A 111,093-nucleotide genomic window follows, 5' to 3' on the forward strand; every position below is an offset into this window, starting at 1 on the left:
CCTCAAAAGCATCCAGACCTTCATGTGACCCCCACAATAGGCATCTGAAGGAGAGGCTGCAACTCCCTGAGTGGGGGCCACCTTCTTGCAGAGAACTGCCCTGTAACAGCGGTGGGCAGCTGGGGGCAGAGGGGCGAGACATGCACAAGTAGATAAAGGGCCAGCATTCTCCTAGAACTTGCCACCAGCAAAGAGGCACACCTTGTAAGAAACTGCCCGGAAAGCTATAGACGTACAGAAAGACATTTGTCTAAGCTACCAATAAAAATAAAACACAATAGGGGCACCTGGGTGGCTCAGTTGTTAAGCGTCTGCCTTCGGCTCAGGTCATGATCCCGGGGTCCTGGGATCGAGCCCCGCATCGGGCTCCCTGCTCGGCGGGAAGCCTGCTTCTCCCTCTCCCACTCCCCCTGCCTGTGTTCCCTCTCTCGCTGTGTCTCTCTCTGTCAAATAAATAGATGAAATTAAAGAAATAAAATAAAAATAAAACACAATAAAAATAATTTTCAGCCAGCCATGTTAGAGGAACATTCATTCCATTCTCTTGATGGAAAATGATCTCATTAAATCATTGTCATATGAACAGGAAAGCCACAAGTAGCCAAAGATGCAGGGAAAAATATAAAAGTAGGTCAATAATTAATGATAATAATAATAAATATGTTCTACCTTTTGGACCTTTGATGTTAATGTTATCTGTCAGCTTTTAATTTTTTTTTTCCTCATTCTAAATAAGGACTCACTTTTGTAGATAAATTGTTATTTGTAATTTTATATTATTTTTTAAAGGAGGCCCTCCAAATTCCTTAAGTTTCAGGCCTTATAATACCCATTTCTACTCCTGCTAAATTTACCTTCCATGTATTCCCACCAAACAAAGCTATTTCTCAAGCTTTACTTTCAATGGTCTTTATTAGAAAAACAGTTTTCTCTTTTATATGTATAATAATATCATAATATTAAGTATTTTTTTTTAAATGTTCTAAGCCCTTGAATATTCCGATATACTCTTTGGGGGAGTAAGTCGCCCCATTGAGACATACTAACCAACTTGATTTCTCAAAGCCCTTGAGGTTCTGATGATTTTAGGCAGCCAGATAAATCAGCAAGCACACTCATGGCCAGGAATGGAGTGGGGAATGGGGAGACAGGCAGCATTCCTTGGTAAAAGTTAAAAAATAGAAGCTGTCTGTTTTCAGCTACTTTTTAACTAGACCTTATTTATGGGAAAAGCAGAGAAGATGGAGGGAGTGGGCGAGGCTTAGCGAGGGGCTGGGATGGAGGAGGCATAGCAGAAGGAGGATGAGAGACAGCCCTCCTGATTGTTTCTGGCTCGGTTTGTCAGTGTATTTGAAATGATGTTTTTTCAGATATCAGAATGTCAGGAGCATTTCTTATTTAGTAAGAACAAAATCCTGAAAATGTAGAGGCAGGGGCCCTTGAACTTTTTAGGTCATAGAGTTCTTAGGAATTCTGATGAATAGCATGTACCCTCTCCCCAGAAAATACATGCAGACACATGTACACATTTTCAAAGATGATCTCAAAGGTTCTCAGAGCCTCTCCATCTACTATTCATTTATTCCTCTTCCATTCATGCATATGTAAATCAGGCAGACATCCATCCCTTCCCCCATACTTGATTATATAGTGGAGAGAATATTCCCATTCACAGCGGCTCTACCCAGAACCTCTTCTCAGGGACCCTACCCTCCAAAGTCCACCTGGTGGGTCCAGGTATGGGCACCTGACCAAAGTCAGCCCAGAAAACCCTCTGTCTTAGGTGTCTGGAATGGAGACACTGAGAAACTGGGTCTCTCTATCAAATGATTGTGATCTCTTAAATTGAAAGGGCATGTAGAAAATTTGGGAAGAAATTGAAATTAAGAGACTTGCAGAGAGAGCCAGGAAAATAGAGTGAACATGAAAAGAGGCACAGAGATGGAGAGAGGCCCACCGACCTTCCATGTCCTGTGTGGTGTCTCTGTGCTTTCTGCAGTTGAGCTCTGTGAATCCTACTAACGCCCATCTCTGACTCCTACTAACTTCCTTAAACTTTAGCTCACAGAGTGAATTGTTGATCCTTGCAAGCAACATCCTGCACTAAGTTCCAGACACTTCACCTGTGTCTTCACAAATGGGTGAGGAGACTACCATTATTATCTCCATTTAGAAGTGAGGACACCAAGGTTCAGAGACCTCGGTTACCCATTGCAATCAGAATAAAATTCCCACTCCTTTCCATCTTTAGCCACCTATATATTCTGATCCTTAACCATGTCTCCACTCCCATCTCCTATCAGACTCTCGATCGTGATGCTCCAGTCACACTGAGTTTTCTTCTGGGTCTCGAATTTACCAAACCCGGTCCCACCTCAGGACCTTTGCACTGGCTGTTCTCTCTGCCTAGAACACATATGATTCCCTAACTCAAATATGGCTTCTTCCTGCCTTTCAGCTCAAATATCACCTTTGTAGAGAGGCCTTTTCTGACTATTTCAGAGAAACTGACATCTTCCATCCCTGGTCACTATCAAGTACCCTATATTTTTACAGCACTTAGCACGATACTTGCTTATTGTCTGCCCCCAGCCTCACACTGGAATACACATTCCAAGAGAACAGAGTCCTCATCTGTTCCCTTCACCACTGTTCCCAGTGCCAGGAATTCTGTTTGGCACACACTAGGAGCTAAATAAATACTTGTTGAATAAGTAAACTTGCCCATGTCAAACAGCTAGTAAATGATACCGGCAAAATGTAAAGGTTGATCTGACTCCAGACGCTTTACTCTTCCCAACCTATTAGCTGCTTCTCATTGTTAAGTCCTGATAAAGATTTTAGCCAGAAGGTTATAAAAGAGTGGTTCATAATTAGAAATCTATAAATCTAGGTTATATGGGAGAGAAATAAACAATGCAGGCAAAGGATGAGAAACATCTGTTTCTGATTATATCATATAAAATAAAATTTATGTCATAAAGTCTGGAGACATATTTCATTTTACCTAATCATTCCTTTTTAAAAGTTGTGTAGGAATTGATGGGTTTTTCTCTTTCAGCTAAAATTCTATTTTAAAAGCACCAGGGAACTTGTTATTTAAAAGTAGCCTGAAGCAAATCCTTTTGCACAGCAAATGCTCTTGCCTTAATTTGCATTTTATAAGCTGAGTTTTCTGCACTACAGTTTTGGGTTTTTTTTTCAATGAGTTCTAATATGATGCAATTTTCATTGCTGGTTGAGCTGGTTAGGTAGGCTTTGCTTTTGGTTTAAGGATGAGTTTCCAATGCGATCACATACATGTCTAGTGCTGTATATACAAACGTATCCTTGGAGACTCAATTAAGCACAGGGTTGGTACTTCAAGATTATCAGATGTAAAGCCTAGCCACACAGACTCCAGATATGGCCTCCCTGAGGTCTTGGTTCCTGGACATCTCTTTCGGATTCTCTTGCACCCTTTTGCACCCCTCCTTCCAGTGTCCTAACATCTTGGAATTCCTGTGGTAGGGCTTCCTGGGCTTCCTGATTGGGAATGCCATGAGAAATGCTCCTTGGGGGCAGGAAGAGAAAATGGACCATTCCTCTCAGGGAGGGCATACCAAGGATCCGAAAAGGAAGAAACCACTTCTATCTACTTACACATGGAAAGCTTTTTTTTTTTCCCCCTGGATTCACAAAGATACGTTGAACATCTTAACCAATCAGGGTTCCCATGGCTGGTCCCGTTGCATCTGCTCTGTAATGTGGGGGCATGCAAGCGGCCTTCTGTAAACAGCGCCTCTCAACCACCCAAAAGCCACGGACTGAACACGTTTATTGTTTTACCTCTACTCATGTCTAAGTGCTCCAGCTGTATCTGGTAATTTCCAGTTATTTCTAGATCCCTGGCCTTTCTCCTGGGCAAAACAGACTCTTTTGGACCACCTGAGAAGCTGAGGCTCAAAGTTCTAACCAGGAATTCAGATGATACAAGCATCGTGGATCAAAAATCAATCACCAAAAGTCAGTCCCCCCTCCCTCTTATAAGCTGGTCACTAATATTTATGGGGGTCCTCAAGACAGGGCTGGACAGTGCCCCACACTGGCGGTTGGGGAGACCAGTCCGAAAAAGGAACAGAGGCAATGCCATCCACCAAATGATGCTAATATTAGAAAGCCAGGTGTCCTTCTCTGGGCAAAAAGAGCATCTTAGAGGAACATCATCTCTTCAAGATGGAAGGCACAGTCACCTGACCAGCGCAAAGTAATGCCTATTAATGTCGAATGTAGTCTAATCCTAGCGTCGCACCTGCATATTCGAGGGGAAACAGCACTTACTGAGTATCTACTGTGTACCTGGGGATCGATTTTTCCACTCAGTTCTCTCTGCAACCCTGGAAGAGGGGTGCATCATTCCCCTTCTATCAATGAGGAAGCAGCTTTAGAGAGGTGAAGCAACCTGTTCCAGAACACACAGTTCTAAACCCAGAGCCAGGACTCCAGTCCAGGCGTGTGGGTGCACACCGTAGGGCTCCTCCTCCTCTCCCCAACCCAGCTGAGGACCGCCATCTTGAAAATAAGCCAACAGTGGTCATCACCTTCAATCACACGCCTCACATTTGGTGAGCGCTTACCACAGGTCAGGCATTTTTTCTAAGCATCTCGTTTGTCCTATCTCGTTGAATGCTTGCAACAGCCCCGATGTGCTTAGCTACTTCTAGGGTCATTATTTTATGCTGAAAACACCTGGGTCACAGAGTGGTTAAGGAACTTGCCCAAGGTCCCAAGGACTGTAGGGGAGGCACCTCCTGCTGAAACCAACTATGACTCCCCAGGGACTCGCAGCCATACCTGGTGACTTCTCTCAGTATGTGTACCCTCTTTCTCAAGCTGGTTCCCAACCCACCCAGCAGTGTCCACCCACACCTACCTTCCTCCCCTTCCTCTGAGACTGACAGTCCCCCAGTAAGGGCTGCTGGCCCTCTGGCAGGCTGACCTTCTCCTCTCTAGTTTGTGGCAGAGCAAAGGATCCCAGTTTCCCATCTGACGTGGGCCTTTGGCACCTAGTTCCCAAGTTCCAGGTATAACTGTAGTGTTTCTGTAGATTATTACATCACCCAGGCAAAATGGCTTCTTCAATTACTTAATCCCCCAGGGTTTTTCGCAGAGACAGTAACCTGCCTCGCCAGTGTTCTTCTGGGGCTTTAATAAGATCATTATGGAAGGAGCCTGGCCCAAAGTTAAGTGCCTAAGATAAGACTATGCTTTTCCTTCCTCTTCTTGCTGAGTTTACCCTTTACAATATAATAGCAATTTAAAAAGACAGTCTCAGAGTCTTCAAATTCTTCTCTCCTCAGGGCAGCCTAGGGGGTGGAAAAGGAGCACTTCAAGAAACAGATACCACACCCTGGCCTGTTGCCTACTTTGCTGTGCACTCTTTAGCAGGTCACTTAACCTTTCTGGGCTGCAGTTTTCTCATCTGTAAAATGAGGAGATCTGGGCCAGATGATCTCTCAAGCAAGTCCAAGTTTTCTCTGATCATAATTATTAAACCTTCCTCCTTGAAATATTTAGAAATGAGTATTCTTTGCCTCTGTGAGGCCAGAGCTACTTGTTCCCACCCCAACCTCTGGTGCTTTTAAGAAAATTACCCTGGAGATGCTGTGGAAATGGCCCGGGGCTGCCTTTCCAGAAGAGGGTCAGACACATGACGCATGAGCAGTTGGCCATTGTGTAGGGCGTGGAGCCGGGGCCCGGGCAGCAGGGGCCTGTCTGCCTCCTCCTGATTTAGCCCCACGGACTGCAAGTCCCCTGCACTCTCGGCTCTAATTATCTTATTCGTAAAATGGGAATAGGAAGGAGTGAGGGAAAGTTTGCACTAAGCATTTTAAACTGTTTTGACATTACAAAAGCCATGAAAAAATATAGAAAATTTGGGAATAGATATTAGGAAAAAAAGTCATCCAGCACTTCATCTTTCTAGTTCAGTTACTAGTCATTACTAGTTTGGTCTTTCCCTTCATTTGTGTGATCTACCCAGTAACTACATAAGTTTGTGGGTTTTTTTGTTGTTATTGTTTTGTTTCTGGTCTTTTGGACTTAATATTGTCATAAAATTTTGCAGGTTGCTTCACAATCTTTGCAAGCATCCCATGTAATGATGCGTATTTCTTGTCATTCCATTTGACTTTTGGGTTATTTTTGAACGCTAAAGATAATTGTTTCTTTTATTATTTATAAATATAGGCTATGTTTCATCTTTGTGTGTGTGTGTGTGTATAGATAGATATGTTTGTTTCTAAGGGACTAGATTCTCAAGAATAAATTCTCTAGAATGAAATTACTGCTTTAAAGGATTTCATCATTTTTGCAGCTTTTGGTACATGTTGTCAAATTGCTTTCCAAAAGGGCTACACTGACTTAAGATGCCATCAGCAATTACTCATTTGCTGCATCTTCACCAGAATTGCTTATTATCATTTCAACGTTTTGTAGATTTCATAGGCAAGGCAATGCCAAATTGTTTCAATTAACTGAGGAAGCCAATCATTTTCCCCCATTTTTTTACTCTTCCCTCTTCACAGGACTAGGAGATCCCGGAGACCCGTCAGTCCAGTCCTCTAACATTTGAAGGCTGGGAGCCTTCAAGAAGGCAGACAGAGAACAAACTTAGAGAGTCAGACAGGATACCCCATGAAGATGTAAGTAACCTTGTTCAGCATTTTCTGGGTGGAAGCAGAGAGGAAAAACTGTAACAGGTAACTAAAGAATACCTAAAGAGGGGGGTGCCTGGGTGGCTGACTCTTAATTTCGGCTCAGGTCATGATCTCAGGTCATGAGATCAAGCCCTGCGTGGGGCTCCATGTTGGGTGTGGAGCCTGCTTAAGATTCTTTCTCTCTCCCTCTCAAAAAAAAAAAAAGAAGAAAAAAAGAATTCCTAAAGAGGGATTCTGGCTAAACTCAAAAGGGATACCCCTCTTCTGTGAGGTTTTGGCAGCTCCATTTATGTACATTGGAAATAAGGCAGTTGCTTTTTCTTCTGTGATCAAGAGGAGCGAATAAGAATTCATTCATGACATTAAAGGTAGAATACTTATTCACACGGGCTGCGTTTAGGAATTGAGACTAATACCTTCCTTAAACACAGATACGGTATAGCAGATTTATTCTGTATCTAGCTGGTATGTCTAAGGTACTTGAACTGATATCCCTACCAACAACCAACTGCCTTGATCAAAAGGTTAGTAAAAACCCATGACCTTCAAAACGCTGGAGTCTTACCACCGGGGGGGGATTCTCCATCTTCCCTTAAATATACTTACTTCAGTTTTTCCCAGGTCTCTTCACCAAATTTCTCTATCACAAAGGATTGCAGACAGGTGTTGATAAATCTGTACTAGAACACAAAACAAGAGGGAAAATATGAGTAATGAAGCACGAAATCCCCAGTCATAGACATCTGAACAGTTTCTTTTAGGAGAAGTACAAAGGCATCTTCTTAACGAAATGAATTATACTTTTTCCCTGTTTCTTGTGAGTTTATTGGTTTGATAGTTGTGCTTCTTCTCAACTTAGAGAAGTCATTTCCATAGAGAAAACCTAGGAGCTAAATTTGAAATCAGACTAGAATTAGAAGAGGTTCATTGTAATCATCTCCAAAATGGGGAATCGTCTGGTTAGAACAAAGAGTTCAAAAACACAACAGGGGCATGGGGTTCGAGACTGGGACCAGGAAGGACACTCGCCTCCTGCCATGTCGAAAAGGCAGGGAAAGGACAATTCTCTTTTCTTTATAAAAATGAGTCAGGAATGGTGTGTTTGCAGAGGAAGACATCAAAAGTGGAGGAAAATAAAGGGAGAAAAAAACTAACAATAAAGAAAGAGCAATGGGATTAGCAGAGTTTTCTTCCTGGTTTGCTCATTAATCTGCAATCTTCCTTCTTTCCTCCTTCAGATAAAAAAATTTTTTTAAAAAATAAGAAGCTTATAAATGCCTCTGCTTGGTGAAGGATAGTACAACCCATGCAGGCCACCCATCTCCATAGCACGGGGACACCTAACCTAGGAGTGTGATGATTGGATTAGATTTGAAAGTACCAAAGGAACTCGGTTTAAAAAAAAAAAATCTTCATCAAGTAAAGAATCCTTCTGTCTCGCAAATATCAGGCTCAAAACTTACAAGTTTGGATGTTTATGTATGGGGATTTCTTTTTTTTTTTTTTTTAAGATTTTATTTGTTTATTTGACAGAGACAGCGAGAGCAGGAATACAAGCAGGGGGAGTGGGAGAGGGAGACCAGGCTTCCCGCGGAGCAGGGAGCCCGATGCGGGGCTTGATCCCAGGACCCTGAGATCATGACCTGAGCTGAAGGCAGACGCTTAACGACTGAGCCACCCAGGCGCCCCTGTATGGGCATTTCTTAAAGGGAGAGAGGCCAATGCCAGCAGGAAGAAGAGGGGTCTGAGCCCTAACAGCTCTTTCTGGGAACACACTTCACTCCATCTCATCCTGGCTCCACCTGCCCCCCCCCCCACGTGTGACTCATTTAAAAGGCCACACGGTAGCCTGGCATTCGAAACACTCTCTCGAGCCATCAAAATCTATGTTTCCATTGTCCCTACCGCGGCTGCCTTTGGCTTACCCAGATGCCTTCCCCCTCTCCCCAGATACAGATGGCCCTTCTCTGATGGTGTTTCCTTCCTCATTGCTCAGTCACTCCGTGGCAAGTCTTGGCTCCATTGTTGCCTTGTCTCTAGAACCGGTCCCGCTTCCTTCACCGGATACTGGCCGGCATTCGCTGTGTCCCAGACTCTCACCTTCTGTGTCCCTATTACCACAGGATTGTTATGTTACCACATCACATGTGCATACACATATTTCCTATTTATCTATCTACATAGCCATCTATCAACACACCTACCCATACACACACACACACACTCACATCATTTTTGCATATCGTTTTTTCCCCTCTCCTCTGCTAAATTGTAAGTTCCTTGGGGTCAGGAAGTAGGTATAATTTATCTGTATTGCAGCTAAACTGGCCAGATGATATCTGGCACATAGTAGGTATTTAATAAATACTTACTGAACAAATAAGTACTGAACTGAAGCTTTGAGTTTGAAAGCATGAAAATGTTTAAATATCTCCAGGCATTTAAAATCAATTCAATGTTAACAAAGATAGCAACTGTTTATCCTAGCAATGTTTGCAAGAGAGTGCCGAGGCCAACGTAAATATCATGCCCGCTGCCTAAGCCTCCTAGTGTGTGACAAAGGAAAGCAAGGCGCAGGGGTATCAGCTGGTGAGTTATAACCACATGGGATCACGTATCTCGAAATTTAATGAGTTTAGGGTCAGTGGGACATGTACTCTAGGACCAGCATCAGGTCTTTGGCATTCAGTGGTCTCTGAAGTCAGTGGCGTAGGTGACCATTGGGGGGCTCTGAACATATAGGTCGGAGGGCAACGCCCTCACCCTCTGCTGGTTATAAATACGCTTTCTCCTGAATATTAAAATCACGGGACTTTCTCCACCCCTGGAGAGAGCAAAAAAAGAGGCAGCTGACAGGCTGGTCCTGCATATGGGAGAGATCTTTTGTACTTGCTACTCACACACCAGTTCACGGGGATTCTCACCAACACACACTCCTTATACGTTTGAGGGCCTGACTGGAATGGGCAAGAATGACAGACAGCTCCCAAATTCTCTAACACTCGGGAACCAACACCTTTAAACTAGTTACATCATCAGGCAGGTAGGGACCCTCACTGGCTAGTGGCACCCAGATCTTTTGAGGACTACTGGAGAGTAGCTGTGGTACCTTTAAGAAACATCAGTGTTCAAAAGCAGCAATTGTTTCCTTTTTAGAAAAAGTCAGAAAATGTTAAGTTTAGCTAAGTATTTCTCCTGCAAAGATCACTTTGCACGTTCCATATCTAATCCTGCTCCCGGGGCCTGCCATCTGTTGGCTGGGGGGGTGGGGCCCCGGAACATAATCCAGCCTCGGTGAGCCCGGAGAGGGGGCGGGGCTTAGAGGAAACAGCTTGCGCTCGGAGCCAGATGGCTTTCTGTCTCTCTGCCTTAGAGCTTCGTGGCTTTGGGGAAATCACCTGCCCTCTCCGAGCCCAGGCGGCTTAAGAGCCAAACTGAACTAATAGTGCTTACTCTTACAGTACTACTACTGGGGTTGTAGAGGGATGCTGCCGGCTGCTGGCCAGCCCCACATTTTACCAGCTGTTTGACCCCGCACCTTCCCCAAATCTCATTCATCCTCAGTTGTTTCATCTGGAAAATGGGGATGAGAATGGTCCCTTCTTCATTGGTTTGAGGTGAGGATTAAATGAGATCGTAGGTATGAAGCACTGAGCACATAGCAAATGCTCGGGAAACGATAGCCATTTTTCTTCGAGAATGTGCATTTTGAGCAAGAGGTGCCCCACGCGTGGATGCCGAGGGGAAGGGAGGACAGAGGACGCCGGGAGGCCCTTACCATGTTGCTGCAGCGGCTGCCTTCAGGCAGAAGCCGTCTTGGGGGAGCACCAAGCTCCTGACCGACACGTCAGCCCCCAGGCCTTCAGAAGAACGCCCGGCATCTCCCGAACCTGTCTTGTAGCATCTGGGCGTCCACAGGGAAATCAGGAGCTGAGCACTGGCCTTGAAGCAAGGAGCTAACCATTGAGTCCTTAGTCACCGAGGGAGTCAAAAGTCAGGCTGCCCCCACCAGCTAATGCGTGGGGCCCGCTGCCAGGTTCCCTTCGGGGTGCACCTCCCTGGTGCTAATTCCTTGGGGGTTCAGCCTGAAACTTGAACCTCTCCCAGAGGTGCCAACATAACAGCACCGTACCTGCAGCCTGGAGCCTCCAGGGCCTGGAGCCCACAGAAACCCGCAGAGCACTCCCTACCTGTAGGGGAAGGCTCGGAGGGCGAGCACATCCTGATCCTGCTGGACTCTGGGGCTTCCTTTTGCTTCCCACCTAATCTTGCTGCAAATTCAGAAACTCACTTTGCTCCCTCTCCCACTCAATCCCCCCGCAGAGAGGTTGGCATCTCATTCTCTATGACGCATTCTTTCCTAGCTTGGCTGAAGGGGGAGGCCGGGATTCCTGAAGCCCAGGAGGCTTTTGCAAAGTCATTCATCCTTTCATTTGACAGATCACAGTCAGTCACCTTCCTGTGTGATGTCACCATGGTGAGCACCTCCAGAGTACAGAGGCAGAGGTGTGGGCTATGCTCCCAGGTGGCCAGCCACAGAGCCCTCTGCCCCCAGAGCACTCTTAGAACCCTGAACTTGACTTTCAGGATGCCCCTGGGATCCTATTGGAAGACTGCCTTGCAGATGAAATTGCCTTTTGAGAGGTCTTTTTAGTTCTTCTTTAATTAAACCTCCTTGGACGTGGTCCAAAGATGGCCTGCCTTGACCAGAACTTGACTCTATGATGTTAGAATGTGAGACTCCCTGGTGCCTTAAAGCCTTACCTTCCTCCCCATCCGCACTCCATTCAGGCTCTGGTAACCTATCTCCTCGGGGTCTATTTCCTCAGTATTGTGATCAGAGGTAAGGAACCCGGTCCCCAACCATGTCCAGTGAATGGTGCCTACAGCACCTCTAATAGACATGCCGGCTTTGGTGTAAAAACAAGAATAAAAGTAAATACAATAAAGCTCGAGGGGTTGGGCAAGCCCTCGAGGTTGCATGTCTCTGCAGAGGGGTAGGACAGCCCCATGGATGTGACACATGGCCATGGCAGCATCTCGTGAACCTACAAAGCCAGGGACAGGGGCATGCCCCTGAAATGAATGCCCGGGCATCTGGCATGCCCTCCTTAAAGGACAAAGCATCTTTAGCTTTGTACCCCCAACACCCAACACATGCAGCCAAATTCCAAACGATGTTGAAAGATTTCTCCCCTCTCAGTAGGCTCTTCTTCCCCACCCCCACTCAGATCCCTCTCCCGGCCTGCCCCCTCTCTTTCTGCATCCGCCTTAGAAAGCTCCCCTTGCCTCCCCACCCAGTAGGCTCCCTTGTCTGTCACCCCTCCTCCTGTCTTCCTCACACCACCCCCTCCACAGAAAGACCTAATACTCTGACACACTTGTACTTATTTAAGACCCTTCTTCCTCCTTTCTGAAACAGAGACTGCTTATTCTCAAAAGCTGGCCTCTCTCTGTCCTATTCCTGCGCCGAAGGAACATGTGTTCAGGAGGAGAAGAAAAGGCTCTGGACTAGGTGATTTCCATAATTATGCTTCCCAGGCCCCCACCACCATTCAGCTGACAGTCTTTTCTCCCCTGCCAAGTGGGCCTGCTCTGGCTCTCTCTTTTGCACCCCGCACCACCCCCGCCCCGAGCCCTCAACCCAGCTTTTTCAAACACGCCAGCACTCTTACATTTCACAATAAGTAAATGGTTAAAAAAAAACAAAACAAAACAAAAAAAAAACAACTCCATTTTCTTTCTCATGCAGCAGATGGCAGGTCTCAGGAACTTGGTGAAAATTAGGCTTTCTGATTTTCTAATAAATTTCAGTATCTCACACAAAAAGCACAAGCTCATTCTGATTCTGATGTTAAGTACCATATGGCATCTCATTCGTGGGTGGCGGCAGCCTCATCCTCAGGGTAACGAGGAAGGGGGGATCTTCCCTAGAACGAGACTGAGCTTGCATGGACCAGTCGGATTCCTCGGTGAATACCATGTGGTAAGAATACTGTATATGGCGATGGAGCAATCATCTCTCTTTTACGGTATGTGTTAATTTTCACTGCCCATTTTCCTAATTACAACTGCCACCCAAAGGACTACTTTTTTAAATACCCTGTAAACATTTGAAAAGACATAGGCAGTGTGTGCATGGAGAAAAACGTCCCTGGACTTGGAAACTGTCTGGAAAATTGGCTGACGTTTTATGTTTCTCAATGGCATAGACAGCCTAGTGAGGAACTTCCCATATATGGAAATTCCCTTCTCTCTTCTACGACAAAAGGGCCCCCCTGCCCAGACTGTAACTGTTGTTCTGAGGGCCACTTTTCACTGCTACTTCTTTTGGTCCTCAGGGTGCAGTTGGGTGAGCCTTGACAAATGTCTCCACCTGGGGAGCTCACCAGCTCACACCCCAGTAAAAAGATAAACCATCTCCATCATTGCAGAAAGCTCCCTCGTGCCTTCTCAATCAGCCCCTCACCCCCAATGACTCTTCTGATAATCTCGATAGATTAGCTTTGCTGGCTCTTAAACTTCAGAACTTCATATAAATTAAATCAAACAGCATGTTCTCTTCTGTATCTGGCCTCACTTTTACCCCATGTTTGGTGCATTGAAGAAACTTATTTCCCAAATTGGACCTCTGTCTGGAAACACACACTCATTTATCCATATTCTATGATATGTAATGAGACCCTATAAGACACCTCTCATCTCCTGTGGTCTATGGACTAGGTCTCATGTGTAATGAGAAACCTAAACTTTTCCTTTGTACATGACAAGTGGGCAGGGGAGGTGAGAAACCATAGGGAGGTTACTAGAGTCGATCCGTATAGTTTGAGGAAAGAAATGAGAGCAAGAGGGCAAGGAAAGAGTACGTGGGAAGAAGATTTTCTCTGATAAAATATAACCATTATCTGGTTTTTGTTTGTTGGTCTTTGCCTTTCTAAGCTGCCTTACTCTTGGTGAGCCCAAGAGGAGGAAACTGAGATTAGCTAGTATTCACCTGGCTCGCTAAGAGGGACTGGGACATAGAAGAGATAAACTGATGGGAGTGCATCAGAGAGACTGAGAGGAGTCTCAGTATCAGCCCAAGGCATAGGGTGCTCTCAGAGAGGTGAGTTCTGTGTAACTTTGCTCGCACCAAGCGTGCTGCGGGGTTGGTCTTGATTTCCTCCACGGAGGGACTAATATCTCATTGAAAGACGGCTTTAGGTAGAGATTGTTCGGCTGAGGATATAGCTGCGAAATGGAGCCAGATTTATTTCAGGCATGTGTTCATATTTGGAACTTCTGCATGCAGAAACAACAGGGCACTTAGCAAGGTTTAATCTTCAGGAAAAACTTTCCAGAAGACAGGGTGGTTCCTTTTTTTCTTCCAGTTTTATTGAGAAATAATTGGCATCTTGGTTTAAGGTATACAGCATGATGACATGATTTACATATCATCTGAAAAATGATTACCACAATTGGTTCAGCTCACATCCACTTCTCATAGAGATACAAGAAAAAGAAAGAAAAAAGGAAAAGAGTTTTCTTCTTGTGATGAGAACTCACAGAATATACTTCTTTAACAACTTCCCTATATACAGCAGTGTCCGCTAATCATCACTTTGTACATTACATCGCTGGTGCTTATTTATCTCATAACCGGAATTTGTACCTTTTGACCACCTTCCTCCAATTTCACCTCCGCCCCCTCCACCTCTGGTTATCACAAGTTTGATCTCTTTTTCCATGAGTTCTTTTTTTTTTTTTTTTAAGGTTTTACATATATGTGAGATAATACAGTATTTTTCTTTCTCTGTCTGACTTATTTCACATGGCATAATGCCTACTGGGCCCATCCATGTTTTTGCAGATGGTAGGATTTCCTTGTTTTTAATGTCTGAATACTATTCCACTGTGTGTGTGTGTGTGTGTGTGTGTGTGTCCATACCACAGCTTCTTTTATCCCTTCATCCCCTGATGGACACTTAGGTTGCTTCCATGGCTTGGCTATTGTAAATAAGGCTGCTATGAACATGGGGATGCAGCTGTGATTTTCAAGTTAGTGGATATATTCCCAAAAGTGGAATTGCTGGATGATTTGGTAGTTCTATTTTTACTTTTCTGAGGCTCCTCCATACTCCATACTGTTTTCCATAGCAGCTGTACCAATTTACAATCCCACCAACAGAGCGTAAGGGTTCCCTCTCTCCATATCCATGCCAGCATTTATTACTGCTTGTCTTTTTGATGATGGCCATTCTAACAGATGTGAGGTGATATTTCATTGTGGTTTTCATTTGCATTTGCCTGTTCCTTAGTGATGCTCAGCATCTTTTCATGTAACTGTTGGCCTTTTATCTATTTTCTTTGGCAAAATGTCTATTCAGATCCTTTGCCAATTTTTTAATTGGATTGTTTTTTGCGGTTTTTTGTTACTGAGTTGTATGAGTTCCTTATATATTTTGGATATTAACCCTTTATCAGATGTATAATTTGCAGATATTTTTCCCATTCTACAGATTGTCTTTTCATTTGATTCATGGCTTCTTTTGCTATGTAGAAGCTTTTTAGTTTGATGCAGTTCTGTGTGTTCATTTTTTATTTTGTTGCTTGTGCTTTAGGTGTCATATCTAAAAAAAAATCATTACCAACACCCATGTCAAGGAGCTTTATTCCTGTGTTTTCTTCTAGGAGGTTCATGTTTTCAGGTCTTACATTTAAGTCTTCAATCCATTTGAGTGAATTTTTGTGGGTGATGTTAAGATGTGGATCCAGTTTCATTCCTTTGCATGTGAATATCCAATTATCCCAGCACCATTTATTTAAGAGACTGTCTTTGCTCCATTAAGTAGTCTTGGCTCTCTTGTCAAATATTAATTGACTATATATGCTGGGGTTTATTTCCAGGCTCTCGATTCTGTTTCATTGGTCTGTTTGTCTGTTTTGATGCCAATACCATGCTATTTTGATGACTATAGCTTTATAGTATAGCTTGATATCAGGAAATGTGATGCCTTCTGTTTTGTTCTTCTTAGGATTTCTTTATCTATTTGTCATCTTTGGTGGTTGCATATAAATTTTAGGAATGCTTTTTCTCTTCCATAAAAAATGCCATTAGAGGACATCTGGGTGGCTCAAGTCATTTAAGCGTCTACCTTCAGCTCAGGTCACAATCCCAGGGTCCTGTGATCAAGTCCCACACTGGGCTCCTTGCTCGGCGGGGAGCCTGCTTCTCCGTCTCCCTCTATTGCTCCCCCTGCTTGTGCTCTGTTCCCCCCGCCCTGCTGACAAATAAATAAATAAATAAAATCTTTTTTTAAAAATGCGTTTGGAATCTTGATAAGGATTTCAATGAATCTATAGATGGCTTTTGGTAGTATTGACATTTTAACAACATTAATTCTTCCAGTTCCTGAACAGAGGAAACCTTTCTATTTTTGTCTTCTTAGATTTCTTTCATCAATGTCTTATAGTTTTCAGAGTAGAGGTCTTTCATTTCCTTAAATTTATTCCTATGTATTTTATTACTTTTTGGTGCTATTGTAAATGGAATCAATTTATTTCTTTTCAGAAAATTCATTGTTAGTGTATAGAAATGCTACTGAATTTTTAATGTTAGTTTTATATCCTACAACTTTACTGAATTTCATTGATTCAATCTAATAGTTTTTTGGTTGAGTCTTTAGAATTTTCTATATATAAAATATCATCTGCAATAGATACAGTTTTACTTCTTCTTTTCCCATTCTAATAGCTTTTATTTCTTTTTCCTTTTTGTGCTTTTCCAACACTTACTATTATTATTACTATTATTATTACTTACTTACTTGTACCTGTCATTTCTTTTTCTTGCCTGATGGCTCTAGCTACGAACTTCCAGTATTATGTTGAATAAGAGTGGTGGGAATGGGCATCCTTGTCTTATTCCTGATCTTAAAGGAAAAGTTCAGCTTTTTACTATTGAGCATGACATTAGCTGTGGGCTTTCCTATATGGCCTTTATTAGGTTGAGATATTTTCCTTCTGTACCTAATTTTTTAAGAGCATTTATCGTGAACAGATGTTGAATTTTGTCAAATGCTTTTTTATGTCTATTGAGATGATTATATAATTCTTTTCTTTCATTCTGTTAATGTGATATACCACACTGATTGATTTGTGTATGTTGAACCATCCTTACGATCCAGGAATCAATCCCACTTGATCATGGTGAATGATCCTTTTAATGTGCTGCTTAATTCAGTTTGCCAGTATTTTATTGAGGATTTTTTGCCTCTATATTTATCAGGCATGTTGCCTGTGGTTTTCTTTTCTAGTAGTGTCCTTTTCTGGTTTTGGTATCAGGATGATGCTGGCCTCGTAAAATGAGTTTGTGTTCCCTCCTCTTCAATATTTTAGAAGAGTTTGAAAATGATTGCCATTAATTATTCTGTAAATGTTTGGTAGAATTAACCAGTGAAGCCATCTGGTCCTGGGCTTTCCTCTATTAGGAGAATTTTTATTACTGATTTAATCTCCTTACTAGTAATTGGTCTATTCAGATTTTCTATTTCTTCCTTTCTTTCTATTCTAGTCCTTTCTTTCTTCAGTCTTAGTAAGTTGTATATTTCTAAGAATTTTTCCATTTCTTCCAGGTTGTCCAGTTTGTTAGCATATAGTTGTTCATGTAGCCTCTTATGATCCTTTGGCTTTCTTTGGTATCAGATGTAATGTCTCCTTTTTCATTTATAATATTGCTGAGTTGAGCCCTTTCTTTTTTCCCCCGGTTAGTCTAGCTAGGGCTTTGTCAATTTTGTTTATCTTCTCAAAAAACCAACTTATAATTTGGTTAATCTTTTCTCTTTTTTCCCCCATTCTCTATTTCATTTACTTCTACCCTCATCTGTATTATTTCATTTTATCTGCTAACTTAAGGTTCAATTTGTTCTTCTTTTTCTAGTTCCCTAAGGCATAGAGTTACGTTGCTCACTTGAGATCTTTCTTGCTTCTTAGTGTAGCTGTTTATTGCTACGAACTTGCTTCTTAGTACTGCTGTTGCTGCATCCCACAAGCACTCGCATGCTACGTTTCCATTTTCATTTGTCTTGGTTTATTTTCTAAATCTTCATAATAAGTGCCTGTTGTACCCTTGCCATGCTAGCTGTGATAATAATAGCTCAGTTCTACCAAGCCTCACTATGTGCCTGGCACAAAACACTATAGGGTGAACTACATGAAATTGCTGTTCTTGTGAGCCAAAGACTTGAACACCAGCAATTTCATTTGGCTCCAGTGAATATCATTTCATCCTTACCACAATCCTATAAAGTAGGTCCTATTACCACTAACTCCCTTTAAAGATGACAACACTGAGTTACAGAGAAGTTAAGTAGCTTCCTTCAGGCTCCAAAGCTAGTGTAGGAGCTGGTATTCAAACTCAGTCCCAAGTCTCTATAGCCTCCAAGAAGAGAATAAAAATGGTGGGTTATAACCCCTTTCTTTTTTTCTACAAGAAGCTGAGGCCTGTCTCGAAATCAGGTGGTATCTTCAGAAAAATCTTTTCCAAGAAAGTCAAACTGTGGCCCATGGAGACCCGCTTTCTTTCATCTGCCCCACTGGTGGATGACATTCTACTTTGGACCTGGAGTTGGTGCAGTGTTGTGAAAAAACCCTGGAAAATAGGTTCTGAATGTAGAACTCTGGGTCTTTCTATTTCAAACCAGAGCCTTCCCTTAGAACTGAGGAAAACAGCAAGAACTGAAGCTTTTCCTTGTTGAACCCAGTTCACTTCCACCCTCCCTAGCAGTCCCGTGCTTTCTGGCAATGGTATCTATGTCATTCTAAGAGGGCATGTTTCTTTCTCTTTCTGTTTGAATTTCAAGCCCTTCGGGGAGATAGAAAGAGGACCAACAGAATTATTAGGCGTGAAGTGCCACCATGTGGCCAAATGACCACATACCAGCAGCCCGCTGCGTACGTGCTCCACTGTAAGGGAGGCCATGGGATATGGCTTTAAATGTCCACAAACGCAGACACGTGGAAGAACACAGCTCAGCACACTGGACCCAGGTGTGAGTCCTCCCTCTGGGACTGGTTCCCTAGGTCTGGATTAATCATGAAAATGTCATTCGTCTTCCCCGCGTGGCAGTTCCCCTCAGTGTCATACGGGGCTATGATTTTCGGGGGTGGGAGTCCAGGGACTGCAAAGTGAAGACACATTTGCCTTTCCAAATTACATATAGAAGCCAGGCAAGAGTGGAGATGAGGGGTCATATCAAACAATAGCTCTGACACTCCTGTTAAAGCTCATTTAAGACCAAATTCAGCAAATTTCAAATCTACCCTAATCCATACTTCCATTTAATTTTGGGGAAGGCTGCAAATGAATCAGATGATCTGGGGGCCATATGTAGAGGAAGCATGACGATAAAGGATTGTCACATTGTAATCAACTGATCATAACTGATATATTGATATTTTTCATGAGCCCATAATAGTATTGGCTGCAATATTTATTGTGTGCTTTCTGTGTGCCAGCCACTATGCAGAGTACTCTGTGTGCATTGTTGCATTAGGGGCTCCTATACCCCATGAGGCAGTCATTTTATGATCAGGTAGCCATTTCAGGAAACTGAGGCTGAGAGCAGTTGAGTATCACGCCCACGGCCAGCCAGCCACTGAGTGGAACAGTGGAGACTCATGCCAGACCTCTGATTCAAGAGCACATTCTTTTTTCTTTTTTTTTTTTTTTTTGAGATTTATTTATTTATTTGACAGAGAGAGAGAGCAAGAGAGGGAACACAAGCAGGGGGAGTGGGAGAGGGAGAAATGGGCTCGATCCCAGGACCCTGGGATCATGACCTGAGCCGAAGGCAGACGCTTAACAACTGAGCCACCCAGGCGTCCCTCAAGAGCACATTCTTAACCTTACGTTGGTTCAGTACTATCTTCTTCCAAACGGTTATTTCAGGAGGCTGTACTACCTCTAATCATGTCTTACACATTTCAGGATTTCTCTTTTACAGCTATTTTAGAGTATGTGGCAGAATTTTTGACTCTTCTAAGTGATGATGGCAAATCATTGTCCTTTCATATGGCCACAGTTAACAATTACTATCTACCAGGCACTTTACCGGAAAGCCTTCATTTTTCCCTCACCATAACACTGCAGGTTAAGAACTGGTATTATCGTGCCCTATTCTCATTTGAGAAAAATGAGGCCCAGAGAGCCTAAGTCACCGGGCCACATTTATACCCCAGGGCTGCAGGGTCCACAGAAGGCCACCCGGTGAGAGCAGGTGATTGCTCGTTGGCTGAGGCAGTGTGAGGGCCTGACCCCGCCTAGCCCCACCCCCACCCTGGGAAAGGGGCCCCTAGCCACTGAGGCTGCCTGCCGGATCCTTGCCGCCCTGGTCCCTGGTCCATAACACTCCACTGCCTCTCCGGAGCTTTAGAAACAACCAGAAGGAATCTGGAGCTGGGTTTTGTGAGTAGGGTCAGTGAGCTCTCTGGACGTAGACAATATCATTTTGAATCAAAACAAGACTGTTTTTCTTACTTGGCTTTGGTGCATGCCCTGCTGGCCTCCCAACCTCCCCCTCCATTATCTGTGCTCTGTTCCCCCAAACTTGGAGCATTTTCTTTACCTCATTAAATGCTTTTCCTTGCACCACACATGCTCCTTCTCTCCCAAGCCTTTAAAGGTTGGGTACTCTGGCCTGCTCCTCCACCTCACTGCCCTTTAGATTTCCACTTGATATCTTAGTGACTGAATCTCCTCATGACTTCAGACTCTGTCTCTGCGGTGGCAGCTCCCGGTTTCGTACCTCTAGATCCAGCCGCCCCCCTGAGCTCTACACAGAGGTGTCTAATCTCCCACCTGCAAGTCCACAGAAAGCTCTGAGTTAACATCTACAAAATAGAACTTTTAATTTCTCTCCCCAATTCCCCTGCAGAAAAGCTCTGCTGAGCAGCCCCTCTGTTAATCAGCTTAATAAAGGGTACCTGTGGTCACTAGCGCCTCGAGCTAGACCCCCGTGTCTCTGTATCTAGTTCCCAGCAAGCCTAAATACCTGCAAGTCCTGCTTCAGAGTCTCTCCCAACCCAGTCCTCCCATCCAGGCAGCCAACAATGCCTCTTGTCTGGCCCACAGTAGAGTGACCCAGCTGTTGTCCCAAGTTGTCCCTTTGAGCCCTTCAGTAAAACCCCCGCCCAACAGCCACAGTCATCTTTCAAAAATTAAATCAGATTGTACTACTCCTCTGTTCAGAACCCTCCAAGGACCACCCAGTACATTCACTCCTGCATCCTCAAGGTCCCCTGATGCCTTCCTGCCTGGGGCCTTTACGGGGGCTCTTTCCTTGGCCTGACCAGTCCTCCCCCTGTTCTCATTAATCCCTGCCTCATGCAGGGCTCTATTCAAGTATCACCACCTCTGCAGGGCTTTCTCTGACTAAAAATCTCACCTCCTTCCCGTTCTCTATTTTACTTCACAGGATTGATCATTCCCTGACACGTTATTACATTTGAATATATATGCAAGTAGTATATGATTGCTTACTGCCTGCACACCCCTTCCCACCAAATTTATATAAGCTCTGAAGGCAGGGATCTGGTCTTACTGTTCTACTCTCAGGGCCTGGAAGATTTCTGAGCACATACAGGTGCTCAGTAATACCTTTGGAATAAATCAGTGATGTCTTCAAACTCCTTCCAACGCCATACCCCCTCCAGCACAGATCCTTTGCCCGTGACATTCCCTCAGCCTGAATCTCTCTCTCTGTAGCCCCCAGCCCTTTACATTTTGATGCCTCATATTCCCCTAAAGATCTAAGCTCACTGCCGCCTCATTCATTTATGCAATCTGTAAATCATTCAGTCAATAAACAGTTGTTGGTGTAGGCACTGTTCTTAACACAGGGCATAGAGCATGAACAGAATAAGCTACTGCTTATTGGAGCTCACAGTCTAATGGGGGCAAGCGTGCACAAGTGAATGTGTATGAGTGAGTGTGTGCAAGTGTGTATATGTGTGCACGTGTGTACAGTCTTGTGTTAGATCACCGTAGACACAGTGCAGCCAGCTAATGCATGGTAGAGATTAAAAGCAGTGATGGTTGAGATAGGGTGGTCAAGAAGACGTCTCTGAGGAGGTGACACTTGAGTATCTGAGTATGACAAATGAAGCTATGTGGGATCGAGAAAGCCCTTCCCAAGCCACCCTGCCCCAGCCAGTTCAGATGCCCCCCTTACAAGTTCTCCGTGACACCACAGGCCTCCCTTCCAGAACTTACCACAATTCTGATCCATGTGTGCTGGTGTAACCCTTTGATGAAGGTCTGTGTCTCCCCCCAGCCAAACACTCCGTGAGAGACTCTGTTTATATTCTATCCCCAGACACAGGCTGGGACATAGTAAATGCTCAATATTCTTTGTCAAATGACAAACAAATGGATAAACAAACATGGGCAATTTCCCCAAGAGAATGACCAGCAGGCTCTGACACGCTCTGTGGCCTGGGAGGTCAACCAAAATGGCTACATCAATTTATTTACAAAGTGTGTCTGCCCAACCTCTCCCATCACCAGCACCACACTCCTCCTGCCCCTTTCAGGAACTGCCCTGACCCATGCTGTTGATGAGGAACTTGGGGGGTCCAAGGCAGCCATGTTTGATTGGAGGGAGGTGGGAGCAGATATCACCAGAGAATGCATGTGAACCACAGGGGACCGTGGGCAAGATCTACCACAGAAGTCAGATTGTGGGCCTGAGGGCCTCTCTTTCTGAGGCTGTGGGGAGCTCAGATTGGTTTAACCCCACAGCATTTCAGGGCCACTTCCGGGCTCACCCCCCCCCCCCCCCACACACACAGCTATATTGCATCTTCTGAGGCTTCTGCTCTCCACTCTTCGGTTCAAGGTGGGATAACGCTTAATTCTTGAGCCCTGTCTGATCAAGTCTCCTTGATTTCTGTCAATCTGGCTTTCCACAGCAGCTCAGTAGAAACCCTGCCCTTCAGTCAAGGGCATCCCCTTGCTGGCCAGTACCCTTTCTGTGACTTTCCTGATAACTACCCTTGTGCATTAAATGACAGCCTTTAGCAATCCTCTGCCAGGGTCTAAAGGTGTCTTTCAAGAGAACCTCTGCCATGAAGTTCTCTGTAACACCTTGATCTGAGTGCACTCTCGGCTTGTGTGGAACTCCTCTTGTGTGTGGACTGAAATGCTCAATGAAGCAGTAAATGCCCAGCAATGTCTGATCCATGTTTGTTCTATCTTCCCCCCATTAGGTTGCCAATTACCTAAGGGCAGAAAGTGTGTCTTATATTATTTTGCTTGGTATACAGCAGTTGCTTACTAAGGACTTGATAGACTGATTGAAGGAAAACATCACTCTTGACCATCAGCAATGTTTATGTAGACTTGCTATCCATTCTTCATCCTTACAGGGTTGAAGTACTGTGTTTTTCCACCTGGTAATTTTGTATAATCAGAAAGTCTTTCCAAAATAAGAAGCTGTCCGACAAGACAGAATCTCTTTCACAAAACTAGAAGGTGGCAACTGTAATAAAGAAATTGGGAAATGACACCTAAGGCAGAGTTCACAATGGATATTGGGCAGTTAGAATCAAGCTTAAAAGGAAATTAGGCTGGGTTACTAAGAAGGACGAGAACACCTTGTGATACCGTGTGTGGCAGGCTGAATTATGGTCTCCCCACGATGTCTGCATCCCAATCCCCAGAACCTGTGAATGTTACCTTATGTGGCAAAAGGGATTTTGCAGATTTGATTCAGTTGAGGTTTCTGAGATGGGGAGATGATCCTGGGTCATCCAGGTGGGACTGACATAATCACAAAGGTCCATCCATATAAGGGGCAAGGAGGAGATCAGAGTGAGTAGGTGCAGACAGGAGGACAGAAGCAAAAGGCTGGGGTGATGTAAGGTGGGGCTCACAAGCCAGGTATGCAGCCAGTCTCTGGAAGCTGGAAAAGGCCAGGGGATGGATGCTTCCCTCAAAGCCTCCAGAAGAAATCAATCCTGCCCACACCTTGACTTATCCCAGTCAGACTGATTTTAGTTCTGACCTCTAGCCTATAAGAGAATAAATTTATGTTGTTTTAAGCCCCTAAAGTTGTGGGAATTGTTACAGCCCCAGGAAGAAACCAATTCACCATGAAAAGACCATCAGTGATGAGAGGAATGTAGTCTCCTCTGGGCTCTGTCTGAGAGTGGGCCCAGAAAGTTCTGTCCTGGAAGCCATGTTCTCAGTTGCAGGGCTACCACCAAAGGGCTGGAGATATGCCACTCCAACTAAACTCCCCATTGATCTTCCTTTGCGAAGAAGACACATTGTGGTGGGAGCTGGAAAGCAAGGTCTAAAGAACAAGCCCGATGCCAGGAACTCACATCCTCTTTTTGGACATTCTGTCTAAAGATAGGTATATTTCCATAAATCAAAACCAAGACAATCCGGGGAAGCTACCACAGTGCCTCAAGGAGCAGCTGATTGAATAAGTGGTCACTTCACAGGTGAAAAGAATCAATCAAATGAGCTGATTTTACTGAACTGACTTTTATTGTCTCAAATTTTATTTATCTCAAGACCCCATCTCAGGATTCCCTAGACAAAGCCCAGATCCCAGGGTTTATCACCAATGTCAAATACCTAAAATCATCCCAAAGACAAGCCAGACTTCTGTTTCTGAATCGTGGAATTTCTTAGGCAGTTTGTGTATAGTCTCATTAAAGACAAAAATATACAAAACGTGAAGCAAAAGAGAAAAGCACAGCTTCATGTCCCAGAAGCAATAAATGCTAAAAAAAAAAAAATCAAGATTCCAAACATCCTCTCTGTCCTGTTTATTTTCTTCTTATCTGTAAAGCAAAATGTACACAGAGTCTTCACCACATAATGTCAGGGTCGAATCTATGATAGACTGTAGTTTGATAAGAGGCAGGGTAAAGAGGCCTTCATCCTAAAATGATCCTCAGCAGTGAATTTTCACTTGTGATGCTTCAAAACAAGGCCACAATTGGGGAAAAGAAAGGTCTGTGGCGATGTTAACTTGCTGTGCTTTAATGCAATTTATAAAACAAATCTCCCAAACATTTATTTTTCAGTCCGGCTTCTGGCTAGAGTGGGTTTAGGATAAGCAACAAAATGAAAGAAATCTCCCAAACATCGACATTGGCACTCAAAAAGAAAATAATAATAAAGACAAATATTAAAACATTTCCAGTAAATTTTCATCTGAAATGTGTTGATACAAGATTTCTAAGAATGCCACATAATTATTAGCGTATTTTTTTTTCTTCTCGTAGGAGTTATAAATACTTAGAATCAGATAGTTGGGTTCACATAGATAAAAAGTTCTTTATTAAAAAACTCAGCAATAAGAATATCATTACGTGAGCCTGGAAGGAGAGCTCTGTTCTGTTCTCAGACTCGCCTTAGCCTGGAGCATTCTGGGCTTAATTTGGATTATTGGTTTGTCCTCGTCTGTCTCCCTCCCTTATCCCCAAGAGCACGCTTGCATTCATGAGCATGCACCAACGGATGACTTCTTTCTTTATAAGAGAATACCAGAAGAAATAGTAAGAATGAACAAAATGCAATGTATTCTCCGAACCAGTGGCTCTCAAACTCGAGCAGGCAGAAATGCAAAAAGTATGCGAGAAATGCAATTTAAAAGGTAATTCTGGGGGCGCCTGGGTGGCTCAGTCGTGAAGCGTCTGCCTTCGGCTCAGGTCATGATTCCAGGGTCCTGGGATCGAGTCCCGCATTGGGCTCCCTGCTCCTTGGGAGCCTGCTTCTCCCTCTCCCACTCCCCCTGCTTGTGCTCCCCTCTCTCGCTGTGCCTTTCTCTGTCAAATAAATAAAATCTTTAAAAAAAAAAAAGGTAATTCTGATTCAGATAGTTACTAAACTCACAAATCCTTCTAGTCCAAAAGAACATAAGGATGCTGATTTTCTTTTTATTTGGGGGAGAGGAGAGGCACAGCCTGCCATAAACTGGTTGCAGGGGTGTCTGTACAGTAATTTGAAGAAAAGCACCGCTCATCTCCCGCTGTCCCCAGCTGACCACCTGTGGGAAGTGAAGCTGGGTTTGGGGGCTGGGAGAGATAGTGAGGTCCCAAGGCAGAGCCCTGACACACTCCTTCCCAATGCCAGGGCATTGGCCCCATCTCCAGCGTCATCCAGCAGAGGTTTCTAGAACAGCGTGAGAGTGCTAGTGCAGAAGGAGCTGCTTCCTGAACTGCATTCTGCACAAAGGAAGGCAACCTCTGTTTGTAACCAGAGTGTTTCTGAGCCCCATAGAGACAACTGCCTTTCTGACAACTTTGGCCCAGAGATCCAAGTGGGGGGGTGGGGGTCCTCATTTCCTGTGCTGAGCACAATGTTAGCAGCCACTTGGACAGATGCACAGAGAACTGAAACAGGCCCCAGGGGAGGCCAGGTTAGTGAGCCCAGACACTCCCACTCAAGGCCTTCCATTTCTTCTGCTGGAAGACCAGCCAGGCCGTACCTACCTGCTAACCTGCTGTGCCAGGCGAGCCAGGCTCCAGAGTCTCCTCAGGCAGGTGCTCTGGGAGGCCGCAGGTGTGTTTGGCACTAACTGGGCACCGGGGGCAGCGCTGATGGGCTCATGGGCTTGACTGGGTTCCAATTTCCATTTTTAACCCTTCCAAACACCATGTGCTGCGCTGAAAGCCGCCACGTTCTCAGGGACCCAGGCTGAGTCAGGCTGACTGGCCCGGAGGGAGTCAAGGCACTGTTCACTCCCAGAGTTTCTCTCGAAGCAGCCACTGCCCTTTGGGGTTCTCGGTCTCATGGAAGTCCTCCCCCGGAGACGCCAGGGGGTCCAGCACAAAGAGCTCTGCATCCCATTCCATGTCTTCTCCTGAGAAGTTGAAGAGGATCTGTCTGGGGCTCCCCAGGCTGGAAGGGAGGAATGAGGCAGAGGGTTTAAGTGCGGCTTGGCTGACTGCACAGAGAAGGGATGCTCTGATTCACTCTTCCCGTGGAGACCCTCAGATGCTCCCCGATGCTGGGCCTTGCAGAGGCCAAAGCAGTGTCATCATGGGGGCTGGCCCCTGGGCTGGCCTTGAGCGGGAAGGATGGACTATGAGGGCTGGAGCCTGGTTTCAGTGTGTCCAGTAGGTAGTCCATTATTATGGGAGGAAAAATGCTATTTAGAAAAGCTCCAAACCCATCAGAGTTGAATGGCTCTTGTACAAAGAAAAACAAGTGGCTGAGCCCAGATAAACCCTTCTTTTGTGAAAGGGGAGGTCCCTACAGCATGACCTGGGTTGCCCAGAGCAAGAGAGTACTTACTGCCCTGAATAAGTAGGCCACAGGAACTTGGGGGCTAATGATGGTAACTCGTCTTGGCAGAGTTGGAGCTGGAGGGAGAAAGGCCAAAAAATGGTAGCAAGGTGGCCAGGAGGGGCCCAGCCGACAAGAAGTTCTCCATCTAAGTCAGGCCAATGCCTTTCCAAGGCAGGGGCAGCTGCTTAGTTTGGTGTTGGTTCCCTCTTGGTGCTATGCCCTCCTCAACCCAAACGCTCATTAAAAATTCCTAGCACACAGGTTGTCAGTGGCAAGGTGAGGGGGGGTGGGGAAGCAATGAAGGAGGGGGGCACAAAGCACGTGGGCTACAAAGGCCAGAAGGAAGGGCAGGGCAGATCCAGAGCCAAAGTGACAGTGAGGAGTGGTGACAGGGGTGAACCAGGCTGGAGTATAAGCATAGACTTATACTCCACTTATACTTTTTTTTCCAAAAGAAAAAACATTTTTAACAAAGATCTCCCTCCCCCCAAAATACATAAAAATAATTTTTGGTATATAGGATGGGGACTCGAGGCACCTTAAGAACCACCCCAGGTGTCTGGAGGACACAAAAACATCTTGGTTGTACGACTTGGTCCAAGCACTTACTCTTTTTTGCAGGCTTTGGGCTTAAATTTCAAGGTGCTGAATGCCCCTTCCACAGCCTTGGGCAAGTAAATGGGGTGCCTCTCGAGTCTCCTCTGAGTGCCAATGGTCCTGCACTCCATGGTCCTTCGAGACTGGCCATGTGTCCCGTGCACAGCACGCGCAGCGATGTCCTCCGAGTGCCGGCGTGGCACCCGCAGGATCCAGTTGGAGTGCAAGCTGTGCTCCCGGGAGCTGGTGGCCACTGGAAGAGAGAAGCAGGAGTCCCAGGAAGGGAGGACTCGGCGTCAGGGAGGAGCAGGAGAGGTAGTGTGGTGACTCGGGCTGAGAACCACAACAAATGCATAGATACCACAGCGGGTTCTTAGAAAGGATGGGAAAGGCAAGCAGGGGGCACGATCTGATCTGACCCTGCAGTTATGGTTAGGGACACAGCAGAATATTGATGTGTTCATTAAAAATAAGGACACAGATCTATGTGTACTGACTGGCAAAGATACCCATGGTGTACTGCATATTGTGAAGCGAAAAGAGCAGATGACAAAATAGCAAAGAGATCCTATTTTTCTCATCCTCGGTGGATTTTGCTGTTCTTTTGCCCATGTCCTGGGTCCCTCAGGCCCGACTGTCGAGAAGAGGTTTGGCCTCTGTTAGGGACCGAGGGGCTGCAGTCAGGGAGGAGGGCGAGCAGATGCCCCTCCAGGAAACAGTGAGCCTGGGGCGTGGGAGTATCCTTCTGTCAAATTCCACCAAACCCAATGAGAACCTAAATTTCACAGATATAGGTGTTTTGAGGCCAGACCAGCTACAAACCACAAGGATGTACTCTTCAACCTTTTGAGCATTAAGTAAAACACTCAAGAATTATTTAGTATTGGTACCAAAAGCTGATCCCTCAGTAACAAGGGCCAGTAATCCCTGAATAAAATCATCATCAGTGATGCCAAGAAGGACAAGTCAAAGATGAAAGAAACTGATAGTCAAGTAATGGAATTTAAAAGTGGGCTGAATTCAGGAAGTGGTCAAATTGCTTGCTTTCCACCAGGAGAGAGCCAGTGACACAGGCTGGCGGAGAAAAGCATCAGCCCAGCCCTCAGCTTGCTCGCTCTCCAGGGACCCAGGCTGGCCTAGGCAGGCCCCCTGCTCCTCTCCTGCCTTGTGCATCATCCTCAGAGCACTGATCATGAGGGCCTCAAAGGGCCCTGTGGGCAGAGGGGGGACAAAGTAGATGAAGGGTCGCTCAGGTCCAGCAGAGAGTGCCAAACTAGCTCAGGGAGCGTCAGAAGCCAGATTTTTAAATTCGGTCTCTGCTCCTTTTTCTTCTTTAAAAAAAAAAAAATGTGGTAAAATACACATAACATAAAATTTACCATCTGAGTCATCTTTTAGTGCACAGTTAAGGAGTGCAGAATATGTCCCCACTGGTGAGTGACAGGTCTCCAGGACTTCATCTTGAAAGACTGAAACTCTGTCTTCACAGCCATATAGCACCAGCCCCCCCTCTAATCCCTTTCTTTAGTGCTTTGCCTCAGCTTTGGCCAGTGGACCACAGGAAGGAGTTTTTGTCCAGATATGGCCGTGAATGTTGTCGGGTGGTGGCTGCAGGGACACCCAAAGCCAAGGGCCCCCGAGGAGAAGAGCAGGCCCTGGGTGGGGCTCCGGAGTGTGGATGTGAGTTTCCCTTTACTCTGAGGTGGGGTTCCTGATAACTCATCAGACAGCCCACTCCAGAGACCGCCACCCACCCAGCCCCTGCCCCCTGGGGGGGGGGAGCACTCACCATCAAAGTCCACGTCCTCATTTGGAGGCTCTGCCTCAGCAGCCTGGGGCCGCTTCTCTGTATCCAGTTCCGCAATGATGGAATCAAAGAAGGCCATGGCCTCGGCCACATCTGCGCTGAACTGGGAGCATTTCTTTGGGGTTGCTTTCTGCTAGAGGTGAAGGGCAGGAGAGAGAGTTGCCTGAGCCAGCCTCAGAGCACCCACACACAAGCAAGCCACCACCGCCAAAAAGAATGCAGCACTGCTGAAACTAAATGCATGTGAAGTTATGAATTTGCAGAGTTTAAAAAGTAAATTTAAATAAGTGGGGAAGGAGGGTGGATGCTCCGGACCCACAATTGCTGTAGGTCAATGGATTTCTAATTGTCTCAAGGAGAGACAAATAAATAATAAGATCTATGTTCTTATTCAAGAGACTGTTTTGACCTTTAGGTAAAATACTTAGTCTTCCTTTGGACTTTTTCCCTGCTGGTAAACACCCAATTAGGTGATCCTGCAGCTCCGTTGATAGGCAATGAGGGGCTCACAGCAGGAAAGAAAGGACAAGATAGACTAGAAATGCTCTGAAAGAGCTGTCAGGACCTAAAGTGGCCAAACTTGAGCTCAAGTCATGGTATAAATTGAAGAGAAATTAGTATGATTGAAAAGTATAAGGCATAATAAAATATGGAGTTAAAAAAAAAAAAAAAGTCTACTGAGTGCCTAACCAGGTTCCAGGCTCTGTCCTGATCTATTCTTCTTCATGATCTCATTCCTCACCACCATCTTCACAACCTCCCACCAGTGGTCTCGGGGGGCTGAAGGGGAAGTTCAAGCACCGTGGTGGACCTCCATGGAGAACTCACAATGAAAGGTACAGAATCAATGTGTGTTGAAGAAGGCACAAAGAAATGGAAAAGCATTCCATGCTCATGGATTGGAAGAAAAAATATTGTGATAATGTCTATGCTACCTAGAGCAATCTACACATTTAATGCAATCCCTATCAAAATACCATCAACTTTTTTTGAAGAAATGGAACAAATAATCCTAAAATTTGTATGGAACCAGAAAAGACACCAAATAGCCAGAGGAATGTTGAAAAAGAAAAGCAAAGCTGGTGGCATCACAATTCTGGACTTCAAGCTCTATTATGAAGCTGTAATCATCAAGACAGTATGGTACTGGCACAAAAACAGACACATAGATCAATGGAACAGAATAGAGAGCCCAGAAATGGACCCTCAACTCTATGGTCAACTAACCTTCAACAAAGCAGGAAAGAATGTCCAATGAAAAAAGGACAATCTCTTCAACAAAAGGTGTTGGGAAAATTGGACAGCCACATGCAGAAGAATGATACTGGACCATTTTCTTACGCCACATGCAAAAAGTAGACTCAAAATGGATGAAAGACCTAAACGTGCGACAGGAATCCATCAAAATCCTTGAGGAGAACACAGGCAGCAACCTCTTCGACCTCAGCCGCAGCAACTTCTTCCTAGAAACATTGCCAAAGACAAGGGAAGCAAGGGCAAAAATGAACCATTGGGACTTCATCAAGATAAAAAGCTTTTGCACAGCAAAAGAAATAGTCAACAAAACCAAAAGACAACCGACAGAATGGGAGAAGATATTTGCAAATGACATATCAGATAAAGGGCGAGTATCCAAAATCTGTAAAGAACTTATTAAACTCAACACCCAAAGAACAAATAATCCATTCAAGAAATGGGCAGAAGACATGAACAGACATTTCTTCAAAGAAGACATCCAAATGGCCAACAGACATATGAAAAAGTGCTCAACATCACTCAGCATCAGGGAAATACAAATCAAAACCTCAATGAGATACTACCTCACACCAGCCAGAATGGCTAAAATTAACAAGTCAGGAAACGACATATGTTGGCGGGGATGTGGAGAAAGGGGAACCCTCCTACACTGTTGGTGGGAATGCAAGCTGGTGCAGCCACTCTGGAAAACGGTATGGAGGTTCCTCAAAAAGTTGAAAATAGAGCTACCCTACGACCCAGCAATTGCACTATTGGGTATTTACCCCAAAGATACAAATGTAGTCATCCGAAGGGGCACCTGCACCCCAATGTTTATAGCAGCAATGTCCACAATAGCCAAACTATGGAAAGAGCCTAGATGTCCATCAACAGATGAATGGATAAAGAAGATGTGGGCGCCTGGGTGGCTCAGTTGGTTGAGTGACTGCCTTCGGCTCAGGTCATGATCCTGGAGTCTCAGGATCGAGTCCCGCATCGGGCTTCCTGCTCAGCAGGGAGTCTGCTTCTCCTTCTGACCCTCCCCCCTCTCATGTGCTCTCTCTTTCTCATTCTCTCTCTCAAATAAATCAATAAAATCTTAAAAAAAAAAGATGTGGTATATATATACAATGAAATATTATGCAGCCATCAAAAAAATGAAATCTTGCCATTTGCAACAATGTGGATGGAACTAGAGGGGATTATGCTAAGTGAAATAAGTCAATCAGAAAAAGGCAATTGTCATATGATCTCACTGATATGTGGAATTTGAGAAACAAGGCAGAGGATCATAGGGGAAGGGAGGGAAAAATGAAACAAGACAAAACCAGAGAGGGAGACAAACCATAAGAGACTTTTAATCTCAGGAAACAAACTGAGGGTTGCTGGAGTGGAGGGGGTGGGAGGGATGGGGTGGCTGGGTGATGGACATTGGGGAGGGTATGTGCTACGGTGAGCACTGTGAATTGTGTAAGACTGATGAATCACAGACCTGTACCCCTGAAACAAATAATATGTTATATGTTAATAAAAAGGAAAAAAAGAATCAATGTGTGAACCCAAAAAAAAGCTGTCTGAGGAATTTAGTAAATAAGAGAACTCAGGGAGGAAAAGAAGTGACAATATGCGTTAACTTGGGCTCTTCTGACCCTGTGTAGAATTATTTTATTTTATGTGAGCATTTTTATTTTATTTTTGTTTTAATTGTGTATAGTTGACACACCATATTACATTAGTTTCAGGTGTACAATGTAGTGATTTGACAAGTTTATACATTATGCTGCATTCACCCCAGTATACCTTCCAGCTGTCCCATTACATCGCTATTTCTGTATCATTGACTGTATTCCTTACGCTGTGCTTTTTATTCCCATGACTTATTCATTCCATAATTGGAAGCCTGTATCTCCCACTCTCCTTCACCCATTTTGTCCATCTCCCCATTTCTCCCCTCTAGCAACCATCAGTTTGTTCTCCACATTTATAGGTCTATTTCTGCTTTCTGTTTATTCATTTGTTTTTGTTTCTTTTTTAGATTCCACTTAGGAGTGGAATCATACGGTATTTGTCTTTCTCAGTTGGACTTATTCCACTTAGCATAATACCTTCTAAGTCCATCATGTTGTATCAAATGATACAATCTAGTCTTTTTTATGGCTGTGTAATATTCATGTGTGTGTGTGTGTGTGTGGTATGTGCGCATGCATGTGCATGCACATCTTCCTTATCCATTTGTCTATTGATGGATACTTGGATTGCTTCCATAATTTGGTTATTGTCAATAATGCTGCAATAAACATCAGGGTGCATATATCTTTCCAAATTAGTGTTTTGTGTTCATCAGGTAAATACCCAGTTTTGGAATTATTGGGTCATATAGTACCTCTATTTTTAATTTTTTGAGGAACCTCCATACTGTTTTCCACAGTGGCTGCATTAATTTGCATTCCCACCAACAATGCACAAGAGTTTCTTTTTCTTTACATCATGGCCAACACTTGCTGTTTCTTGTCTTTTTGATTCTAGCCATTCTGACAGGTGTGAGGTGATATCTCATTGTGGTTTTGATTTGCATTTCCCTAATGATGAGTGATGTTGAGCATCTTTTCATGTGTCTGTTGGCCATCAGTATATCTTCTTTGGATTGATTGGGTTTTTTGGTATTGAGTTGTATAAGTTCTTTAGACATTTTGGATATTAACCCTTTATCAGATATATCATTTGCAAATATCTTCTCCCATTCAGTAGGTTGCCTTTTCATTTTGTTGATGGTTTCCTTTGCTGTGCAAAAGCTTTTTATTTTGATGGCGTCCCAATAGTTTATTTTTACTTTTATTTCCTCTGCCTCAGGAGACATATCTAGAAAAATGCTGCTACAGCTGATGTCAAAGAAATTACTGCCTGTGCTTTCTTCTAGGATTTTTATGGTTTCAGATCTCACATTTAGGTCTTAAATCCATTTTGAGTTCATTTTTGTGTGTAGTGTTAAAAAGTGGTCCGGTTTCATTCTTTTGCGTGTGTGCATCCAGTTTTCCCAGCGCCATTTATCCAAGAGACTGTCTCTTCCCCATTGTGTATTCTTGCCTCCTTTGTCTTAGACTAATTGACCTTACAACCATGGGTTTATTTCTGGAGACTCTATTCTGTTCCACTGACCTGTGAGTCTGTTTTAGTGCCATATGTGGGCATTTTTAAAGGGAGATGGTATTAAAAGTGAATATTAAAGTACAGGCTGGGATGTTGGGAAATAAAATGATGACATCTGTATGTACATACAAGATCTTGGTGAAATGTACGCATTTCATACTACTAGAAGACATTTTTAAATGGAGAGGGTTTTTTTTCCTTTTATATTTGTAAGGCACTTTCTTACAGAAAATTTTTAAGAAGCACAACATAAGCCTGAATCTTTTGTGTTAAAAGTGGAATACTATCCATATGTACTTATCCCTCCCCCTTCAAAGAGCCCACTAAAATGAAGCCAGGAGGGCAGAGAGAAGAAAACCTAAGGACAAAGAGAGAAAGAGAGAGGCCATCAGTAAAAGAGATATTTCCAGAAGCTTCTGGCAGTTGAAAAGCAAATGAAGTGGGGGAGATGTGAAAGAGCAGAGGGACCAGCCTTCTAGAACATTATGGGTTAGGGAGGCAACTAAAAGGGGTAAAATTTGACCCTCGAGAACCCGAAATGCACCAGACTTGGCAACACCGGGTACACCAAGGGTTGGGAGTGGGGAGCAGGACTGCAACGGGATGGGTTGGTTGGCAGTCTGTAGGAGCACAGCAGGCCAGGCCACCAGGCATCCTTCCTGCAGGCAGACGATAGGAGGGCCCACCTCTGAAGGCAGGTCACAATTCTTGTCCCTCCTGTGGTTTTTCTTAGTGGCACCTCTGTCTTGAATGTCTCATCTGTCTGATTCCTACTCATCCATCAAGAGGGGCTGGGTCAGCCCATTCTCCAGTAGACCACCCCTCTCCTAGACTGTTCTCTCCTCTAGGCTCCATGGTCTTCAGTCCCTAACCTAATTCTACTCTGACACATCATTTTAGAAATTATTTTTGTGAAGTGAAAGAGAAACATAGAATGGAGAAAGCCACACAATCTGGACTGAACCCCAAAGGAGGGATAAATATTATTTAATAGGGATGCAAGGTCTGTAGGTCTTTGTATCTCAGAACTCATGAAAAAGGTGCCTCTGAGTCTCTGACTCAGCAACTTCCACCAGTGTTTGGTTTAAGGCAAGGGTCTCAGTCTCACATGTGGGCATCACATTCTTTTTCATGGGGTCACCCTACAAAATGATGTAAGCTGCTCATCCCTCAGTGTCTCCAGGAAGTAGACTTTAGCCAGCAGCTCAGAGCAGCCTGAATCTGTTGCTTTCATTTATTAAAGAATTTAGAAAAGAGTCGGCTTTGGTGTCTTAACTACCAAAGGCTTAGAAACCAGTGAGACCACAACCATTAGTCATGTTAACAGGAACCCTTGATGGTGGCTTCTCGTAAATCTCATAAATCCAGAAACTCCTCAAGTATTGTCCTTCGAGGATCACATTTACAAGTTAAAAAATAAATCTTCATCATATGTATTACCACTTTAGCCCCTATACTTTCTGTCCATCAAAACTGGTAGACAAAGACCCTTTCAGCTGCACACTTGTTGGTTATTCCAAATATTCAAATATATTTTTTGTTTCCAAAGCCTCAAGCTTTAGGATTTGAGACTCAGGTCTCCCTCCCATACCTTGTCCTTTCTATGAGGCTGAGAAGTGATTGCCTTCGGGGGCACCCTGACATAGAAGCTCCTCAGCCAGCACTGCTCTTCCAAGTCCTACTTCTGGGGTCTCTGCTGGCCCATCCAATACATTACCATTCCAAAACTTGCTTCTGCTAAAAGAGCTTGTAGATTCTGGTGTGTCTGGAGAATGAGACATTGGTGACATTATCTGTGGCTGACCCACACATACCTGTGTGACCAAGTCTTATCCCAAAGGACAGCTTCCTCCACTTGCCCCAACTGCCTTTGTCAGTTCCCCCCAAACCCTTCATGGAATGAAGTCAGGGCACAAATAAATGCAAATGAACAAACAATTGCTTTCCTTCCTTCCTCACCCCTGCCTTCCTTCCCTGCAAATGAAAGCAGCATCCCTTGAATGAGTCTGAGAGCCTGGCCCGGGAGGGCCAGTGACAGTATACCTCTCCCTCGTCCCTGTCAGGGTGGTTCCATAACAGGGTATCCCAATTCCAGCTGGACATTGGTATCTCCTGAGATGCTCCTAAAGAATGTCTATCTATACCTGGCTCTTTCCCAGACCATTGGTTCAGACAATCTGTGATTCTAATACACGGCAGGGGAGAACCACTGCTCTATGGGGGCCCCCGCATGGGAGAGGGAGCCAGTGCACCCACAAATCCCCACCTCAGGGTCTGATTTAGGACAGAAATCTCAAATGCCAGTCTTATTCCCTGGCTTTGCAAGTGCAGACAAGAATGTCTCTATCAAGACAAGGACACAAGGGACAGGACCCCAGGGGACAGAACACAGGTCATTGAAGAAAGAGGACAAAGCCCCGGGATTTCAGTGCCCAGACTCACTGTGTTCTTGTGTACCTCCTGTTCCTCAGCACGCAGAGCGCCAAGCAAAGGACTCCATCTGCCCATGCTCTGCTTCCTGTACCAACAGGGGGTGTAGAGCATCCCCCACAGAGGTGCACCCAACATCTACCTTTCCCTCCCAGTCCCCAAACTTGACCTGGACCCCCTCCTGGGAACGCATTCCCTCAGCCTGCATCTTTGTTTGCTTCCTGGGTTTAGTGTTTGGCATTCACCTCTGCTAAGCTTCGTGGTGGGTAGGCGCCAAGGTTCTTGTTTATCTCTCCATTGTTTCCTTTTGAAAATATAAGCAAACGTGAATTTATATTTGTGTTTACCCACTTTCTTAAAAAACAAAATGTAGCCTACAAGATACAGCTGTAAACATTGCTTTCTTCACTCAGTGTATCCTGATGACTACTCCCAGCAGTAGACAAAGACCCTCCTCAGCCCTGGTAACCCTGCCTGGCTCTCCATTGTGCAGACCCACTGGCAGAACAAACCAGAGTCCCCTATTGTCAGATCTTTGGCTTTTTTGTAATTTTTTGCTATGAAAGCTAGTGCTTAACACATATGTCATTTTGCATTTTGCCAGTAATACCCTAGCTTGGGGTAGGCTTCTAACTGTAAGTACTCCGCTCTCTGTGTATCTGCTTGATGGAGAGAATGGGAAGCATCAAGCCGTCTTGCAAGTCAGTCACACAGGATTTGGTTAACAGAGTTTCTGTTGCACCTTATAAAATATATGTTTACATGTCTCCAAATGAATGCTGTGGTGACTTTTCTGAGTTCCAAGGCTGAGCTACATGTTTGGGTCTTTTCAAGTCCTGGTTTAAACCCAGGCTGATTCTAGCTTGCTGTTTTTTGTTTGTTTGTTTGTTTGTTTGTTTGTTTGTTTGTTTGTTTTGCCTTCCCATAGTTTCTGTGGGCCTTTTCTGCCTCCACTGCCACATTCTCTTGTGTCACTCCCAATCTTGACTTTTTCTTCTAGCCCGAAATTTTTTAACTACTTCTTTGGGCAGCCTTCCCATTGCACCTGCTCAGGCCCCAGTTCCACAGGGCTCGTGGTGCTTTGCTGTCGACCCCATAGCAGCCCTGGGGAGAAGGCACATGGGCTGAAAGCATCCGTATTGCATTGCCTACTCCATTCCAATGTGCCTTTCACATGTAACCTTCTGTGGCCTTGGTTATCATTTTCCAAGCCTCATTGTCCCATCCCCCTCACACCAGGCCTGGGTCTCCAATTTACCTTTCCCTTTGTATTTTCCCCAAATGAACTCAACTGTAATTCTTTGGCAACACTTTGGCAACTAACACTCACAGTTAAGACTCTTATGATATATGCTCACCACCAGTCCCTGCCTATATGAGACAGGTTGTGGGATATACACAACTCCCAACACTCTGATTGAAATCCTATCTGTTTCTCTGCCAAGGAACCTCAACACACCAGTGATGCTGAGGATTGCAGCTTGAGACAATGGGCTGTGTCAGGGCAGACTACCATTCCACCTATGAATGCTGAGTACCTATTTCAATGTCTGGCATGGAGTGGTAATTATTCATTGATGAATGAATATATGCTATATACAGCTATTACCTAATGTTTATTTTCTCCAGTCAGCTTGCATGTTGCTAATATATCCTTTTGGATTTAACTTGGCAAATGTTAAGAACTCTGTACTCCTATTTTTATGGAGTACTGATAACACTCTGTTGAGCAAATAATACCTGGAAATATGAATGTCCATATATTGTGATGAAATTTCCAGGATCAGATGTGGAACTAGTTGAGATTAGAGAGACCATTTTCCCTTGGATCACTCAGCTGTGTGAAATTAAATGCAAAACAGCTCAAATTTATCCACAAGCAATTAAATATCACCAAAAAAAAAATAATAAATAAATAAAGAGCTTTTGAGGACAAACCCTAAAAGCTCTAACACATCTTCTTTGCCTTCTGCCATCCTTGGAATGGATATTTAAGACCAAGTTCAAAGTGATATTTACCTTATCCCTTTTATATTACAACACCTAAGAAAGTGTGTACCCATAACTGAGTGGGAGTTTGTGAAGAAAAAATGGGACTTTATGAAACAAGAACTGAAGCTATGAGAAACAAGCAATTTGAAAAAAGATATAGTCATTAGAATTTAATTACATACATACATATACCCACATACAAAATTTCAACAAAATTTAAGCTAAATGGTTCACTTGCCTGAACTGAAGAAAAAAATCAGTGAAGTAGATAAGAGAGCTGAGAAAATCAGTCCAAAGAGATAAAAAGAAGGAAGAAGGGGCGCCTGGGTGGATCAGTCGTTAGGCGTCTGCCTTCGGCTCAGGTCATGATCCCAGGGTCCTGGGATCGAGCCCCGCATCGGGCTCCCTGCTTGGCGGGAAGACTGCTTATCTCTCTCCCACTCCCCCTGCTTGTGTTCCCTCTCTCACTGTGTCTCTCTGTCTGTTAAATAAATAAAATCTTTAAAAAAAAAGGAAGAAGTTTGTCACAAACTCTAGTATAACTCGACTTTGGCATGACCTATCATAACTAAACATTATAATCATTTTGGAAGCGTAGCCACACATCTTCTCTCTTTGATCGTAGATATTATAGATTCACAGGTTGATAGACTTAGTCTTTGTCCTCTCTGCTTTTTAACCTTAAGGCCACTATTTCTTTTGCCCACACCTGGTAGTTCCTCACCTTATACGTCATCTAAATGATCATTCCACTTTAACAAAACACCGAGTGGAAAAAATTTGCTCACATTTATCAAACAGTTAGAAGCCTGATTAAATTCAGTTGAATTCATATCCTTGAAGAATAGGATAAAACCCACACATGCAGTATGTGAAACATCACAATCCGGAGAGAGAAGGGATGAATTTGTCAATATATGGTGGGAAACTTTGCTACTTGGGGAAAATTCAAGTTGGATTCTCACTTCCCACTTCCTGTCAAAATACATTGCTGATAAATAAAAGATGGGTTTTTAAAAATGGAACTATCAAAAAAGGGGAAAAATGGCAAATACACAGCTGACCTTGAGACATAGAAGGCTTTCTAAGCAGGAAAACAATGGAAGAAATATCAAAGACAAAAATGGATATCTTTGATTACATAAAAATCAATAGTATTTATACACCAGAAAATGTCAAATAAAATTAAAACACACATAATAACTTGGAGAAAATATCTTAGCACATGTGGCAGACAGTATGCTCATATTCTTAATATGAGTCCATGGAAATAACAAATCTTTAATAGAGCCAGAAGAAAAATGTAGAAGACATGAATGGGCAATCGATTAAACAAGAAGTGCACATTGGTTTGGTAAGTTAAAGGGGTCATTCTTTGCTCAAGCAATAATCAAAGAAAAGTACATATAATAATGCAATTTATTACATCAGTGAGCTTTCTAAATTAATGCAATACTAGGTGCTAATAAAATGCAATATGAAGTGCTTTCTAACTCACTGTTGATGAAAGTGTAAATTATAAAATGTTTCTGGAAAGCAATATGTAGAAGAATCTTTAAAAATGAATGATCTTTAAACTTTGCCCCATTAGTCACACTTATAGGAATCACTAAAACATGCCTTATAGAATAGTATGTATTTATTTGTAATTCTTCACAATTACTTAAAGAATGTGAGTTGTTACATTTTTGCCATTAAAACTTTAGTTTTCAAAGACTAGTTAATGAGGGGTGGGAAAAAATCCACAAAATATTATATTAACTGAAAAGAGATTATAAAAAAGTATATGGTATAAACCAAATTTAGTAAATTCATACATACACATACATTAGGGTTGTCAAAACTAGCAAATAAAAGTATAGGACAGCAGTTAAGTTTCAATTTCACATAAACAATGAATAACTTTTTAGTATAAATATATACCAGACATTGCATGGACATAATTATACTAAAGAAAAAAACCATCACTTATCTTAAATTCAAATTTAAATGCATCCTTTGTTTTAGCTGACAACCCTAATACACATATATGCAAATATTCAGGAAATAAATGATTGAAAGAGAATATACCTAAATATTTTATAGTGATTATCTCTAAATGGTAGGATTCTAAGTTATTTTTATTTTATTTCTTATACTTCTCTGTGTTTTATAAATTTATCTAATATAATATAATTTTATTATCCAAAATTTTTTTTAAGTTTACCCAAAATGACCTTTTGATGGTGAACTCTGATCCATTACACATTGGATATTTTAATTATTAGGATATGATTCTATATGAATATACTCAAACTATATTCCACTCCACTAAAAATAAAAGATAACTTTCCACTCAGTGAAAACAACAGATCTACTACTCTTCTAGATCTTCCACCAAACTTTGTAAGTTTTCTTCTTAAACCTTCTTAACGGCACCTGGGTGGCTCAGTCAGTTAAGCGTCTGCCTTTGGCTCAGGTCCTGATCCCAGGGTCCTGGGGTGGAGTCCCCAGATCGGGCTCCCTGCTGAGTAGGGAGCCTGCTTCTCCCTCTCCCTCTGCTCCTCCCTCCCCACCCCCCACTTGTGCTCCCTCTCTCCCTCTCTCTCGTAAAAATAAATAAATAAAATCTTTTTCAAAAAATGAACTTTGGGACTTCATCAAGATAAAAAGCTTCTGCACAGCAAAGGAAACAGTCAACAAAACAGAGGCAACCCACAGAATGGGAGAAGACTTTTGCAAATGACACTACAGACAAAGGGCTGATATCCAAGATCTATAAAAAACTTCTCAAACTCAACACCCAAAAAACAAATAATCAAGTCAAAAAATGGGCAGAAGACATGAACAGACACTTCTCCAAAGACATACAAATGGCTAACAGATACACGAAAAAATGTTCAACATCATTAGCCATCAGGAAAATTCAAATCAAAACCACATTGAGATACCACCTTACACCAGTCAGAATGGCAAAAATTGACAAGGCAGGAAACAACAAATGTTGGAGAGGTTGTGGAGAAAGGGGAACCCTCTTACACTGTTGGTGGGAATGCAAGTTGGTACAGCCACTTTGGAAAACAGTGTGGAGGTTCCTCAAAAAATTAAAAATAGAGCTCCCTATGACCCAGCAATTGCACTACTGGGTATTTACCCCCAAAACACAGATGTAGTGAAAAGAAGGGCCATATGCACCCCAATGTTCATAGCAGCAATGTCCACAATAGCCAAATTGTGGAAAGATCCAAGATGCCCTTCAACAGACAAATGGATAAAGAAGATGTGGTCCATATATACAATGGAATATTACTCAGCCATCAGAAAGGATGAATACCCAACTTTTGCATCAACGTGGATGGGACTGGAGGAGATTATGCTAAGTGAAATAAGTCAAGCAGAGAAAGTCAATTATCATATGGTTTCACTTATTTGTGGGACATAAGGAATAGCATGGAGGACATTAGGAGAAGGAAGAGAAAAATGAAAGGGGGGAAATCAGAGGGGGAGACGAACCATGAGAGACTATGGACTCCGAGAAACAAACTGAGGTGTTAGAGGGGAGGGAGGTGGGGGGATGAGTTAGCCTGGTGATGGGTATTAAGGAGAGCACGATGATGGGTATTAAGGAGGGCACTGGGTGCTATACGCAAACAATGAACCATGGAACACTACATCAAAAACTGATGATGTAATGTATGCTGACTAACATAACATAATAAAAAAAAAAAAAAGAAAGAAAAGAAACCTTCTTAAATTACAGTTGGAGTTTCTCAGGTTATTGGTTTATTGAAAGTCTGCTATGTGGCTGGAGCCATGCAAGAGGTTGGAGATAGAAAGATAAATAAGACACAGTGCCCCCACTCAAAGAGCTCGTGGCCAGTAGCAGCACTAACAAATGAACAGACAATTACAGTGCTGGGTGCTAAGTGCTAGATGGGGGTCAGACACAAGGAGGGGAAGAAATCCACTGTCTTAGATTGTGAATGTGAGAAGTGCCTTCCTAGGGAAATGCTTTCTCTGCTGTTAAAAGACAAGAAGTTAGCCAGGTGAATGGGGTGTGGTAAAGAGGAAAAGAGGGGACAAAGTATTATTTCTAGGCTGAGCAAACAGCATGTGCCTGGAAGATAGATTGGGGAATGTAATTACCCATCTTGTGGTCTGACTGAGAGGGGCTGCAGGAATTATATACTTTGTTATCAATCATCATTATACAGTTTGTCATCTTGTGGAGAGCTGTGCCAAGCAAAATAGAATGTTCTTTGCAGCTCATATTGAATCAGTACCACCTTTCAGCTCTGCAAACCAGATATAGGCCAAGTGATAGAGACTCTCCCAGTAACTGATGCTCCAGAAAACCTGCATTTTAATGTCACTGTGTTTGCACAAAGTCTCCCCAGCAGATCTGAAAAATAATTCCCAGAGATGTAAAAAGAGATCTAGAATCTGCCTTCTATCCCATATGAAATTATATATGCATATTATACATGGATGATTTGGGATCTTTTTAGATGAATTGGATTCAGATCCTCCTGCCATAGAGGAGAAAGAATTCTTCTACTTGCTATTGACATGGTCCTATCTGATGAACCAGGATTGGATGGCCTTAATAGAAAATTGATTCTGAAAACAAACTATTGCCAGAATAAAACTACTTTAAATAAAAATCAATCACTTTTGGCAAACATTCTTCAGAATCCCATTGGTTCTTTTTAAACCATTATAGCAGGCGAATTTCTTTAGCTGGGGTGGAGTAGGGCGGGGTGCAAGGATGGGGTGCATTTTGCAGCTAGTTCATCCAAGCAGACATATCAGGAATCCAAACTGCTCAGAATTAGATGACCCATAAGAGAATTAATAATGTTTTCTTCTGTCTGCGGTGGGTGACCAGGATCCCTAGCTTCAGAAAATGTCCAGCTCAAACCATCTGAGCAGTGTTCCACTGGGGCACTGCAACCAACCTACGCTAACAAGCACTCTGGTCAGCGTGAGCCTTATCGCAAACTCTTCCTCTTCACCAACCATCAAAACCCAAGCTGTTCAGCTGTACAGAAGAAAGGAAGTTTGGACACATGCAACCCATTAACATGGATGAGCCTGGGAAACATGCTGAGTGACAGAAACCAGTCACAGAAGGACAAATTGTATATGATTCATCTATCTGAGGTTCCTAGAGTAGGCAAATTCATAGAGACAGAAAGCATAATAGAGGTTACCAGGAGCTGGGGTAGCAGGAAAATGGGGCGTTACTGTTTCCTGGATAGAGACTTTCTGTTTGGGGTGATGAGAAAGTTCTGGAAAGGAGAGTAGTGGGCTACACACCATTGTGAATGTGCTTCATGCCAGTGAGTTGTACACTTAAAAATGGTTAAAGTGGTAAATTTTTTAAAGTGTATCTTACTTAAAAAGACTTTTATATTTTAAGAAATAATCAGACCTTTTATAAAAAACATTCTCCTGATTCCTAAATGAAGTATTTTAGAGACTCCCTGATCTCTTAATGGATTCCTTTTCTAGTGTACTACTAATACATTTCATAAAGTGTTCTAAAAATATATTAACTAAGGCTTAATAGTCTTTTGGATGCAGTACTATGGGCTTATATAAACGATTGCTTGGAAAAATTCATGGAAGACTAGTGGGAAGAACTCTGGTTATTGTCTGACAATTAACAATTTGAAAGGTGTCCAGTGTTACACATTTTCCTCTAAAAGAAATTTATATAAAATCATCCAAAGAGAAACATTTAATTTCTTAAGAATTTATTAACTGTGATACACTTCATTACCCATAAGCTGGGGACACTTAAAAAGCACTCACTGAACATGCTAAGAAGTGCCATGTTGAAAATGGTAAATATTATGTTTATTTTACCACCAAAAAAAAAAAAAAAGCTGAAATGGGTGATGAAATGTTCTAGAATTAGACAGTGGTGATACGTTGCACAACTCTGAAGATACTAACCACTCAGTAATACACTTCAAAGGATAAGTTTCGTGGTATGTAAATTAAAGCTATTATTTAAAAAAAAAAAAATCCAAGCTGAGAGAAGCAGTCTTTATGAGGAGTAGAAAGATGGAAGTCAAATATCCTAGAGCCCCTCCCAGCAGCTGGAAGAAATTACCTAAAGAACTAGGTGAGGGGGGGAAACACAGACTGAGGTCAGCCATGTCCCAGACAAGACCCCAAAACAGATTGCAGAGGGAGAATTCGCTTTCCAAGGTGCTGAGGTGAGGGGGTCAAATAGCAAGAAACACAACAGGATAGTTTTTTACTTTTCACAGACATTTTTCTCTCATAGGGTGCACCACATCTTCGGAGGCTTTTGACAAAGATCGGCGGGAGGATGTGTGGTCCATCCATGCCTCTGGCATCTGAATTCTCTGCTGGGTCCAGAAGGGATGGACAGAAGTTACGTGCCCAGGTGCCGTTGCCTGGACCCTCAGGAAGATGCAGGTCAGGCTCGTCGCAGCAGGGGCTCTGAGAAGTCACCACCAGAAACGTGTGTACTGGTTTACTGCCTTGCTTTGCCACAAGCGTGACCACCCATGAGGACAGGGACTTTGACTCGATTACCAGTATTTAGAACAGCCCCTGACACACACCCTGTTCCTGACAACAACAATATGTGTTGAGGAAGGGAGGCAGGGAGGGAGGAATGGAGGGAGGGAGGATGGACAGACATATCTATTGATGAGTTGTTACTTAAATATTGTTGAGGGCATTACTAGCCACATCACACATGGTTTCTGCATCAGGTCCCATGTGAGAAATTCTGGAACTTAAAGCTGGGAAAAAATCTCACTTCCACTGACCAAAGGGTATGGTTCTTCCTCTTAGACAGAATTTTAATATAGATCCAGCTCTCTTTTTATGGTAGCTTCTAAGAGGTACAGAGCCGAACCTGACGCTCCTCTGTAGCTGCTGAATCAGCTCTATGATCTGCATAGCCTTGATTTTCTGTTGATGTTTTATTCTCTCCCGATTGTCCAATATCTGCTCCTACTTTATTCTCCTGGTAGGTGGCTCATCTCAGATACTTTGTAGAATGAGTGAGGAAGAATGAAAACGTATTTCTGTTGAAATGGTTTGAAGATACAATCTGCCCCATTGTGAAGTTCGCATTGTAGCTGAGCCCACACTGTTTACCTGGCTTTCCTCCTAGTGCAAAAGTAGACAATCCACACTCAGGGCTTCAGTGCTACAGGGACCAAGAGTAAAAGTAGAGTCAGGGGTAGCCATGTGCAGGGAAGGTGTTGAGATGGAGGGAAATTTGACTCATGGATTGTGGAGAGGAGAGAACTTGATGTGCGCCTTCAGGGCATGCTTTAGGTCCAGGTTTCTCCTGCCCAAGGGAGCCCGGCCATGCACCCCCTGTGAGAGAGCTTCGCCCTCGCACCGACTCCATGCGGGGTAGGAAGCGGGTACCTCTCTGATGACTCTCCCTGGCCCGGGGGTGCACAATAAAGCAGCCTGCTCCCTCATCCTGCGGGGCGCACTCCCCCATCTGACAGATATGATACGTTTTCTGATTGAAAGGCATTGTGGCTCCATTGACAAGAGTCTGAGCTCTGGCACAACGCGGACCCAGTTTAAATCCCGGCTCTCTCCTCATCGGGTGCACAGCCTTACATAAATCACTTCCTGTCTCGGAGACCCAGTTTTCTCCTCTGTAGACTGGGGCTGGGACTCAGCATGTTTCTAGGATGATCAGAAGTCAGGACTAACTGCCGGTGGTGCCTGACTGTACCTGGGCCGTGGCAGGGGGGCAGGGGTGAGGTGTGTGGAGGAGACTGGCAATGCGCCTCTTCGCTGGCAGGAACACCCGAGGTGCCCAGGGCAGGGGGTTGTGTGGCTTTGCCCCTGTTGGTTCAGAAACTCTATGTTCCAGTACAGGACCCACTTCAAATATGGCCTCCTCCTGCCACTTGAATTTTGCAGTGTGTTGGAAATTCTAACACTGAAGCATCTAAACAATGAGTCCCAAACTATAGCTCATACCCGATGCTGACACAAAAGTCCTCAGAGGTGGGTTTTTTGTTTTGATATCAAAACGTTGCAAACCGTGTGTTTCATTCATTTTTGTAATGACTTCCTATTTGGAGGGAGGAACAGATTGTCACAGAGCCTGGCCAGGACCTCCTCGGTGCAGGGGCCAGGAGGGGTTTCCCGCATCCACCCCAGGCTCGCCTTCCTTCTGGCCTGTCCTTACTCCCTCCTCCCACCGATCCACATGGGTACTTGTCCCGGCTGTCTTATCTCCAGGGGGCTGGGACACCAAACCATTTGGCACCCTGGTGTATCATGCCTTAGCCACTGTTAACATTTCAGCAGGCCCTACTGGAATGCCTTACCAGGGTGTGAGAAAGTGTCAGTCTGGACCCTGGAGTGGCTTGTGAAATAAATTTAGTGTGTCATGACCAACATGCAAAACAACAACAACAGAAGAACAGTATCGAGTGTTTTGAAAAAATATCAGGGTACCAGATAGAGAATAGGAATAAGTGTATCTCATGAAATTTTTGTTTTGGTTGTATTGAATAAACTAGGTCAATATCTAAAATATATTTCTTTTTTTTTATTTAAATTCAATTAGCTACAGTACATCATTAGTTTCAGATGTAGTGTTCAATAATTCATCAGTTGCGTATAACCTGTATTTCTTACGGAGAGTTTTAAACAGAACAGCCTGAAAGCCATTATCTTTCCAGAAAAGAGAGAGAGCCAGGGGAGCGCAGGTTCTGTGGCCAGGCCAGGGGCTGGTTTTCGTGGGGTCAAACCCCCACGAAAGGCTCTGTGCCTAAGCCCTCCCTGGAATCTTCAGACAGCCGGACTAGGGAGCGCAGGGAGGGAGGGAGCTAGGCTTTATAAAGAGAGAACTGCATTTTTTGTTGTTGTTGTTGTTGTTGTTGTTTTCAGGAAAATGCAGTGGTTGTGGAGAGAAGGTCTGCATGGTGCTATGGTGCCCAGAGAACACTGCTCAATCCCTACACGGAGGCCAGCTCTTCCGTGATCTGTGCACAGAAGACCAGACTTTAAAGTTTATAAAGCTTTGGTAAGTGACCAAGAAGTAGTCACGGTTGTGCTCTGGGGATAGAAGAATGACAAAGATGCTGTTTCGGCGAGATCACGTGTACCAGAGTCCCTGCTGTGCACGAGAGGAGACACACAGGCAACGTGCCACGGGAGGATGGGATAAATGCTACAACAGGGGTGTGTTTAGACTAATGGGAGAGAGGAGAAAAGGCTAATTCTGTGCAGGGCTGTGCTCATTTCCTAGGGCTGCCATCACAAAGTCCCACCCCCTGGGCTGCTTGGAGCAACAGAGGCTTACTTTCTCAGTCTGGAGGCCAGAAGTCTGAGGCCAAGATCGTGTCAGGGCCATGTTCTCTTTGAAAACATTAGGGGTGGATGTGTTCCAGGTCCCACCCAGTTTCTGGGGGCGTCCCCAGCTTGTGGCAGCCAACTCCAGACCTCGCCTAGTGTTCCCCGGGAGTGTGTGTGTGTGTGTGTGTGTGTGTGTGTGTGTCCGTCCCAGTTTCCCCTTCTTATCGGACACCGGTGTTGTCAGATTAGGGGCCCACCCTAATGCTTGCAATCAACCTAACTCATTTCACCTCTAATCAGCCTAGGTCCAGATAAGGTCACCTTCGGAGGTACTGGGGGTTAGGACTTAAACATATGATTTTGGGGAGACACAATTCAGCACACAAGGGGTCAGTGGAACGAATGGTGTTTGCCAAAACCTGAAGATCAGCAGGTGTTTTCTACCAACGCAGGAAAGGGATGACATTCCAGAAGAAAGGTGCTTTCTGGTCCCCTGCCCCTCCCACGCACAGAGCAGGCCGCCACAGGCCACCTGGCCAGCCACGGAGACGGCACCCGCTGTGTCTCAGGCACACCCAGCATCCGACTCTTTCTTTAGGAGCCACGAAGGAGAGAGCTTGTCTGCCGGTGGCTAAGAAGCCTCCCGCACCTTCCATTTCAGAGTTAGTAAGCACTGGAAGACCTACTATGTGCCAGGTCCTATCACAGGCAGGACCTTGCTTTTCCTTCACAAGGTGTATTCTTATTTCCATTTCTATGCTACAGAAATCGAGGCCCAGAGAAGTCAACTCAAGCGGACAAAGGTACACAGCTGGTAAAGACAGAACCAAAGCTCAGGTCTTGGCCTGACTGACTTCAAAGCCATTTTAAATCTTTTTTCCCGGTTACATCATGGTGAGAGTCATCTCCCGAGGAAATGCGCACGTTGTGTCATTCCACAGGGCCAGAGTTGGGCGTTCTGTGCCTAAGCCCTCCCTGGAATCTTCAGACAGCCGGACTAGGGAGCGCAGGGAGGGAGGGAGCTAGGCTTTATAAAGAGAGAACTGCATTTTTGTTGTTGTTGTTGTTGTTTTCAGGAAAATGCAGTGCCTGAAGGGAAGCTAACCAGAGCGGAGAACCCCAGGATATTCAAGTGAGGAGGGAGTCCAGAACCCACTGCAGCCCCTTCTGTCATGGGAGGTGACCCGGGAGGAAGGGTCCTGGCTCACCAATCCACAGCTGGCTGGTCACAGGGTCAGTTCTGGAACCCAAGAGTCGGTACTGGGACACTGACATACTTTCGGAGTTAAAGTGGTTATTTAAACCACTCCCACCTGGGATAAAATGCAGACGGTTGAAACCAGTCGGGGGAGGCCAAGCCCTGGAGATCTGATAGCCGGCCAGTTCAACGGTAATGGGGCCTCCACAGCCCACAGCACACTCCGCGGAAACAGGAGTGGGAGAGCCGGGGCCACTGTCCGGGCATCAGGGAAACGATTAAAACAGCCTCCAACCTCAGGCATTTGAGAAAAAAAAAAAAAAATGTTGAGGGGTGAAGGAAGGAGTGCCCGAAGGAATTGGAGGTCCTGTCGGAGCAGGTTCCTGAGCCTCAGCTTGCTCTTCTCGCTCCGGGAGTCTCTCCCAGCCCCCCCAGCTCCCCCCGCGGCATTAATCGAATGCTCAGGGAAAGATAACGTGTACAAACACCGGGATAAGCAGAAACACCGAGATGACTGCCCGTGACTCCTTGCACTAATTTCCTGCTTGCGCTGCCTGGGCTTGAAGCTTCCCGTGCCCAGCAAAGCTGGCAGGCAATCTCCTCGAAGTCACAGGCTCTCCCGAGGCTGCGCCCTTGTCCCCGGGGGGCCTGGGCCCAACCTACAGCTGGAGCACATCCTCCAGTTGTTCGGCTCCCGTGGAGCTAAGCACCTACATATTGGACTGCACCTAGTTCCCAGGAAGATCGCACTCGCCCCTGGGACTTTTAGAAGCCACACAAGCGTCATCGCATCCACCAAGCCGGCGGTGAGTGACAAATACACAGCGCGAACGCAGTGCGGCCTGCCAGCAAAGCCCCAGGCCCCCGCCCGGGCTGCTCAGTGCACACCACCCACCGCTCCTCCCCAGGGCCTCCTCCAGGAAGATGGGCAACAGGGGACTGCCACCCTGCCCCAGGCCGAGGAGAGCGCGGTGGGAGTCTCGAAGGAGGACGGCGCTGTGGCTCGGAAAGCGCAGACAAGTTAAGTTGCGTGTGCGCGGAGAGAGGGGGTGAGCCATGTTCCCACCCGGCCCCTGAGCTCTCGGAGGAATGCTCCTCCACGCTGTACGTCTCCACAGCGCTTACCTTTCTGTCTTTGGAGGTGGACTGGCCAGGGGCCGTCTCCCCTCTCTTGGAGGACTTAGAGGAGGTAGAGGAGAGGCCGTGGGCGCGGCGGGGCTTCAGGCCGTCCAGGCTGCTGAGGTATTTCTTCCGCAAGGCCAACAGCTCCTGCAAGTACTGCAGGCAGTCCTGGGTGCGCGAGTACATCCACGCCCGGTCCCCCTCCTGCTGCAGGTAGGACAGGCTGGTGTCCGTGCTGCTGGGGCTTTTGCATTTCTTCAAGGACTCGCTGAATTTCTCTCCGTGGTCCCCGACCACGTACATGGAGCTGCTGCGGATCAGCCTCACGGTGGGGCTGGCTCTGTCCGAGTAGGGGCTCTCGGCCACGTCCGCCTTCCTCTGCGGCCCGGAGTTGAAGATCGAGTGCAGCCTTCTGAACATAGTGCTCGATTCCTCCGTGGGGGTGCCTGCCAGCTGCCTGCGCTGTGCCACTTGATCTAGCTGCGGGGAAAGGAGCCAGCACGCCGGCCTCCCGCCATCCGCCTCCCACGAGGCCTCGGGTCTCTGGAATCCCCGAGCCGGTGGGCCCGGTCAGGCGGGCAGGCCGGGCAGCTCCCCTGGGGGGGGACATTTACCTCCAATAACCACGATGCCATCAACCACCTGGACATATAAGGTGGGGCACTGTGGGCTTACTCGCAAGAGGCCTGTTCATTTTCCATTTCTGGATGTGGTCTCACTCAGTTTGATTTGATCTTGGTGTGGATTTTTACGTTTCCACCTGGGCCGAGCTGGCTCTGGTCTGGAACGCCTTGCATCCAAAATGAAATCCTACTTGGTGAAAACACCGCGAAGCCAAAACTCATGTGTTGCTTGAGGTAAAATCCAGTCCCCCGCGAGAGGCCAGGGTGGACACAGCCAGGGCTGTTGGCAGGAGGCTCTCAGATCTTCGATAAGCTGGGCGCTGAGCAGGCATGCCAGTATCCTGCAGGTGCCTCGCCCCGCTGTAAGGCGACCTCGCCACGGTTACCGGATAGCAGCCCGCTGTGGAGACAGGAGGATTCAGGTATCGGGACCAAGCTTTCTGCACAAAACCCTTAGCGAGCGGAGGGTGGCCGCAGAGATAGGGCAGACGCATTCTTTAGCTGGAGCACATTTTTCATTTAAATAGACTAGTCATAAGCAGACACTAACTATTTTTCCAAGAGCATCCTTTGAGTACATTAGGATCTCAGGGATGTCCCCTCTAGGATTTTTCTCAGGCTAATAGGACACATGGCTATTGCCTTCATTTCTCTAACACAGCCTATTTCTCTCCCACACTTCACTCAGAGAGCTGCAGCCTATAAATCTCTAGCACAGGCATTTGCTTAAGCTGGGATAGGTGTTAGAGGAAGTCCGTGAGACCCCAGAAACTGTATATGGGGTGTTACTGGCTGTGGTGGGTACTGGCATGGTTTATTTTTGCTGGGTTTCTGTTTTGTTTGTTTTTGTTTTTTGAAAGAGAGAAAGTGTTCGTGGTTTTGTGAGATCTTCAAAGAGTTCTGATACAAAAAAAATATATTTTTTTTAATATTTATATCCTGCTTCAGAACAAGAACTTTGCCCTCTGAAATGTAGCTACCGAAGGGCATTATAAGCACATTTGCATTGAGCACATGCTCTGCGTGTGGCATTCCAGACCCCTCGTTGAGAGGGCCTTGAATATGCAGCAGTTTTCAACACTCTCGCTTAGCAGAGTGCTTCAGGGTTGATGAAGTGTTTCTACACACACTAATTTACTGAACCGTCGTGGCTTCCTTGGGGCAGAAGCATCCTTTCCATTATCATTATTGGTCCTCAATTCACAGATGAAGAAGGTGAACCTGGAGCAGTTAGGAGACTTACTGAGGTCTAAATCAGTGAGTGAGAACCTTGTCCTCAGACCCAACCGCCCAGCTTCAAGCCTGGCATGCTGGCCCCGCTGCTCCCCTCAATGCCATGGACCCATGACGTCACACACCCTGAGGTCTCTGGTTGGGGGGGGGGTTCAGTATCCTGCCCATTACTCTGGCTTCACACGGGCACAGTATCGAAGCACTCAGGATAGATGAGTGCTCACAGAATTTCTTCCTAGAGGAATCCAGGGACTGTGACCTTCCTCAGTGGACTTATGATGATATAATTCTACATGGATTTAGAAAAAGGTTAGCTAAAAAATGAAGTCTAATCTATATCCTATCCAGAATGTCCCAAGAACCTAACCTGTTGATCACAAAGAGAATGAAAAATATCTTCCTCTGTATTTTTCTCCTCTCTACTCCTGCTTCCCTGCTGGATTCTTCTGAGGGCCAGATTTATGAAGAAAATTGATAGAAAATTCCAGTGACATCACTAGCAGAGCATTTCGTGAATACTAAGGGACAGGACATTGGCAGTAGGCATGGCCCAGCTAGGTGACTCTCACATCCTGTATCAGAGCAGTCTCGAAGCCGCCCCTCTCTCCAGAGCTCCTGCTGAGGGAGTCGAAGGGAGAGAATACTTCCTCCCTACAAAAATACTTGTCATCTGTGTTTGGGAAAGTTCATCTCAAATAACAACAGCCTTTTTACCTCATTTAGATTTTCTCATGGCCTCACCAGAAGAAATGGGTATGAAATCACCCTCTGGTCTTAAAAAAGATATATAAATGCCCATCAAATCCCAAATCAGGCACCCCAGGTTTGACTCTTCCCTTGCATGGTGGAGAATGCCAGGCAAACACCTAGGTGGGGAAGGGAGATGGGCCTGTGTCCTAGCCCCCAGCCCAGCCCCTCCACACCAGCCCCGCTGTGGACGGGAAGGAGCCAGCTGGTCCTGGAGCGGAGTTCCCCACTCAGCACAGGCCAGACCCGCTCTTTGTGTAGATATCAAGAGCCTTGAGGCTTAACCAGAGCCCCAGAGAATTGGCATAAGGGACTTAGTGGATCAAACCTTGCTTTATTCTAGAACTTCTCAAACTCCAAGAGCAGAATCCCAGGGTGGCAGCAGAGGGTCCAGAGGGCTTGTTCCACAGCAGTGCCAATGCCAGGCAGTGGTAGCTACGGGCAGGAGGCGTGGAGGAGGGTGTCGGAGCTCCTGTCTGCTCCCTACACCAGCCTAGTGTGCTGGAACTGCCGCCCTGCTCACGGCCCGCCAGGGTGGGCCTCACACGAAGTGGGGGTGGCTCACAGCTCTGCCCCCTACCAGCTTAGCAAAGCCATTTAAACTCTGAGCTTTGGTGTTCTTATCTGCAAAAGTAGATATTACCTATTTCATAGCGCTGTTATAATGATTAAATGCAGCAGTAGAGAGGAAGCACTTAATATGTCATATTTGCTCCGTCAAAAGTGTCAATTAATGTAAAATTATATAATTAATAATTAATATAAAAGTATTATTACTACTACAACTATTTTGCGGCTCCCAGCCATACAGTTGCCGAACTATTGTTGCAGGCAAATAGTCTGCATCCAGGCCTCTCATCCTTCCATGTGTGTATATATCACAGGCTGAGGCCAGCAGCCCCAGTAACGGTCAGCACAGAAATCACTAGTTGAGCCCGCTGCCCTGGACAATGCTGTGTTTCCCTAGGATGCTAGCTCTCCAGAGCAGCCCACTGCCTTGTGAGCACATGGCCAGGCATTCCGTCCCTTCCAGCACGAAGCCAGGTGAGCGCCTAACCACTACCCTCGCCTGTGGCTGGGCGTGTTGACTATTACTGTGCTGTAACCTGGATGGTCTCAGGGAACACACATCTCGAGGTCCCTACTTCTCCACTCCCGCCAGGCTGCAACTGAGCTTCCCATAGAGTCCTGAGTCAAAGCCAAAGATCTGTACACTCATCCTGTGTCTAGCATCCGGTTGGCTGTGTCCCCAACATGCAAGAGACTCTGAGTCAGCACTTCCCAGAAGGCAGGTAAATAGAGAGGAGGAATGAAGGAGGGCATGCAGAGGAAGAGGGGGAAGCTGAGAAAAGGAAGAGATCAAATCGTCCATGCTGAATATTTAATGAAGGGTAAGATTACAGCGTTTGACAATGCAGATCCCATGTCACGTTGGTCCATTTGCACAGCGCATTGGAACATTTTGCTTTCTGGTGATGCTATGAATGGAGAGGAAAAGTGTTTACCCTGGAGACAAGCTCCTGTGGCTCAGATGCAGTGCCTGTGCCTTTGGACCTCTGTCCAGTACAGCACAGTCCATCTGGAAGCACAGTAACTCCTGTCCCCCTGTACTTGGCCCTCCGCACATGGAGACTGAAAATGGAGTGACAGATGGCTTTGCCATGCCTTCGTGCTTTAACATGCTTGGAAATCCCTTAACAATGTGCCAGGAAGCAAACATCAGATCCTCTGAGGTGCACAAGACTAAAAAATGTCCTGGCACCTGAATACACAGAGGGTTGGTGACTGCACTTGTAGACGTCCCCGGAAGGCACAACCACAGTTTGGGAACTGCTGCCAGTTGGAAGGCAGGATGGAAGGTAGGCTAATTCAGTGGGGCCAAGATCAGAGACGCGTAGTGAGAGACTGGGCTGGAGAAAGTTGCGGGGGGGGTGGGGGTGGCATCGGGCAGTTAAAGGAGGCTTGGACTGGTTCTTTGAAAGAATTAATAAGACTGATGGCCAGACTTATCAAAAAGAAAAGAGAAATGACCCAAATAAATAAAATCATGAATGAAAGAGAAATCACAACCAACACCAAAGAAATACAAATAATTTTAAGAACATCTTATGAACAACTATATGCCAAAAAATTAGGCAATCTGGAAGAAATGGATGCATTCCTAGAAACAAATCAACTACCAAAACTGAAACAGGAAGAAATAGAAAACCTGAACAGACCCATAGCCAGCAAGGAAATTGAAGTAATAATCAAAAATATCCCAACAAAAAAGAGCCCAGGGCCAGATAGCTTCCCAGGGGAATTCTACCAAACATTTAAAGAAGAATTAATACCTATTCTTCTGAAGTTGTTTCAAAAAATAGAAATGGAAGGAAAACTTCAAAACTCGTTCTATGAGGCCAGCATTACCTTGATCCCAAAACTGGACAAAGACCCCACCAAAAAGGAGAATTACAGACCAATATCCCTGATGAACATGGATGCAAAAATTCTCACCAAGATACTAGCCAATAGGATCCAACAGTACATTAAAAGAATTATTCACCATGATCAAGTGGGATTTATTCCTGGGCTGCAAGGTGTGTCAATATTCACAAATCAATCAACATGATACATCACATTAATAAAAGAAAGGACAAGAACCATATGATCCTCTCAACTGATGCAGAAAAAGCATTTGACAAAATACCGCATCCTTTCTTGATTAAAACTCTCCACAGTGTAGGGATAGAGAGAACATACCTCAATCATAAAAGCCCAGCATGAAAAACCTACAGCGAATATCATTCTCAATGGGGAAAAACTGAGAGCTTTCCCCCTGAGGTCAGGAACACAGCAGGGATGTCCACTATCACCACTGCTATTCAACATAGTACTAGAAGCCCTAGCCTCAGCAATCAGGCAACAAAAAGAAATCAAAGGCATCTGAATTGGCAAAGAAGAAGTCAAACTCTCACTCTTCACAGATGACATGGTACTTTATGTGGAAAACCCAAAAAACTCCACCCCAAAATTGCTAGAACTCATACAGGAACTCAGCAACGTGGCAGGATATAAAATCAATGTACAGATATCAGTTGCATTCTTATACACTAACAATGAGACAGAAGAAAGAGAAATTAAGGAATCGATCCCATTTACAATTGCACCAAAAACCTTAAGATACCTAGGAATAAACTTCACCAAAGAGGTAAAGGATCTGTACTCTAAAAACTACAGAACACTTGTATGAAAGGACACTTAATGAAAGAAATTGAGGAAGACACAAAGAGATGGAAAAACATTCCATGCTCATGGATTGGAAGCAAAATAAGTCAATCAGAGAAAGACAATTATCATATGGTTTCACTCGTATGTGGAATATAAGAAACAGCCAGAGGATCATAGGGGAAGGGAAGGAAAACTGAATGGGAAGTAATAGAGAGGGAGACAAATCATGAGAGACTCTGAACTATAGGAAACAAATTGAGGGTTGCTGGAGGGGAGATGGGTGGAGGGGATGGGGTAACTGGGTGATGGACATTAAGGAGGGCATGTGATGTGATGAGCACTGAGTGTTGTATGCAACTGATGAATCACTGAACTCGACATCTGAAACTAATGATAATTAGCCAACTGTATGTTGGCTAATTGAATTTAAAATAAATAAGTAAATAAAGGAGGCTTGGAGGCCAGGTCAACACCTTTGAATTCGATTCATCTGAATACCCTTTGTCAGAGCTCTGGGAGTCTATAACACATATTTGTGCAATTTAGAAAACGTGCCTTCCTTAGGTGAAGGCCAGGCAAGCACGTCCACCCTTGCCGGGGTGCCCTGGTACAGTGCACAACCCATATAACTGTATATGACAACCCTGACTGGTTAAGATTTTAGAGCAGAAGATGGTGTAATAAATGGGATTGTGAGAAAATTCCATGTAGAAACCTTAAGTAGGATATCTGTAAGATTTAAGAAAAATTAGTGCTTCATTTATCTATTACTATGTACAAACCATCTAAAAACTCAGTGGCTGAAAACAACAATCATTTTATTTGCTCACAGTTCTGTAATTTAGCGGGGCTTTGGTGGGCTGTCAGCGACCCCCCTGTGCCTGCATTCAACTGGTGGGTAGGCTGAGGCTGGGCTCAGCTAGGGACCTGGGACAGCAAGGTCTCCCCCTCTTCACATGGGCCCTCCAGCAGGGTCTCCAGAATTCTTACCTGGATGCTCAGGGCTTCCAACAGTGCAAAGGTGGAAACTGTCAAGCCTTAAGGCCTGAGCTGGAAATGTACTCCCTGTTTTTCTGCCGCATTCTACTGACGAAGTCAAATCACAGAACAACTCAGATTAAGGGGAGGGGACTACCCAAGGATGTGTGTACTAGAAGACATGGCTTGCTGAGGTCACCAGTGTTGTCATCTGTCACTGTCTGTTAGGGAGCTGTGGTGGCCAGCCAGGGGAGGGGGATGACCTCATTGGAGGGCAGTGGATATTGTTCTTTTTAAGGTTAATCTCCGAATTATTTATGTTTGACTTGAGGTGTATTGTATACCCCGATCACCTTATCTTTCTAAGCACCTTCAGCTAAGATTAATGGCAAAATAGATTACATTACCCAAAATCAAGTGTCATAAGTCACTATGGGAATAGGTCTCATTTTTATATATGTATTCATATATTTATATAAAGAATATATATCTCAGAAATATATATATATAGCTAGAATATATGATCAGAAAATGAAAGCATTTATAAACTTAAAATTTTTTTGACTGTTATCATCTTGTTATAAAGTGCTAGTTCTGCAGTTTTGTGCTTTTATTCATGCCCACGATAAATAGGTTTCCCTGGAGGCTTATCAACTCCCCAGAATAATCTATGCCGCATCTTACTTCCTGACCGGTCTCAAAATTGCACATACATCCTTGGGACCCCTGTGGGTCTCTATTCTGATCACTTCTTTTTTTCAGTTCTGCTTTTTTCCCAGTCATGATTTTTAAATGATTTTTTAAAGAACGCTTTCTTCTTTGATCCTCACCAATCTTGTATGGATCAATTCACCGTCTTCTAAAGCCAAGCCAGGGGGAGGGGGCCATGCTGCTGAATACACTGGGAGAAAGGAGGGTTGTTCTGAGCCTGTTTTGTTCACTGCTCTATCTCCTTCGCTAATCGGTTCTCTTTGGTCTTCTCCAGAGAGTAAGCCAAGTTAAGCCACATTTGGCAAATGATGACTCAGTGTATTGATCCAAAAGCAAACATCCCTCCCTCTCCCCCAGCCACCCTCCCACTGCCGATGGTGCTCACTCATGTGTTATGTGTTGGTAGCACGGTCGAGTTGGCTGTGGTAATAAATAACCCCCAAGCTCTCGTTGGCTTGTGACGCTTTGACCCTCAGTCACATTCCAGGTCCTTTGCAGGTTGGCTGGCGGCTCTGCTCTTAGCTTCTCAGGGACTCAGTTTGACAGGAGCTCCATCCAAAGGAGTTTACCATGGCAGGTGGAAGATGGCATGGTGACAGGTGTGTCATTCCCAAGCCTTCCCGTGCAAGTTACACACTTCACGTCTGCTCACACGTCATTGACCAAAGCAAGTCACACCCTCTCTCCACCTCCAAGCAGGCAGGGAGGGGCAGTCCTAGCACGTGCCTGGAGGAGAGCTGGACTGTTCGTGAATATCTTAATAACTTCTGTGCATTCTCATGCTTTGTTTGTACCTTCAGTCTTCCCTTTCAGTACGACGTGAGCTGGTGCAGGGCAGGAATCAATTCTCCGTAGTTTATCTGCCTCCATTACCAGTACCTGGTACATAGAAAACACTTGATATTTAATTAATTAATTAATTAATTAATTACTTGTCTCACATAATGAGGAAGTAAATCTGAGAATGTTGCCAGTTGTCAACTTTGCAATACTACTGTCCACTTCTTAGCAGAACTTCCTTTCCCAGAATCCCTTCCTTGTATCATTGAGGCTTAGTTTTCCAATGAGAGCAACTTGCCTGAGCTCTGAAAGGTGCAAGTGAGGAGAGTCGATTATTGTCAGGAGGTCACAGAGGTCGGACCGGACACAAGGTTCACAATGGTTTCCAGGCTTCTTGGCAAGCACCAGATTTGGTGGGAAATTTCCCGGGGATTCTTGAGAAGTATAGCAGTTTCTCACCAAACTTTAGAGAAACACCCACCCTGGTGTTTCAGGCTGCCCTTCCAGCGGTTTCTGGGACCTCCCAGCTGCTCTCACGCCCCCAGCTCATCTCAGCTCAGGTACGCCCTAATTCCTTAGTAAACTTCTGTTCCCATAACATGAAGAGTGGCTTTAATACAGGGTCTCCCTTTATTGCCCACAAGAGTTAAATGAGAAGTGTTTTTTGGTCATACTTCAAAGAAACATGTTACTGTGACTCTGTAGGAAAACCCTCTATGTAGGATTTGCTATTCTTTGCCTCCTCCGGTCTGAGCTGAAAGGGGGGCCTGAAGAATTGTCTCAGACACAGAGGACCTGCTAGCAGCCTGCCTCGTCTCTCCATTCAGAGACAGCCTTTCTCCTGGGTGGAGGTACTAATCTCGTTTGTGACAAGTAAATTAGGAGCAGGTGTAGCTGGAAGCAGTCAATCTTTCAAGGTTTGCAAGAAGATTGGCAAACACGCCAGAGACCTGTCCATCCTGACCTATAATTGCATTATCTTCTGACTAAATTCTTAGCTCCCTGGCTCGCCCCTTCCGGCAAAGCGTGTTATTTCCCTCTTCTTGGAATCTGAGTGAAACTGCTACTGTGCCTCGAATATTGATGCCTGGTTGAATTGCGGTTTCCGGGGCATAGATTGCACTGTTCAAGAATGCATATTTTATCTCTACACCCTTTAACTCCTTTTGAGTGGGAAATGGCTGGCTATTTCAATGCCGTAGCTCAAAGAGCTGATGGAGAGAAGCCTCACCCCTCTCTAACAGTGATGGGTGGATTCAGCAACTACTGGAAGTGAATATTGACACATTTCAAAATGCAGCAGAATTCTCGGTGCTTGGCGCTCGTGTGGAATTAGGTCACCTGGGTTGCTGGTATCCAACCCCACCCGCGTCTATGAGTCTGCATCTACAGCCCCCAGGCTTATCTTTTTAATCAAGCAACAAATACTTACTAGAGGTTACTCTGTGCTCATCACTGTCCTAGGTTCTATAGGGGTTTTCCTGTGGCTTCCCCTTCCCTGTCTCCTTCATGGTTTCCTCTTCCTCTGTCAGTCATTAAATAAATGCGACTACAACAGGAATAGCTAATATTTACTGAGCCCTTATGGTGGGGACTGCAATTTTTCTCATTTGGCTAAACATGCAAGTCTCAGGACTTCCACCAGAGGGCAGCACCTTCACACAAATAGCCCAGCTCTGGTCAGCTTAGGGAGCAGAGCGAGAACAATCCACGCCTCTGGAATAAAGGTGAACGTAAACTGGAATGAGAGGTAACCTGTTCAAAGTAGTGAGTGTGTCCAGATTTCATGTGTGTGCCTATGTGTGTATGTGTATGAATGGATGGAGCTAAAAGTGTATATTCACATCTTAGAAGTCGCAGCAAAGGCATGGTCACTGAGCACCCACCACATATCAGAAATGGCACTTCTTGCTTTAATTGTTCTTTAATAAGGGATTATTTGTATCTAGTACTTTTACCTGAAGACCAGTGCTAATGAAATGCATTCATCTTAATGCTTAAATAAAATAAGCATTTCGCTCTAATTTTGTTGACCCCATTTAATTGGCTGATAAAGCATCTTTTTGTTAATAATAACATAAAAAGAATAAATAGAGGAACTGCATCCAGGCAAACTCTATTTTAATGATCTGGTGATGAGAGAGGGATGCAGAAGAGAATATTCAAATAATTTCCTTGGAGTTAAGACATTCTCGAAGTGCACTGCAAATTTTAAAAAGCTTTAGCTTCTGATCCATTTGTTACATTGCCCACATGCACCCAGGGTTCTGAGATGCTCTATTTGTAAACAGTAATGTATTTGCCAATGGGAGGTGTTGTGCAAAAAAAGGGAGCCCTTCACAAGGTCCAAAATAAAGATGTGTGAGAGTGTTGACTTCATTTTCCTAGCCTGGGAAGTGGCCTTCCAGCAGATGGAGGGCCAGAGAGGACAGGAGTGGATTGCCAAGGAGGCTCTGGCCCAAGATGGGGCTTGGTCATTACTAGTTTTTTTTTCTTTTTCTTTTTCTTTTCTTTTCCTTTTTTTTTTTTTTTTTTTTTTTTGACAGACAAAGACCAAGACCAGACCTGACTGCTGTGACAAATGAGGGAGTCAGTAGGGGTCAAGTGGCAGGTGTGTGAGGAATTGTAAAAGATATGGGGGGAGAGGATGGGGGTTGCAGGGAAATTGTAGATGCACCTTGGAGGAATATCAACCAGCAGTTACAAATTCTACCACGTTTCAGGCATCAGTCTAGGCAATTTATTGACTCATTCGGTCCTGAAAATAGCAATGAGGTAGAGCTCCTTACAATGCCATTTCGAGGCCTCCTCGATTGGTACCCACCTGCTTTTCCAGTCTCCCGCAGGAAGCCACGGGTCCTTCCCTCTTGGCCCGGCCCCCAGGGCAGTGGGAACGAAAACAGAGATGGGGAGCTGGTGGGAGGGAGGCAGACGTTGGCTCTGTGTCCCATGCTGGCCACCGTCCCACAGCAGAACACAAATAGAGCTGGTCCCCTGGGGCCCCCGAGGGAGGAAGAGTGAATGTGAGGTTAGCCCTCCATGCTGCGTGGGGCACAGTGTCTGGGCCGGAAGAGGTGGGGGAGAGACGCCACCCTGGGAGGGACTGCTCCTCTTGGGGATGGCATGGGCCCAACAACCACCGAAGGGGGGGAGCGTAGGCAGGGGCCGGGAGAGGAGGCCCCCAGGCCCATCTCGTCCTCTCTCAGCAGCCTCAGCCTCTGCCTCATGTGCAAACCCCCAAGGCCTCCTCCTTCCGGGACTCCTGCCCACCCCTCTGCTCGGCGGGGCTCTTGGGGGTCTGCCTGCAGCCCCCTCCGATCCTGGTCAGTCCCACTCGCTCGCCCTCTCAGGCCATAGTCCTTGCCCTCTGTGCTGGTCAGGATGCAACAACCACGCGGGAGCTACTGGTGTGTCTAAAGCAGAGGGACTTTAATACAGGGGCTTGGTCACCAGGTGTTGGAGGAGTCGAGAAGGCAAGCTCATGACTAGGGTAAACCAGAGATGAGCAGTGGCAACCCGCCCTCGTAGGCTGGGGGATGAGAGGACCGGCCTTAGAGAAGCTGGGCCAGAGTCCCAGGGCCAGGAGCTGGAGGACTTGCCTCCCCCGGCCAATGTCCCGCTTCCCCTCAGCTGGGCCTCTGCAGTCGCACAGCTCCCCTGGGCCCAGCCCTGCCTGCGGGGTAACCCCCTCCAACCAGGGGGCTCCCATTGTTCTCTTCTGTGCTGGGCATTTTTCCCCCATTGTCTCGTGTGGTCCTCAAAACCACCATGGGAGGCATGACTTACTTCACTTGATGGGAAGACACAGAGGGTGCTCCACCCGCCCCCCCCCCCCACATAAGAAGCAAGGTGAAACCCAGATCAGCTTGGACCTAACACCCACGCTGGTTGTGTCCCACAGAGAAGCCCTGCTGCTCCTCCCCCACTCACTTTGTATTCCCGGGCCCGGGATCCGGGTCTCAATCAACAGTTGCGAAATCAGATCCTGAGTCATTTCGCCCTGGCAGTGAGGCCTCTGGTCCGTTTTGACAGCTGTCAAAAGTGAAACCATCAAATGCCATGTCCCAGGAGGGCCCCGTGCCACCCAAGCACCTGATCGGAGGAGGCTGGGCCCCCGGGCCTGAGCCTCGGTGTGCGGTAAAGCGCCCCAAATGACCACCAGGCATCCCAGAGTTGGAACCCACTGAGGAAGAGCGCCACCCAAGGGACAAGGGCACACTGAGACAGACCTCTTCACCCACCCTGGGGGACGGACGATGACACCAGGAGAGCTGTGGGGCAAGGAGCAAGCCGGAAATGCGGAGAGGGCATTCATGTAGTCGTGCATTCACCCAGAAAACAGGTACCAGGCACCCGGTGTGCTAGGTGCTGGGAAGACAGTGCTGAGAGAGACCCTGTGGGCCTAGCCCGGGTGAGACTCCACGTCACTTCCTCTCTGCTGCCCCCCCCACTCCTGGGAGGGGAGGGGACGGAAGGGAGAGGAGGGGAGCAGGATAAGCGTGGCATGAGTCAGGCACTTGGCCCCATAAGAGAAGAGAGCTGTGTATGTGTCTGTCTGTCTGTGTGTCTGTGTGTCATACAGCCATACACGTGTGCAGCTCTTGGTTATCCTGAAAACTAAAGAGAGTGCATGTGGAAATTAAACAAACCCATTACGCAAGTTATTTATGTTGATACAAAGTGTATGTGCTTATACAGACTAATTAACCCAAATGATGCCCTGTGCTAAACTTCTAAACAATGCTCCATAACTAATGACTGAGGTTTTAGACACTCGGCAGCGGAATCAAAGCCTGAACCGCCCTCTGGGACGTGGAGCCCTGTGTGCAGCAGGTCCCCGGCAGGCTGCAAGGTCCTGCCCAGCCCCAACAGGGCTGTGACCGGTGCCTTCCCTCACTAGGAGGAGGAGAAGGGGCACAGGACTGTCCTGAGGACCGTATGGCCCTTCTGTCCCCCAGGCTGGCCTCTCTGTCCTTTTCTGTCTCCTGTTTCTTGGACAGAGGGACAGCCAACCAACCAAGCACCAAAGGAGGGGTGGTCATCTTCTCTCCTTCCTTCCTTCCCTCCCTCCTTCCCTCCTTCCTTCCTTTCTTCCTTCCCTCCTTCCTTCCTTCCTTCCCTCCTTCCTTCCTTCCTTCCCTCCTTCCCTCCTTTCTTTCATATTAGTATTTAACAACATATATATGTTTTGTCTGATTACAAAAGTAACATATGGAAACTAGAAATTTTGGAAAGGCACAACAAAGAAAGTAACAGTCCCACGTAATCCTGAGATGGCTCCATTTCTGAGGTCTGGTGCGTGCACGCCTTCCACAGCCCACACTGGGTGTACAGTTTAGAAGCCTGCTTTTTTTTTTTTTTTTTTTTTAAAGATTTGATTTATTTATTTGAGAGAGAGAGTGAGAGAGAGCACATGAGAGGGGGGAGGGCCAGAGGGAGAAGCAGACTCCCTGCCGAGCAGGGAGCCCGATGCGGGACTCGATCCAGGGACTCCAGGATCATGACCTGAGCCGAAGGCAGTCGCTTAACCAACTGAGCCACCCAGGCGCCCAGAAGCCTGCTTTTTTACTTAACACTAGTCCCTGGACTGTACCTTTCCTCAGGTTATTGAATATTTCTCTTCAACTTCACTTCTACTGGTTACATAGTATTCTATGGCACGGAAGAATCAACATCTATGTGATCACCCATGTCCTGACCCCCAGACACCCCCAGCTCCCTCTCTCCTTCCCTACTTTCTGTCCTCTATTCTTGTGGATATAAGTAAGCTGGGGGCAAGCCCTGGTGAGGAGGGGCAGGGGGCCCTTTGACTCAGCTTCACATTCACAAAGGGTCTCAAAATAAAAATAATTGATGGGATTCCCAATTGCTTATGCTATGGATTGAATCGTGTTCCCCCAAAAACTCATGTTGAAGCCCTACCCCCCAGTGTGACAACACTTGAAAATGGGGCCTTTGAGAGGTGATTAGATCATGAGGCTGGACCCTCATGACAGGAATAGCATCCATATAGGAAGAGACCAGATCTCTCTCTCCCACGTGAACATAAAACAAAATGGCTCTTTAAAAAATAAAAAATAAAAGCACTTGTTTTTTTTTAAATATAAACATATAAGATGCACCCTGATATGTTCATCTGTTTTGGAATTCTTAAATTGTTTATATAGTAGGTGTTTCAAAAAATAGAAGTGGCCTGTTCCTCCTTTGACACCCCAGAGCCTCTAGCAAGTGTCTAGAGAATCAAGACCGTGGAGAACCCTGCCGCAATCTGAGATAACACGGGACAGGGACTTGAGCATCAGAGGATTTCTCGCCCTTTCTCTACCCAGGAGCTCTGTTCCATGTGGAACAACACTAGTCTCCCGCACCCCTCAGTGTAAACTAAATTGCTCCTTGCCGAGGGCCCTGGTTTCTCCTTAATCTCAGTGTGTGACTGGCCTGTACCCATCACCTGGCCAGATTTCTCGGCCTGCAGTGGCCCACTTCGACAGTGTGCCCCCTGTGAAAGCTCACAGCATTTCCCGGGCTCCCATCAGTCCCCGAAGGCCCTGCCTGCAAGCCAGAAACAGCGGCCACAGCCACAGGCGGGGGCGCTTGGCAGCTTCGGGAGCTTGGGCAGCAGCCCCAGGACCCGGGACGGGGGCTCCGTCCCAAGTAAGTCCCAGCCCCGGCCACCTGTCCCAGCCCGGGTGCCCTGCCCGCATGTTCGAGCTGCCTGGGTTCCTCTCCTGCACTCTGCACAGACTCTACAAGCCGCTCTCCGACCTTGGGCTGGACGTGGTGGGGACGCCCTTCCTCATCCTAAATGCAAGGGACCGGCCGCTCAGACAGCGTCCCGCTGTGGGACAGATCCCACTGGGAGCCTGTGGGTCGGGCTCCCTTCCTGTGCACGGGGGCAGAGGGACGGGCTGGGAGCAGGCACCCTGGGGAACGTTTCTAGTTACCCTCCTGGTCGCTGCTAACTCATGGGGAAGCGCAGGGCGGCTCCTACCAGGCTCGTGCACCTTGGGGGCACATGAGAATCACCAGGAGAGCTGTTTCGCGCTGCGCTCGGTAGTTGCTCAGAGCAACTCAAGAGAATTGTTCACAGAGCAATTCAGGCCGAAGCTCTGGGCTGGAGCCCTGGCCTGTGGCTGCAAATTGCTCATGCAGACGGGCTTGAGGAGGCCTGGATTGGGGGGGATCTCCAAGGGCCCCCCCAGCTCTGGGAGACAGTGGGCCCTCCCCCACCTAACGCCTCTTCCCCCCTAATAAAGGGATCCGGGAAAGCAGATGCATTTACAATAAATGGAACCAAGCAAATGGAAATGAAACAGCACAGCACTTGATAACACTTTGCATTTGCAGAGCACTTTGGACCCATGTGATTTCCTTAACAATCCGTGGCAAACTGCACCGCTATTAGGACTTCTAGTCCAGAGGCGGGGAACCCCAGGGGCGGGCTGGGAGGGCTCTAGGCGGGCCTCTTCCGCCACCCTGCCTCCCAGCCCTCCATAGGAACGCTGGAGCACCTCCTCGACGGCAGACACGGCAGCAGACGCAGCCCCTGCCCCTGGGGAGGTGACAACACACATGGAAACCTACTCAGTTATGGCAAGTTGTGGTGAGCACGGCCAAGGGAACCCAGAGGGTGCCATGCAGAGAACAATGGTGACAGCAGGAGGGAAAAGCTTCTGGATTCACAGTCCCCACGGGGGAAGTGACATTTAAGTGGAGAGCTAGAAACTGAAAGGGAGGCGGCCCTGTGAGGAGCCAGGAGACTCACAAATGGACAGCAGCCTGCCCGGGGTTCACAGGGGCCCCACTAGGGTGTGAGATGGCCACCTAGGGGTTAGGTCTGTGGTATAGGAGAAGGAAGGAAAGGACTTCCCTCCACCCAGGGAGGGGCTTCTGGCTTATTGACAGGCATCCACTCCCCTGACAGGACCTGCCTGAGGAAAGAGAAGAGTAAAACCCCTCCCCACCTGCAGAGGGTACAAATTCCCCTTGGGCCTCGGGCACCAGGACTGGGCAAGTGTACTCCTTCCCACCCCCCGGTTCTAGCCAGACCAGCCCTGACTGTTCCTAGCTGGTGCCGCCATGCTGTAGCCGCCCATCGCTGAGACTCCGGGGGGATTCCAGAATCTTCCAAGGGCCCAGGCTTCTCTGCAGGCTGAGTGCTCCTGACTCCAGATCAGGCTTCCCTTTACTCTGGAGAGAGGCACAGGAACATCTTCCTGCCACATAAAGGAAGCCTCTTTTCCTTCCCTTGACAGAGCATTTCCTGGACCACCCAAAGCTGGCCCACTCGCTTATAGAGAAAGCGTGGTATGTTTGAGATTTTGGAAGTGAGGCTTCTGCAGGGGCCGTCTTGGGCTCCACTAGAAGAGCTGGGCAGGCATTTCACGGGTCCTGCTCGTTTCACCCCGAGACTGCAGTGGTAGTTTCATATTTTCCCACTAGATGGGGCCCTCGATCTGTGCAGCTCACAGTTCCAATTCCTTCATTTGGCTCTGAAAGCTGCTCAGCAATGTTTTGTAAGGCAGACAGAGATCTTCTTCTACAGGAAGTGGCCATAGGCTGAAATTGGAGAAGTCCTGGAAATCTGGCTTCATCTGTATCTTCCTTAATTAGCAAATGCGACAGGGGTGGAGGTATTTGCAAAAGAAACCTAGCCGATCTGAACTGTGGATACGAATGTAGTCAGCTAGAAAACAATTCCTTATATAAAGAGCCATTTGGAAAAATCTCCAACTGGCTCTGCCTCTTGAGACAGGCCAGAGGCATTAACTCTGGACAATCAGGCCGAAAAAATCGCTCAGCCTGGTCATAGTCATCATTTTGCTTGATTGATGGCAGCCTGGTCCCTTCCAGTTGATCGGCCCCAGGCCCCAGACACACGAACCTGGAGGACTGAGGCAGGAAGGGGAGCGAGGACGCCTTCTCTGACATTTGGGGGCAGAGTTGAGATGGTGCTGGTATAACAAGAACAGAAAGACACCGACTCTGCCTTCAGAGTCTACATTCAGCCCAAGAAACAGAACTGTCCAGAAAACAGTACACGATACACATTTTTACATCTTCGCATGTGTAAACTTTGAGTGTATAAACAGAATCCTCGACAAGTAAACTCAAACTTGGAAGCGGGGAAGGTCTCATAGATACAAAACCAGGTTTAAAGGAGCCTCCCCTTTCTGAAATCCGTTCATGGGACTCTACAAGAGGTATCATCAGCATGCTTTGAAGAGGCTTGTGAGACAAAAACACATGATAAACTTTTACTGTTCACATTTTTACTTACTGGAAACCTGTTTGCAAGACACCCCACATGTCCCCAGGATCGGGGATGTTTTTGACAGGTGGTCCTTGGGAGGTTGGTCATAGTGCAGACAAACATCTTTGGGTACTTGCTCACTGTACTTCATAATTTTCATTCGAATTTATAGCCACTGGCATGACCCAGCGGGAAAGGTGAGGGACATAGCTATTGGGCTTGGTTTTGTTTTGTTTTGTTTAAGACTTTATTTTTAAGTAATCTCTACACCCAAAGTGGGGCTTGAACTTACAACTCCCAGATCAAGGGTCACATGCTCCACCAGCTGAGCCAGTCAGGCGCCCCTGGGCTTTGGTTTCATAACATGCTGGGAACAAGCTCAGGATGGTCCCTCAGAAAGTAAAGTTAGAACTTCATTTGGGAAGGTAGCCTTTAAGAAATGTGCTTCCCTGAGAGTTCTGGAGGTTGGTTGAACAACAATGTGAATGTACTTACACTACTGAACTCTGTATTTTAAAATGGCTAAGATGGTAAATTTGATGTTATATGTATTTTACCACAACTAAAAACTTTTAAATTAAAAAAAATTTTTTAAAGTACTTCCCTTAACACACTTCTCTGTCCTGGTCACCAGCTAAAACATATACCAGCTCAAGTTTGGCATAAATTCGGTGTAATTTGCATCCACTCTCAGCAGTACTATAAACATCTTCTAAGACTGTCTATCTCATGGAAACTCTGGTTCTCCAGAAAGCTACTTTGGCCAACCTAATAAATGAAACAGACTGACCCAGATGAGCCCAATGATTGCCTAGAGATGGCTCCTTGTGACACAAGAAAGGTAGTCACAGTGAGCCCTGCAACAATAATCATCTTTCCATCCCCAGTTTTTGGCCCAGAATGGACCAAAGCTCAATGCTTGCTGAAGGGAACTGAATTCTTTGTTGACCTTGTCTTTATGTGTATGCCTAGAGTCAAGGGCTACTAATGTCTTCTGAGATGTCAGGAGTCAGACAGATTTCTGGCTGAATGAAAAATACCAAAAATGCCACAAAAGGGACCACAGGAAGTCCGAGCTATCCACTTCCTCAGCTTTTAGGAGCCCCTCTGCTCTGAGCTATTCCCAAAGAGCCATGCATTGTGGTAGACAGGATAGTGACACCTCCCGTCCCCCCACCAAAAAAGCATCCACGTCCTAATCTCTGAGACCTAGAGACGGATGGATTTAAGATTGCTTATCAGTATGAGTGGGGAGATTATCTTGGATTATCCAGAGGGACACTGTAATAACAGGGGTCCTTCAAAGTGGAAGAGGGGTCAGGAGAGGAGGTCAGAGTGATGTGATCGTGAGAAGGTCTCAGCACAGCATTGAAGATGGAGAAAGGGGCCATGAGCCAAGGAATGCGGGCAGCCTCTAGAAGCTGGAAAAGGAAACAGATTCTCAGACTTCCAACCTACAGAACTCTAAAGAATAAATTTGTGTTGTTTTAAGCCATCAAATTTGTGGGCATTTGTTGCAGCAGCAATAAAAAACTAACATTTCTGTGAGCCAGACACTGAGCCAGCTAACAGGGCTGCAAAGATGTCCCAGTATTCCAGGGACACATTGTGCAGGAGAGACAGAAAAATGCATACGTGTAGTTAATGCAACATGCTATGCACCAAACTCCTGCACCAAGCCCTGAGGGAGCACGGAACTGAAAGTGCTCTCCTCTGCTTGGATGACTCAAGGAAGGCTTCCTGGAGGAGGGGAGGTATTTCAGCTGAGCCCAAAGCTGAAAGGAGAAGTCTATACAGCTCTGAGTTCATATGGTCCAGAGCCTTTCAGTTACCTGCCTTCAGGGACGTGAGTGTTGAACTGGGAAACATTTTATTGTCCAGACCCTTGATCCTCAAAGTGTAGTCTAGGGACCAGGAGCATCACCACCCCTGGGAACTTGTTAGAAATGCAGAATCTCAGGCCCAGCTCAGCCTTACTGAGTCAGAATCTTTATTCTAATAAGATTGCTCCGATGATTCATATGTGCATTGCAGTTTGAGAATCACTGCTCTCCATAACAATGTTGTCATGCTCACCACACAGTGTGGAGAGAACAGAGACAGGGTTCCAGAAATTGCTCACATATCTAGACCCGATGGGAGGGATTGCATGTAGCAGTGCTCAGAATGGGACACGGTCGTTCTCAGCATTTACACAGACACCACACACACGATCAGATTATACACCTCCTGCGTGCATATTAGACAGGCTTCGTTTCAGAAAACCTTGGTTACAAATGTCACCCATTTGTTTCTTAGAAAATGTGACTTCAGTTCTCGTAGTCTAACGGAGCAAATTTTTCTCTCACTCGGTGACCTCATACCTGTACTAATTTACTTTAATAGCTATATCTTCAAATCACTGAGCTTCCATTTATTTCTCCTGCCATTAGCAAAAACAGGTCAGGGTGACTCTGGCAAACCTGAGCACTGATGTTCAGGACTTACATCCTCAGAAATCCACAGACGGGCTGCCCAGGCTCCGAGGCTTACATGCTTGAGCCACGTCCCTTCCTGGCTGTGGATGACACACGCTCGGGCTGCATCACGTCCCCTGGGGAGCCCCTGGAGATACTTCTGCTACAGGAGGGAGGGTTGAAGGAAGGCTAAATCAAGGGTCCACTCCCTGTGGATTTGCCAGGGCCCACTATGTTAGTGTAGCCTCTCCCCTAAGTGTGCCTGCAAGGTTGTCTGGTTGCTTTAAGTAAGAGCAAGAGACGCTATTAACTCTGCTCCATGTGCCATGTATCCTGTGGGTCATTCCTAGTTTGAGGAATGGTTAACAGGGTGGGGTCCCCTCTATTTGTAGCCACTGGATCCTCTCCATGCTTGCCACATGCGGATGTGATGCCGATATCGGGTTTCCGGTATCTGGGAGGTTTTGTGATGTTTCTGCAGCGCAATGAGGATTGATTGCATGCACCCGATGGGGGCCCACACTCAGAAGGGACTGAGGTTTGATATTCTGCGGTTGCACTCTTAAAATCCTTAACGATCTCATCTTTGAGTGGGTGTTCTGTAAGTGAAGACTGGTGGGATCATTGAACAGGTGCTGTGGACTTGGTATCTGGGCTCACACCGCCCCCCTCCTACCGCCTCCCCAGCACCTGTTCTCCTACTCCCCACCCCTGGCCCTGCCCAGTGGCCACTGCCACCTTCTGCCCCTCCATGGGGTTCTGGGCACGGGCTCAGGGAGGGTCAGGGTCAGACACACATTTCCTGTACACTGAGTTGCAGGATGGGATCCTGGGCGCCTATGAAGGTCTGCACTCCTCCCGTGCATCTCTGTGGCCAAGGGAGCGCCACCCTAAATACCAAAGAGAAAATCACGACAGGCCGAGAGAGAGACCACAAGGGAAAGGAGAAAGCTTTTCTCCTGCCTTTTTTTTTTTTTAATTGTGGTAAAATACACATAACAAAAAATTTGTCACTTTACCCCTGTTAAGTGTCTAGTTCAACAGTGTTAAGTGCATTCACGTTATTAGTAAACATCCATCACCCATCTCCAGAACTCTTTCATCTTGCAGAACTGACACTCTCCCATTAAATGGCATGTCCCTTACTCCCTCTCCCCTAGCCCCTGACAACCATGTTCCTACTTCCTGTCTCTCTGAATTTGACTACTTTAGGTCCCACATATACATGGAGTCATACCGGGTTTGTCCTTTAGCGATTGGCTTATTTTACTTAGCATAACGTCCTCAAGATTAACCCACGTCGTAGCGTGTGTCAGGATTTCCTTCCCCTGTAAGGATATGCCACATTTTATTTATCCGTTCATCCACTGATGAACACTTGGGTTGTTTCCACCTCTTGGCTATGATGAATAATACTTCTTTGAACATGGGTGTGCAAATATCTCTTCTGAGAGCCTGCTTTCAATCCCTTTGGATATGTGCCCAGAAGTGGAATTGCTGCATTCTACAGTTTCCTGCTTTTTGAACAAACATTTTCATTTTGAACTGGGCTGTAGCCGCTCTGTGCACAACCAGCCAGGATGTGAATCATCAGCATCAGGGGACTGCTCCCAATCAGCCATCAAAACTGAAGACTGAAGACTGTAAATTCAGGACCTGCTAGTGTGACCATCCCCATGGAACAAGGCACTGACTGAGAGTGTTTGCCCCAAGCGTCACCACCAGTCAGCAGCAGCAGGTATTGACACCGGTGGCTGCAGAACATTCTGGAACTGGTTGTCCTTTATCACTGTTTGCGTTCATTGAATACATCTACGTTAAACGTCAGCCAGGAGCCAGACCTAGTTGGGGACGCTGAGGACAGAGCAGTAAATGAAGCAGACAAGGGTCTGACAGGCAAGGCAGACAGTAACTAGTCGCACATTTGACCATTTATTATGCCAAGTTCTGTAAAAGAGAAGTGTGGAGCCCCAGGCCCAGGGGTGGGGAGTGGGCCGTGCATGGGTCATCGTCCCTGCCTTCAATGGGCTTATGGACTAGTTGGGGAGTTTCCAAAGTGGTGCATGAGATGATTTCAGGTGGCACATAAATATCTTTTAAGTAAGTGCATATTCACTTTAATGTATGTTTAAAAACATATATCTAATACATCAGACCTTTGATTCTTAAATATTTCTTTTTTTTTTAAGATTTTTTTTTTTTTTTTTTTTTTTTGACAGAGAGAGACATAGCGAGAGAGGGAACACAAGCAGGGGGGAGTGGGAGAGGGAGAAGCAGGCTTCCCGCTCAGCAGGGAGCCCGATGCGGGGCTCGATCCCAGGACCCTGGGATCATGACCTGAGCCAAAGGCAGACGCTTAACGACTGAGCCACCCAGGCGCCCTGATTCTTAAATATTTCTTAGGATGAGGCTCAGTTAAAAAAGAAATTCATGTACATATAAATAAATATAAACTAAATCTACATTAAATATTAAAAATATAAACAAATAATGCAAAAACTACATGGATAAGACAAAAATCTAGAGATTGCAAATCAAAGGACTGCGTTTTGGAAACTCCATAAGGATTTTACAGACAAATGCATTTTTAATGCAGGCCATTTAAACTTAAAAAGACTGTGGCTGGGGCTAAGACAAACTAAATCCATGGTGCCAGGGAAATGTCAGGTATGAGGCAGGCACGAACTCAGTTCAGGGGAGTCAGGAAAGGCTTCTTAGAAAAACTCAACGGAGTAAATTTCATTCCTCTTAATTATTCCGCCCAGGTGTGTTTGTTTGGACTCTTCAGCTACAGGTGGTGGAAATCCAGGGGGGGCAGCTGGAGTGGGAGGGGTAATTTACAGATGAGCATGCGCGTGGTCTCCCGGCGGGTCTCAGGTCCCGGAGTGACAAGCCTTTCTCGGTCTCTGCTCTCATCTGAGCGTCTGCATCACCTCTCCCTCTCGCTGCACACTTCCTTTCTCAGTATATGTTCTCGAAGACAAGGTGGAAAAGGGCTGCCCACACTTTTCAACTTCAATCTCTTCCATTAAAAGGACCAGCTAGGCTGACATTTCTTATTTCTAAATCCCGACTTCTGGGGAAGTGGCTCTAATTAGGCCAGTAACAGGTGACCTTCCCAGTCACCACGTGGATCTGGGAGGGGACAATTCCCGGAATCGGGGTGGGAATGGGGTTGGAGATCCAGGCGGACAACCTGGGATGGACAAACTGGAAAAACCCTTATTGCATCATCTTCCTGACTCCTTGGTGTCCAACGTGAACGGAGGGATCACCCGCAAGTCTAGAACATTTCCTCATAGGTCACCTTGAGGATAATCACGGCGTACTCAGAAAGCTGAAGCGACAAGGGGCCTCAACCCCACCAGCTGCCCTGCGTGACGCAGGAGTTCACCTGAAGAAAGAGGTAAGCAGATGAGCCTACCAGATACTTAGGACTTTTTGCTATTTAACCTGTAGGAGGGGAGACAGAGGGCGAACATAGTTTAGGTAGCCTGATCATTTTACTTTATATCTCAGAAAAATCACTGGATTTGGCCCTTCCACTTTTGGGACATTGCATCATGCAACAGAATAACTGCTGGTCCATTTACAGCTCTTGGCTCAAGGAACTTGCCCAAGGTTACAGGGCTAGGAAATGCAGAGCTGGGACTCCAAATCCAGGCCCTCTGCTCCAGAGCCTATGCTCCTAACCAAAAGGCCAGACAGACCCGGGTTAAAATCTGGCTTCACTACTTACTTGTTATAAGTTCTCTTTAAATTATAAATTCAGTCATAAAATGGAACAAAAGACACCTTACCTTAAAAGGTGATCGTAAAGACTAGAGAAAAAATGAACGTACCTACCCTTAGCTCAAAATAGGTATGACCAAAGGTAGTTATTATTGTTGTTAGAGAGCACCAGTGAATCTGAATGGCATTCGGCTCCCCTGCACCGTGAGTGTTCGGTGTGTTCACATTTTCCACAGTGTAATTACCTGCCAAGGCCGACTCTTAATTAGGCTGGTCCCCTCCATCGTAAGGGAGTACTCAATTCAATTGCTACCAGTGCCATAGGTGGGTGAGTACAGTTTGATCATCACATTCTGCTTACTGACACTTCGGGTGGTGCATTTTGCACAGTTAGGTTGTAAATTCTCCTTAATTGAGGAAGCGCACACAAACAGTAAAGGGCACGATCGTAAGTGAAAACTGAAATGTGATGTGTGCATATGTCTAGATCCGGCTATAGAACATTTCCAGCACTCCCAAAGGCTCCCCCTGCCTCTTCTCCATCAATTCCCCACCCCGCCCCCACCCCTGCCAGAGGTAACCACAAGTCTGACCTCTATTGCCTTAGGTTACTTTTGTCTGTTCTTGAACTTCAGAGAAATGAGATTTGGGGATTTTTACTGCCAGTATTTTCGTGGGCACTTCCTGCCTGCCTCTGGGCAGGTGAGTGAGCAACTAACTGGCATTTTTAAACTGTTGAAGGAATAAAGCAGGCTTAGTAGAAGCTTCAGTGAGTGATGGGCTAATAAATGTTCACTAAAATTCAGAAGTCAGCAATTAAATATTGACACCCGTGTTATGCCTCTCACAAAGACCTTGCCAAGGATTTGCAGGTGGCAAGGACGAGGAAAGAGGAAGGCTTTAGCCATAACAGGAGCTCAAGACAATCTCATGTCACTACCTTTACTAATATTATTGAGAATAATGACTAAGAAAAAAAACAACCTTTTCCACATTTATTATGACCCAGTCCTTATGCAATGGACTTTAGATCCATTCTTTCAATGAATAGGTATTAGCCCCATTTTGCAGATGGGAAAACTGAGCTTCAGAAAAGCCAAGTAAATTGCCCAAGGTCCCACAGCAAGAAGTGCCAGGATTTGAACCCATCTCCAACAGGTTTCAGAACCTCTGTTCTTGGTCACTATGCTGTGCATAGAGGCAGATGGTATCCTGAAAAGAACTTTGGCTTTGGCAATGGCCACGGATAGATTCCAGTCCTGCCTCCGCCTCTCACTGCTGGCTAACCACGTAAATGACTGCTCTAAAATCTTTAAGCAAGAAAAGAGCAGGGTGAGAGGACAATTCCCACCCTGCTGCTTTGTCAGAGGTAAGTAAGAGTGTTGGTAACGGGCCGCTTTTACAGGAGGCACTCAACAAGTGGTCGCTGTTGAGATCCTTCGCCGCAGTGCTCACTAGGGGCAAACTGCCCACAATGAGGACGGGGTGACCACGAACAGCAAGGTCGTTCCTGGCCAAAGACACACCCACTGGCCATGGCGAGCCTGCTTCTCTGTCACCTCGCACCTTCTAGGCCTTCCAGCAGGGTCGGCCCCGGCCCGAAGTTCCCGCACAGCGCTTCGCAGACGTGGCAGCAGCTGAACACACACACCGACAGATGGATCGGAATGACTCGAAGTAACCCATCAATTCAATGAAACAACTGTTATTGATTTCTGGGTGGTTTTCCTCCCCACTGGTTGTTTAACTGAATTGATGGGTGTTCTCTGGAATTGATTGCACCAGCCAGTTCTTTTCGTGTGATAGAGACAAAATGATAGCGTTCCCCAGAAAATGAACAAATCTGCTCATTAAACAGAATATTCAGGCAGATAAGTTTTTCCTATGACACCGGCTTTCCTCCTCAGTCCCCTCGGCGTACGGAACTGGGAAATATTTAAGGGGGCTTTCATGGCGTGTCCGTATGCTGATAAGCTGGCTCCCTTTTCATTTGCTTACTGTTCTCAGGGACCGATCGGATGCCAGAATGAATCCACCCATCTCTCTCTCCCCGCACACACACTTTGGCCAGTTCTGAGTCACTGAGATCATTGTGTCGTATATTTCTAACCCTCCCCACCGCCAATCATACACATAAAAGCCGATTTTCAGCATTAAATGAAAATGCAGCCTCTCATGCAAGTCAACAGTATGCCAACTCTTGGAGGCGATGATTCACACACCTCTGATTTATATTTTCTTCCCAGGAGGTTGCTTTTCATGGATTTCAGACAGTACCACACTTGTTTTCACTGACAGTGATGAAAAAAACAGATGTCAAGACAAGTACTGGAAGGACAGGGACGGCGGGGGGGGGGGGGTGTAGAAGGACAAGGAATGAAAGAGAGCTGAGTCCAGAGAATTCTGAAACCCTTCTTTGAGAGCTCTTAAGCTTCCTCTAGCCCCAGGGAGAGACTGGCTTGCTGACCACCCCCCCACTTCAGGAAATAGATTATAGTTGAATTTTTATTGACTTTCCAAAAAAATCAATCTCTCTCTCTCTCTCCCTGAATTTTTGTGGCTGTCATTGTTATCCCGTTGTGCCGAGATCTCAAGGCTACGGTAATTAACAATGCAACACACTGGCACGTGAAATGAAAGAGAAACGATCCTAAGGACATGGGGTCTCACTCACCATAAACCAGCTGACTTGGAATATGCAATGTATATTTCACATTTTTATGCATTTTATTCAGCATGGAATGTCTCATTCCTGGCAACTCATATGTAATACAGTGTGACATTAAGACTGGGTTGACACAATGCCAAAATTTAAAACTTTGATTTGCTTCTCCATATTGACAGGCTTTATGGTGCACAAAAAGATAAAGCAGGAAATGAGCCTCCCTCATTGAAAACTAATGAGAAATTGTGAATTTGACTCCGAGGCACTGGAAAGCAAACGAACTCTTAATGGCATTGGAAGAATATCCCTCAAAATGGCAGATGTAAAATGAGTGAGAACACCCATGAATGATAATAATGATGATAATAATAATAATAACTTTTAACAAACTAAAAGGAAATTCCTTAAATTGGTTTTTTTTTTAAAGTATCTACTAAAATCCCACAGAGTGCTCTTCTTAACTAGAGGCATTCTCTCTGTAGTAAGGAACAGGGCAAGGAAGCCTGTGTCCAGCAGTTCTAGTCAACATTGTATTGGAGATCCTGCCAGCATAGTAAGAAAAATAAATAAAATCTGCAAGGATTGGAAACAAAAAACCAAAACGTCCTTTCTCACAGTCAATCTGATTGCCCACAAAGAAAACTCATTGGATAATTTATAAATAAGTAGAATTAATAAGTGGTCCCACCCTGCTATTCAATATCAAAAACAATATGCCAATATCAATTGGCTTCCCATATCTAATTCATTTCGCCAACAAATATTTATTTAGCACTTACTATGTGCCACTATTCTAGGTGTTTATTGTATAGCAATGAATAAAACAGGCAAAGAGCCTTGCCTTCTTGAGCTTACCAGCCAGAGCCCCTTTAAAAATGTAATTGAGATGGCTGGGAACAGGAAGACTAGATGGTCAGCAAAGGCTTGGAACCTCATAAACATTAGGGTTCTGATCCTCGTGGTTTGCTGCATTATATTATTTATCAAAATGTGTACCGGCTCTTCTATCATCAAAGACCAAGGGGGGCAGAAAGAACTCAGACCACGCAAGAGCCAAGTTTGGCCTGTGTTTAGCAGACAAAATGTGTTTTTTTAAGAAATCATACCCCTAAAATTTAATCTTGCTTCAATAATATCAACTATTAAGCAATCTATATTCAAGTTTCACTAATTATCTTAATAAAAATTCTTTAGAGCTAACTTTTAAAAATCCAGAATCCCATTAATGCTCACGCATTCAATTGTTATACTGTCTCAGTCTCTTTTAATCTGGAACAATCCTTCCACCTGTTCTCCCACCTGTCCCCCAACCCATCCTTTCACATGTATCCAAGGCCCTAGCTCCCATCAGTCAGCCCACTCACTCAGCTGTCCTTCCTGTGTCCTGGTAACTACTCCTGCTTCTAGCCCCTCAGGTTCCCCACTGTTTCTAACTCCAAAATAGTGATGATTGATTGTTGATGTTCCTAAACTGTGTTCACATCCTCCCAAAAAGTCCCATCGTTAAGATCTGAAATGACCTAGATTTTCCTGTCAAGGCCCTGACCAACGCAGGGAGAGGATACAGACAGAGAGAACTGGATTCCAAGGACGGGCACCTGAGACAGTCAACTCAATAGCTTGGGAAGAACATGAACAAGCAAAGAACACCAAGAACACCAAGAAGGAGCAACCAGGGAGAAAACTCAAGGAAGTGTGGGTATCCTGGACACCAAGAGAAGAAAGCATTTTAGGAAGAGTGACCAACTACCTCAGTGGTGTGGATAAGTTATGTGAAGTAAGAACTGACTGAGGACGTGCCATTGGTTTGGCACATGGAAGTCGTTGCCTTGGCAGGAGCAACTTCAATGGGATGCTAATGCAATGTGTTACGTATAGTGGTCACAGATAGAAAATGAGGACAGATTCTGCACTATCTTCCCAATGGCAATAAGTAATCGTAGTTTCTAAAAAATTAGATATAAAATGGTATTTAAGCCATCTTTTTAATCAGCACAGCATTATACTCCCAAATAATAATGACAGTCATCATTAGACAAGGACTAAGAGCCATACTCAGGACCAGGTGCTTTGCATACATATGTTTTTAATCTTCATAATAATCCCATGAGACAGAATTATTATTTCCATTTAACTAGAACTATAAGGGATATGTCAGTAATCCAAAGAGGAAAATATGTCTGCTTTAATTGGAACTTACACTCTGGTGGCAGGGTTCAAATGCAGGACTGTGACACAGAGAAGCTACATTGTTTGTCCAAGTTCAGAAAGCTAGAAAGTAGATGGGCGCCGGGGTGGCTCAGTTGGTTAGGCGACTGCCTTCAGCTCAGGTCGTGATCCCAGAATCCTGGGATCGAGTCCCGCATTGGGCTCCCTGCTCAGCGGGGAGCCTGCTTCTCCCTCTGACCCTCTCTCCTCTCATGCTCTCTCTCTCACTCTCTCTCTCTCACTCAAATAAATGAATAAAAATCTTTTAAAAAAAAGATAGAAAGCTAGAAGGTAGAGGAGCTGGAATGTAGATAAAACACTGTTCTTTCCAGCATTTTTTGACTTTGAAATAGCAAACATTTAAAAAGGTTGTTCAAAAAAATCAAGGAGGACTTGAAATTATCTGTATGATAAAGCCAAACCAGGAGCTGGTTGCGTTTGAACCTCAGAGGCATTGCAAACACACGTGCGCACGCACACGCACACACACACATGCTTTCACATACACTTCTCTGGGAAGGAAGGGGAGGGTGACCTGGGCATTGTGCGTCTTTGGGCAAGTCAGAGGAAAGAGTAGATTTCTAGAAGAAAGTATACAAAAGCACCCTCTAAAGCTGAAAAGCCCTGTTTCGATATGTGTCTAGAGGCAATAGTTATAAAACCCATGACTCTAGGTAATTTCCCCAATCCCTCCTTGAAACAAAGCCTAAGGAGTTAGTCACTGAAGACCAGGGCAAGAAGGGGGTCCGTTTGCTGCACAGGGCAGAGGCACAGCCTTGCTCGTGGGGACTGCAAGTCTGCTTGTGAGGCAAAATAGCAGGGACGTGACAAATGGTCTTTAAATTCCATTTTCATGATTTAGAAAGTCTCAAAGCTCCCTTTATTTTTAATCTTCTGGGTGGCTATCTCTGTTATCTAAGGCATTGTTGCTTGATTGGGCCTCCACTAATCAACACCAGAGGTTTCTGATTCCACCCAGTATGTTAGAAGAAACACACTTTTCTAACTTGATTACCAGGCTTTGGATATACTGTACATCCTGCTGCCTTCTCTTTTTTTTTTTTTTTTTTAAGATTTTATTTATTTATTTGACAGAGAGAGAGAGACAGTGAGAGAGGGAACACAAGCAGGGGGAGTGTGAGAGGGAGAAGCAGGCTTCCCACGGAGCAGGGAGTCCGATGCGGGGCTCGATCCCAGGACCCTGGGATCATGACCTGAGCCGAAGGCAGATGCTTAATGACTGAGCCACCCAGGTGCCCCCTGCTGCCTTCTCTTTTTAATCTCTGTGAGCTCTGTATGCTCAGAGAGAAACTTTCAAAATCATTTATCTTAAGCTTTCCAGCTGCTGTCTCTCAGCATGTATGTCCAGCCAGAAGAGGACATTCCCATGAACAAATCTGGGTTCTAGGCCTTCAGCTAGCTGTACCACGCAGCTGTCCTAAAAGAATTTTCAGAGTTATGTATTTCCTAGAAAGGGGAAAAGAAAGGGACCCTTCATTGTTGACCACTACCATGTACCAGATGCTCTGACTGACATCTTGTACATATTAATTATCATTTGTTAACTCTGTTTCATGGACCAGAAACAGAGTTTCTTTTGGGAGGTTCAATTAGTAAGAAGGGTAATATTTGTGTAGATTATCAGTTACTTAAATCAGATGAATAGTTTCACATTCTCTGATAGTTGTATATGCCAAAGATTGCTAGTTTTCCCCTAGTAACCATTCTCTCTTCTCTCTCAATTTTAGCTGAACAAATGGTTTCCCAAAATCAAGGTCACATTTTCCAGCCTTCCTGGCAACATGGTATAGTCATGTAACAGAGTTCTGATGACGGGGAGGTAAGTGGAAATGGTGTGAGCTTCTTCTACATTGCTCCATTAAACTAAAAGGGCTTTCCATGGGTCTATATGCCTGTATTTATTACAGCACCATACTACTCTGACTTCTGTAGCTTCATAATATATTTTGAATCAGGAGTGTGATGCCTCCAGCTTTGTTCTTCTTTCTTAGGATTGATTTGGCTATTTGTGGTCTTTTGTGGTTCCATATAAATTGTAGAATTGTTTTTCCTATCCTTGCAAAATGTCTTTGGAATTTTGATAGGAATTGCTTTGAATCTGTGGATAGCTTTGGGTAGTATGGACATCTTAACAATACTAAGCCTTCCAGTCCATGAACACAAGATGGGTTTTCCATTTGTTTCTGTCTCATTTAATTTCTTTCATCAGTGTTTTGTAGTTTTTAGTGTATCTCACCTCATTAGTTAGCTTTATTACTATGCAACAGAATAGAGAGCCTAGAAATAAACCCACACATATATGGTCAACTAATTTTCAACAACAGTGCCAAAAATACACTATGGGGAAGAATAGTCTCTTCAACAAATGGTGCTGGAAAAACTGTATATCCACATGTACCAGAATGAAATTGGATCTGTATCTCATACCATACCCAAAAGTCAACTCAAAATGGAGTAAAGACTTCAACCTGAGATCCAAAACTGTAAAACTCTGAAAAGAAAACATGGGGGAAATCTTGATAACATCGGTTTTGGCAATGATTTCATGAATATGACACCAAAAAGGAGAGGCAACAAAAACAAAAATAAACAAATGGGACCACATCAAACTAGAAAGCTTCTACACAGCAAAGAAAACGATCAACAAAGTGAAAAGATAACCCACCGAATGGGAGAAAATATCTGCAAACCATACATCTGATAAGGGATTAATATCCAAATTATTTAAAGAACTCATCAACTCAATAGCAAGAAAACAAGCAATCCTATTTTTAAATTATACCCATCACTCATTAGCCCATATCTCTCTTCTGCTCTCATCCGGAACTTTGACCAGTTCCGGTACTACCGGGTTCCTGAACAGTTCAGGAACAAGGTAGTACTCATATCTACCCTGTGTGGCACCCTCAAAATTCTAGAACTCCCACAAAATGGCACTCACTTGCCTTATTAGTTAACTTCCAGGTGAGAAGCTAAGTAACAGTGATTTCTTCCAGTCCACTGCTTGCTCTCTTCCTGAATAGCAAGTAATGAAAGGGTAGTCATGGGCATCGGAGTTCTTTCAGTGCTTTTTGAAAAAGAGGCAATACATTCAGGAAAATGTCTTCCTTTCACAAAGTTGCTTCCACTCTAAGGGGTCTATTTTACTTGCCCTCCCCTTATCCTGACTACTTCTCTGTGGTGTAATCAGAATGCCACAAGCTATTCCTAGATAGAAATGTGTGCCTTTCGGGGAGAGGTCAGGCTTCTGATGCAGCCCTTGATTCACTGAGTGTCCACACCAAATCAAGCAGCAAAGAGACCATCGATCCAACCCAAGGACCACCCTACAGTTTCATTAAAATGCAGTAGACTCATATCAGGAATATAGGACACATACCAACATCCTGAAATCACACAGCTACCTGTCATTTCTGAAGGCAAGTTGCCTTCTCCATCACTCCTCCAAATGTTCCCTTCACAAGCTGTGAAATTTTGCCCCTAGAATTGACTTCCCATGCCTTGAATGATGCTGGACTTTCAAAATTCCCTGCACTCTCTGACTCTACAAGACCAGCCATCTGTCTTGGCTGATAAATTCTGCATTCACGAGGGATACATTAAGCCCAAGGCATTCTATTTCCAAGGACATATGCTACATTTTTTTCTTTCTTTCTTTTTTTTTTTTTTGTATAAATTTTCCTAGATAAATAAAGTTGACATTTAATTCCAGCTCCATCTGGAAGATCAGGGAAACTCTGCCCTCACTGAGCGCACTTCTTCTCTTCATACCGAGGAAAGTTCTTGGCCCTAGAAGTCAGTGTGGCTTGGTGGGAAAAGTATGAGTCTGAAAGCCTACAGACCTACAAATCCTTCAGATTTGAATTGAATTGAGTTGAATTCAAATCCTCCAGCCTACTAGCTGTGTGACTTTTGGCAAATTATTAATCCTTTCTGAGCCTTTGTTACACCTTCTATAAAATGGGGACGGAGTTATTACTACTCGGCCAAACCAGCAGCAATGCCCGTATATGTACTGCTTGATATTAATTCAGTAAGTAGAGGCTAGTATTCTTTATCCTGACAGAATACAGAAGTGGTTAAGAACCTGAGTTTTTGTGCCAGGAAGACTTAGCTTAGCATTCACACCCGTAGTACGATTCTGGAGAATTTGTTTAACCCCCTGAGTTTGTTTCTGTGTCCAGAAAGTATTAGTGAAAACTAACGTACTTCTTGTTGAGAGGATTAGAGGTGATTTCTGTAAAGCACTTTAGTACTTGGAATGTGCTTAATAAATGGTAACTGTTAGTATCCTTGATGTTGCCATTATTATTATTGGACATCTTCCCAAACACTGGCTCAGAATGCCTATTCTCTCAGCAGAATTGTCTACTGATTCAGTTCAGGAGACAACTCCATCCTTGGGACCCGTGTTTTCTTTTGGCCTACCCTGCAGCTGAATTCTGGTTGTGAGGACAAGAAAGGGTTCTCACCTCCTGATTTTTTTAATTCGTCAAGGACCATTGTGGCCTCTCTGAAAAATGTTTTGGTTACTACCCCCAATCTTCAGAGTAACCAAAAATGTGTGAGCCATGATGGAGATTTCCTCTTCACAGGTGAGAGAGTGGCCCAGAGGAATGATGAGCCTGAGGTTATGGAGGCTTATAGGGCTGAAAGCCCAGTATAACTCAATGCTATCTGCTTTTAAGGGAGCCAGTAAAGACTATTATTGTCACTCAGGCAGTGAGGTCTCTGTCACACAGTGCCGACTTCTTTTAAAGCCTCTCTAAATGTCCATTTATGATCTTCATTTTAAACCCAAGTCATGTTCAGATTGTTGTATAAAACTAAATCACCTTCCAACAGAAGATTGTGCCCAACGCATCTGTCTGAGTCCTTGTTCCTGAACTGTTCATCTTCTTGCCCAAAGGCAGTTGACTCCTCAATCAGCAACCCTGCCATCCTTACTAAAAACACAGAGTTTGACTGAGTTTGAATGCTCAAGACCTAAGCACAATGAGGAGGGGAAGGGTCACCCATAAAAACACGTCCAATCAACTGGCTTTGCTTCGGTTGAAATATGGGAGATGCTAAAATGCATCTTTTGGGACGCCTGGGTGGTTCAGTCAGTTTTTTATTTTGGCTCAGGTTATGATCCCAGGGTCATGAGATTGAGCCCTGAATTGGGCTCTATGCTCAGAGTGGAGCCTGTTTAAGAGTCTCTCTCTTTCTTTCTGCCCCTCCCCCACCTCTCTAAAAAAAATAAATAAATAAAAAATAAAATAAAATAAAAGGCATCTTTTATGAATACGAGATTGGGAAAGAACTACACTCACTTACATTTCCATATCCACTCATGACTGAAGCCAACCCTGTGTCCCGCTGAAACGAGTAGAAATAACGAGAAACTGGGCGCCTGGATGGCTCAGTTGGTTAGGCGACTGCCTTCGGCTCAGGTCATGATCCTGGAGTCCCGGGATCGAGTCCCGCATCGGGCTCCCTGCTCTGCGGGGAGTCTGCTTCTCCCTCTGACCCTCCCCCCTCTCATGCTCTCTCTATCTCATTCTCTCTCTCAAATAAATAAATAAAATCTTTAAAAAAAAAAAAAAAGAAAGAACGAGAAACTGCACTGAAAGGACTGAAAATTAAATTACTTAGAAAGCATGCACCTTGTACTGAAACAGGATTTTATGACTGCTATATTTTTCCACTTATCAATACAATTTTATTTTATTCGGTTTTTTAAATTTTATTTTGCTTTAAATTCAGCATAGTTAACATACAGTGTTGCGTTAGTCTCTGGTGCACAATATAGTGGTTCAACACTCTGCATCGCCTGTTTCACTCATTCCCCTCTGGGACCCATCAGTTTGTTCTTTGTCAATACAATTTTAAATGATATCTGTAATCATGTCCCAAGAACCTTCAGTGTTGGGGTTTCCATAGCAGAGTACTCATATAAGAAAGAGATAAAAACAAAAACAAACAAGAGGATGGCTCCCTGGCCATCTATATGGTAATGGTAAAGGAGGGGAGCCTTCCAAAAGGTATCCAGAGTTCAAGGATTAATGCCTCAGGGCGATTATGAGAATATGACTATGATAAATAGTTCACAATATCCATATTTGGGCATGATGAATCTGTAAACCAGAATAATATGATAACCATTTATATGTATACACAATAATCCATATTATGTAATGCACATATATACTTATAATACATATCATGTAACTTACATATAATAATCATATATACATATACATAATAATATATATTTATATCTACATCTGGCTGTCATGTGCAATAGTGAGGCCGAGGCAAATTTTTCTTAGCACTGACACCCAGCCCTGGCAACCTAATTAATAATCAATACTTTATTAGGCAGTTGTGATTTCATAGGTAGTATCTGTTTCACTCTCCAAAAAGCCAATACTAGGAACATTTGTTATTAATTTTTAATTTAATACATAATACACTGAATTTATCTAGATCATATATAGCTCCATCCTCCAGAGGAGGAATCATGTGAAAACGCTAGACCAGTAGCTCTCATACCATCTGTGAAATGTGTCAAAATGTAGATGCCAGAGTCTCCCCACAAGAGAGGTTCATTCAAGGATGCTTCAACCAAAGTCACCAGTGATGTCCTTAATGCTAAATCTAGTGGACACTTTTTAATACTCATCTTGACTGAATCCTTAACAGAATTTGACACTTACCAGAAAAGCTCTCTCCACCAGGCTTCTATGGTACTATGCTCCCCTGCTCCCTTCTCTCTGGCCAAGACTTTCAGTCTTCTTTGCCGGCTCCTCCTAACTGCTCATTCTCTCAAGTGTTGATGTTCACTGAAGCTTGCATCCCTTCCCTTCTTGCTCTATAAACTCTCTCTGAACAGTATTATATCTTACTCTCTACATGCCGGAGACTTCATAGATATATCTTCAGGTTTAATGCTCTCTTCTGACCTTTTGGCACACAATAGGTGGCTAATAAATGCCTATTGAATTAATGAATGAACAAATGACAAACATTTCTAAAATGTGTAACTATTAACTTTGATTGCTTTTTAAATGGGTAACTTCTTGGTGACATGGAAATAATCTTCATCTCATAATCAGTATCTCCAATTCATTCTTTATATATATTCAGTAAATCCCACACAGAGGTTAGGAATTCATATAAACTTCAATATAAAGGAGTTCTTTTGGATGATCCATCTTCATTTTGACTTGTGAGTTCTCTCGCACATCATTGTTTATCCTACAGTACCTAGATTATGGTCTTGAAATACCCTTTCCACCAAAAGAGCCTAGAATTTATTGGAGAAAATGACTGGTTCTAGGTCTAGGGTAGGAACAAGATGAACCTAGAATACCAGACAGCAAGGAAGCTATCAAAGACCATGAGGGCTATGTCAAAAATACTCAGAAACCAACCTGAAGAGGCTCTTGCCAGCCAAAGAGAACCAATGTGAGTTTTAAAGGGATCATTGAAATGATTAAGTCCATTAAACCAACAGGTTCGCAATGATATTTTAAAAATCGAATTGTTTACCTTCAAAGAATGACAGGAAACCAATTTATCACCTTCAAAGCTAGTAACCAAAAGGAAAGATAAAATATTCATCCTGTCTTTCTATATGAATTATATCACTCAATAAGCAAATTGTAAATGAGCGAAGTGTCTCCAGAGTTCTATTATAAATAATTTGCAAGAAGTGATAGAAATACCACTATCTCCAAATCCCAGTGAATTAATGGATCTAGGCATTAAGCATCAGCTGCTAACATCACACAAAAAAATGACCAGATATGATGTGCTTCCTTGTGCTAGAGCACAGTACCATCCAAAGAGTACCAGTTATAGGATGAAAAAGTTCTGGGGATCTAATGTAGAGCATAGCGATTATAGTTAATAATATGTATGATATACTTGAAAGTTGCTACCAAAGTAGATCTCAAGTGTCCTCACCACACACACAAAAATAGTAATTATGTTACATGAATTGGGTGTTAGCTGAAGCTATAGCAGTAATCACTTTGCAGTATATAAGTATTTCCAGTCAGCATGTTGGACACCTTATGATAGATGGTAACTACACTTGTGGTGGGCATAGCATAACATATAGAGAACTTGAATCACTATGTTGTACACCTGGAACTAATATAACATCTTGTGTCAATTATACTAAAATAAAAAATTTAATTTATGGGAAAAAACATGTACACCTGGAAGTTATACAATGTTATATATTAATTATATCTCAATAAAGCTGGAAGAAAAAAAAAAAGAGCACAGCACCACCTGTCGTCTTGCCATAAGGATGAAACATGAGTCTGGTCAAGACTTTAGATCGAACCACAAACCGGCAAGAAATACAAAGGACAGAGGGACATGTTGAATTGCACGATGATTATGTAATGAAAAATTCCACACTGTAGGTAACTCTTCAGGTCAAGTGCAACAGACAACTTTTAAGAGAAATAAAGAGATGGGGGGGGAAATCTAGAGATTAAGAAAGACTTAGTCATAATTTTTTTAAATGGGTAACACTAAACTATAATGTCTACTGATGGATCTGTACAATGAAAATATTTAAATGACTCAAATCATTGATTACTGGATTAGTTCATATTTATATAGTCATATCTGATCAGGGGAGACAGGTGTTGAGACTTGGATTGGCCGCATTGGAGGGGCTTCTGGAGTGACTGACAAAGTTCTATTTCTGGACCTGATTGTTTCCCTTATAACTTATTAAGCAAACATTTGTTTTGCAGCTTCTTTTGCATCAGGTTTATTTAAAAATATATAGGTTTTTTTTAAGTCTACGCATTAGTCACTATTCTTTACTGCTTGCCTATCGTGCTATTAAGACAGGCATGGGGACCATATGATAAATGTCAAATTGGGAAATATATTAGGTTGCATTTTTACACTACAACTTTGAGTCCAAAGCCAACTGAACAAGTAGAAATAAAGGAGGTGTAAACTTGGCATGAAAAGAACTTGGGAGTTTTCAAAAAAAAAGAAAAGAACTTGGGAGTTCAGCATGTGCTGTGATAAAACCATTCCTAGGAGTGAACTTCGTCTTTGGCTACATTAATAAAAATACAAAATCTAAAACAAGAGAAGTTATGTTCTCCACACTGTTTGAATGGTGGTAAGCACAAGGACATCGGCAGGCAAGCTTGCTCAGACAGGATGGGCAGAGTGGAGCTTCTCAAAACCATATTATACAAGGGATGAAGCAAACGAACACTGTTTGCTCTGGAAAGACTAGTCTGAAAGACGTGTGACCATTATCTTCAAACATCTGCAGAATAGCCTGTTGAAAAAGGGAACATAGTTGTTCAACAAGATCCCAAGATCAGTGGGTAAAGAGACAGGGAGACACATTCTGTCTCAAAAGAATTTTCTGACCATCCACGTCTGAGAAAATGTGATGATTTACTTTAAAAAAGTACAAGATTCTTGGCACTGGGTTTTAGTCACAAGTGGGATGACCACTTGGGGATGGATGATGTATTCATATTAAAAGTGTGTGTAGGGGCGCCTGGGTGGTTCAGTTGGTTAAGCGTCTGCCTTTAGCTCAGGTCATGCTCCCAAGGGTCCCAGAATGAGCCCCACGTCATCCGGGCTCCCCGCTCAACGAGGAGTCTGCTTCTCCCTCTGCCTCTCGCCCCTGCTCGTGCTCTCTCTCAAATAAATAAATAAAATCTTAAAAAAAGTTTGTGTAAAATGAGATCTATAGGTCCATTTAACCCCGCAGGATTTTGAATTCTTGTTATTCTGCAGAGCACACAAAAACCCCCCAGGACCAGGAGTCATGGAAGTAACAATGCCTCGTTTATGGTCAATTCTCACTTCATTTCCCTACCGTGATAAGAATGAGCCAGAAGAAAAACTACATTGTTTTTGTTTTGTCATCTTATGTTAAAATGCTACCAAGACTCTACCCTTGATACTACTTAATAGAAGCGAATTTGAGGAGTTGGGCTCCTGGCTAAAAACCTCTGTGCATTGTTGAGGCCTAGCCAGAAGCAATTACAGAGGCTTTACCTGGCAGGCCTCCTGGGGGAAGCGGCCCCACCCACACAGCCCTGGGGTTCAGCCAGGCCTCCACCGGCTCTGCAGGAAGTTGCAGGAAGGATTCAAGCTCCCCGGGGTTAACCACACTCTTCTACATATCTGCATTCCTAGCCCAGGGACCTTGATTTGGAGGTCACCTTACTGGAAACCTTGAAGACCTTTGTCCCCACGCTGCCTCAGTTCCGGGTACTTTTCCACTTCTAGCCCTCCATCTTCCCCTCCTTCCGGCCCCTAGATGAAACATGAGACAGATCACATTTACAGATGATCCATAAAACCTACAGTAGTCATTAAACTGCAAGAGCCTTGTGTTCAGGCCCCCCTCATCAGTGAGACGACCCCCCATGTCTGCATTGATCCACCCGAACCTTGCCAGGAGCACCATTCCATGGGAAAAAGGGAAAAAGGGGAGTCGGTGCTTTGTCCAAGTTGGGCCTCTTGCTTATACCATCACAGTGAGTGTTTAAAGCCTTCCCTGTTACTGTTATTTTAGCTTGTGGCTTTAGTCGGCTGCTCGACACCTGACAGCTCAGCTCTCCCAAGCTCAGCTGAGCTCCTGACAGAACACACAGTCATGATAATCGTGCTTTAAAGATATGTAAGGTCAATTTTAGATCTAATATCACACATCATTATGAACTATTCCTGCATTTAATAATACATGCTTTCTTTTTAAAGATTTTATTTATTTATTTAGAGAATGAGAGTGAGAGAGTGAGTGGAGGGGGGGCAGAGGGAGAGGGAGAGAGCGAATCTCAGGCAGACTCCACGGGAACATGACGTGGGGCTCAATCTCATGACCCTGAGATCATGACCTGAGCCGAAATCAAGAGTCGGTCACTTAACTGACTGAGTCACCCATGCACCCCATTAATACATGCTGTGAGGCTTGTTAAACCTCCTAAGAAGGCCTACTGTGGCCAGACAATTTTATTTTTCAAAATAGTCACTATAGCCTTGATAGCTTTTCTGAAGTCTACTACCATTAGATAGAAATCTTACTATGATTAATAGCTAATTTGAGACTCTTCTGTCCTTGATAAGTCTTGTCCTTTAACCTTCCCTAGGCCCCTTCCAGGTACTTCTCTTCCTGTCTTTGGCAGCAGCTGCATGAGTCTCAACTTACCTACCATTCAAGCTAGGCTCATAACGGAGTGGAAATACATTATCAACCTGCCTATCACTCCTTCCTTCAGGGGAAACATTCTTACAATCAAGGTTGTCAAGGTGGGGACAGTGCTGACCACACATTAGTGCCAGGGATGGGCATGTGACCCAAGTGAGGACAATTAGAAGGCTCCAGCCCTATGGCCGTAATGATGGTTTCAGAGCTTACATATCAGGTGGAATCACAATCTTCCCAAGGATTTTTGTGCCATGGATATGGAAAAAGTTTCTTTCTCTTCTTCTGGGAACTTGAGTGCTAAAGTCTGTAAGTTCAAGCTGTTTTCAATGTCCACAATAGCCAAACTGTGGAAGGAGCCGAGATGCCGTTCAACAGATGGATAAAGAAGATGTGGTTCATATATACAATGGAATATTACTCAGCCATCAGAAAGGATGAATACCCACCATTTGCATTAACATGGATGGAACTGGAGGGGATTATGCTAAGTGATAATAAGTGAAATAAGTCAAGCAGAGAAAGAAAATTATCATATGTGGAACATAAGGAAGAGTGCAGAGGATCACAGGGGAAGAGAGGGAAAACTGAATGGAAAGAAATCAGAAAGGGAGACAAACCATGAGAGACTCTTGACTCTGGGAAACAAACTAAGGGTTGCTGGAGGGGAGGTGGGTGGGGGGTTGGGGTAACTGGGTGATGGGCATTAAGGAGGTTGTGATGAACAGTAGGTGTTATACGCAACAAATGAATCATTGAACACTACATCAAAAACTAATGATGTTGGCTAATTGAATTTAAATAAAAAACAAAACAAAACAAAAAAGATGTTAGTTGAAAGAAAAAAAAATTCAAGCTGCTTTGAGACACCTTCCTTGATTGGAAAAGCTACCTGCTACAGGAAGAATACAGCCAACACTTAAAGGAAACAGAAGAAGAAGACAGAGAAAAAGATTGAAAAATCAACTCTTTGGGTCCAAATGTACCTAATGTGCACTTCAATTTTGCAGTTACATGAATCAATATGTTCATTTTCCTTTGATTTCAGTGTGAGTTGAGTTTGTCGCTTGCAAACCAAGAATTCTGATTAATATATACAGTACATCACAGTTGTGTGTTTGTTTGACATAATGCTTTCCTGGATAATTGTGTTAATGAGACAAGATCTGAAATTAAAACTCTAAAGTAGAGATAATAGCATTCAATTAATTCTGTCACATATTCATTTATTCAATTGTCATGAAGGGTAAGATTTGAGAAGGAGGATAAGAAATCATTTATAGCATAAAGCTCTGATATCTCGATTGCAAAATTCTAATCTCTATAAGATGACTATAATATAGCTATTTCTGCTTGAGAAATGAGTGGTTTCTGCCTAATTCTGAATTTCTGCCTTATTGTGTGTTCTGAATTAGTACTTCTATGAATGGAAAATATTAATTCTCATCAGAACCCATTTGAATTCTGACAATAGTTGTGATTTATATTTGCATCTAATTATGTTCCACTAAAAGGGACAAAATTGGATGTAGCAGAGACTGAATCTTGTCGAGTCCTGAAGAGGTAAGGGCGGCTACAAAAATTAGAAGAGTCTGGTGAATTTGGAAGAGGGTAGGTGTGTGAAGAGCATTATATTTTCACCACCTGAATGTAATACGAGGTATGACACCCTTGCAGGGTGTCAGCATTTCTCAGCTCTGGGTTCCCAGTAAACTTAGGGCTTCTCTGACTAAATGCAAACACACACACACATCATTTACACACAACATTCACACACATGCACATTCATACACACATGTGCTCAGATACTCTCTCTCTCTCTTTCCCTGTCTCCATTCCTGGCTCTTTAAACACAAGAAGCCACTGGCCACGTTTATTATCCAAACAGTTAAAAAGTATAAAGAAGTTACAAAAGTGTAAATGTGGCTACAGACTTACTTATTTCATCTCTCCTCTTTTATCCACTCCAGGCCTTTACCATCTTCAAAGCAAACACTGTATGGTTTATTAAAAACATACACCAGCCCCTCTCCACATTTCCGATGGCTGTTTTAGATAGTTCATACAAACATCTACAATATTTTTTTTTCACATGCTGCTGGGAAGCTTCATCTTTGAAGAAGCTTTATGACTGTCCTGATTCCTTCAGTTCTTGTATTAACTGATCTTCAAGTTTTTCAAAAGCTTTGGTTCCAAGCGCCCGCTGCATATCAGTATTACCTGGGGAGATTTCTTGGGAATCCAGGTGGGGAACCTCTGCTCTATAGCCTATCACTCACAGTGTGGTCCGAGGACCTGCTCTACTGGCGTCACCTGAGAGCTTCTAGAAATGCGAAACCTTGGGCTCCATGGCAAACACATTGAATCAAAATCTACAACAAAGATCCCCACGTGATTCTGTGCACATTAGCATCTAAGAAGTATCTACAGAACGTGGTCAACAGAACTGTTCCCTCTCTTCTCCATTCCTATTATCAAAAATTCTGACTTCTACTTAATTAACAACATTACGTAGTACACTTAAATTTGATTTATTCTTCATCTGGACCTTGCTCCAACAAAATTTAAATCCTATCCGAGACCACAGGTAAGAAAAGGCTTTAAACTTTGTAAAGGTCCTCTTTAATGTCTCGTTCCATTTATTTTCAGAAGTATATTCCCTGTCGGCCTAAACCACTAAAGCATCCTGAGCTTTATCTTTTTGTGTTTCTTGACCTTTGCTTCCCTTGTAGGTTCTACTTCCGAGGCTATTTTATCTTAGCCATGACATTGTCTTTCATCTTCTGCTACTAAATTTTCAAAATCTTTCCTTTGACAGACTTCCCAGGCTCTTGCCTTTCATCTTGCTGGCCAGCTTTAATTTTAACAAATATGGAGACCCCATTTTCTGTAGGTTCTCAGGCTAGATGCAATGACCTATTCCAAGTTCTAAATTTCATTTCTAGGAAATTGTCTGTCAATATCCATTTTCTGGCCATTCCAATTTGACTTCAAAATGTCTGGATAAAGGTGATTCATCAATCATTGTGACATTTTATCTTCCCACTGCCAGATGCTTGGTGTTACTCAAACCACCGTCTGATGATCCTCAATTTTTCACTTTTCATCTGGATATTTTGATGTCATATAGATGCTGTAGATTGAAAATACATACAAAAAAGTGATTGGCTTGTTATAATGACAGCCGTAAAGAGTAAGCAATGATAATCAGAACATGAGTGTTGTTATGAATGAAGTCTGCCCCTGTGTCTTCACTTCCTCACGTCCAGAAATTGCTGCCACATCCTTTCAATAATCTCTCCCATGATTTAACCTTGGAAGAGGCCATCATCAGGAATTGTCCATTTCTGACACCCTGAAGGCCAAATTCCCACTGTCTGATCAAAATTTGCTTATTGGTCAGACTTGTATTTCCTCATCCATGCTGTTGACCTTGATTCAGGTGAAATCAATCAGAACATGAACTCAGCCTTACTGTAGTTTTCATAGGAAATCAAATTACTTACGAATGTCATGGTTTCTGAGGTTGTTGCTAAAGATTTTGTGGAATCACACAGAAAGGTCTCATCACATATGGCACAATATTACCATTCTCCAAAGTCCAGACCTTCCCAAAGAAGGCTCCACCCTCCTCACTCAACAATACTAGCATGTAAGTCAGATGGGGTGTGAATGTATTTAAAGTATTCCAATGTCCTTATATTAGCCAAGAGGAGATGAAAAGTATTTATTAGACTTCGGTAAAGTAACAATGCATGCTGTAGTTTCTAGTATAATGACTAAGAGAAAAGAAATAGGGATGCCTGGGTGGTGCAGTCAGTTGAGCATCCAACTCTTGGTTTCAGCTTAGGTCATGATCTCAGGGTCCTGAGATCAAGCCCTGCCTCAGACACCACGCTCAGTGCAGAGTCTGCTTGAGATTCTCTCGTCCACTCCCTCTGCCCCCCACCATGTGTGTGCGCATGCACTCTCTCTCTCTCAAAAAGATAAATAAATCTTCAAAAAAAAAGAATATAATACAGTTGACCCTTGAACAACATGGATTTGAATTGTGTGAGTCCACTTACACACAGATTTTTTTTTTAAGATTTTATTTATTTGACAGAGAGAGATACAGCGAGAGAGGGAACACAAGCAGAAGGAGTGGAAGAGGGAGAAACAGGCTTCCCACTGAGCAGGGAGCCCCATGTAGGACTCGATCCCAGGACCCTGGGATCATGACCTGAGCCGAAGGCAGACACTTAATGAATGAGCCACCCAGGTACCCCACACACAGATTTTTTTCAATACAGTACAGTGCTGTAAATGTATTTTCTCTTCCTTGTGGTTTTCTTAGTAACATTTTCTTTTCTCTAGCTTACCCTATTGTAAGAATACAGTATATAATACATATAACATACAAAATATGTATTGACTATGTTATCTGTAAGGCTGCTAGTAAACTTTTTTTTGTGTTTGAGCTTATCTTTATTGAGCCTCCTTCTTTATGGATATTTTACCTAGATATGGACATCTAGGCTTTTTTTTTTTAATTCATTGAGGAAGTAAGTTCACAGCTTTATGACTTCTTTTATTGCTCATCAAAAATACTGCTGTCCAGTTCTTTAAAAGTAATAGGTCTTTTTTCTTTGATTGCTTTTAAGGTATCCCCTTTGTCTGTAGTTTCCTGAATTTTCACCATGGTGCATCATTTTTACTTTTCTTCTTGGAAATCATACAACTTCTTAAATATGTGATTGGTGTCCTTCCATAGCTCTGGAAAATAGTCGTTGTCTCTTCAAATACTGCTTCTTCTTCTTTCTCTCTACTCTTTTTTAAACTCCAATTTAATGTATGTTGAGATTTTCTTACTACATACTTCTTCTTCTGTTACATTCTATACTTTTTTTTCAGGTAATGACTGTATTTTGTTAACATAACCAGCCCGTGGTATAGCATACTGAATCATAAAGACAATTTCACTCCAAAAATATCATTTAAACATCAAATCAAAACACTGTGGTTGTTAATGGTGGTTTATGGCAGAACAGGTTATTTTATACAAATTAATATGCCTTAAAACAATATAAGTGAAGGAGGGTCAGCAAGAATGTACAAACCTTAGCTTGCCCTGCTGGAGTGTGACCCATAGAGGGGTCCTTTGTGCTCACTTGTGCTTCCATCAGAAGGTTCAGCCCTAATAGGCAAGAATAAAGGTTTATCAGACAAGCCCGCATAGAGCAATAATGGACCAACCCAAGGGGGAACAGATGAATAAACTTCAGCTCCATTACAGTTTAAGGATTTTGGTGGTAGAAACTAACCACCATGTTTAACGTGGCTTACACAGGAAAATACTTTCCAGGTTCCAAACACATGAAATCTATAAATTTCTCTGTGTACTTTATTTTTTTTAAAAATTAACAAAATTTAGGATTATGCATTCTAAGACTATCTGGAACTGTTAACTAGAAGCCAGATAAAGCATACTCTTTAAAAATAGTAAGAAAAAAACAATCACAATTTAAGAGAGGATAGTTGATGTTATCAGGTAGTTGGGGTAAATTGGTTACTGTGGTTGAGGACAAGATTTACGGCCAAGACTCCTGGGAGCTCAGTGTGGTGAAGGAACATCTCCTAGCATTTGCACGAAAGGACTTGGGCTGGGGAGAGAGATTACTGCTGAGGGGTCCAAGGCATCTTCTTCAACATCTCTGGGTCTGTGTTCTCCTCTGCAAAAGTAGTGGGATTCACTAGGTTAGCTTAAGGTCATTTTTAGTTCTAGAATGCTGTGATTCATCCCTGATTCACTGATTGGTATTTTCAACTGCCCCAGTTCATTCAGAGAAGCAATTTATTTTTCCTGGTGTTGATTCATAGGGGGAATTTGTCACAAAGTTCTTTATATAAGGCACATTGACTAACTCAACTGATAATTTGTTTACTATTATTCTGCAAAGGATATAGAAATGCACACTTAGTAAGATTTTCTTATATCCTCCTTCTATAAAACCTAAGGAAAAAAAGAAAGGTAAACTCAATATTTCCTATAGTGCGTCCTATCAGTCCTGCAAGATATAATTAAAATTACATTTTTAAATTTAAAAAAATTTAAAATTTTGAAATAAAAAATATAATTAAAAAATTTAAAAAGAAAACATTAAAAATCTTTACAGATAAAAAAGCTTTCCATAATGGAACGAGGAGGAAAATTCATAATGCACATTAGCTTACCAAAGTTCTATAAGGATAGGCAGTAAAGACTTGTTTAAAGCTAAGTTTTCCAAAACTTTTCATTTGCATTAAACCAGTTAATACTTCATATGCAGTGGACTGAATGTCTGTGTCCCCCAAAATTCCTATGTTGAAATCCTAACCCCCACTGTGATGGTATTGGGAGGTAGAGTCTTTGGGGGGTGTTAAGGTCCTAAGGTGGAGCCCTCGTAGATGGGATTAGTACCATCATAGAAGGGACCCAGAGAGCTCTCTCTCACTTTTTCCACCACATGAGAAAAGCATGAGAAGGTGGCAGTCTGCAACCTAGAAGAGGGCTCTCACAGGAACCCGACCATGCCAAAACCTTGATCTTGGACTTCCAGCCCCCAGGACTGTGAGAAATAAACCTGTGTTGGTCACAAGCCACCCAGCCCATCTTCTATGGTATGTTGTTACAACAGCCCGAATGAACTAGGACAGAATATAACCAGTGTTCAGAAGAACTTACTTTAGAAAATGTTAATGCTCCATTTCTCTTTTTTTCCTTCTAGCAAAATGTTCAAGAGATTTAACCACAAATGTTGCCTCCACCTCTTCATCTCTCCCTCCAATGGAGCTTTTGGTTTCTCCACTCCCCTGAAACAACTCTGATCAACAGCAATAACCCTCCTGTTCTCCACCCTGGTGACTCTTGTTTGATCCCTTCTTCCTCAGCCTATCAACCGAGTTCGGCAGGCAGCTTCTCCTGCATTCTTCAAGCTTTCCCTGCTATAGCATTTGTCTCTTGTGCTTTCTAGTTGCCCTGTTCCATCGTTGCCCTCCCTCTCTACCTCCTCTTCTGTTTTGCCCCACCAGACTTCCAAATGGGGTGTTCCTCTGTGCACCCAGTCTTCCCAACCCTGTCCCCCGGACTCTCTCATGGGTCATCTTTTACTTCCCCACAGTGTTAAATGCCAACTTTGGGCTGATGGCCCCACAATGTTATCTCTACTCAGCCCCTTGGTCATAGCTGACTCCCCCTTTCTCACTATGCCTCTAGAATACACTTCATCCTTCCTACCTTGGGGACTTTAGACTTGCTTTCTCTAACATAAGCACCTTGCCAATCATTCTCAATCACGGACCCTATTTATTGTCTTTTTAGTACTTGGTACAAGATATCAATATTTTGCTTATTTATTTGTTACTTTATTGTTTGTCTCCTCCTTTAGGAGGCAAGCACCTAGAGAGCAGGACCATATCTGCCTATTCTCCCAAGTATCCAGCTCGGTGCCAGGCACATAGCAGGTGCTGATAAATTTTTGTTGGAGAGATTAATATGGTTCTTTTGATTTCTTAAGCTAAGAAAGTCCCCTCACACTGTTTTTTGGTGATCGAGTCTAGAACAGAGTGTCTGGAACATGTCAAGAAAACGGATAGTTAACAGAGCTCTTAGATGTCTCCCTGAAGGATGAAAGTTTCAAGGGAGGTTGGGGAAAGAACTGGATGGGAGTCATTCCCATCTACTTCTCTGAAGAGTTCCCTAAATGCCAATTCTGACACAATATATTTTCCAAAAATAGCCATAAGAATACCTCCTATCCCACATACTCTTCTTGAAATGTGTCTTTGATAATCCTCTTATTGAGAGGTAGGATCTATATTCCCTCCCCTTGAAGCTGGATGGGCTTATAATTTTAGCAATAACATTGTGTCTCACAAATTCCCTTGAAGAAAGAAACAAATAAGAAACAAGGCTCCCTCATAAAAGGCAATAACAGCTTTCATCTGGTTCTGCTGGAATGCTTGCTCTAGGAACCTAGCTATCATTTTATGAGAATGCCCAAGCAGACACATGGAGAGGCCACACATAGATGTTCTGGCCAATATAGCCTCAGCTGCAGTAACAGATAAAAGCCAGTATCAGCCACCAGACATTTGAGAAAGGCTTCTAGATGATTCCAGTCCTCCAGTTACCAACCCTGGCCTTTGAGTCTTCCTAATTGAGGTTCCCATCATATAGCAGAGATAAGCCATCCACCGATCTCCCCTGTCCAAATTCCTGACCCACAAAAATCTGTGAGCGTAATAAAACAGGTTTTTGAGACCATTATGTTTTAGAGTTTTGTTAGGAGCAATAGTAGCTGGAACAACAATTTTCTTTGTTGTTAGTTAGAAAATGATCACCAACCTCTATCAATTGGACAAGTGACAGTATTGACACAATTGTGGAACTTTGCAAACAAGGATTCTGTTTGGAGACATGAACAGCTCTTTCATTTCTGCATAAAGGTAATGTGCGTGGTGAGCTAGGCCCATACTGGCTTATGAGGTACACATAGTCAGTCTGTACGTATCTTCCCAACCGGCCAGAGTGGAAATATTTACACCACAGAAACTGGCAAACACTACAAATTAGGGCTTTTTATCCGCCCCTCCAAGGAATTGGCTTACCAACATACCACTAGAAAGGTGTTGCTTCATTTTTTTTTTAATAATATTTCTGCCTGATTGCAAAAAAAAACAAAAAAATTAACTTTGACTTTATTGGCAGTTTTTCCTCCAAGGCTGCTCTTAAGCCTGTGTGTGGCTCAGTCAGTTAAGCGTCTGCCTTCGGATCAGGTCATGATCTCGGGGATTGAGTCCCAAATCCTTGCATCCTCTTGGTCAGGCTCCCTGCTCAGCAGGGAGTCTGCTTCTTCCTCTCCCTCTGCCCTTCCCTCCCAGCTCGTGAGCTGGCTCTCTCTCTCAAATAAATAAATAAAATCTTAAAAAAAAAAAAACGATCTATGATGTTCCAAGAGCTGCTCGTGAGCCTGAAGCTCCCCCAGTCAAATGTTCTCTGCAGGGATTTCCACATGGGCTGTCCCATCGTCCCTGCAGTGTCCCTGACACAAAGTTAACAGACAGCAGCGGAGCAAGCCCAGTGTTCTGGGAGGGGCTGAATGCCCCATGACTCCCTAGGAGAGAGGGGTTTTCCTCCCTCCACTTAATGGGTTCTTAGAAAGCTCTCCTGCTAGCCACAGCTGAGCCACTCAAAGCCCAGCCAGAAAGCTCAGCACTGCTGCCATTTCAGATGGTAAGTCACGGCAGGGGTCCTCCATCCCCCCCCTCTGTGGTGGCTAAGGACCACACACACGTGACTGAGACAAGCACAAAAGGATGAATCAGACCCATGAATTGAGCTTTTAATAAAGTCTTGTAGAATTGCATTATTAAGTCAAATCTCCCAGTGCGTAAGTGGTACTTTCTGGTGCCACTTTAATAAATTACATCTTTGATGTATTATTTGCATAGCTGTTAAATATCTGCATTATTAGGATAGGAAATTGGGCAGCAAGGGATGGAGTATCAAGCCCTACGTTCGACTAACACAGTGGGAATGCTAGAAGTAAAACCAAGTTTTACATTCATTCAAACTAGGGTTTGAGAAGGAAATACTCTCAACTCTTGTGTCGTATGCCCTCATATACTCATATCAGCAATTCTGCTTCTAACAGTTGAACCTGCAGATATATTTATATGTGGACAAATGAACAAAGAGGTGCTATGAGGATGTTCATTGAGATATTGTTTGGGTTCATCAGTAGGTTACTAGTTTAAAATGTAGCAACCCATGGGAAACCTGGGCGGCTCAGTTGGTTAAGCGTCTGACTCTTGACTTTGGCTCAGGTATGACCTCAGGGTCTTGAGATGAAGCCATGCATTGGGCTCCACATTGGGTGGGGAGCCTGCTTAAGACTCTGTCTCTCCCTTTCCCTCTGCCCCTCCCCCGCTGCTTGCACACACAAAAAAGGTAGCAACCCATGTAATGAAATATTAAAAACTTTTTTGGAAGCAGGCAGGCCTGTATATATTCATATAAGTACATCTCTAAAATACCTTTGGTGACAAAAATCAAGGCAATGCAGTCTGTATATCATATTGCAAATTGGCTAAAAAACATATTCATATATGTGGGTATAGCATGAAAAATGTCTGAAGGAAGCAAGAAAAACTGTTGGAAGGAGTTAGGTTAAAAGGATAAGAAATTTGGGGTGGTGGGGCGCCTGGGTGGCTCAGTCAGTTAAGCATCTGCCTTTGGCTCAGGTCATGATCCTATAGTCCCGGGATCGAGCCCCACTTTGGGCTCCCCACTCAGCAGAGAGCCTGCTTCTCCCTCTGCCCCTCACCCTGCTCATGCTCTCTTTCTCTCTCTCAAATAAATAAATAAATAAAATCTTTAAAAAAAAAAAAGTTTAGGATGAAAAAGAGTCTGACTTTTCAATTATATAGTTTTGTTCTATTTGAATTTTTTTTACCATATGCATATATTTTAAAGCTTAAGAAATCACATACTGACTCAATAATAAGTTAATGTAATTTACTAAAATAACTTAATTTGGGTTAAGGTGCTTGAAATCCTTCTGGACAATTCTGTCCTCTTCATTTTTAATTGTGCCTGAGAAGATCTTGTAGTTATCATCTTCTGCTAATCAACCATGCCCTTATAGATTCACTCTGACCCCAAGCAGCTCACTGAAGTATTCTTTCAAAAAAGGTAAGTCTGTTTTATTTGTTTATCATTATATCTCCCAGCACCTGGAACAGTACCTTGTGCACAGTGAAGGCAAATAAACAATGAAAAAATATAGTATGTCAGATGGTGGCTAGTGCTGTGAAAAAAATTGAGCAGAGGTGGGGAGGGATGAGGTACAATTTTTTTAAAGATGATTCGGGAAAGCTTTATCAGTAAGTCATTATTTGAGTAAAGACAAAGGATTTAGAAAAGCAAGGCACAAGACTATTGGGAATATCCAAGGAGAAGAGTAGCAAGTGCAAAGGCCCTGAGGTAGGAGAGCATATCAAATAATATGCTGAATTCCTGTTAAATTTTACATTCAGGTATATGAGATCACTTCAGAACTTAACACAGGAATATGAATACAATAGATTTTATCTCTTTCATCATTTCTTTGATTCCCAGGGTTAAAGACACTAACCAAATAAATAATTTTGTTATTTTAAGCAAATGGAGATTATTGTTCTAAGAGAATTGGAACTGAGATTACTAGCCCAAGAGAATTGGGGTGATTCTTTTGAGAAATCCTGCATGATTCCTAAGAGCTAAAGCTGCTTATTAACAAGTTGAAGATATACAGGGCAGTTTTGCAAATGACCCTGAGCCATAAGATTCAAGCACCCTTTAATGGACATTCTCCCAATAAGGATACCTGGTCCACACTTGTCTAATGGAGTAATCTCTTAGCTCTTACCTAGATTCAGCTTCACATTGGCTAAATTCTCAATCTGATTTGGGTCTGCAATGCCCTGGACTGAAATCGATAAACCTCTCCATCACCTGATTCCCAGCATGTCTATGAGCTGTAGCTTCTCCATCCCTGTGATGAAACCTTGTTTCACTTTTCTGTCAGAACTTTCTGATTCTCAGCAACTACTTCAGGATCTTGTTCTACTTGACCTCCTCATAATATCTGACACTTTTTTTTTTAAATATAGTTAATATGCAGTGTTAGTTTCAGGCATACAACATAGCGATTCAACAATTCTATACGTTACTCGGTGCTCACCATAATAAGTGTAGTCACCAACTGTACCATACAAAATTATTACAATATTATTCACTATATTCCCTATGCTGGGCTTTTCATCTCCATAACTTATTTATTTTATACCTGGAAGTTTGTACCTCTTATTCTCCTCCACCTATTTTGCCCATTCCCCCCACCCCCTTCCCTTCTGGCAACCACCAGTTTGTTCTCTGTATTTATGAGTCAGCTTCTAGTTTTGTGTGTGTTTGTTTTGTTTTCTAGATTCCATATATAAGTGAAATCATGTGGTATTTGTCTTTGTCTGACTTGTTTCACTTAATATATTATGTTCTAGGTCCATCCATGCTGTCGCAAATGGCGAGATCTCATTCTTTGTATGGAGGAGTAATATCTCATTCTTTGTATGGTTGAGTAATATATTCATGTAATGTATATATCACATCTTCTTTTTTTATTATTTATTTATTTATTTATTTGACAGAGAGAGACACAGTGAGAGAGGGAACACAAGCAGGGGGAGTGGGAGATGGAGAAGCAGGCTTCTCACGGAGCAGAGAGCCCGATGCGGGGCTCGATCCCAGGACCCTGGGATCATGACCTGAGCTGAAGGCAGACGCTTAACGACTGAGCCACCCAGGCGCCCCTATATCACATCTTCTTTATTCAGTCATCTATCTATGGACACTTGGGCTGCTTGCATATCTTCTTGGCTGTTGTAAATCATCTGACATTCTTGATGACAAAGCCCCTTCCCCAAACTCTACTTTGGCTTCCATAACATAGTTTTCCACTAATCTAGGTTCTTTCCCAGCCTCCTCTTCCTTGTGCTCTTCCCCTAAACAGTGATGTTCCTCTAAACAGTGATGTTCCCCTAAACAGGGTCTGTTTGACTCTTTTCTCTCTCTTCCTGGCATTGAGTCTCAGTTAAATGCTCATAACATTCTCCCTATATTAATCCATTGGGAGAAATGAGACAATTTCTACCCCATCCTCACCACCATTGCCATTGTAACTCATGAGTAATGTTACCTGCTCAATGTTAAACAGAAAAACTAATAACAAAGTTAATAATATTAACCATATATAGAAGAAAACAGAGAGATTGTGCAGAAACACAAAATTGAAGCTATTTGTGTCTGTTCAAGCCCAGTAAACTGGCTTCGTATTTTGCTCTTCCTGAAGGAAGACTTGAATAGAAGGATGTGGACAGCACGTGGCCTAGAGAAAAAGCAACAAGACAATGCAAATCTGTCTACGTGTCCCACACACAGCCCAAAGAAGATGGAGCCCTTGTTGCCTGACCTGAGAGCTCACTGCCATGGTTTATACACTGTTTTCCCATCCACCTACCCCCAAGTCTGCCTGAAGTAAGCAGTCCATAGCCAGGGTACTTAAGAATCTCATCTTTTGGTATGTGGGTAAGAAAGAAAAAGAAAAGGCATCAATGTCCATGTCCCTACTTCAGCCCCTTCCCTTCTCCTGAACCTCTGGTGGAACCCCTCCATGGATGCAGGCATAGGTCTCCTCAAGCTGATTGTGGCTTACTGCAAACAGATAGTATTGGCTCTTCCAGGACCAAAGATCATCAACTTGAGACCCTCATTTCCAGGGAGAGCAAAAGGAAGAGGTTGGGATCTCGAGATTGTTAACTCAGGAATCAAACCTCCTCAGCTCAAATCGCAGCTCAGCCACTTACTGGTTATGTGCCTTCAGCAAGTTACCTGCCTCATTGTACCTCATTTTTCTGGTCTGTAAATTGGGGATAAATAGAGCATCTAATTCACAGGGTTTTAAGCATTCAATGAGTTAATATATTTGAAGGGTATAGAACAGTGCCTGGCTCAGAGTTAAATTCTCAATATCCTCCTAATGGGCAGGGAGGAGCAGGAGAAATACCACAAATCTCAGCAGTCCTGTGCTCAGAACGTTCATTGTGCCTCTCCTAATTTCTGCTCATTAGAGCAGAGCTTGCTTCTCACTGATTCTTTTCCCCCAAGGCAATTACATCAGAAGCATGGTGCTTCTCTCTGTCTGGTTATTTTTTCCTAAGACCCGAGCAGAAGAGAGGAATCAAATGACTATTCGTTCAACTGCTTTATCTTCCTCAGGGTAAAAAGTTTAATACGTTAGAACATTCTTCTAGCTGGTTCCTGTGGAGAGCATGAAGTTACCTTTCGAATTATGATATATTTTGAACTAAATATTTCTATTATATGCTGAACATTTCCACAGTCTAGTGTCTTTCTTTGGTTGTTTGCTATTTTGTTTTTATAAGGGAGCAAAAACCATTTGTAGAAAATAATTCTCCTATATGGATAGAAACTGTTTCATTATTTTAATCTCAACCTCAAATTTAGCTAAGCACAAACAAAACTTTAAGACACAGACTCAACATGCCTAGAAACATGTACATGAATATTCTGGACCAGCAATTCCATAAGAGTCATTCATCTCACTTCCCTAACTTGGATTTTATGCTTACCAAGCAGCCTTCTGATTATAATTTGGCTTACAGTAATTTGTCTTCAGGCAGAGAATGTATTGAGCAGTGAACTTAAGTCTTTGGGAGAACTTAGTAGTTTAATTTCTCACTCTAAATTAATGAACTGACATGTTGGTTGTACATCAGTCCCTGTGAGTTAGATGTATAGAAAACAGCCCCTAAAACACTGGTTAGTTCTGGGGGCCCCTGCAAAATAGAGTTCCTCATCCTCTGAAGCCTCTAGAATGCTGTGGCCACACTCAATTTTGATTGCCATTTTGTAAGCCCTAATGGGGATCCTTCTAGTTTACCTTTATAACCTCTCCATTCAGTTCTTTGTTCCTGCAGCAACTACCATAGCTACATCTCCTACTATGACCTCTATCTGTATCTGCCCCAGTGGACCCTAACTGAATCCCACAGGCATTTCAAGGTTAACATTTCTAAAACATAATGTATAGTCTTGCCCTGCAAGCCCATTCTTCTTACTGCCCCTAAGGGTGTTGGGAGATCATGGAAGAGCTTTAAGCAGAGAAGTAACATGATTCGGTTTGCATTTCTATAAAAGTTCTCTACCCAATGTAGAGAATATATTGTTAGAGGACAGGAGTGGGTACAGGAGTGCCAGTTAGGGGGCTGTTGCTGTCATCTACATTAGCAACCATGTTGGTCTGGACTGAGTTTTTCTCATTGGAGTTGAAGAGAAGGGGACAATTCAAGAGACACAAGGAGTATTCACGATGATCAGATGGGAAAGGTGTGACAGATGGAGGTACCAAAGATGACTCCCTGGTTTCTGGTAGACGGTGAGATCATATACTAAGAAATATGGAGGAAAAGCAGCAGGTTTGGAGAGGAAGATCATAATTTCTGTTTTGGACATGTTGCATTTGACACATCTCTGAGACATCCAAAAGAGAATACCATGTAGGGAATTGAACTTAAGGTTGCAGCTCAGCTGGGAGAAATGGGTCAAAGATGCAAGTTTAGAAGTCATCATCATATTGATAGTGCTTGTATTGGTCAGCATGCATAGGATCACCAGGGAAATGAGTGGAGAATGAGAAGAGAGAGAGAGAGACATTAGAAGACAATTGTACTCTTCTAATTGTATGCTTCCAATACAAGAAGTCAGATTGATCTGTAGGATATGGCAAAGGATCTGTGAAGCAATGTCCAGAGATGTGGGAAGAGAACTAACAGGGCTGATAATCAAGTGTAGGGAGTGCCCTAGGGAGGAGGGTGTGGCTGCCTGTGTGGACTGCTGCTCAGAGGCCAAATGGAAGTTTCTACAATCTTTCTGTTGGGAAAAATTCCATCATAGAACTGGAAAACACTTATTTAAAAAAAAAAAAAAAAAAAAAAACCTCTCTGGATAGCCATACATTATGTTTTGAAATGCAATGTACATCCTAGTTACATATAATAAAGCAACTTTTCAAAAAGGATGTATGCAGCAACAAAATAAGGAATTAAAAAGAAAACCCACATAATTGTTCATCCAGAAAGTTTATCATTGCAATGTCAGACATTTCAATGTTTCCAAATATCTCCATGTTTGGCATTATACAAACCAAATGGGCAGATGTTTGACAGTCTTTTTTTTTCTCATGAATCATCTTGATATTTAGCATCATGTGTAAAACAACCTAAAACTTTCCACAGCACACTGACCCACATTCCCTTTTTTTAAAAAATATTTTTTATTCATTTGAGAGAGAGAGAGAGCACAAGCAGGGGGAGAGGCAGAGGGAGAGGGAGAAGCAGACTCCCCGCTGAGCTGGGAGCCAACATGGGGCTCGATCCCAGGACCTGGAGATCAATACCTGAGCCGAAGGCAGATGCTTAACCATCTGAGCCACCCAGGCGCCCCACATTCCCTTCTTTTTAGCATAAAACCAGGGGTTGCACCTTGATCCTTTTGGTTTCTGTACTCTTGGCTTCTTAAATCACTTAGAACACCATCTGTCAGTGTTCCCAGATTCACAGATAAAATATCACATGTGTTTCCTCCCACCATGAAGCCAAATCCAGATAAATTTGGAGTCAGTAGCATAAGCCCTCTAAGTCACCATCTCAGGCCTTGCGTGTTTCCAAGGTGATGAAGCGGTGCAGCTAGTTACTATTCCAAAGCACACAGCTAGATTCCCATCACTATGATATATTCCATTTTCTATTCAATTTCATCCCCTGGAGAAAACTCAAGGGTTATATGGAATTGCACATTTAGACTTGCCCTTCTGTCAAACGTTAATAGGATCATGGAATCATGATGCAGAGGGAGACCTGGGGAACTCATGGGATCAATCCACTCCCCTTAAGATGGAGAACATTTAACCTAACCCCAAGAAACTAAGGAATCCTCATATTTAAAAGAGCTCCTTTCCCTTCCAGAAGAGAAGATTCTACAACCTCCAGCAAATAGTTCTCAGTGCTTAGTAACCTCTACCCTCTGAGAATCCTGGGTGACATGTCAAAACGACCGTCACAGTAGAAGATTGCTAGTCAAAGACAGAATGGGAAGAAAATGACCTAATTTACCTTGTGATGACTCGATATAATACTTTGAATTCTGGAAAATATTATGGAAAAGTGAAAGCATCAAAGTACAGCCAGTTCATAATGTAATGTTTTCCACATTATATTACTCACGCCTGGAAGACTCCAGAGGTCACCTGGGTCAACTCTTGAGAGGTTGTGAGAATTAACCACTGTCACTCATTGTACCCTTTTCCCCTTCTTCTTTCAGTAAGTAAATCTTCCAGTGGGACAAAACTTAATTATTTGAACCATGTTTGCTCTGGTACATATTCTGCCTTGCCCATGATGAATGCTTTAATAAGACTGTAAGTCTTTTCTATAAAAAAGAAGAATTCTTTTTTATAAAAAGAATATCTCTTTGAGAATTTTCTGGCTACCTCCAAGAGCTTAGAACATTTGTAGTCCATGTGTTCAGTTACCCTTTCAGCAACATTCGCAGAATGCCTACTATGTGCCAGACTCAGGATTAAATGCTAGGCATAGAAGTGTCTGTTGTAATAACACTCACTATGTGTAAACCCTTATGTTAGACATTGAATGTACAATGGTGAGCAGAACAGTCTGGTCTTCATGGAGCTTATAATTTACAGGTGGAAAAAGGGAATAATCAAGGAACCATACAAATAAATATAAGATGACCTCTTTGTTAAGAACCCCTGAATATGTAAATAGGGAGCTCCATCTAGTCAGGAAGGAAATAATTATTGAGAGGTGATCTGATGACCAAGTAGATGAAGGTGGGCCAGAAAGAGTATTCCAGATAGAGAAACCAGCATAAGCAAATGCGCTATGCTTGGAGACAAAGCACAGTTGGTCATCTGAGGAGCTAAAGAAGGCCAGGATAGTTAGAGCACAGAGAATGCAGAGAGAATGGAGTGTTGGAGTGGCTGTGGTGACACATGGCTGGAAGTTTGGTACAATTCTGGTCTCTGTCCTAAGAGCAATTGAAAGCTATCACAATCCTTTAGTCTGTGGAGAATACACAACCAGACTTGTCTTTCAGGAAGAGTATGGTGTCTAGATGAGAGAGGCGGGAATGGATGTGCAGAGCCATTTGAAGACTAGCATAACAGGCTAGCCTAGAGAGGAGGGAAGAATGGACTAACATTATGGCAGAGGAGTTGGAGACAAGACAAGGATTTCAGGGCACACCTAGCAAGCAGAAATGACAGGACTTGGTAATGCATTGGTAAGTGGTTAAGGGAGAGAGAGTTTTCAAGGATGACACCTAGATCTCTGGCTTGCAACTAGGACACATGATGGTACCATTCACTCAGATAAGGGATGGAGAAGAGAAGAATGGCAGGGGTGAGGGTCGGAGGGTGGGAAGGGTGGGGGTGGTGATCATGAGCTCAGTTTTGTAGAACTTTAATTGGAAGTGCCTTTGAAACATTCAAAGAAAGATGTCAAAGAGATAATAAGGTAGACAGGCCCACCCAAGGCACAGAGGAGGTGTCAGAGCTAGAGAGGTCATGGAGGTATCATGTTGGGAGTCCTGTGTGTAGCAGCCAAAATCATAGGCCAAAGGAGAGAATGCAAAGAAAGAGGAGGAGGAGGCCTATGGACAGCCTTGAGGACTCCTGTGCATAAAGACAGTAGGGGAAGCTACATGGGAGACAAAGCAGATGTGACCAGAGGGGCAGGAAAAAAAACCAGGACGTGTGATACCATGAAAGCCAAGGGAAGAGCCCGTCCTGAGAAGAAGGGAGAAATTACCAGTGTGGAAGGCAACAGAAACCTACCTGGAATGGAAAGGAGACAGGGATTACAAACATAAGCCATGCTTTCAGAAAATGTGCTGTGTGAAGGAGTGGCAGGTGCTGTTAGAGAACATAGGGTTAACAAGGTTGGTGTTTTTCTTTTTCAACATGAGAGAGATGAGCGTATTCCAGTGTCAACGGAGATACCTGTGAGAGGTTGAAGATACAGCAGATAGAAGGGGCAAGCCATAGGGAAAAATTTCTGAGGAGGCCAGAGGGGAGAGGAGCCTTAAGTGGAGAGGTTTTATTTTTAAGGTAGTCGTTGTGGGTGTTGACAAGGTCAGGTTCTTAGACTGTGAAAAACCAACAACCACATTACCAGAGCAAGTAGCTTCATTCCCAGCACCTGAGAACGCCAGAGATCCTGTCGGTGGTTCTTCTCGAAGCCATCCTGAAGACAGCCGGTCTAGTCAGGATGCCACCTACTGGTCCACCCAGCAGAGTGGTCATCTGAGCCCGAGGCTTTGCTCAACACCCCCAGCCAGCCTGCCCAATAGGGCAACCTTATCATTCCGTGGCTCATGATACTTGTAGACCTACCTCATAGAAAGAAGTCTCCAGGGGCCCAGACATAGTTCTGGCAAAAAAAAAAAAAAAATGTAAGCGAACAAGGAGAGTACACCAACAGGTGTTACCTAGAAGATCCAGGAGTTGACAGAGGTAAGGAGAACCCCCTCAGCCTCACTTGGCTTATATTAGTGTCAGGGGTACAATATAGTGATTCAACACTTCATCCATCAGCCGGTGCTCATCACAAGTGCGCGCCTTAATCCCCATCACCTATTTTACCAACCACGTCTTCTATTCAGTGAAACCTTTCCCTATCACTTCATCCTCCTCCCCCCTCGCCTCCCATGTTGCTCAGGATGTTTGGTTTCCTCACTTCCACGGGCTCTAACAGCATTTGTACATTTCTAAACTGAACCCCACACACATCTGTCATAACATTCTTCACATCGTGTTGAGGTTTAGGGTTTACTTGCCTGGATCTCCCACTAATGACTGTCAGGATTCAAAGGCAGGGTCTCTCTCTTATGTGGACCAGATCCAGCAGGATCCCCAGGTCAGTGGCATCTTGAGGAGTCCGTGAGTGCATGGCATTCGTGTGGAGAAGGTCAAAAGCATTTGGACAGTCAGACACAGAACCCGAGAGAGCTCACAAAGAGAGAGAGAGATTTGGAAGCTGACTGCAGAGCAGAATGATAACACCCAACACTTCCCACATGCCGGGCGCTATGTCAGCACTCTGGGTAGTAACTTCTCAGTCCTCCCAAAGCCCTTAGTATGCCCAGCATACAAACAAGGGATCCAGCCCTCGGAGAGCTTACTTGCCCCAGATCACAAACCTAGAAAGTGAGAGAGGGACAGTTTAAACATGGGCAGTCTGGCCAGCATTAAAAGTCAGTCTTACCCATTACATACTACCCTGCCTCCTACATGAGACGCCTTCAAAGGCAGTGTGATGGGCTGAATTGGGTGCCTCCAAATCCACAGGCTGAAGCCCAAGCCCCAGTACCCCAGAATGTGACTCTATTTGGAGATAAGGTCTTTAGGGAAATAATGAAGTTAAAATGAGGCCATTAGGGGAGATCCTAATCCAATCTGTGGTGTCCTTATAAAAGGAGGAAATTTGGACACACAAAGAGACACCAGGGATGTGCACGCAGAGCAGAGTGACCACGTGAGAACACAGAGACAAGCCGGCCATCTGCAAGCCAAGCGGAGAGACCTCAGGAGAGACCAAACCTGCCACCACCACACTGTGGAACTGCCCACCTCCAGAACTGGAAGAAAATAAATTCCCATTCTTTAAGCCACTCAGTCTGTGGGACTTTGTTATAACACACCTAGCAGATTAATGCAGGCAGTCAGAGCTGTGGAAGATTGGGTCACTGAAGGAAAGTGTCAGAATGTGAAGAGGACAGAGAGTTCACCTGTCCAAGTCTAGACCATCAGTGTGATGACAAGTGGGTGACCCAGACACAGTTCCCGGAAGGCTCAGCTATCCTCAGTGTCCTGAGTCTAAAGTTTCATCGTATTCTTCAATTTCCACAGCACTTTTCCAGAGGTCTTTCCTGTTCCCCTCTTGCTTTTCACCCACCGCTGGCGGTTGGAGGGGTAACCGTGGGCATACTGTGGGGTGTCTGGTCTTGGACTCCAGATCTCACGCCGGGAACCGTAGGCTCAGAGTCTTGGGAAGCCTCCCAGCCAGGACCACTATCTCTGCTTCCCCTTATCCAAGCAGAGTCATTTATACTTTAATGAGATTATTTTCCAACTCAACCATTTATCTTTAGTTTCATTTATCCCTTTGCCATCTGGTCCCCTTATGCTTGCGTGTAAGGCTAGTGGCTTTGTCTAAGTAGATTTGTTAATAGTTTATAATTTTTCTTGTCATGATCATAATATTTATTTTTCACATCAGACAAACTCTTCTGGAGACTTGGAATAAAGAGATTCCCCCCCTCCCCCATATCTATTTTTAACCTGAAATTTTTGTTTCTGGGACATGTGGTTTTTAAAATAAAGTATTAAATAAAAGGGAATGAGCAAAACTTCCCAAACCAACATATCTTCCCATCCCATTTGCTTCTGCAAACCCTAAACCAGTATTTCATTTAAAGAACTATCTTAGATCGGGCTGGGCCTCGCAGCAAATTGTCCAGAAGGTTTGCACTCACTCAAGGTGTGGCCCAGCCTCCCTCCAAACCGAATCTCAAACCAGGGCCAATCCTGTGCCCGGGAGACTTTAACTTCTATCTTTCTCAATCTTCAGTGCTTCAAGGTCTTTTTTATCTTCTGGTTGTTCAAACTCCTCAGCCCCTCCCAATTACTTATGACTTTCTTAATTACTAATCTATCGCTTTCATCAGTAAAATTGATGCTCTTTACTTACCATCACATTATGTTGAGGTTTTTCTTTTCTTTCTTTCCTTTAGTAAAGGACTCTGAT

The 111,093-nt window shown here is 44.1% G+C and overlaps 1 protein-coding gene and 1 long non-coding RNA gene across 2 annotated transcripts; one reads left to right on the plus strand and one right to left on the minus strand.

The window, feature by feature from the left end:
* Nucleotides 1-26,432: 26,432 nt before the first annotated feature.
* CUNH13orf42 (chromosome unknown C13orf42 homolog) lies at nucleotides 26,433-50,237 on the minus strand. Its single transcript, XM_064585804.1, has 4 exons — nucleotides 49,821-50,237; nucleotides 29,372-29,522; nucleotides 27,595-27,835; nucleotides 26,433-26,595 (listed from the first exon to the last, which is right to left on the minus strand). Exons 1-4 carry the CDS (start codon nucleotides 50,235-50,237, stop codon nucleotides 26,433-26,435), a joined length of 972 nt encoding a protein of 323 aa, XP_064441874.1.
* A 27,510-nt stretch (nucleotides 50,238-77,747) lies between these two features.
* LOC135363750 (uncharacterized) lies at nucleotides 77,748-109,908 on the plus strand. The gene is made up of 3 exons (XR_010409806.1): nucleotides 77,748-77,900; nucleotides 80,162-80,253; nucleotides 109,763-109,908. It is a non-coding gene; the product is annotated as an uncharacterized LOC135363750 (long non-coding RNA).
* The last annotated feature ends 1,185 nt before the right edge of the window (nucleotides 109,909-111,093 follow it).

The sequence above is a fragment of the Mirounga angustirostris genome, unplaced genomic scaffold, assembly GCF_029215605.1.
Source record: "Mirounga angustirostris isolate CCGP_5_RB_7025 unplaced genomic scaffold, mMirAng1.0.hap1 SCAF_3, whole genome shotgun sequence".
NCBI classification, from domain to species: domain Eukaryota; kingdom Metazoa; phylum Chordata; class Mammalia; order Carnivora; family Phocidae; genus Mirounga; species Mirounga angustirostris.

Coding starts and splice junctions, on each gene's coding strand:
- CUNH13orf42 (XM_064585804.1), bottom strand. CDS start 50,237: ATGTTCAGAAGGCTGCACTCGATCTTCAACTCCGGGCCGCAGAGGAAG. Junction 29,523..49,820: donor CCACCTCCAAAGACAGAAAG/GTAAGCGCTGTG, acceptor CTTCACCTCTAG/CAGAAAGCAACCCCAAAGAA. Junction 26,596..27,594: donor CCCAAAGCCTGCAAAAAAGA/GTAAGTGCTTGG, acceptor CCTCCCTTCCAG/CCTGGGGAGCCCCAGACAGA.